General features: G+C 32.5%; 4 protein-coding genes across 7 annotated transcripts; 2 read left to right on the top strand and 2 right to left on the bottom strand.

Moving 5' to 3' along the window:
* Positions 1-15817: 15817 nt before the first annotated feature.
* LOC143239931 (uncharacterized) lies at positions 15818-49885 on the bottom strand. Of its 2 annotated transcripts, none has more exons than XM_076481598.1 (5): positions 49472-49885; positions 42281-42355; positions 41405-41512; positions 33145-33201; positions 15818-17737 (listed from the first exon to the last, which is right to left on the bottom strand). In XM_076481598.1, the coding sequence occupies exons 1-5, from the start codon at positions 49701-49703 to the stop codon at positions 17391-17393; spliced, it is 819 nt and encodes a 272-aa protein (XP_076337713.1). In that variant the 5' UTR covers positions 49704-49885; the 3' UTR covers positions 15818-17390. The 2 variants fall into 2 exon arrangements, with proteins under 2 accessions (XP_076337713.1, XP_076337714.1); XM_076481599.1 differs by lacking the exon at positions 15818-17737 and adding an exon at positions 24125-24578 and having other exon boundaries at positions 49472-49872.
* An 8517-nt stretch (positions 49886-58402) lies between these two features.
* Positions 58403-78661, top strand: ND-B15 (NADH dehydrogenase (ubiquinone) B15 subunit). The gene is made up of 3 exons (XM_076481597.1): positions 58403-58573; positions 74355-74498; positions 78392-78661. Exons 1-3 carry the CDS (start codon positions 58430-58432, stop codon positions 78458-78460), a joined length of 357 nt encoding a protein of 118 aa, XP_076337712.1. The 5' UTR covers positions 58403-58429; the 3' UTR covers positions 78461-78661.
* Positions 78662-79074: 413 nt separating this feature from the next.
* LOC143239928 (EF-hand domain-containing protein 1-like) lies at positions 79075-104718 on the bottom strand. 3 transcript variants are annotated; one of them, XM_076481594.1, is made up of 9 exons: positions 104241-104718; positions 103070-103282; positions 101385-101534; positions 99933-100298; positions 89042-89162; positions 84494-84714; positions 83658-83798; positions 80684-80978; positions 79075-80376 (listed from the first exon to the last, which is right to left on the bottom strand). In XM_076481594.1, exons 1-9 carry the CDS (start codon positions 104301-104303, stop codon positions 80300-80302), a joined length of 1647 nt encoding a protein of 548 aa, XP_076337709.1. In that variant the 5' UTR covers positions 104304-104718; the 3' UTR covers positions 79075-80299. The 3 variants fall into 3 exon arrangements, with proteins under 3 accessions (XP_076337709.1, XP_076337710.1, XP_076337711.1); XM_076481595.1 differs by having other exon boundaries at positions 83736-83798; XM_076481596.1 differs by having other exon boundaries at positions 89042-89149; positions 100163-100298.
* Positions 104719-116195: 11477 nt separating this feature from the next.
* LOC143237631 (uracil phosphoribosyltransferase homolog) lies at positions 116196-131950 on the top strand. The gene is made up of 7 exons (XM_076477097.1): positions 116196-116435; positions 120357-120399; positions 122839-122908; positions 127609-127671; positions 127991-128152; positions 130056-130154; positions 130521-131950. Exons 1-7 carry the CDS (start codon positions 116320-116322, stop codon positions 130625-130627), a joined length of 660 nt encoding a protein of 219 aa, XP_076333212.1. The 5' UTR covers positions 116196-116319; the 3' UTR covers positions 130628-131950.
* The last annotated feature ends 12229 nt before the right edge of the window (positions 131951-144179 follow it).

The raw sequence follows: 144179 nt of genomic DNA, 5'->3' as shown, positions 1-144179 counted from the left end.
GTTGAATATTTTTGCCTTTTCAACAGCGGGGGTGTTTTCATGTGATGGTCAATTCCACTATTCGTTGACAAGAAACTATCCCAAGAGTTGGCGATGGGTGGTGCTGAATAGCTGGTTTACTCTAGTTTGTCACTGCTAAGTTGGAAACAACCAGAGCAGATAGCCCTCGTGTAGATTTGTGCGAAATTATAATTAAAATCCGTTTAGTGCTATAACACATTCGTGAATGCTTTTATGTAAAGTTTTATATATGTGTGTAACATCTCATATATACATTACCATATGCCTGTTTCAAACGTGTGATTATCGTCACATATACAATTATGTGTCAAAAGTCCATTACAGGCTTGAGCGCTATTTCCAGACACAGATAGCCTAGTTGCTTTGCGCCATAAAATACCAAAACAACCAACCAAAACTATTTCCAAACTAACTGATGTAGTCTATACCTGTAGATACATGTTGACATTCACTATTCAGTAATGTTTCATTATCTAGTGTAGAAATTCAACAGTATTTTATATGCACCATGAATTGAAAAATCACCATCATAATTTAGCTGAACTTAAGCTTTTCAGCTAAACGTTTAGTCGCCAAATTAATATTTGTCCCTTTGTTACCAACATGCACACCATTTGTCTAAATACAAATGTTTCAGTAATTCTGTCCCAGAGACAAAACATCGATACACTGTACAGCCTTACACGAATTAATACATTCACTTTAGTTGGAAATAAAAGAAGTAAAAACAGACAAATAAAAATTTACTCCGTGACAATATATAGTATGCACTAGTAAAAAGAACATGGTTTGGTTTTTGGAATTTCGCGCAAAGCTACTCGAGGGCTATCTGCGCTAGCCGTTCCTAATTTAGCAGTGCAAGACTAGAGGGAAGGCAGCTAGTCATCACCACCCACCGCCAACTCTTGGGCTACTCTTTTACTAACGTATAGTGGGATTGACCGTCACATTATAACGTCCCCACGGCTGAAAGGGCGAGCATGTTTAGCGCGACGGGGATGCGAACCCACGAACCTCAGATTACGAGTCGCACGCCTTAACACGCTTGGCCATGCCGGGCTGGTAAAAAGAACATCTCCATCACTGCACATGAGGAATTATATATATTTTTTGCTAATGAGAATCTATCAAGCACTGTGTCAGTCGTTTAAAACTAAGTGATGTTTTGAAAAATATTATAAAACAGTTGTATTGTTGAAAATTTCTCAATAGCCCATAAAACAGCGGCTGCAAAGCCCTTTCAGATGATATTTTTGAGCTTGTAGTAAATATATTCAGTTGTGCAAATTATTGATATTCTAGGTATTACATCTGTTAGGATTAATCACCAAAACTAATCAAATGGGAGTGACAAAATGACATTCATACATTTCATTGAACAATACCACTTGATAGCTCAAAGGAAAGGTGTTCATTCAGTTATCGATTTTGCGATAAAATGGGAGTGCTGGCTATTGGTAGAGCAGTCAGTTTCAGTCATATAGGTCAGAAGAATTTTATCGGCATCTTTTATAAGTAGTAGTTTTCATGCACCTCCTCTTCCTCTGGTTCATTATATGCTCTCAGATATGTAGTCTCAGCATCGATTTCCTCATGATATGGGCATAAGTGCTCGGAACAGTATTATCACCATCCTGTTTCTCTGACTTGTTGATCTCAAAATCAAATTCCTAGTCGAATCAGAGCATGAAAAATTCATCTGTACCATAAGGTTGCAGCTTCATATTGCATGCGCCACATGAATGCTAGATTTCATATGTCAGTGGAATAATTTATCAGAATAATAGGTATGGTCCTATTCAACCATTAGCAGGATGATTATGTGCTGCTAGCACATAGTTAAGCAATACCACGTATCCAGATTGAAACTGATATTCCTTGAAAGTGTGATTTAGCGTCTTTTCTATAATATGACAGCTTTTCCTGGCTGTTGGTTCACAAGTTTGTGTACAGGGGCAGTGCACATCTCAGTCACTGTATAGATTCCTGTGGGCACTGTGGTTACATGACCATGTTTGGGGAATGTCAAGTCGATCTCTGTTTCATTGGAAAATATATCATCATGACATAAGGAGAGTATTAATCTCGGTCAACTTGGCTGGAATTAAACAACTTTTGAAGCACACACTTAAAGCACTTTGTCAAACCATCTAACAGGGTGATAAGATCAAGTGCATGTCTTTATCACATTCAACATTTTGCTCATTTCAGAGAGTAAATGAGTATTGTAGTTATTCCATGATCATGTGAATTTCATCAGGGCAGTTAAATGGGTTATCCATTACTCTGTCAACACATTAACAATGGATTGTGCTAAAACATTGAATAATGTATACACTTCAGGTAACTTAATGAAATAATTTATAACAAACAGTACCTATTGATTACTTCACTCTGTTTAAGGTTAAAGACCAATGATACCCCACGTTATTCAACGTAAATGAGAACCCACAATTATGTGCTGTAGTTTATATTGTCTAAGCCATCTTTTCTTCTAGGCTGCACACACAATGCATTATTCCATGTCAGAACTTAAAACACATTATAAAAAGTCTATAGAGTATGCCACTTCATGATCTTAAATCATCAGCTCTATCACAGACTGAGAACCACGTTTAAGCCTCTGATATAAGTGGTAAAACACCCTGCTACACACCTGTAATTGCTGATATAAGTACCACAGACTATGTGCAGTCACACTACATTCCTCATCCTGTGCTATATAAATATACAGCATGAAGTATCCATGCTAGTTCTGGATCTTACCACTGACCTTTCTGGAGCTCTTAAAGTATATAATTTGGTATCCAGTCACTAATGGAATCACATTGTTGTGAAATTTAAAATGGCTTTTACTTTAACATGATTTCCAGGGTCAGGGCGTTCAATGAATGAATAGGATCTCACTTTGCACTGAGATAGTTTATTTGCATTTCCATGTTGTACTCCCAGATTATACCATATAACCACTGAGATCCTTAGTAGCATCATACCTTCCATCTATAAGGTTTTTTGGATACTTCAGTGGCACATGGTCCACTACTAGTGTCAACATGATTACATACTTCCCTGATTATAGCTTCAATCCTCCCATTCTTATCCACTGTAAAACCACGAATAGATACAACTCGTACAAACCATCTCCAATGCCTGAATGCAGTTTTTGAATCTGCATTTAGTATTTAATTTTTTCCAGTATCGTAAGTCAAAGCTAAATTTCTGAACTATTATGCACTATCAAATACATTTAGCAAAAATCTATACAAGACCTGCTCATTTAATTTTTCTTTCACTAATCACTGCTGGTGCTAACTATACATTCTCCAAAGCCTGTATTATTTTATTCTTTAACATGGCTATACCTCAATACAAGCTGTATTCCTGGTGTTCAGGGGAAGATTACGGGTAATTATTTAGGTGGATGACTAACTGTATCTGTGCAGTTGTGTGTCATTACTGTTTGTAACTGATTTACCGTTGTATATTTATTTTAGTGTCTATGCTTTGTGAACCTGACGATGACCGAAGAAGGTCGAAAGAAGTTGGCATTTCAGGCCAACTAGATTAGCACACACATAGTAGTGGCTGTAATGTGTGAATGACTGTTTCAGAGTGTTCCATTCTGTATTTCATGCAAACTATACTCAATCAGAGATAAGATTTTTTATTCACATTTAGAACTATAGTGCTTACCAGAATGAAATCAGTGTTGATGGTCAGGATAATACCTTCACTCAGTATTCCTGATATGTGACAGTATCCACCTGGAACTTATTCTCTTCTGTACTAGGAATTTCACAATTTGACTACATATCAGTAAAGATACACATCAAGCTTCACTCAGTCCTGAGAGAGATGAACTAACCACCTCACTTTTAACATAAGTTGTTTGCCAGCTGCACCCTTCGAAATCCATTAGTTTCCTGATACTAAAGTAACAGCAGCTACAGCTTGTCCTGGCACTTCTGCATCTATTATGTAGTCAGTCAAAATGGAGTGTTCCATTTATGTTACTTCTGCAACCTACAATCAAAACAGTTGTCCTGGTCTTCTCTCCTGGAGTAACATACGGATGAAGTTATCACTGATATCAGCTAAAGTACAAAAATAATAGAAAACCACGATAACCTTGGTCACTCACAGGAAACCAACCTTTCTGAGCTGCAGCATAGGGATATAATGACTGCAGTTTTACCCTTAGCAAAACATAAGCTAGATGTGATGCATTGACTTATGGATAATGACCCATATTTTGAGCTGTCTTTATGTTTGTTGCTTTTGGCTTTCACCTTTCCCATGATTAAACCAAGGTCACTACAATAAATATAATTTACCACAGAAACCACCTCTCTTAAGATGTGAATATCTCACACTTCTAAATGGTATCTCATATTAATGGTTGGCAATTCCTTTATGAACTTATCAGAAAGGATGCCCCCAAAACTGGCTGAAACCACTAAATTCAATTCATGCTCTCTCATTCTGAGAGAGTACAGTACCTCACAGTGGATTAGATTCGAGAACATTGCAGGAATATATTAATCTATACCATAATCAATGCTTTTTACAACTAAATGTAAATTCATAATTATATGTCTTTTCAGATGGTCCACTTTTTTAAGCTGTAAACTCAGTCTAGTTGCTAGCTTAGTTTTCTACCAAGTCAAATCATCAGTGTAAGTCTACCATGACTGTGTACCAATCCCAGAATTGTAACTCCATTAAATGTTTGATGGAATCAAAAGCCAAACCATCTAAACTACAGGGCAGGGATTGCAATGTCTAGTCCTGACTTTATATGCTAAAGCTGGTAACCTACTTGAAGTGCATCAAAAACTAGTAACTGCTTGTTATTTCATCTTCCAGTATCTGCATATTTCAAAATTTGTTGCTTGATTAAGGAACACACTACTGCAGGCCTTAGTTTATAGCCCAGCTGGATGTAAAGTACCACAAAAATACTACATAACTTTACTAATGAGTGTTTTCACTTCAATTTTCAGGTCAAGACTGAAGTAACAAAGTTCAAACACAGTAGAGCTGTATAGCTTAACCAAACTCAGAAGATCTGGAAATAAAGCTACTTCTCAACTTTTTTGGTGATAACTGTGCATAACCCCATCAAAAAATATAAACCATTCCAAAGAACTGGCACTAGTGATAATACCTATCATAAATGTTAAAAGTTATTTAAATGACCATGGTGAATATTTTGGTTCCCAGACAAATTACAGTAATAAAAAAGGGGGGATTTGGAGCTCTAATCAGATCTGTAAATCCATCATTTATATTTTATAAAATTTCATTAAAGTCATTTAAATTTCAGTGTTTCAATTAGTTTCATAATGTGTTTATAGTATAATATGTCATCTGTTGTATAGCTGTTTTTATTTTTATTAACACACCTTTCACATCTAACTTACTATAACTTCTACTTTCCTCTAGTTATGTGCAGTTTATCTATTTGTGCAAAAAATGTATTTTATTTAAATATCAGTCACAACTGGTTCTTTTTTTTTAGGGTAAATTCAACATTTATATTTCCCAGGATCAAATCTGGTATCTTTCACAATAAGCAAATGCTGTAATAAACATAACAACTTCCGAGTTCAAGTTAAGAACAGTGTACAATGATATATCAACCATACCACATCTTCTTCCTCTTGTTTAGTGCCAACAAATAATTTTTACCAAATACCAAAGCTTTTCAGGCCAACTAGATTAGGACACACATAGTAGTGGCTGTAATGTGTAAATGACTGTTTCAGAGTGAACTGAATTGAAATGATGAAATATAATTTTATCAACTTCATAAACACTTCTAATACAACGATGTAACAGCAGCAAGTATTATATAGGGGGAGCTGTACCTCTTTTGATCTAAATATCGCATGATATGGATTATACTTTTTTGTTGTTTTACTTTTGTGTAACAGTATATATCTAAACGTTTTTTGTTATACAGTCCTGTGGTAGAAAGATTCTTACTGTGCTACAATTAACTGCTGATTTGCTGTGTAGTGTAAGGTCTGCCTCCAGTTGCTGAATGCAAGTGCTTTATACAGTGTATGGTTCGAAAAACATTTGCACGTGCTTAAGCCATCTACATTCAAAGGGTTAACTAATGAGTGCTTCAGTTATATGCATGGATGGCCATTTAAATATTTTCGGAGGGAAGGCATAGCACATATGTAGATAATACTTTTACAATCTAAATCAACAGACTAAAAAAAATATGTATTGTGTGTGTTAAAAGATAAGCACAGATGTATAGTTTGTGATAAAAAATTACTAAATATATTTAGTTTAACTAGAATATTAAGTTTACAAATACCCCTTCTTGCTAGGGTTCATGGATATATGCCAAATATTGTACCTTTCTTGCAGTGATACTCTCATGTGATAAGAATTTTATACCTTTTGTTTTTACTACCAAAACATTACGAGGTACAGATTGTGCCTCTTCTAGGCTTATTACCACATGGTAGGAATTGTTTTCCTCTGCCTCCAAACCACACTTATAAAGGTCTTATAAAAGTCAGAAGTATTGCATTTTACCACAAATATACAGTTCATCTAAAAAAGAAGTAACATAACAATAATGGGTCCAAATGGACCCATTGATTTTTAATACTTTTTCAAAACTCATGATGTAACTACTATCTTACCTTCAATAATTCAGTGCTGAAAGCTTCATTCAAGAATGAGGCCTACAAAATACAAAGTTTTATTCTTAAGTTAGTTTTTTATTTTAAATGTTAACATGTGAAATATCAGTTAAGTATACTGGATGTATAAATGTTTTGGACGTTACTAATTTTGTACTTGCATGTTCACATGAAAAAAAACAGCAATTAATCTGACATGAAATAGCACAGTTGACTTTCACATAATTATGAATTGTACATTTAATGGTGAAAAGCATTGATCATGCTATAGATTCCTGCAGTGTTCTTGAAACTCAGTTGGAAAAGTCAGGCCCATATCTTTGGTATTACTCAATTTAATTTTGTTTGTAAGATTTGTAAAAATTACTCTGTGGCATACATTACTCACATTGTCATTTTCTGAAAAAAACAACAAGGTATTGAAAAATTGGTTTTATATTTTAATCTTTTGATTTTCACAAATGTACATTTATACAAATTAAAATAGGGATTTGTGAAGTGTACATGATGGTCTACTCTTTTATCAACAAATAGTTGGATTGACCATTTCATTATAACCCTGCGGCTGAAAGGGCGAGCATGTTTGGTGGGACAGGGATTGGAGCTTGTACCTCTCAGATTTTGAGTTGAGTGCAATAACCACCTGCCCAACACTTACAGTAAATATCAAACATATATTATGGCATGCAGGTTGTACAATACCACACTAATGAAATGGTAATGAAAAGTAAAATGTCTCATTTAAAAAAAAATTATATAAAATATATATCCATAAAACTGACCTATTTAAAACTTAATTTGTACATAAAGGTTTATATAATTTGCAATGTCATAATTTGTCATATTTCTCTGAAATGAACATCAGTTAAATATATCAGATCAAATGTGAACACAATTTTCATGCTTTAGTCTGAACATCTTCTACTACACCTGCAAGATGTGGGTATGTGTTTGAAGTTAAGCACAAAGCTACACATAATGGGCTGTCTGTGCTCTGCTCACCATGGGCATCAAAATTTGGATTCTAATGTTGTCTATGGACATATTCCTATGCTGCTTTGAGGTAGTAAACATTTGATTTTCATGTTAAATAAAATGTTTTGCATAATTAAGTACCCTGACTTCATATCGATATTCAAAGGTGAATCCCAGTATGCAGAACAATATTTGGTTTTAATGGCAAGGGTGGTCATGCAAATTACTCTTCTAGTGAGGAGAATGTTAAAATTTCATTGGAGAGATTTTGTTCTGATTACAGAATAATAATATCAGTGAATTCTCTCACAAGCAGTGACAAGTTCTAATAAAATTTTGAAGTCACTATTAAGTGGAATATGTTGCTGTGGCTGAAAAAGTGCTTGTCATATTGACCAATATACAATGATATATAAAACAGGCTGTGGATGTCATAAAAGCACAAAATTCATTATTTAGAATGTTGATGTGTTGTATTGACACTTTGGGATTGGTTTGAGTGCACAATTTATTGTCCACTGCTAGATAGGCGGCCTCATTATTACAGAAGTACCAGTGCTGCCATTCCTATGTAAGAGTATTCAATGTTATGAAGACAGACACAGGTCTGAAACTTGTAAGGTTAAGAGTGAATGAAGCACAAAATTACTATCCTCATGGAGGAATAAAACTTGACATAGAACAGAAATTTCAGCAACTGCTGAGAAAATAGAAAGTGAGTCTGTTGTAAGTGACTTAATTCTAGATGAAATATAAAACATTTCTTATCAAGATATGCAAAATAATGTTAGCAAAATCACCATTGAAATAAAAACTGGCAAGACATATGAAAGCCCTGAGTTCATGGTTTTGGCCACCAGTAGACCAGCAACAGTCAAAAACATGGAGAAGCAGCTGCAAATCACTTGTGACTTGATTCTCCAATAGTTTTGAGAATTTGTGGATATTGTTATCACAGCAAGCACTGAAGCTTACAAATAATATAATCCTTTTGTGAAAGGTGGCATACACTTTTACAACTTGCTACTAGTAGCATGGATAAAAACAACTGATTTAAATGCCTGTGGACAGCAGTTAAAAAAACACTTTTATGAACAAGCAAGTGCAGAAAAAGATTTTCCATTAAAAAGTAACTTGACTTGGAAAATCTAAAGTAGTAGTTCTTATGGCTCAGAAATCGGTATGGTTTTATCAAGGATACAGGTGAGGTTAGAGCATATGAAGATCTCAAAATTTCTCTTAATAAGTGTCAAACAGAAATACAAGGCATATCTCATACAGCAAAGAACTGCTGATGTTGACAAAATGAAAATGAAAAAACAATGACAAAAAAGCCGTTAACGAATTGCTGCACACTGCTCTATCCTCAGAACTAAATTAAAATATTTTCTAAAAACTCTTAAAGTCAGCCCTTATTATTCATATACTTATAAAACATTTTATTGAATTCGTGTAAATATACTGCCTATGCAACATCCGAAGGCCAACCACCTTGTCAGAAAAAAATAGTTGGTTCTTGAGGTAGCCAGTGTCAAGAAAATCAGTGAGATGTCTCCAGCTACAGTCAAATCAACAGTCTAAGGAAAGCTACTTCTGAAGAAAAAAAAACAGAGAGAGATAAAGACTGAAGTTCAGAAACTTAATTCTAAAATAAAGAAAAACATAAAAGCTATATTGTCAGTATATTTTTCTATTGATATAGCATTATTCAATACACACGTGGTTTTTCTTCTCAATAACTAAATACATAATATGAAACAGTGTTAGTTAAAACAACTTTTATGAATGTAGAGAAGTGATTAAACCTCTGATTTTTACAAACAACAGTGAAAGTAATTGCAGTATACTGTAAAATATCATTAACTCTACTACAGTAACATTAAAATGGATATTATTGATTCAGACACTAATTTCATTCCTGAAATTTATTCAAATACAGATACAACAAATTACGCAAATTCTAAATTCCATAAACCCCAACATCAAATTCATCTTAATCTCTTGAATAACAAGAGTACAGATTTTTAATGTTACCTTAAGGATCAAATAACAACAATAATATATTACTTTGATTCACAAAACACTTAGAACAACTCTTTTTCTTAATTTCAAATCCTATATTTCCAAATCTTTCCCAAAAAAGGTGTAGTTATTGGAGACTTAAAAATTGTTTGGAATTATAATAAAAAAAGACACAACACACAATAAACTAAAATCACTCCTTTCCAGCAACGAATACTCACCTTTTTACATCAAACACATTTTTAGACTATGACATGCAAATATCACCACTGTACATCTAACACAAAATACACACATAAAATAGGATAATTTTCTAAAGATAGCATAAAAAATATTACTTTTATTGTACTTTTAACAAATAAAACTATATCCAAGAAAATAAAAACCATAATCAAAATATCTGAACGACCAATTTAAATTACTTTTTTTTACTACACATAGTAGTTAGTTATTTCAACAGTACATTTTATTACTTATTGTGTAAAATGCATGCTGGAGGAATACACACAAAAGTTTGATTACATTTATTATCTAAACCATTTCATACTTTTAGTTATCATTTGTGCTACAGTGGAACACCTCTAAAGAAGATGCAAAGTGAAATAACTATTCAATAACAAATGAATAAAAAGTCAGTTATTTCCAATATCAAAATGGGGTGTTTATACCAAGTTGGCAGACAGAAATAACATTTTGACAAAAGACTGAATAACCCAGAAGATTGGGTTTGCATTATTGTCTTCAATATTTTACTCAACACTGTGACTTCTCAACTGAACAACACACTTAAAGGGATGACATATGTTACAAAGAAATTCTCATTACTTTACCCAGCTATATACTGAATACTGCAAATGGCTAATGTAATGTAAGCAGCCATGACTGAAAGATACCCTGATGATCTAACAGATACATTTCTTATACAACTGTTTTTTTTTTTTTTTTTTCAGAACAGCAAACAAACAAATAAACAAGTAAGATCTACAAAGTCAATGTGTCAATGGTGGTCAATGATGTGGTGTTTGCTCTTCTTCTTTTTATTTGCACTGTCCATTACTGTTGTTACCAGGGCTATTTACAAACTGAAAGTAGTTAAGATGATGATGGGCTAGGATTGCTTAAGAGTTTTATCATTACTAAGCATTTAAGCTACAAGGGCAAATGCAAAAAATACTGAGCATAAATAAACAAGTTTGCTGAAATAAAGACACAGAGAAAGATGTTGTAACCAACAAAGTGTGAATCAAACTGTTGCACTTTAACACTTGTATGTAAAATATTACTGTAATTTTTCAATACCATAAAGTTTTATTACACTGGAAGGAACTTATTTGTCAAATATTTGAGGGAAGGGATTTGATGTTATGCCACTGTTCTAAACCATTTATACACTAGACTGCTTATGGGTCCATGAATCTGTTGGTTACAAAGGTCCTAATAATATATGAATCACACACACACAAAAATGCACAAACAAATACTGTCAATACAAAAAATTCACCTATTTTTTATACTTTTTGACACTGAGTGTTGTGATAGACAAAAGCATGAAATTTCTCAGTGTGATATAATATATATGAACATTGTTAATAAAGAATGGTACAAAATCAAGTTACTAATCTGAGGAGTAATTTATGTTGCATGGTTAATCTGATTCTGGTTATGTTGCTTACAAAGCTCATTACATTTTTCCTTTTGCTATTCTACCTTTCTGATTTTTCCCATAGTTTTTAGTACTTTCAGGCTTGTTTCAGTTTCTTTAAAGTACCTACTTTCTCTGTTATTTAACTATTCCTACACCCAAGATCACCTCACTTTCAATGAAGATCTTGTTTCCAATTTATATTTAATTTTTTTATACTTCCAGTGTCAGCTTAATTTCTGTATATTATCATTATATCTAATATAAACTAATATTGAACATTAAAAAATTTAACCTATCTGGACATGTTTTAATTAATAAGAAACAAATAAAATCAGACATTTATTAGCTTATTTCAGAAATTCAGAAAACATTAAAAAAATTTACACATTTACAACTATTTCAGTCAAGAATAAAATACTGTTTTCAAAGATTGGCCAGTGCTAGTTTAATGGTTAGTTATGTCTCTAGTTATGCAAAACCTTATTACCTTTAGTATACAAAATAAATTAAATGACATCAGTGTAGCTTATGAACATAAAGAATTCTAAGCATTTCTGTCATGATAAAAGTTTCATTTCTATTTTATTATATAACCAGTCTTTCCAATCAGGATACAAAATTATAACACTTCCCTTTGTAGCTGCAAATTTCATACCTAAAAACAAAGTATAAAGTTCTTGCAGTTAAGGTCTAATATGGTTTTACAAAAGTTACACTGCTGGTATTAGTCTACTGGAAATTTTTATGCAACATTGATCAACCTAAAATTGTTGAGCTTTGTTAACCCTTTTATGGATAAAACAACAAAAAAGTAGAAACATGTGTTCTAAGCAATCATTGCATACATAAAGTACAACTTTTTGTTTTGTCCATCAGTCTAAAAAGAGCAAAACATTTTACTTCTGTTATAACAGAACACATGGCTGGCATTCTTATGTTTAGTTACTATCTATATGTGTATGTATGTATAGAAAATTAGTTCTTAAACAGTTAATTATAATTATAAATATGAAATTCTAACATCTATTCTATATGAATTAATACAGCTTAATCTGCAAAAGAGAGAAAAAACCTCTTTATTTTAACTGTTCTTCTAATCATTTACTATCTCAAATTTAACTCCTTAAATATCAATACTTAATTTGAATAATTTTCCCAAACATGATTGAACACCTTCCATAAATATTATTACTTATTTTATTTTTGATTCTTTTAAAAACTAGTCTATTACATGTTTGGACTTCAAACATCTATTTGTAACAAATCCTATGCATTTTCAACATTCTAGCATGTCATCTCACATCCTTATTTATGACTGAAAAAAAAAAGGGATATTAGCTGTATGTAAACTGTTAAGACCCTATGTTAAAGTCTCCTGTAACCAAAAGAAATCACAAGAAAAACAGAAGAAATAAATCTAAAATAAGTAAACTGATCCTCTGATGATCAAATTCCTTAGATAACCTTGTTCATATGCAGCAACTATCCAAACTTTCATTGACACAAAGCTCAATTCATCCATTGTTTTATTTGATATAGTAATAGAACTGTCTATTGATATGTTTCAGTAAGTGACAGAGATATCTCTGAGCATATTTCTTCACAATTGGGGAATGACTTTTTGTCTTTGATATATGTCAGAAATACATCACACAATTTTATTTTCACCCAATACCCACATTGTTGCTGACAAGAAATAAAAAATAACTTGGAAAGAAAGAAAATAATTAAATTTTTGCAAGTTAATGAGGTGCTATTAATTTCAGTATTCATTATTTTTCACACATTTCTCCCTTCCTACACTAAAAATGTCAACAAATATGGCAGCAAACTATCCATACCTCATTAAAATCTTTACTACAAGTGTTTGAAATACAGAACAGTAACAATTAAATAAACTACCACATGTATCACCTTAAGCATAATTCTTACAACACCAAGTTTCAGTTAGGTGGTTCATAAAATATAAAACCAATATTGAACTAATGCACTTAAATATACAATATTATTTCTATTTTTTAATAAGCTTTCTTGGTATCATTCATTTAAAGGCACATTAATTAGTATTGTTAATGACAAAAAACACTGTCTGAAGTGGATCTTATGGACAATATTTAAAGTCTTGGTTAGTTTAATGTCAAAATATTTTTAAATATTTAAAAGTATATTTACAAGTAAGGTCATCATTATTCCTAAATAAGTCCAATATTTAAATCAATCTATAACAGTGTTTCCCAAAGTGTGGTCTCAACCCAGTACAGGTCCATCAAAAAATAATGGTCTGCAGAAAAACTAAAAAAGTTAAATTAATTTTAATCTTTTCATTACTAACTGCCATTTTTAAACTTTCTCCAAGCCCTTGTATATTAAAGAAAAATGTAATTAAATCAGTTAATGTGAATATATTCCAATAAAATCAATATTTTGAAGTAAATTATAATTTAAATTTTCATTCTATCTAACTTGTATTTCTCAGTATTTCAACTAAGGTAATATAACAGGAAGGAAAAGTGAAAGTTTGAACTTCAGGTCATGAAATTATAGAATTCACAAGTTGACAGTTGCCTTTATAACTTCAGTCCCTCAGGAATTATGGTGGTGTCACTTAATGCAGTTTAGAGAGTCTAAGATTAAGATTTCTGGTGTTGATAACCTTGAAACTTGTGAAATGCTGTAAATTTTAACCACATGTTAGCCGAGTCCAAGCCAATCTTCCACAGTCTGCAGATAAGATGAAAGAAGGGATTTTGTTTCACAAAAAGGACCATTTGTTCATTCAAGTTAGCTGGTTCTTGGACACCAACGTTTCAGGAATTTTATTCCAAATGTGTTAAATCTGCCTAATCTGTTAATGGGAATTGACATGCATGTGACACCCGAGTCTTACGTCTGGTAGCATCAGGTTGAAGCAGGCAAGTTGCTGGTGGCCAGTGCTAGAAGCATCAGTATGTTCCAAGAAGACAGAATTGTTTGTGACTTTGTTTGTATTAACTAAAAAGTTTTCAAGTTGTTTATGTTTTAATAAAACCTCCAATATGGATACATGGCTGAAGAAACATGCATCACACAAGAAAACCTCAAGTTGTTTATGTTTTAATGAAACCTCCAATATGGATACATGGCTGAAGAAACATGCATCACACAAGAAAACCTCAAGTGATGTGCAAATGCAGCCTAGTTCTATTGAAACTGAAGTTAGTGAAAATAATATGACTAATTATAAATGTTTATATTATATGCATCTTGGTAGGAAGAAAAAAAAGACCTATTGGACTGGACAACATTGTGATGAATATTTGAAGTACAGTTTTATAAGTGTTGGTAGCAATAATGACTTACCAGTATATGTTCTTTGTTGTTCAACATTATCAAATAAGAGCATGAAAACATTTGAACTGAAACACCACTTTGATACCATACATCCAGAATACTTGAGTAAACCAACAGATTTTTTCAGAAATATAAAAAATGAAAGTTTTTTCCAAACAAATAATTTCACATACTTTTTCCACAAGATCTTCCAATTAAGACTTGGTCATGGCCCCATGTGAAATTGCAAAAATAATAGCTGAGACAGGTTATTCACATACTATTGGTGAAATGTTAATATTTCCTGCAGTAAAAATAATTACAAATCATATTAATAAAAAAACACGAAAAGCAGTTCAATATACCGTCCATATCTAATAATACAGAAGACAGAATTGTGGATATGGTGAAAAATATTGAAGAAATTCTTATACATCCAGTTCATTGTAGTCAGTTTTTCATTACAAGTTGGTAAATGTTCAAACATAGCACATAATGCCAGTTTAATGTGCTTTGTAAGATATGATTATGAGGACACAATTCATGAAAATTTGTTTTGTAAACCACTTCCAATAAGAACAACAGCTGATGAAATTTTTAAATTAATTAATTCAGAGTGGTATTCAATGAAAAAATGTGTTTGATTGTGTACCAATGGTGTTCATTGAATAGGAGAATCCTGTACGGGAGTTTCTAGATTCTAGAGAATCCAAGCAGTGGCACTTGTCTGTGAATGGGTGCAGAAGAAAATGTACTTACTTTTGAATTTGACTATGCAGGAATGTGTTTACTTCATAAACTATGTAAAATCTAGTTGTTGAATTCCAGAATCTCTACGGGTTTGTGCAAAGGAATTAGGAATTGAACATGAGCATTTCCTATTACACTGTAAAGTTCAGTGGTTCAGTTAAAAAAAAAAAAAAAAAAAAAGACAGAAGCAGCTATAAAAAACTTAACTTGTGGGTATCGAGTTGATAAGAGAAATAAGTCTTTCTCTACTTTAACAGTTACATAACCAAGATGAAGGTAATATTCCAGATCAGGTTTCTTCAACAATCAAAGATCATCTTTTGTGGTTAAATTTATGTTCAAAGGAATATTTTTCTCCATTTCACAGCAGCAAAATGTGGAACCTTTTACTGTTGGCACAGAAAATGAAGGATTACAACTCTGTGAATCAGAAATTGATTCTTTTATTAAACTGTCCTGTGACACTACACTAAAGGACTGTTTCAGTGAAGTCTCATAAATTAATTTTTTACCGAGCTGTTACGCTGAGTATCCAAATGTATCAGAAAAAGCAGTGAGATTTCTTACACCCTTTGTTACAACTTATAGATGCAAATCAGGCTTCTAAACATTGATTTTCTTAAAAAACAAGTTCAGAGACAGATTAGAGGATCAAACTGACTTCTTTTCCTCCTGATATGAAGTTGCTGTGTGATGAACAACAGCATCATCCTTATTAGGTTATTATTTAGTTAAAAGAGCATTAATAGAGTTAATGTGAAGATTAAATAATAATGAAGTATAATTAACTTTAGTTCTTTTTACACAGTAGTACTATAAAACACCTGTATATATTACAAGTGATGATGTATTAATTGAACTATTGTTCAGCTTGACATCAAGACTTAGTCATGTCTTAGAAGGTTATCTAATTAGGTATTTGAGAAGGTTGAGCCTCATGAAAAAATTACAAAAATAAACTGGTCCCTAGTTTAAAAAGTTTGGAAAATGCTGGTCTTGAACATCTAAGTCTGTTGAAACTGCACACTTCTTAATGGCTCACTTTTTACAGTTATAAGAAATAATACATTAGTATAATTTGTTACTTTATAGCTACTACAGACTCTGATCACAATTTGTATGTAAAATAATTGAAATGAACTCACCATCAGTTACTTGAAACACATGTATAAAAGTTACATTATTTATAAGTTTGTATAGTATAATTTATTTTACAGAAATAAATAAAACATTATTCTCACTAGGTACATTATTAATAACAAAACATATCTATAACATTTGGATACATAAATGGTAAATATTTAACACCTGGAAAATCTAACATAGTTAACAAATCTTACAAGTTTATAAAAAAAGCATGAAAAGTTATCTAAATAATTAAATATTTGGATAATATAGCTTTTGTCCTAGTTTGTCAAAGATGACTGTTAATTTCTACAATTGTATGCTGCAGCAAACTTTAACAAATAAACATACTTGTATGTAAAACCAGGGTGATTAAATATATATATAAAAAAAATGAACATTGGAAAATTAAAGTTCAATAATGAACACAAGAATAATGTCAGTAGTAGAAACAAACTTATTCAAACAAAATAACTGCTCTATCTGGATAACAAAACATTTATATTTAAATACAAAATAATCTCCTATATGCAATAAAAATCCATAATCTAAAAAAAAAAAAAAAAAAGGCTTACTTTACACACGATACAACATGAAGCATAATATAGAAAAAATGTTCACCTGTGACCTAAACAACTGAAATACTTTTCTACAAATTAGAGTTAACTGAAAAAAAGTGTTTAAGAAAACTGACATGTATAAAAACATGCAGATATTACACAATTGCTTATAAGTACATATATTAAAGCACTGTATGCACAATGCCACAAAAGCATTTTTCTTACATAAATAAAATTTTGACAGCTATATTAATATACGATTTCTTTCTTTCTACAAAAGATAAATCTTATGATTTTGTCAAAGACCAAAGAACTTTACAAAGTGTGGTAATTCCTCTCGGTGTGGGCCTTGTAGAATTTAAACCCAACATACAAAATGGCTAGAAATCCAAGAGACAAAACAATTCCTCCAATAAAACTTGGAGCATCAAACCTACGAGTAGATAATGGAGTTGTAGATGGAGTTAAGACAGAAACAACTGAAGAGGTTTTGTTTTTGGTTGAGATACTGGGAGAAAATGTAGTGACCTTCTCTGTAAAAACTGTAGATTGAGCAATTATAGTTGATAAAACATTAGATGCTGTTGTAGGCAATTCTGTATCATTAACATTAGTAGTTGGAATCTCAGAAGATGAGGTTTGGTCCACAAATGATTTCACATCTAAATATGAGAAAAATTAAATATTATTATTGTCTAACTAAATCAGCTCAAAAGTGTAGTTGCATCATCATGAAACATTATAGAAAGAATAATGAAATAAAAAAATGTTTGTCTCTTTTGCTTACAGAAGTGATTTTATATTTCCCATGAGGTTCATTTGGCATGTTCCTTTTTTATTTCTTTCACACAGTTTCCTGTTGTATTAGAAATATGTTTTTGATAAATCTATGTATTTCAAACTGCACACACAATTAGAACAAGTTTAAACACTCATCTTTGAATTACATTAGTTGCCTCTAATAGAAATTTGTAAAACTAGATTCATAAATAGTAAAATTTAAATAACCCTTACAATTTAATTTCTTTCAGTTCAACTAAACCACAAACAACTTTTTGTTTAGTCTGATTCTATGTAGTTTTGGCATACACATTACCCAGAAAACTGTTATTTCTTTATTGTTTACTATTAAGTATCAAGCAATCATTTAAATCAATATACATCTACACACAGTTTTACTTGGTTACTAACATAGCAATTCAGTGGATGTACAAATCTCGAGGTTATAACTGTTGACTAACTCACAGATCGAATAGCAAGGAGATAGTGTTTTATGCAAGTATGTACATTTTTTTGTCTTGCAATAAAGACTGTTGTTTGCTTCACATTACATGAAGTGTCTGTTTTCGACGTATGTCACTACTAAATGAACATTCTTCTAAATTACCTGATCGATGTCTGTCACTACTAAACAACCATTCCTCTAAGTTACCTGATCGATGTCTGTCACTACTACACAAACAATCCTCTGTAAGTTACCTGATCGATGTCTGTCACTACTATACAAAGATTCCTCTAAATTACTTGATAGATGTCTGTCACTACTAAACAAACATTCCTCTGTAAATTACCTGATCGATGTCTGTCACTACTATACAGAGACTCTAAATTACTTGATAGATGTCTGTCACTACTAAACAAACATTCCTCTGTAAGTTACCTGATCGATGTCTGTCACTACTAAACAGAGATTCCTCTGTAAATTACCTGATCAATGTCTGCCACTACTAAACAGAGACTCCTCTGTAAATTACTTGATAGATGTCTGCCACTACTAAACAGACTGAAAAAAATAGTGTGATTATCTGAATATCCATTATAAAGTGGACCTATCCAATACTTTTGTGGAATTCAGTTAACATAGCAGTTGACCTCTCAAGTATGAGAGTTTAAAGGAATTCTTTTACTTCAAGAAGGGCTTAATTTCCTGAGTAACATATATAACCAAGAAAGTTTGCTGCCATAGAGATAAGGTTGTATGAAAGGTGTTGAGTCCATGAGATACCCTGTAATGGAAATAGGACTTCTAGTGATATTGTGAAGGATTTCTAGCACTGATCACCTTATAGCTGCAGACTGAAGATTATCATATAATATTTAGTGCACCCAGACAAGTAGTTCAAACCATATCCACAAGGATAAATTCTGGCCCAAGGAAAGCAAATATGACTGATAATTGTCAAAGTGAACTGTCATTTGGGGAAATCTCTAGAATTCCAAGCTTTTGTTATTCAGAACACCATAACTCTAGTTCTGGTCAAGACTATGCATGACCAACCTAGAAAGATTAGAAGTGCCACAGGTGAATGACCTCTTTCAGTCACAGTGAGACAATGAGTACCCATGGTAACAGCTGTGAACATCTACAAACTGGAAAGGGATCCTGCAAAAATGACCATGGCTGATGATGAAATCTATGGTCCTGCATGGCAATAATGATGAGTTGTCACAAGCAATCCATCACTCTGTCACCTTGGGCCATGGAACTATTACATTTCTAAGTGTTGGAATTCCTGACTACAGAGCTTGAAAAATCTGGCACTACATGCTTCTTCTCTAGGTGTTCAGTGGCAACAGGAAGACTGGAACTGAGAGTAAACCAGCTCACCTATTTTATCTTTGCAGATTGCATATGCTAGTGGACAATTTCACCAAAGCACTTCCTGAGAAAACAACAAAGCACTATTACATTTCTAAGTGTTAGAATTCCTGACTACAGAGCTTGAAAAATCTAGCACTACATAATTCTTCTCTAGGTGTTCAGTGGCAACTGGAACTGAGAGTAAACCAGCTCACCTATTTTACCTTCACAGATTGCATATACTAGTGGACAATTTCATCAAATCACTTCCTAAGAAAAAAACAAAGCACCACCATAGTGTGAGGAATATCCTCACCTTAAAAAAAGCAGTTTCAGCCACAATCAGACATGAAATACCAGCTTTCAGCCAATCATAAATGAGGAAGAAACCATAGTGGCAGCTACAGTAGCTACACTTCAAATTAACTGACATACTCAGTTACTCCATTATGTCAAGCTAATCAAATTGAGGATTAACCAGCTGTTCACACAACCAGGAAAAGCAATGTATTACAATGGCTTCAAGTGAATGGTTAAAGCTACCCAATTTTTAGCATTGGCTATAGTTGTATCTCATAAAGACTTGGTTGCAGTACCAGGAGTCAAACCTGACACTGGTGAAACTCTTATTTCAGTTGTGGAACATATGCACTGATATTTCACCATATGGACTGGTATGACCAAAGGTGAAAAAAGTTTGGAAGGATTGGCAGACCTATTATTGCAATAACAGTTCATTATCATGTGTTAAACCAACATGTCATTGTTCTTAAAAGAGAGATCATCAAGAGAAGTAGAAGAGATGATCAGGTTGACAGAACTGTATATGGAAACCATTGGATGAAGTATAACTAGCAAGTCCAAGAACATCCAATTAAATTCAAAACCAGTGATGGTTGTCAGAAGCAGACGTTTGCCAAAGGTAGAAGGTTAAGAGATAGAAGGTAGGAGAGATGCTATATTTGCTATAAAATTGGACCTATTTGTATTTGTTAGGAGTGCAAGTCTATCACCACCAAAAAACAACAACAGAAAGCTCAGTATAAAAGCAGCTAAAGCTATTTACAAAGAGAGTAATGGTAAAAAACAAGGAAAGAGTGACTGTCACTATAGATGCTTCTGCCAGAAGAAAGAGAATCAAGATAGCTTATCAGATTTATATATATATATATATATATATATATATATATATGAATAAAGCAAGGTTGATCAGTGCATGACTAATGGTTGGCTTAAGTTAGCAAATGGATCAAAAGTACCAATAATGATGGAAGGATGTGACAAATATCAAGAGATGTCCACATATTATACAATTCCAATATGTGAAGGTTATGTTGGAAATAAAAACAAAGGTTCTGTGAGACAATGGATGTGGTGGTGCAGCAGTGAAAACAATTCTCACAGTAATAACAAATGCCGATGGATACTCAATATCATGTAGGAGCCTTGAGACCATGTGTATCAAGGAACCACTATACAATTTGGTGATAAGAATCTTATTAGGTAGTAAGAATTTAGAGGAACTAGACAAAAAGAAGATTGATGAAGCAACTGCAATCATCAGAAGATTTCAAAGGAAAAGGAGAAAGCAGGATATCAAATCTTAAGTCTCAAACAATGAAAACCCAAATATAGTTTCACAGAAACTGAACAAAGTGCAGAAGAAAGACACTTCAGTGCAGAAACTTTGGAACAGTGCCCAAGAGAAAGTTAAGCATAAGACAGAGAGAAAGGAGATTTATAGAACTGAGGACTGGAAAGTAGTACTAAGCTGGACCTATTAAAACAGTATTCCTGGAAAAGCCAAACCTAAAGAAATTTAGAAACACTTCTATAATAAAAAGGCCAAGGGATGACACTTCAAGATTAGACAGAAGGTTTTAATTCTGCTACTTACAGAAATAACAAACTTATCCAGTATTGTAAAGGATCTTTCACAGTACAGGAAGTGGTAAACAGAATGTACTATAAAATGAATGTGAAGACCAAGATCTACATTGCCAATCTGTTGGAAGTAATTTGGGAGAGAAGAAGACCTTACAGGTACATTTACATATGCAGAACCAGAAGACAGTGACTATGTCTTCGAGGATGAGAACCTACTAAATCTGAGCACAATGAGTGGAAATAAGATATACAAAAATGTCAACATAAGTGTCCAGCTGACTGATAAGAAGGAAGAGGAACATAATGTATTGTATCAGTATTCACTATGCAGACAGATTGGGAAATATGACCTCAGGCATCACAAGGTCAAGATGAACACAAAAGATCTCAACAAGGAGGAGCCCTACTGGACACCCTACCCTAGGAGAGACAGACAAAACTATAAATGTTGGTGTAGATCATATAAGATGACTTTGTGTATGAGGTAAGAGCAGTCCTTATATATAATTTTAAAAAATATTGTAAATATTTTTCTTAAAGAGGGGTTCATGTCCTGATATAAAAGAGTGTTTGGTGTAGATATTATTTAGTTTATTTTGTGAATTAATATTTTATGATTGTTCAGTTGTTGTTGTTTTTTTTTAGTATGAGAAAGTTAAAAGTAATGATTATTGGAATTTGTGTTTATAACTCATTGATGTTGAGAATACAGCAAGCAGACAATTTAGTAACAAACAAATAAATAGTACAATAAGAGGGGGAAACAGCAAACAGACAAAATCAATAGCTGAAGAAAATAATGTCACTGCCAAGGAAAAGTTCAGTGTGAAGTTAACCACGGTGGATGTGATAGGCCTGACAATTAACTCTGACAAAAGAAATGGAGAATATTTTGAAGAAAGAAGACCAAATGGTTACTGGGAAAACAGTATATGACTGTGGAAACTCATGCCAAAATTGTTAGTAAACTATATAGGAAAAGAAATAGGTAGATCAACTTTCTAACTAATATCCTAAAGTAACTGAACAGGCCTAAGTGAATTTTTAACAAGAGAACTATATAATGTTTATGATATTCCTGCAATCTCTAATGCAAAGAATTTGTTGTCCGTATATTTAACGTGTTTCAAACACAAACACACACACACACACGTTATTTTATAAACACATGGAGTGTGTGCTGTTCATTTATCATTGCATGTATTGCCAACAAGTCAGACATCTACTGTAGAAATTTCTAAGCACAACAACACAACCTAGACAGTATATATATTTATACTATTAAGAAGTAAAAAAAAACAACAACAAAACCTTTAACTAAATATTAGCAAACACAAACTTAACTTCTGATACACTGAAAGAGTGTTGCAGCCCTGCTTTCTGAGCTCCCAGGTATAGCTTAAAAACTATGAATGCAATACACCATATGGTTACTACTTGGTCAGCAAAAGCACCAAGTAATTTACTGTGGACATTAAGTTTTTAACTTGGCTTTTTTGAAGAGGTTTCCCTTTGGATCAGGAGGAGAAATAAATATTTTGAAAGAATCATTTCTATGATCAGGATAAGTGGTATAAATTATTATATGGTGCATGCTGTCCTGTTTTTGCCAGATTTTTACCTGTGTATTTTGCAAGTATACAAGTTCAACAAACAGCAAGGGGTTTGTGCTTCCTCAGAATATATACTGAGATACAACACTATAAGCACAAATATTAATCTTGTTTAATCAGACTTTTAAAGTTTAAATTTGACTAAATTTTAAGATGGCTAAATAAAAAATGAGTTTGATGGCTCCTTGACAAGAGATAACTTCAGAAAGTAACCGGAGAAGGTTACCAAAGTAATTTATGCAGGAGCTGAAGGTAATATCATGAACTACTAAGGTATTTCACAATGTGCAATAAAAATAATATATATATGTATATATACCAACTAAGGTTTATATATAAAATGTACATTCCTGAGGAATTTCATGTTTTTAGTTGGCTTTCCTGATTGGGAATACATGGTCCATTCATATTCCTTTAGTTATAACTAATGAAAGTAAACATATTGCAGGGATTAAAAAATAAAACAATCAATGAGGAAATGAACCTTTACATAAGGGAATGTAATCTTCCTGACAGCCTTCCCTTAACTGGATGTAATTTTATTTCATTACTTCTATACTTGGTGTGATAATACACAACTATAAGAACATTATTTGATATCATAAGTGTTACATTACACAAAGAACAGAACAGTAACTAGCCTCAACATTAAACATCAAGTATGAGATTAAATGTGGCAAGTGATCTGGAAGGTACTTTTGTAAAATACACTTCACCTGTTATTAATACTTGAAAGAGTGTTTGAATTTTGACATTAAATATTCAGCATATAGTGAATAGTCTCACATAAGAGAAAAAAGTAAAGGAACTTGCACTAAAACTGACTGAAGTTTTACCTGGTGTTTCTTATAAATTGTAGTGCAAAACATATCTACTAGATCAAATCATAAGTTGATAAAATTATAAGAAATAATTATAAATGCAGAGACAGCAAGTTAAATAAACATGTAACTTTTACTTAGCTATAATTTTATTTGATTAAATATAATATTTACAGTCATGCAAATTGAAATGTTGTTAATAAACAAAGCTTTATTAAATATTTTCTTAACCTTAATTCATTACAAAGAACAAACTGCTTTCAGGGCAACATCCATTCTGTCTTGCCCCAAGGACAAAACTACACTAGTGAATTGAAAAAAATTAAAGAAATTATTTGAACTTTGTCAGATTTTACTTTATCTAATACTATAATATTAAATTGTTTCTACTACATTTATTCATTTAATGGAGTTTAAAGAAATATTTAACAAAAAATCTAAAATATGTTTTAGACTGTTAAAAAAGCACCCTCTCTAAAGTGAAACATTTTCTTTCAATATTTTTTTTCTTAAATATTTCTTTACACTTTAGAGCTTGTTCTGCCATAGAACTTGTACATATTCTTCTGTCTTCATAAACCAGCATCTTAACGTGATCAACCTATTTTAAAAATTTTAACCAATAAGAGCCATATCAATTTTGGTTTCACATTTGGCAACTCACAGGATGATAATCAAAGCATGTAACAAAATGTGATGTGTTATACTTTAAAACAGGAAAGTGGATGGTGGTTATTATAAAAATTGACATTAGTTTGAATCTACAGTTACCATAGGGTATTTGATATTTTGTTGCATACCATGAAAATCTTGCTTTTGAAAAGTGCCACATGGCAGGTACATTACTTAAATATTTTTTACATTATCTAAAGACACACACCATTTAAATGTTTATTTCAATCATTATATTGCAATTCGAGCTCAAAATAAATGTTTTCAGGAAAAAAAGTTTAATCTTGAGTATTCAAGTTAAGATTGGCTAAATTACTAGAGTGCAAATGCAATGTTGTTACAAGCGAATTAGGCTTAGTGCTTTAAATTGAAAGAGGCTGTGACTTTTAATATTATTTTGTATTTAAATTATATCTAAATAAAGTAATTTAGCTATTTTTGATATTAGTGTATAACAAAAATTTACTATTCAGAAGAATGAGCTTGTGCCAATTGCACATACTACTCATATGCAACTGAAATGAAAATATGTCTTGAGTGCTGTTCAAACATTTGATATAAGGTTTTATTTGTACAGCATACAAAGTTATGGGGAAAATCAAACAATCTTGAAATAAAGTTAATGAAAGAAATTTAAAACTGCATACCTTATTTGTTCTGAAACTAAATGCCTTTATAATAGTTCCTGTTGTGTTTTAAACAGTTTCTTCTACTAGTTTTATTTTTGAAACAAACTTTTATGGAGTATTAAAGCATGAAAACTCTGGATGTAAGTTAGCCAGGGGAACCAGAAAGTAGCACACACATGGCAAAAACTTTGGAACTTGTGCTAAAAACTAGTACAATTCTTACAAATGAAAGGAACTCTAATAAAATCAGTGAAGTCAAAGTTGGTCTCACCTGACCACAGCTAACTTGAGGTGTACAGAAACCTGTTCTAGTCTTGACACCCACTCCTCCCTATTGGAACCAAGGCACTGTCTACGTGACAACCAAACAAAAGGAAGAATGAGGCCAAGTCTAAGAGCACATGATGGTTTCCATTTTATCTAGCAGAAACAACAGATTATACACAGCTTGAAGAAGTTAAGCAATGCTTCTATTATTGGACCAAACAAGTTCTCTTAAAGGGCTGAGCAGCAACAAAAAACAAGTCCAGACATTGGAAGATAACATAACAGCAACAACTACATCAATGACATAAGAGCCCAGCCTGCAGATGGTCCACTGCCAAAACAGTATCCTGTAGAAGACAAGAAAAAATGGAGTTTACCAGCTAGATGTCCTATTAGATGGTACACCACCACTGTTCAGCAACAGTTCAAGATATATTTCCACTTCTTGTGGTAATACTAAATTTTGAAGCCAAGAAAACCTTTCAGGAACTTGGATCCTTTCCAGGGTCAAGTCTGTTTTGGGAAGGCAAAGGTGGGATAATTATCCATGTGATGGTGATTACAAGTGGGGCACCTAATGCTAAAATCTCTTCTAGTTAGCTCAACCATGGTGGCAAGTCAGCAAGTTTACATGTTTTTGCACCAGTACTGCCACCTAACCAGGAGTTTTAGCAGGACTGAGTTAAGGTGGGGATTGGGGGAACTACAACTCCAGGCCCACCTCAGTTAAGAGCAATAAAAGAAAGAGGACACATATTAGAAAACATATGCATTTGCACATCAATAATGGGTTCAGCATTTAAAGAAAAAAAATCTGACTACACATGCAACCCTAGTCATTTCTGTTACATCTAGAGTTATTCCAGAATAAACATTAGTGAGACACATATACAACTTAAGATGATCCCTTAAATAGAATATTATTGAGCAACTAGAACTGCACAACACAAAAATAATTAAATCTGTCTTGCACGCAAGAGGTACAAAACATCTTTGAACATGTGTTTGTCAGTAGGAGATAATGGGGTTCACACCCTGCCTTTTTTGATGCAATGTAACCTCAGTATTTATATTTTTCATCACTTCTGGATTCTCCAAAACTTGAGAAAAAGTGAAAAACAACTCAAACTTTATTACATTATTATCCTTTGGTGAGAAAATTTAACACCTAAAGTCAAATGGACTCTATAGAGGTACATGCGAGCTACAATCTCAATTTCCCAAAGGTGTCAGGAAACTCGCTTGCATTAATCATACACTGATATAACCAAATTTTTAAACTTGTAGAAAACATGAAACTTACAATGTTGAATTCACTAGTGAATGGGCTTTGGGTCAACTGTTCATGATATTTTTTGTTCATCCATTAACTCTCTCAATAAGAGCTCAATCTCAATAGGTGACAATGTGGCCATTTTTACATGTATATAGTTTTAATACTACAACTTAATACTTTAAGAGTATCTTCACAAACTTTGGCAGACGTTTAGTAAGCATTACAAATTAATTGTACACAAAAATCAGTTTCTTACTGAAGTATTTTTACTTAAGATTTGTTTATGAATATATAGTCTTTATTTTAATCAGTTCAAGTGCAAAGTGATTTCATGTTCATGTTAAAAAAAAGTTTTTCACCTCAGAAATCTTGTATTAATTTGGATAATCTTTAAAACTTCCTAAATACATTGCAAACATTTTATTTTTGGTAAAACTTTGTATTTGATCTTATTTTCTCTAATCTAATTCTATATAAGGTTAGTCAATTTGATTGACTTCACAATCACAAAAAAAATCGAAATAAATCCAAATTATTTTTTTTTTTTAGATTGACTTAAATTTTAGCATAAATCTACATTTGTTTATCTGAAGTAGCTTTAATCTAAAATTTGTACATCCTGAAAGTGCTTGTCTATGAAAAATTTTTGTATTTCCATTAACTCAATGTTTCTTTTCACTCTGACTGTTGTGAAGTTCACAATATTGCTTGAATTCTTTAATGGTATTTAGATTTAATTCTTACACAAATGGGAGACAGTTGGGTAATTTTATTACCTCTTCTTTCATCTTTTACATTTGTTGATACTTTAGTACAGGAAAATGCTTTATGTTGATCATTTCATGAGGGTCATGACTTGTATGCTGAAAATAAGTACATCTCAACCTCTCAAGGGCCAAATTTATGTAGGTAATGCATTAATGTACTAAATTTCACTGTTTAAAATGATAAGTTTACTTGCTAGCAGTAAATGACTTGTTCTTATACTTATAATGTTAATCCTTTCACTACAAAAGTCCCCTGGTGTGATATTGTTAAACCTTCAGACTTACAATGCTAAAAACAGGGGTTTGATTCTCCTCAGTGGACATAGCAGACAGCCCAATGTGGCTTTGCTATAAGAAACACACAGAAACTACAAACAGGTTAAAGTGTGCATGTCACAACCCTTTACAGTTACATTCAAAAATTACTTAAACCAATTTATTATCAATGTATTTCAGTAAAGTTAGCATTAAACATAATTTATAGGTCAAAATTTAATAACATGAAAGTTTCAATTCTTATTTTTAAAAGTATATATAAATGCTACTAAGCTCCACTTTCTATACATCATATGGAACTTTTCCAGTCCAAACCATTTATTTCAATATTTTCTGCACTCATTGAGACATTGTAACCTTCCATGGAATTTTGCACTTGCATTATATACATCCTCAATCTGAACTATCAATTTCTAGTGAGAATTTGCCAATGATAAAGCTTTTTCTTTATGGAAGTATCAGCAATAAAGTATAATGTCTTCCACTGAGCATCCTACTTTTAAATCATGTAATAAATTCTTTCCAACATTTGCTATTGTATCATTTGTAACCAATGAAAGGTGAATATTTCACTGAACTGATAGTTCAATATGGGTTATTTGTTAGATCAGAACTCAGTTCAGAAAAGTTATCTACTGTGAAACTACTTCAAGCTCTAAAACCACAAACAAAGTATTCAAGATGTTGCTCCTATCACAACCTAAAATGGGCAAAGGGGAACAGCAGTCTCAGATCATCCTCCATTGTCTCCCGAGGAATATTTCAGAACACTTCAATCAAAATTCTTCACACTATATAAATAGATAGAAATTACAGCTATGGGGTTTAAAGGTCTGGAACAGTGTAATAATAAATTTGGACAGTTGAGCATTGTTTTCCTGAAATATCACTGTTGTGGCTCTATTTGTCCAGAATTGGGAATCATTTTAAGCTCTTCATGATGATGAGAAACCCACCTGAAGTAAAAATGTACCTCAGAACAGCTGGTATGGGTATTAACACTTTTACTAATAAAGCAGAAAACAACATTTTGACCTTCTTCGGTCATCATCAAGTTCAGAAAGAAAGAGGTAACTGACCAATAGCTGACCACATGTTTGAAAGCAGTTGTGTAACTGAATGTAGAAATGTAAAGGGTGCACTTAGATGTTTGATTATATTTATATTTATTAATATAGGTATAAAGGTGTTCCTTCGTATTGGTTTACTTTGGGCTTGAGTTGTTGTATAAGTGAGGCTTCTTTAATTTTGCATTTGCTTATGTTTGTTTCTTTATTTAGTATTTGGGTGTTTTCTATGGTTATGTTGTGTTTATTTGATTTGCAGTGTTTGAAAATGTGCAAAAGTGACTTTTTGTGTTCTTTGAATCTGGTTTCCATTTTTCTACTTGTTTCTCCAATATAGAAGTAATGGCAGTTATCACATTGTATTTTATAAATAATGTTGGTGTTATGTTTTTACATTTGTACCTGTTTTTTGAATGAATTTAGTATTTACTGGAATGTTATGTTTTTTGTAAGTTTTGTTTTTCCAAATGTTGGTTATTTTATTGCTAATCAGGAATACTTGGTATGTAAGGTTTTGCAGTTAGTTGTTTCATTTTGTGACAAGCTTTTAGTCAATTGTAAAAATCTACTGTACACAAAAAACGAAGTGTGTTAAAAACATATTTGTACTCAAGATATGCTAATGAAATATGTTAGAAACATTTATACTCAAGATATGCTTATGAAATGCTCACATCAGACTAATTCAGACTTGCATGTTGAAGTGTAAGGTGATGTTCACGTGAAGAATAAAAGTACTTTGATCCATCATACAGTTTGCATATTATACTTGCATAACCTCTTAAATATGTCTGTAGGTTTGCAGTAGTTGTCTACTGTATCTAGCATTTACTCTCTTCTACTACAAGTTGTCAATATATCAGCAATGTAAGATACAATTAATACCTGACAACTCCAAGTATATAAAATCATGCCATGATAATGATGTAAAAAGTCATGGCATGCTCATTTTGTTACAAACCTGCACACACAGTATTAACTTGTATATTTTATATATCTTTGTATTACTCTTTTGGTACTGATTTATGAATGTTCGGTTTTTTGCAAATATGAATACGTGTAGAATTCAATGTTTGTTTTTTTTTTTATAAGAGCTATTACTTCCATTATGTTAATTTTAAGTGATCAATTGTTTTTATTTATTTTTTATAAATGCAAAATTTTTGATTTTTTTATCTTAGCATTACACAGGAGTTTGTTTTAATAATGTATTTAATCATTCATTAAAGTGTTTTAACAGAATTATTCAGAAACTTTGGTATATTTTAAATAGTATGGATTCTTATGTCTTTGGCTTTGTATTATTTGAATTGTATATGTGCCTATTGTGCAGTAACTGTAAAGAGTTTTATTATAAAACATACAGTATAAGAATCCTCCTTTCCAGGTAAGACAGACTACAAATGTTATTTTAAAAATAACTTTTGTCATTTGATTTTGTATAGTGTATTAGACTATATACTTCTAAAGTATAGGTAATCTTTGTTAGTTCTTTTATACCTCATTTAGTGTTTGTTCAAAGCTAGTTTTGACTGTGTGTATCTGATTGTGTAATTTTCTATGTATTTCAGTGTTAACCCTTTCATAACAACAGCTCTTAAATGCTTTTATGTACAAGTCAGTATTACATTAAAACTTTAAACACTTTTAATATTAACATATGTGAATGAATTTAATATTATAATGTGTGATATGATTCATTTTAAGGGGTTCATTTTGAAACATTCCTTTAAAAATTACTTAAAACTTCAGATGTTTTTTCATATGACCAATGAGTCATGAAAATTCTCTACTTTGATGTCTTGTATCTTCAATAATATAACAGCAGTACACTAAAGGTACATCTAGACCGCAAGATGCTAGTATACATTTTTTAACTCCTTATAGCTGTCATGCTCACCTTCAATAGATTTGAGCTTTATACCTTTCATGACGACATTACATACAAGTCTATAACCACAAAAAATAATAGTACTTTTACAGTGTAATCTAACAACAGTTATACTGAAGGTGGTGTCATGGAGTACATGACATTGACAAATATATTTTAGTTAATTATATATTAATTATGTTTTAAATGTATTATTAACAGGTTTAAACATTTTAAAAATATACATCACACTTGTCTGTTTCTCAAGACTTACGAATGAAAATTTATTTGAAGGTGTCTCCCAAAATAACTGTAATATCCCTCAAAGGGACTACTAGCTTGTGTTGAAATGAATAAATGGTGAAAGACAAGAACAGAATACAAAACATAAAAAATTAAAATATATATGAAAAGGCAAGTACCTGAAATTACAACTACAAGTAAAACAATACCTTTAAAGATATTCTACAAAAAAAATAAAAAGGTATATTTATTATTTCCTAATTTTAGTAATTGCATTGTACATTGATTATAACAGCCAGAGTAAGTGATATGGTAACAAAAGTCAAACAAACATTTACCCTCAGAAACTTTTGATATCCTTTTGAAAGGTTCTAGAGACTATTGAAATGAAGTAAGAGAACTATATAATGAAGAAAAGTAGTTTTACACTTAAAATGAAATCACCCTCCATTCAATTTGTTTATAAATTGAATGCAAGTAACTACAACATAAAAATAATTTATTTCTAGTAAAAACAATTATAAAACCATCATTAGTTGTGTACACAATACTTATGATCTTTAACAAAATCTTATCAGTTTTTGAGGGAATATGTTAAAAAATCTCAGAGTTACCACACATACTACTGTACAAGTAAAATTTCAGAGTCTATTTTCACAAATTTCATGAACCTATCATGAAAGAGTTAAGATTTTTATTTTAGAAATACATTCCTGCTTAAGAATATAATATTTTTGATTACATAATATTGAATTTTAAAATATTTTCTTGTTATTTATAGTTTTTCATGTGTTTGTTTTTATTTTAATATGAAGTTAGAAGTATTAAACAGCTGAAACTCTCGGTACTCATCGAAATGTAAATCATTACAAAACACTAACAATCAAGATTTTGTAAGCATACAATTCTAAACCTGTTCATACTCTCACACACAAACAAAGTTATGGGTCATATGACTACTTAGTGTACATACTGAACTAAGCAGTCACACGACCAATGGCCTCTTGGTGTGCCCAAAGTCTGCACTGATTTTAATTTTACGCTCCTGAAGATGTGATGGGATGCTCAAACATGTGTCAGAATAATTTTTAAATTGTGTAATAAAGTGTTAATCACTTGAATTTTTAATTATATACTTAAAATATTTTTCTTTTGTTGCTGTATATTGAAGGTGAATAACAATCACAATCAAAGGGTTTTCTTTTAATTACTGAAATTATTATATATTGTATTTTATAATTATAATCGAAAGCTCATGTTGTAATGAAGGCTTGTGCAGAGGAAAATAAGTGCCTTATCACCATAATGAGAGTTTTTTTGGGTAAAAATTAACTTCCAACTTGAAAAGAAAAAGCAATATGTTATGTTGGCATTTAAGAGGTTACAACTCCTTGTTTCAAGAAAATAACCAGTCACATGATAGGGCTTATTGGTAAAATTTAGGTTTCCTCTTTAGTATGGAGTATTAAATTTAATATACATCTGTACTGTTTCACTTTGTTATTGATAATAGTTCAACAGATACACATCTTGAGAGACTACAACTGTTTCCAGGTAATATTCTTGCACTTCACTCAGTAAAAATCTTTGTATTATCCATTCCTCATTCAATCTTGAATTATTCTTCCTCTACTCTCATCCCCATTTGAGAACAAGCCATTAGATACACCCACAATTTTACTGCATCTGAACACAAACACTTTTTTTCAGCATTTGATAAAATCTCCTTTGCTGAAGCTTCTCTGACCTCACAGTTAATTCTGTGACCAACTAGTGTGCCACCATGATTACATTCACACCTGTTACACTTGTAACTACTCAGACATTTTGCTACATTTACAGGTTAGCTTTGAATTCGACTTTGTTCATTTTGACAGGAATTAGTGTAAAAGTATTGCACAAAAATTAGTCAGTACTTCTATGGATGTTATCCGATAATAAGCTGGCATATACCCCTGAATTCCTTATCAAATAATGCATATTCCTGCACATTTTCTGATAAAAAGACAGAGAAAAATGAAAGATATGATTCCTGTAAATTGCCCAACCATTTCTTCTGCTATTAAGTCAGGAATTGCATATTAATTTTAAAAAACTTACCTGGAATATCTGAAGAAATGTCAGTATTCTCATCATTCACATTTGCATGATGACTACCTAGTTGAAAAAAAATATGTAAAAAACAAATTATAAGTTTAATACAGAGTTTAATAAATTATCAAATTGTAAAATTTATTAAAGAATGAAATATAATTGTGAATTCTTTTGAACCAATAGGCATGTTTTATGAAACATAAGAGTCTAAATTAAATTTAGAGTATGCCCTCCGTGAGCATCAATAACTGCTTGGCATCTCCTGCCCATGGAAGCAATGAGATGACGAATCACATCCTGTGGAATGGCTGTCCACTCAGCCTGCAAAGCTGCTGCAAGCTGAGGTAGAGTCTGTGGTTGAGATTGTCGCCATTGCAGATGTTGGTCCAACTCGTCCCAAAGATGTTCGAGGGGGTTTAAATCTGGTGATCTGGAGGGCCAGGGAAGAATGTTGATGTTGTGGTGTCTCAAGAAGACAGTGGTGAGTTGGGCTGTGTGAGGACGGGCGTTGTCATGTTGAAAAATGTCGTTGACGTTCACCATGATGGGTTGCACATGGGGCCTAAGAATCTCGTCGCCGGTTGCATAGGATCTGATCGGAAATTCTACGCAACCCTGGTATGGTTGAGGCAGTAGACGTCACAGTGGTGGTCTTATCCCGAAGGTGACGTAACCGGATGTAGCGATCTTGTGAGGGCGTGGTCACACGAAGTCTGGAAGATCTTTGACGGTCACAAGTTGATCCATGTTGTTGGTGACGATTCCATAGCCTTGTGATGGTGCTTGGGTGGACATTCACAGCTCTGGCAACATCTGATCAAGATTCGCCTGCTTCCAAGCGACCAATGGCATTGTGCTTCAGTCAGTCTTGGCGTAACTGTATTGCGTGTCGGTGGCTTAACACTGAGCTATGGAAACTGAGAACCCATCACTTTTATAGGGATTTTGCAATGTTGCACTTGCAGAACATGCAGATCTCTCAAACAAATTTATTGGACACGAATGCGTTTTGGCGAAAAATCCGATGTTTTCCTCCGTTTTCAAAGTGCACAACTTTTATTGTTATTTTGGTCTGACAATCAGTGCCTTAACACGTGTAACATCACACACTCTGAGCTTGTAACGTTATTATATATATTTCTCTTTGAAATAACAAAACTATCCCTTTTGCATTTCTTTATTTGAAGAGTATATATCAAATTGCTTTCATAACTAGTTCTAGTGCAATGATTCATGCTATGATTAAAAATACTATTCTTCTTCCAAAAAATCTCTAATTTCATATGCACAATCTTTAAAACCTTAATACATTTCAAACATATTTTCAGTAAAACTTAATATTTTATCTGTTTTCTCTACCCCAATTACATACAATATTGGCCAATTTTACCCCTCATAACCACACACATACACAAAATCAAAATAAATCCAATTTATCCTTTTTTCTTTCTAGAATGACAATGACTTCAAATTGTACCATGAAACTAAATTTGTTTAACTTAAGTAGCTTTAAATTCATAACAGATGAAATTATTTATACTTAAATTTTATTTGCCCTTTGGACTAGGTCTACCTGTTATTCATGCTACTATAAATTGTACATCACTGGAAATGTGGGACTCGTGTTACACTATTGAACTACAACATCCACAAGCATCATTGTTTTTTTATATTACTAGCAGAAATGTCACTACATAGGTGGCTGTTTGTGCTAGTAAGTACTAGCTGCAGTATTCATACCTAATTCTACAAATGACTATAATACAATACAAGTAACCAATATATTCTGTATTTCACCATCATGGAAGTGAGTTAAGTGTAAGAAAATCAAGAATAGTTAACACAATCTACTGCAGCAAGCAAATATATCTTAGATTTAACCTACTTTATTTATTGTAATTATTTTTGATAAATTCGCTAACATATTTTAGTAAGATTTCTGTTTACCATTTGTAACATCAGCTTTAATTCATTATATATTTTTTCCTACACTATCAATTGACTTTAGGTCTACTGATTGAATGTCAAGGTTTGATTTTTCATTCCAGTATTATCTTCAAAAATAAATGTTCAGTTTTAGAAGGTTTACCAAAGCAGTGATCAACCAAATATAAAACAATCCTCACACTGAGCTTTCTTATAGTTGTCAGGACGAATATGTATAATTGAATTTTAAAATAATTATTAAAAAAATCTAATTTTTCTTTATATTAATACTAATATAGTTACACAACACTTGTTTACTTTGAATATATACTCACTATTTATTGATACAGACCGAAGTATGTTATCCACAAAATTAAGAAAATTGAAATTTTATAAAAAGGTATAGTGATAATTATTAGGAAATAATGAAAATAATTCTGAAGAATGCACAGAAAAATAAGGGGTTTAAAAATTTAGTTCACAGTGAATCACAATAAGTTGAAAACTTAAGATCATAGTTATATAAAGTGTTCAGGTAAGTTGTTTCTCATTGTCCGAGACAAATTGAAATTATTGTTGAACTTAAATACGATAATATGTTATCTGCAGGACAGCAACAACATGGTCTAATCCCAAGGCAATCCAGTTATCTAGTCCATAGAAGCACATTCAAAGTATCATATAAATTGAGTAGTATGCATATGTGCCTCTCATTATGATTTTCACAAGAATGTAATCATTAGGACTATGTACACTGTTTACCAATAAAAAGTTATTTATTATAATGTCTTACAAACTTGTCACAATTTATAACCAATAATGGAATTCAAATCAAAATATCTGGATAAAAGTTAATTTGTTTCTGACATTCACATTTCATAATTTTTGTACATTATACCATTTCTGATACAAGTTGAGGATTTGAAATATCTAAACAAGTTTTGTATTTTTATTTTATCCTCATAAAAGACAAGTTTTCAAGACAATGTAGACATGAAGTCTTTTGAGAAGAAAGGCCCAATCCTTATTATGATAAATCAAATAAAAAAAACATGCCAAGGTTCCTGGCAAAGTGGCTGTCCTTGGCTGAAGTACAATAAAGAGAAAAGGGTCGTGTTCTCCTCCATTGAGTTTCTCAGTAAAATCAGTCTTGTACAAAATAATGAGTTTTCTAGAAATATATGATTTAGGCCAATGTAATACCCAAGTATATAACTTTTTATTAGTCAATTAACTTGTTCATTCATTCATAGGTTATTGTAGAAAACCACTAGTGGCATGAAGGTTGTTTGACCCAGTCTAAGAATCTTATTTCAAACACTGGTAAAGAGACTCCTGATAATCACATGATTAGTGAAAACTTAATTTAAAAAGAGGGAATAGGGATTGTCAAAGTATCATAAGCCTGAATATACCAATCAAGTATTGTTTAGCCACCCTTTATGTGGAATACCAGCTTATGAGAAGAGCCAAGGGGAAAAAAAGTATATTTTTTAAATACACAGGATATTTATCTTTTTTTTTTTTCAACATCAGTCTAATTATTTTGGTCATAATCTGAGATAACTAAAATGTTAATGGTCACAAGCCTTGTCAACCTCAGTACTCTGCACTTACTCCATAACCAAATAAAGTCAAATGATAGAAAACAAGTTTAATTAATCAAATTCCACAGTAATTCATTCTACTTTCTTTTATATTCTTGAACAACCAAACAGTAAAATTGCTTTTCTCTTACAAGCTTTCTGTATATGAAAATTCAGATTTGTTAAAACTGAAAATACCCTTTTCATTTGCTTAATCTCTAAAATCATTGAAATAACTATCAAATGTTTATTTTTTAGTAAAACTTTTGATTTTATCTATTATTTTCTCTTATTTATTACTGCCTATACCCTAACTCCATATGGCCTTAGTCAATTTGACCAATCTCGTAACCACCATAAAACAAGAATAATAATCATCTAAATTACTATTTTGTGTGTTGTGTTTGTCTGCAGGATTTCTTGTAAACAGCTGGATGGATTTGGACAAAAGTTGGTGTAGATTTAGACTACAATCCAACTTAGAAGTAATTAATTTTTAGAGAGTTAAGGTCAAAGGCAAAGGTTACAAAAAATAATAAAAAATTTTGTTGACAGGGGGCCAACAATAATTCTCTAGATTTACAACACTAAAATCAGGGGTTTGATTTCCCTTGATGGACACAACAGATAGCCCAATATGGCTTTGCTATAACAAAAACACACAGGATTAGCTATTATCATTCATAGTGCTACCCTCTCTGCAAGATCTTTCTTTAAACATACCATGGTGAGCATGTGAAGCCGTGGAAGATACATTGCAAGTCAACATCAATGTACAAAGTGGGTTTAGAGTTTAAGAAACCTGTTCTGGCACCACTCCCCATGGATCCTGCTTTATGAGATAAAAAGTAAATAAAGGCCCTTGAAAGAAAGTATGAAAAAAACATAAGAGTTACATTGAAGCCTGAATAACTATCAAAGGTGGTTGACAAAATCCTGATGAAGAGAAAACTGCAATATGATGGAGGTAGTGAGAGTTGAATGTACTGGGAATGGTCTACATGCTGGATTGCAGAATTTCCTCTAGTAAATGAGAAAATGTGAAGCAACTGAAAAATTAAGGTGTTGGAGCTGATGGAAGGACAACTGGAACAAAGTATGGGAGAAAAAAGGTAGGAAAGAATAAGCCAATTTAATAAAAAGGCAGATCAAACTGATAAAGGTAGTAGGTGAAATAACATGGAGAAGGAATACCAGGGGATACAGAGTAAAAAACGTGTACCCTGAAAGATAGCAGTACAAGCTATGTAAGAGCGGAGAGCCCTGTCTGGACATGTAAGCCTATCCAAATCCAGTAAAGGGTAAGGATGGGAATTGGAGAAAAGTAAAAATAGCCCTTTCATGGTCCTGAAGTCTTCAGAAGAAAGGCATAATCTGGATAAAAAAGAAGTGAAATGTCAGTAGCTAACAAATCTGATCTTTAATGATCACAGGCTAAATGAAGAATGCAATGTGTGTTAAAGGAAAAATGAAACATGGAACACAAACCAAGTGGTTCAAATGGAGGTAAAGTAAGGGAATGTTAGACCACATTAATGCCCAAATTCAGGAGAGAAGGATGTCAAGGAGGACAATAAATTTGGAAAGAATACATGAGCATAATAACAACTGGAGAAGCAGAAACTCAATGGTATCACAAAAGCTAAAGGTATTGGATAAAGGCCACCCAATATCCAGAAATCAAGATCAGAGACCCATGATTGGAGAGGCAGGTGAGAATTTGAGTCATACCAGCAACAGTAAACCTGTCAACTCTGTGGGATATATGTCAGATGTGAGAGACAATCCATGACCAGATTTAAAGTATAAGTGCATGAAATTCAATAAGGCAAATATGATATGTGTGGCCCCAGTGTTAGAGATCCAATATTCAAAAACCTAGATATCAGAACCAGGTGCCTTCTTGGTGAGTGATAAGTGCCAATAACACAGAACTGTCCAAAGGAACTATCCTTAGACAATGCCAGATAAGAAGTAAATGACAAAATGCCTGATGTCTGGAAAGAAAGTTGAAAACAGCAATATGCAAAGCATTTTCATCTGCAGACCATTGGTCTAAAACTGCCTAGAGACAGACCCATACTCCCAATTTCTGAAGGGATGCATCCATGAAAAGATACAGATCCAGATGTGAGGAAGGAAAGTATACCTGCCAACATAAATGCTTTGTCCAGCTACCAATGCAGGCCATCTTGCAGAGAAGGAAGAAGGGAATTGGGGTTGAAACAGCATCTCAATCAAAATTTCATCTGCCACTGAAGTGCCCAATGAAGGGATCTCATATAGGCATAATAGAAAAGAAGATGTCATGGAAGATCACATTACCAAAAGTGAAAGAGCCTTGCAAGTAGTAAGTGACTGAGCCAAGAGGGTGTGGTGAACCAAAATTTCCATTTAACTAAGCCATAAAGAAAGAGCAGTGCTCAAATGATAGTTATGTCAAAAAGGGCCCACCAGAAGAACAAGATGTTGAGGGAGGACTTCTCTAGTTTGACCAACTCGCCCAACTGAACTGCCACATAAATATCTGTCAAGTATGGGTGGCTAATTCCTGCTTGGCATGAGCCAGAAGAAGCCAGCTTTTCATTTATAACTAAACCTCAGTCTCTTAAAATGGATGACATGCAAGAGCACCAAAAAAAAAAATTGACAAAACACATAAGGAACCAAGAGAAATCTGAAGAGAAGGGACCAAAATTGTGCAACCAACCTGAGATGAACAAATCAAAGATTAAAAAGAAACTGAAGCAATAACAATATATGTTTGTAAGTAATGGAGACATCCACTTATGTCATCCACAACCATCTAGGGGTGTGGAAACACTCCATGGTGAACTTTGATAGTGGTATAAAGCAGTTGAGGCAAGATAAATCAATTACTGGCCACCAGTCCCTGGCTTTCTGTGTAACAACAAAAAGGTAGGAGTAAAACAATATGGGAAACATGTTTGACTGTTCACTGCAAGAGCAATTCCTGAGCAGTTTCTAACTAATGCTGGTTCATCATAGATATCAATGAGGAGGTAAAAATGAGGAAAGGAGAATCCAAAATTAGGGAAAGAAATTATACATAAAGATGTATAAGGCTCCAGAGATAAAACAGGCTTCAGTATTTGTAAGGGTGGAATGTTGGTGGACTGATGTTCACCTTAGGCTCAATAATATCCAAGAGGGCAAACAGACCCAAGCCTATACAAAACCTATAAGGTCCCAACAACAAAGAAACCACATATTTAATGCTAGAGCCAAAGACAATATACATGCTAATGTGGAAGAAAGAGAGACAAAGGTAATGTCAGAAAATCCCACAGGATTTCTGTGGAGAGCCTTAGAGAGAGGAGGTGTATATAAGAATATCATAAAAGGTTGATAACAGTAAGAAGTTAGCAAGGATATTGGACAGATGTCAGGCAGACACACAATGTGGGAGGTGCCTTCCCAAAAGGTAACAAGTAACCCAACAACTGTTGATATAAAAATGGATATACAGCAGTATAGTAAGAAAGGACAAAATAATCAGAAGTCTTGGGGGGGGGGGGTCAATATGCTAATCCCTCCATACAACTGTGAGGTTAATGAATTAGCAAAAACCTAAATATCAGGAAAGAGAGGAAAAACCGAAAAGGCCGAGAAGATTGTTCATGTAAAAAAGAAGGACAAGGTGAGAGGGATAAAACATTACAAACCTGAGATATAAAATCCATGAAGGCTGAATAGACTTAGGAGATTTGCCAGGTTGGGAAAGGAAATGTGTGTGTTTTCATATAGCTGAGTCTACCGAGGGGAATCAAACCTCTGATTTTAGCAATGTAAATCCGAAGACTTACCACTGTACCAGCGAAGGACCAGAAGGGGAATGATTGGGAAACTTTGAAGGCAGAAACAAATTAAAGTCCTCTTCAACTAGCAAAAGTTCAACAGTTTCCATAGAAGCTTTGGGCATATCTGAGGATAAAGTGTGGACCATGTAATGTTCAATCTCCAAACATATTAAAACAGATAAATTTACCATTGTGTCAAACATGATGAGGCCTGAGAAAATGCTAGTCCCTGGTGAGTGACAGGTGAGTGTGAAAATTTGGTCTGATTTTGTAATTTATGACTTAGTAAACAAATATGTTTAAAGACTATAAAAATTAGACATTGCCTTATTAATATCTATATCATAATGAGCAAGTAATGCTAAATTTCATACTTAAAAGAAGAGTGGTAAATCGATTAAGAAGGAAAAAGAACTAGAGAGGAAATGTCACAATTATCATGCCAGCAGAGATTGAGATTTAAAAAACAAAACAAAAACCCTTAATGCAATTAAGAACTTAAAACTTAGATAATATTAAAATTTGATTTATCAACCCACTGATTAAAGATATGTCAGTATTTATGTCATGACGTTTCAGATAGTTACATTGAAAATAAACAAATTATAAACATATTATACAAATAAAATTGGTATCAAAATATAGTTAAATGAATTAAGACTAGAACCCACTTTTCATTTCATTTATATTTTCTTTTCAATTTGAAGTGAATTAGCTATATAAAAAATACATTTAATTCAGGGATAATGTTATTTAGTTTAATATTATAATAGTTATTATAAGTTTAGTTTTAATGTATAAAACATTTACCATAACAGTAATTACAGGACCTCAATACTTGAATATTTTTTCTGATGCATTCCTTAAGTTAAAAAGCTGGATCTCAAATCCATTTGTTAGTAATTATCAAAGCTGCTACTAATGCATACTTACATAGTGCTGACTGAGAGATGGCATTTAATTCTCCTGAACATTTTTCTTTGCTTAGTTGAATGATTTCATTATCTTTCTCACATAAAGGGTCAAATTTCTTGTCTGTAACTTTTTAATGAGAAGACAAAAGTAAATAACTATTTGTATAAAGCTACAGCAACATAAAACTGACACTTCAATTTCTTCTAAATCATAATTATCTTGTTTTCATTAGTGTCAATCAGTAAGTTAAGATTCCTTACATAAAAATTGTTACTAAAACATTTCCACAAAGTTTTAAATTCATTGTCCGTATTAAATGAAAATTTATGCACAGCACGATTAAACCTTAGTATTTGAATTAAAACTTCTTTTTGTGTGTGTGTGTGCAAAAAAAACATTTAATCAATTGAAACAAACATTTAAAGAACAATAATAACTTTATGAATATATAGTGGAGAAAAAATGTTACAAAATTGAACATTAACCTAATAAAATAACTGTTTATCACTATAAATTAGGCATTCCTGCATAGATCAGTAAAAAAACTTCCTCACTATTAATGTTTGTTCCTTCATTGCAATTTATGTAAAATTATTTGATACATGTATTGAATTGTCACTACAGTAAATAAACAAAGGTTATCTTGATATTGCATTGTAGTGTGCTACAAGCATTCATCATAAAAATTTATAATGATAACCAAAGTACAGATACACATGTATAAATATCTTATTGCTTACTTTAAATTTGTTCCCTAATTTTCATAAACACATTTTTCAATGGTTTTTGTGAATACGACAACAAATGCCATACATTTGAGCAACACATAATGTGATATGACTACAAGTATAAACATAAACAACAAAACTGAGCTCTTGTTGAAAACAGACCTACCATTCTTAATACTGCATTGAATGAAGACACAACCTGCATCAACACAAGAAGTACAGTTGGTGAATCGTGAACATCCTGTAAGAATACAACAATCATATATACAAGAAATAAAACAAATATAAACTTGTATTTATACATTTGGTTTACTATACAATATGATTCAGTAAACAAGTCACTTTTAATACATTTGTTTTTGTAAATATACGTATCTGATTTCACATTAATATATAAAAATAAATTTTAAAAGAAAATTAATATCTGTAAAATGTTACAGATAGCTTTTCATGTTACCAGACACTTCATTAACAAACTGATTAAATAAGATTAACAATATTATGAATTTTCTATCAAATCATGTACATAATGATGTTTAAGAGAGAAATATTAAGCCATAATTAGTTGAATTGGTCTTTTGCAAAATAAACTGTACAAAATAATCAACGTGATAGAAAATGATTAAACCTAACAATGTAATCCTTCCATTAAAAGCATATAACCAAGTTTCAATTCAAACCTAAATACAACTCTTTACACCAGACATTTAATAGCATTAGAGCTGGACAATTTAATTAATTACCCATGAAGAGTGATTACATCAATTAGTGTCATATAAACTAATCAAACTAGAGATTTCTGAGTACCATAATCCTTTTCATGATGTTCTAAAAACACATAGGTCTAAGAAGTCTTGATAAAAAATGAAATAGAAACCCTATAACCATTATATTTTGTCATTCTAGACATCCAAGTAATGGAAATATTATCATGTTTGTTGTTGAGTACAAAACTCCATAATAAGTGATCTGTGACCTACCAAGAAATCTGATTTAACAGTTAAGTTTATTTCAAGTTTGTTCAGTGTTAAGCCAGCATGGATTGGTAATTTTAGAGGTGGTCCTAAATTAATGGTTTTGGTTCAGTTCCCATTTGCTCATCCTGTATTTACTGTTGCAAAACTACTATGGCTACCTGTTATTGTCATTAATTTGGAACTGACGACTATTGGGCTACTTAAGTGTAAATGTAGTTTTCTTTTTTTGTTCTGTTATACTTCTAATTGACAATTGTGCAAATGTATTTTCTAATATTGTATAAAACAAGCACACATCTATGGGAGGAGTCCACACAATCCTCATTATTTTTTTAAGAATTAATAAAAAAACAGCCAGATGTCCTTACACTATTATATAGTATATGATTAAAAAAAAAAAAGATGTGTCTTGATTATCTCTTTAAATCTGTAAATTTAATTTTTCACACATTCCATCATTGATCTGAAAATTATTTCTAAACACGCAAAATGCTTCACAAAACGCCTGATCTATTTATAAAAGGAGGATACAATGTGGTTTGGATTAATTTTCAGGACAAATAGAAAAACATTATCTGATGCTGTAATGGGTCAATGGGTAAATTTGGATTTTTTGGCCAGATGAGATTTTTGTGTCCAATCAGGTTTAAGGGGTGAACTGTCAAAATAGGTTTTTTCTTCACAGTATTTTGTATTTATTACAACTGAACTCTACAGTAGTCCAGTTCACAGTTAAGCCACATATTAATTATTTCTATGCTAATACAACAATATGGACATCAATTAAGTGTTACCATGAAATGCATTTCTACCTCGGCTTTCTCCATAAATTAGAAAGTAGACATAGAGATTTGTATTAATAAATACTAGTAATGTTCAAGACACCTGCAGTACTCTTATAACATCTGTTATAGAATCATGTGTTTAATATATTATTAGCATCATTATTGATAATGACGAGCATGTTCTCATTAATTATCAATTTATATAACATAAGATTAATGGGGATTTACTAAATATTTGAAAAGCAAATATGGTGATCATGTCATAATCACTGCATGACAGTAGTGATTCACCAACAAGATGTCAAAGTATTTAAAAAAAACCAAAAAAAAACTTTATGCTAAAAGTTTGACACTATTTTTTTTGCAAAATGTGCAAATAGCAACTGATAGATATCAAATACAGCAAATGAAGAGTAAATTAAAAATTACTTACAAAAAATAATTAAAAATATGACTTGGAGATTAACACCATGATTAAATAACACAGTTGTTCTCAAACGATATTAGTTGTTGCTCCCTCTTCCCCGTTTTACTTCATGATGGATAACGTATGTTATGAACATTGTATTATTCAATCAATGAGCCCGTCAATTAATAAATCAAAAAATATCACTAACTGCTAAGGTCTAAACATACATATCACACCATCTAGACAACTGTTTCACAAATTTATAACTAACACAGAAAAAATTTTGCCAGCTAAATTTAAGTTTAGACTGATATGGAGAGCTCCAAAGGTTACATTTGTTTCATTTTATATTCAAATTTGCAATGTCTTAAACAGTTTAAATGCTTGAATCATAATAAGTCTAGTTTTCAATGTTGTACAATAAAGAAAATTAAACCTGTCTCACAACTTTACATTCCAAAGTACCATTCTCATAACTCCTTAATTTTAGAAAGTGGGGACGGGATATATGAGTTGCCCTAGAGTATGTATGCTGATCAGTCTTGCTTTTACCTCTATAATGTAGGCCTGACTGGGTTTTGTTGTCTTTAAATTTTTACACATTTTACAGTAATTCCTCTATGATGAACCTGAAAATTTATCTATTTTTCTCCATCACATACAGATTTTTCACAAAATGGCATATGTACTTCTACATAAATTAATCCTTTTCATTAAAATTGGTTTACATTTTGTTATGCTTAAAATGTTGCCAAACAAAAGCTATATAGACTTCTCTCGACCAGTCTTGAGATGAGTTTTATCAATCATTCCAGAACACATGAGAATCATATCACAAGCATATAAATGGTTAGTAGGCTACATGACATATCATTTCTGGAGAGTATTTATTTGTGCATGCATTTTGATGTTAATTTTCTCCAGGAACAACATTTTGCTGGTACATAAAAACATGTTTATAACAGTTTTTACAAAAAGCTTCACTAGTTTATTGCATGAATATTGCTGAATTAATACCAATCCTGGAACCTGCAGTCTATGAAACAAGTGAGTGTTGATTGTTCATTGATTTCTCCAAAAGAAGTATCAAGGATGTTTTCCTTCACAATAACATGTACACATCTGTTCCTGTTACTCATCTGGTTCACTTGAAGATCATGCATCAAATTCTCAACCTTCTTCTTAATAAGATCAAACACAAAAACCATGGATGGCTACTTTGTGGAGACTTAAAAGTCCTTTGTATATTACTGGGTCATCAATCCAATTATACAAAGTGTGAATAAGACAGCAAAGCAAGAAATCAGTACTACAGAAAAAAGCAATACCCACAATGAATAAGCCTGATACCAGGATTGAAAAATATTAAACATGAAAGTTTAGTTAACACAACAAAAATCCTGTTACATCCACTTCACACAAAACTGGGCTGGATGAAACAGTTTGAAAACATTGTAGACAAAGATGGCAATTGTTAAGTATCTATGTAGACTATTCAAAACTCTTTCAGAAGCAAAACTTTAAAAAGGGATTTTTTGTTTGATTTCAGATTAGGAAATTGACTTCAGAGGGACAGTTTGAAAGGACAATGAGGAACGTCAACAAAGAAGCATGGATTGACTTAAAAAATGTTAACAATTTTTTAGGAAACAACAATGGCAAATTATGAAAATATAATAATGTCAATAACATGCTCAATACATTCAAAGAGTGGGGCTGTATTATAAGCTTGAAAATTCATTTCTTACACTCACATATTCACTATTTCACTGAAAATCTTGCTGCCATCAGTGAAGAACAAGGGAAATGGAGGAAATGGAGAGGAGGTATCATGGAAGGTGGAACATCAGCAAGATGGCTGATTACCACTAGTTGGGAAAAGGAGATGCTCTAGACACATTACATAAAAATATTACAACACATAGTTTTGAGACTGAAAGACCTATATTTCACAAACACAAAAATCAGGATGAATGAGGATGCATGTTTGTTTGATGTCAATGTTCTTTTCTTCAGTTTGTTTGTATTTTTGTTAAAAAAGGTAACAAAAATTATTCATTAAGGTAAATTAATTAACAATTTGATCTAAGCAAATTTTTGCTCCCAACTTGCAAAAAATCCTGACATACTAGAAAAATAAAATGAATGTTACTTCCATAACCAGTGTATCCAAATTATAAAAAATCTGTTATTGAAACCAAAACTTTTATGAAGTTTAAATTTACAGGCCTGTGTAGTAGGGAAATTTGAGAAAAGCAATTTCAAATTGGGAAATGTTAATAATCCATAATGAAGCCTAGGACATTTTTACTAGCTTAGTAAAAAGTCCTTATAACGAACATAGTTCATCCAAATCATTCATTCCTTGAAATTCTGGAATATGTCTAGAGCAACAGATGGAGTGGTTGGGTCTGCAGGTTACTTTCTGGGATAAGGTTCTTATAACTATGAAGAAATGAAATTCCATGGTTCTTCAATGCCATTTGCAACAATTCAAGAAAAATTTTATGTGGGTTACACCTAAAACTGCACCTCGACATACGTGCTTTACACATGAAAAGGAAGAAATTGTTTTTGTCTTATTATTATTACTACTAATCTAACAGTATTCAAGTGTACCTCAATTATTTGAAAATAAAAGAATCAAAATTAGCATTTTAGTATTTCTAGCTTGACAGTTTGTTTAATCTTCACGGTGAGAGCCTTTAAAGATTCTTCCTTGTTTATTATAGCTTTCCTCAGTTTATGAAAGGAGCTGCATAACATCAAATACATGGTTGATCTTATGATCCAATTCAGTTTCTTCAAAGCTTCTCTTGTCATCTTTCTAGAATTCTAAATACTTCCTATACTTTTTTTTGAACTTCCATCAGACATAGGCATTTCTGCATTTACATTAGAACAACACAAAATGTATAAAGTTATCAATTAGGCCTCTCCTTCCATTAAAGAACACAATTTTCTATAATAACTTATTTACAGAATCCCTTTTCCACACTAGCCTGACCATGGAACAAGGAAAGGAGAGATCTGAAAGCTTTACAAAACATCTGAAATTGCCTTTTTTTCTGACTATAAATGGAAATATGAGAGTATCCAATCTGTCCTATTCTCTCAGAAGCAATATTTTAAATCAGGTGATTGCAGTAATGTCATAAAAACTCTTTCTACTGCCTGAAAATAATGTTACAGTCTCTTTCTTCCACTAAGCCTTCATTTACCAGATTTTTTTAAAGATGAGATGAGAATGTAACAGCATTTGATGATACATTTAACATCACTTCCAGATTCAAGAAATTTATATTCGTTACTTGCAAATAATTTTAATGACGGCCTTGAGGAACTACCTGTATTCAAGTATAAAGCTTAGTAAGCCTATCACTTTTTGAAGCTCTTTTAAACCATTAAGGACTTTCTTTGTAACAAAAACATTATCAATTCTGGAAGGCTCCTTTGCTATTTACAAAAAACCTAACATTAGTTTATTCTTAAGGAAGTATTTCAGAGAAGGTTTAAGTACTTTAGTAACTGAGAAAAAAAAATGTAATTTTGGGTTGAAGAGAAGGATGTTAACCACTTCATACATACTATCATACAACTGTAATTTTGGTGGAATTTTCTGCAAACCCACATGTTTTAAGATGATGTAGAAGGGAAAAATACTTTTCCATAACAATGATGCTTTCCAGCCATCAGTGCTGATAAAGCTTTGGTCAAAAGTTCAAGCATCCAGTATTGTTTTTGAAGTAATTAGCTCTTATTGGAGAATCTTTGAGCATATAGTAGAGATTTGACAGAATTTCTTCGAATTTCCAGTCAACTGCTTTTCACCCATCTCTAAAAGTATTGTGTGTAAACTATAAGTTTCAACTTGCAACAGAAGTCTTTTTCTGATTGAGTTTACAGAGTTATTTTATGTAAACTTCAATTAAACTTGTGGCCATCCATGGGCATCTGCAATAATTTTTTAGAAACAAGGTATGTGATACTAGGAAACAGTTTATCAAATAGACCAGTGACAACAGTATGTTCTAAGAATTCTGATTTATCTTATGTGAGTTTTTTTTTTTTTTTATTTCTTTTCATATCCCAAAAGTCAGCATAAATATCACATAGTTTCATCATAAGAAAATTTTAGTTCTCATTACACAAAATAATATATCTAGACTCATGAATTTTACATTTAAATACAGAAATCGATATAAAGCTAAACAAGATGTTTTTCATTTTTCCATTTGAAAATATTTTGGCAATTTCACTATTGAGGAAAATAGTCTGGAAAAGTTCTGTGATCCTTTTATTTGAATGAAATTAATCATGACAGTCAATAGTTCTCAAAAAGTATTTATAACTTCTCATACTGAAGCATCTATACAAGAAATAAATGACAAGATGCTGGAAGTGTCTATTCAGATTTTTTGAAAAAGGTACACACTCTGGTACTATTTGTTACTGCTTTTAATGCCTTAATGTTTTTTTACACACTTCCTGTTTGTCATATTACTGTATAAAATTGCTTATTTAATGTAAAAGGAACTTTTGTAGGACTTGTATCTTGATTTGCTAATTACAAATCCCTTAATAACCATTCCTGGTAGTTAAAATAAAAATAAAATAAAATATTAAAAAGAGATGCACAATTAAAAACATTTTATTTAAGGTCAATCTACGACCATTAAAAAAACTGACTCTACATGTCTTGACTCTGCATATTGAAGAGATTATCTGGGGAAACGAGTGATATACTAGAGCCTTTCGAGTCCGATATCTGGAAGACGAAAGCTAGGTTCTAACCGAGACAGTTTTATCTTCTAAGTTCTTACATATTAATATTAACAGGGTAATTTACTTATGTAATAAATCACCATCAGCAGTAGTAAATGACTAACAAGTATTTGTACTAGACCCTGTGTAGAGGATAACGCATTATATGTTTAACAAAAAAAAAAAAAAAGGTAGGATCGAGTTTTTACTTTTTTTCTCGAATGATGGTATGAAGAGACAGCCTTGAATTTCAAGATTTACGAACCAAATTTTCCAGTATATGTTAATAATTGTTATAATATCAGTCCACCCTCATTACACACAAAATTTTGAAACTTGCAAAGTAAACTGTTCTGTATTACTCGTGTATATAACTACATGTAACCTAAAAAGTTACATTTCTACTGTGTAGCCTAGCTTACCTTCAACCTCAAATGCACTGGTCGTTTCTTTATCAAATCCAACTGTATCATGATTACCGATATTAATATCACTACTGTTACTACCACTATTGGCAAGCACAGAATCTTCAACATGTTCCACATAATAACTATGTTCAGAAACATTATCTCCCAAATTTCTTTCTATGAAACAGATAAGAAAAAGCCAAAACAGCTTTGAAATATATTTCATCTTCCTTCTCGACACGACCATTTTTTTTATCAATTTTAAAATAAACTTCAATATACCAATAACACACTAACACATAAATCTTCCGCTATTATAGATGTTCACAAGTTATATTTAACGCTAATATCAATAACGTCACTATAATACTCCACGTTGCAAAATGACGATTTGATGTTTAACGCAGTCTCAGGAGTGTTTTAAAACAGTATACGTGGCTCCATCCTCGTTACAACATAGGTTTCATATTTTCTCTTTTTTTTTTTTTTCGGTATAAGTTGAAAATATTAATGCAAATTCTAATCGTTCATTTTGCGAGGAAAATCTGTTTTTATTATGGATGATTAGCATATATTAAACGAAGAAAAAAAAGGCAGAAAAATATAAAATAAACTATCAAATGTACTTCTGCAGGATCCTCGATAGTGTTCTGTTTCAAGAGTAAATCCCCTCATTGGACCCTATAGATAGCTTGTTCTTTTTTTGTTGTTTTTTTAACTTCGCGCAAAGCTACTCGAGGGCAACCTGCGCTAGCCGTCCTAATTTAGCAGTGTAAATCTAGAGGGAAGCAGTTAGTCATCACCATCCACCGCCAATTTTTGGGCTACTCTTTTACCAACGAATAGTGGGATTGACCGTGACATTATAACGCCCCCATGGCTGAGAGGGCAAGCATGTTTGATGTGACTGTGTTTCAAACCCACGACCCCTGCAGATAGTCCAATGTGGCTTTGCTATAAGAATAACACACGCACACACAAGAGTAAATAAAACCAAATTAAGAGTAAAAATTATTTTTCTTTCTTGCTTTGACGTTCTTATGCCATGATGATTCATGAAATCCGTACATTTTATCTCTTATGTGACGTATTCTTAGTGTTCAATACCTGACTGACAGACAACACAGTACCTAAATGGGGCACGAGTGGTTAAAACAGTTAACCTCTCCAGGTGATCCCTGTTCCGAAAAATAAATCAACAATTTCTTAAGATATCTACATAAAATATCTTCCAGTAGGACAGTAGGTGTTTATTTGTTTGGTTATTTTTAAATTTTGCGCAAAGCTACACGAAGGCTATCTGCACCAGTCGTCCTTAATTTAACAGTGTAAGACTAGAGGGGAGGTAGCTAGTTATCACCACCCACCGCCAACTTTTGGGCTACTCTTTTACCAACGAATAGTGGGATTGACCATAACGTTATAACGCTCCCACGTCTGAAAGGGCGAGTATGTTTGGTGTGACGGGGATTGGAACCAACGACTCTTGGATTATGAGTCGAGAGCCTTAACCACCTGGCCATGCCGGGCCTGACAATGGTGAGTCTAAAGACTTGCAATGCTAAAATACGGTTTTGATTTCCTACGATCGACCCAGCAGATAGCTAAATGTGACTTTGCTCTACGATAAACCATCTTACTAAAATTAGCAGAATTTACAAGGCAATAATATGATAGCACTGAAAATGGTTTATTGTGCTGCAAATTTATTTATTTAATACATTTTTTCCCCTTTTTAAAACTGTTTTTGTTAAGCTATTTCTAGCGTAATAATATAATCTGATATAGCTTGACAATCGTTGTATGTATGTAAAATCTATGTCAAAATAATCTTCAATACCATACAGCATGATCATTTTTTATAACTTAATAAATATGATAGCCTTAAGTGCTTAAGTGAGCCTTAACTTAGTGTGACGTGAAATGGCGCTGTTGTTTGTTTTGCTTTTTAAAATATCGAGTTATCATAAATAACAGTTGTAACCCAGTAAATAGTGTTCAGTGTTCATTTGTTTTTTTCTTTGAAATTTACATATAAATCTGCCAGTTTATAGAAAAATTGGTCAAGAAATGGAAGATTCATTGCGCATTTTGTGAATTTACATTAACCTTTCTTGATAAGAACCGTATTTTAACTGTTTGTGTTTCTAGTAGAACAGACACTTAAAAGTGTGGTTAATATTATGAATTTATCACAATTTATCCGGCAAAGAGATGCAACAAAAGTCAAAATTTCAGTAGTAGTCTCAAATTGTTAGTACTTTTTCAACATTTAAATGCCCCGTATAATAAAAGTGGGGAAAAAATTACTCTTTATTAAAATAAATCTACACAATATTTATGGGTTATGTGATTCTTGGTATTAAATCATTAAACGTTTGTTTCTTTGTGTTGGAATTTCGCACAAAGATACTCTAGGGCTATTTGTCCCTAATTTAGCAGTGTAAGACTAGAGGGAAGGCAGCTAGTCATCACCACCCACCTCCAACTCTTGGGCTACTCTTTTTACCAACGAATAGTGGGATTGATCGTCACATTATACACCCCCACGGCTGGGAGAGCGAGCATGTTTAGCGCGACGCGGACGCGAACCCGCGACCCTCAGATTACGAGTCGCACGCCTTACGCACTTGGCCATGCCAGGCCCGTCATTAAACGTATTAATAGTTTATTATTACATTCTGTTATAATTACATAATAGTATTTTTAATAGGAACTACAATCCATAATAACATTTAATATTGCATTCAAATTTATCTTAGTGTTTGAATAATAAGCACATTTTTGTTATAATGTTTATCATTATGTAATTTACACAACAATCTCATTGTTATCAAAGGAGTGCACATATAATCTGATATAGCTTGGCAATCGTTGTATGTATGGACAATCTATGTCAAAATAATCTTCAATACCATACAGCATTGAATGCAGTGAATTTTGGTATGGCCTGATGGTTAGGGCGCGCAATTTGCATTCTGTATCCCCGTAACGCTCAAGATGCTCGCCTTTTCAATCGTGGGTATGTTATAACGTGACGGTCAATCTCACTAATTGTTGGTTATAGAGTAACTCAAGAGTTGGCAGTGGTTGGTATTAACTAGTTGGCTTTCATCTAGTCTATCACTGCTAAATTAAGGCTGGATATAGCCACCCAATTATTTACCAACTCTACATGAAGATGCTTGAAAATAAATTGAATATTGTAAATAAGAGTTCTGACTCCCATAGCTTATGTTCACCGTGTTAATGATACTTTTCTTGCATGGCTTTATACGCAATTAGACTTACACAATTTTATTTGTAATCTCTAGTGCAGATATCACTTTATAAAGTTCAAAGACAAAAGGTAAGTAACCACTAAAAGTATCCTTTTTGGATTTGTTGAATGCGAATGACAATAATAGTTTTTATGACATTAATGCACAGAGAAAATATCGACCTAAACATATTTGTACTGCACATCGATTTAGCCTATGGCTATAAAGTTAGGCATTGTCAACTATTTCACGTGTAGGACAAGTAATTTAACAAATGAAAATAATACAGAAAAAGAATTACGGAAGCTGGTACTTATGTTCAAGGCAGAATTAAGGGTTCTATTGGCCCTAGTCTTTTCAACTTATAGAGGCCCCCTCGAGACAGAACCTCAAGGTGCAATACATTTATAGTCATAGCTTGAGGCCCCCTAATTCAGACCGGTAAGCCCATGCCTTAATCCGGGGTTGTTTATGTTTGTAACGCAAACTGCTCACTAAATTAGTTTCCATTAAAGCTATTAAGAACTACATTATATGTTACTGAATGAGGGAAAGTCCATTTTTAGTCACCATGTAACCTTTTCCTCACTACACATCAAGGAAACAAAATATGTACATATTCACTAAACATAATAAGAAAGGGAGATACTGCCCAAGATAAAATTTGCGAAATGTATTTATCATTATAAAAAATGGAGGACATTTAAAGTAAATGGGGCTATTTACAGTATAAAGTGCAAATATGGCCAAAACTATACAGTAAAGCCAGGCCCTGCTGTAGGTTAAAGGATTAAAGAACATATTTATGACATCCCATCTAAATGGTGGGAGAATCTATTGTACCGAAACAACTATGTGAACCTGAGCATAGTCTTCCATGAAACAAATTTATTGTCCTTGTATATATTGAAAAAAAAAAGCCCACCAGTAAACATTTTGTAACCCAACAGTGGCACAGCGGTAAGGGAAAGTATAACACTGAAATCCGGTTTCGATATTCGAGATGAACACAGCACAGATAGCTCATTGTGTCGCTTTGTGTTTAACTACAGATAAATAAGATAATATGATATTCACATATCAAGATTGAACTATTAGGTAAGACATAAGCATTGCAAATTCAGAAGAATTATAGCAAAATAATTGCAACATAATTCAAAATGAATTTAGAAAATAAAGGAAAAACTCAAACATTTGTGTAAAACAAGAAATAAATTATGCATTATACACTAAATAAGGTACTCCATCTTTGCTGAAACATTGTTTTAATTCTTAGCTCCAATGTAACTTTCTTAAGTGACGTATTATAATCGACTTTTTCATTGTTGTTGTAGTAACTTCTGCCATATTGAACTTCGAATTTTATCAGACTCCTCTCCTGGTAAGAGGTCAATATATCAAGAATTGTAAATCAATAATGGTGAAGTGTCCACACCATTTGATGATTGTATGTGTTACATTTTCTATCATTTGTATTCAGTGTTAATGACCTTAGATACAAGCAGAAAGAATATTTATGTGTAGTAATTCAGGCGCGGGATGGCCATGTGGGTTAAGGCGTTAAACTCATAGTCTGAGGGTCGCGGGTTCGATTCCCCGTTGCACCAAACATGCTCGCCCTTTCAGCCGTGGGGACGTTGGTAAAAGAGTAGCCCACGAGTTGGCGGTGGGTGGAGATGACTAGCTGCCTTCCCTCTAGTCTTACACTGTTAAATTAGTGGCGACTAGCGCAGATAGCCCTCATGTAGCTTTGCGCGAAATTCGAAAAACAAACAAACATATCTAGTAGTTCATTCATATTCAAAATTAAAAAATATATAAAAAACTAAGAATATCGTTTTTTCACAGTTGTAATGCTTAAAATTAGTTATTTAAGTAGATCCTTTAAACTTTAGTGACCAAATTGTAAATATAAACATCAAAATTACTGTATATTATTTAGAGATTTAAATAGATGTTCTCAGAATGATTGTTTGTTTGTTTGTTTTGGAATTTCGCACAAAGCTACTCGAGGGCTATCTGTGCTAGCCGTCCCTAATTTAGCAGTGTAAGACTAGAGGGAAGGCATCACCACCCACTGCCAACTCTTGGGCTACTCTTTTACCAACGAATAGTGGGGTTGACTGTAACATTAGAACGCCCCCACGGCTGGGAGGTCGAGCATGTTTGGCGCGATGCGAATGCAAATCCGCGACCCTCAGATTACGAGTCGCACGCCTTAACACGCTTGGCCATGCCGGGCCTAGCCCATTGAGTAGTTTCGCACTAAAACAAACATTAAAATATAGGATTTTTATTTGTATTAAAAAGTGTTCATGTAAGGCGATTAATCTTTCTTTTCGTTGTGTTTATATTTCGATTTTGTATTTTTCTGTTTGAAATATATTCCTTTGCATGAAGCGAATTCTTTGTTGCAGAATGTCTATCATCTATTAGTGTGTGCTTGCATCTTTGCTAAATAATTTTTGATTATGTATTATTTTTTTCTTTTAAAAGTTTATACCGTCTGAGTTCTAAGTAAATATTTAAAGAAGTATGAGAAGGTTGCAGCACTTCTTGACTATCGTGTGCATGTATTAATATGGTTTATCGATTTTTAGAATTAAAATTAGTTGTTGATTTGGAGACAAGCTCGAGGTTAGGATGAGAGGAAAAGAGTGGTATAGAAACATACCATGCAATTTCTGTTTTCTTTCATTAATCTAGTGTTATTCTAAGTTTGCCATTTATTCTGAGAATGTCCATTTCCCATATTACAGTCAAGAAAGACAACAAGCTGATTTTGTCATATATGCTTTTGTTCCTTCATCATGGTCTGGCATGGCCAGGTGGTTAAGGTACTCGACTCGTAATCCGATGATCGCGGGTTCGAATCTCCGTCGCACCAAACATGCTCGCCCTTTCAGCCCTGGGGCGTTATAATGTCACAAGCAGTCTCACTATTCGTTGGTAAAAGAGTAGCCCAAGAGTTGGCGGGGGGTGATGATGACTAGCTACCTTTCCTCTAGTCGTACACTGCTAAATTAGGGACGGCTAGCGCAGATAACCCTCGTGTAGCTTTGTGCGAATTTCAAATCAAACCAAAATTCTTCATCATTCTTTTGAAATTATACCTGTTATACCTGTTTACTGTATTGCTATTGGTTGTATAAGAACGTAGAGAATAATGTGGTAGACAGGTAGTGTTTGGAGGGTACAGCCTCCTTTATGCTTCGATGAGAATTACTTGTAATATTGATAGCACTGTAAGAGAATTAGATATTACCCATGAAATAAGTACCGTTGATTTTAGACAGCTCGGTAGGTGATTTCAGTTCGATTATTTAAAGAAAGAGAACATTTCTAATCCGATACAATTGGCAATCCATTGTCCAAAGCAATTACCATATTTTCCGGTAAAATGCACTTTTTTTCCAAAAAAAAAAGTGTCTCAGAACCCCCTGCCTCTTATACACCGAAGGTAAAAAATCTTATGTGTTTACTACTTTTGAAGTATTTTAAAGAATAATAAAAGATTATGCTGATGTTGAACAAATAAATAACTTATAACTGTGAAAAATGTTTATTTCCCTGAAGATAGCCTTGAAAATAAGGGTGTGTTTTATACACCGAAAAATACGGTATATAGACCGTATATGTACTGTATGATAATAAAGATTGTGCTTTTTTTATTTTACATTGTGATTAGGCTCTTAATATATTTCCACAAACTCGGTTATTCAGAGAAATTCAGAATATTACGGAATTTCCTATTATTCAACAGACCTATCCCATAGTTTAAGGAATAATATATCAATATACTGCAGCATTACTGAAGAAAATTTTGTCATAGTAGAAAATAGTTCACTCAAGTTATCGAGCTATTAAGAAACCCTAATATGACCAAGGAAGGTCAAAATGTTGTTTTCTTCTCATCAATAATAGTGTTAATACCCATACCAGCTGTTCTGAGATACATTTTTATTTCAAGTGGGTTTCTCGTCATCAAGGACAATGCTCTATTGCTACTAGTATAAGGCTAATATAATTTTAGGGTAAATTTATAAACATACCCATTACAAGTATAAATAATTATTTCTTTTTCTGTACAAATTATTAGTTAAGCTTCATCTGGAATAGTATGTACAGTTTTCGTATCGTAGTCAAAGAAAGGATATTAACTTATTGTAAAAGTTTAAGATAAGTGTTACTAGGATGATTCTAGGGATGAAGAAGTTATCAAACATAAATGTGTTAAAGTTTATTAACTTATTTTCTGTTGTAAAGAGGAAGAATAAGCGTGATGTTATTGAAATTTAGAAGGCTAACCAGATTAATGAAGGACGAAGGCCTCTAATTTGTTTGTGCTATATTTGAAAGTAGCAGTATAAGAACGCGAAAATTTAAGATTAAAAACGGTAGGTGAGATTCCAGTTAATTCAATTCTATTTTTAACTTGGGTGATTAACTTGCAGAAGGCTAGTGTACGCTTACAATTTTTATTAGTTTAAATGAGAAACGAGAGTTTAGTGAAAAATACAAGGCAAATTTACTTTTCTCAACTCTTGGTGTGCAATAACAGCCTAGAAGGTTTGTTTTTGAGTTTCGCACAAGGCTACTCGAGAGCTATCTGCGCTTGTCTTCCCTAATTTAGCAGTGTAAGACTATAGGGAAGGCAGCTAGTCATCACCACCCACGGCAAACTCTTTGACTACTCTTTTACCAAAGAATAGTGGTATTGAACGTCACATTATGACGCCCTCACGGCTGAAAGGGCGAACATGTTTGGCACGACGGGGATTCGAAACCGCGATCTTCGGATAACGAGTCGAATGCCTTAACCCACCTGGCCATGGTGGGCCCGGCCTAGAAGGACCAAATGGTTAATTCCTACCGTATTTATGCTAAGCTATATTTTAAAGCTATGGTTAGCTAGTTGTTTGGCGCAAAGCTCCACAAAGGGCTATTCGTGTTCTGCCAACCACTGGTATCGAAAACCCATTTGCTTTGGACTTAGTGCTGAGCCACTGAGGCTAAAAGTCTGGATGTAGTTAATAATATAATTATAAATATATTTTGCATGGTAGAATATGTATAAGATAATTACTAATTTTTTATTATTGTTTGTTTCACGAGAAGAACTTCTTAATGGATATCTCTGCTAGTCTTACGCTGTGATTGAACCTCCATGTTTAGTATTATAATTTCTTAAGCCTTTCGGGAGGAGAATATTGTTGGTGTACTAATTTCTTAATTATCGAATAAGTATTTTTTAAAACGTTGAATGTTAATTGAGAGTCTCAAACAGCCTTTTGTTTTCTTAAATCTAATTAACAGGAAGTATTGTATTTGTATTTTTCTTATAGCAAAGCCACATAGGGCTGTCTGCTCCGAACCCCTGATTTTAGCGTTGTAAATCCGGAGACATACCGCTGTACTAGGGGGGGGGGCTAACACGAAGTTCTTGTCACTAAATCAAAATTATACTTGAAGATTACAGTAGAATCAGTGACAAATACGGAAGATTTGCATAATAGACAAAATATGAGTTTGAAGACTAGTATGGAAACTTGAATACTATTTTTTGTCTTTGAAACAACAAACTTCAACCACAATTATAGCTTAGTATTATAGGTGTTATCTGATAATGTAATAGTTACTGAAATTCAATTTTTTTTTGAAGAATCATTATTGTAGTTTTGAATAGGTGGCGTAGATACGACCAGTCAGGAAAATGGGTGATGGTCAAGTTGATGCATCCTTTGAAGAAAAAAGGAAAGTTGAAGAAAGAGCTAAACTTCGGGCTGCATTAAAAAAAGAATACATTAAACAACTTACTGATCCTCATAGGCATGCATCAGGAGAAGGCGGCTATGTGGTATGTTAAAAATAAATTCCTGCGCAATACTTAGTTTTAAGATTTACCTGTTGGACTATTGACTGAAGACTTTTCATAGAATTAAAATTTAAATCTTGCTCTGATATTTTAAAGTTGAAATACAAATACACTCAGTGCCATTCTCTGTTATCCAACGTCTTTAAAATTTAATTTATCTACACCCACCACATGTGAAGGCAGCATTACAAAGACCATTACCTATTTAGAAAAAATGTTTCAGCTTAAGATAATTTTTACCAAAATATATATTTGTACTACTAGCACTAACTGCCATTTATACCATTAAGTACAAAGAAAGAAAATATATTAACACTCATTTAACAATCTTAAACATTTTGGTCAGATCCTCTGAAACTTTTTCACTAGAGAAAACTTCAGTGATCCTAACTTGTCCTTAAATTTATTGCATCTAGGCCACTCATTCTACTAAAAGAGTAAAAGCATCTGAGCTGAAGATTGTTTTTCTTATTTGTGTAATCAACAATTTACCATTCAGTGTGAGTCTCGTATGTTTTGGCCTATTCTTACACTTACACATATTAGTAAAAACAAATCTTGCATTTTGGTCAATTTTTTATTGATGTATTTCTTAGAATTAGCAGCCCTCTGTAATACATAGTGTTTAGTTGATAAAATAGGTTCCCTCATCTTTAATACTTCAATCAGGTTTCTTTTCTTCAAGAGAAAATAGTTTCAGAGATATTATCTTGCTGTTATTTGAAAAACCTTTCCATCTATTGATACCATTCTAATAGTTTTCCTATTAGATGTTTTAACAATTCAACACCTTTTAAGGTAAAGGATTTTATGGTTGCACACAGTATCAAAATGAGCTCTTATACTAACCTGTGCAGTGAAATTATATTCTATCTAGTCTTATATTTTGTATTTCCGTAAATACATCACAAAATCCAAACTTGCTGTAAACTAGCAATGATACATTGATTGGATGATTTAAGAGACTGGTCAGCCAGCATACCAAGATCCTTTTGCTTCACAACACTATTAAAGTTATTACTATCTAAATTATACTTGTAACATAAAATATAGAAATAATCATCAACTACTTCACATTTATAGATAAAAGTAATTATCAGTTTTTTTTCAATTTACTAAGTGAGTTCAGTGTTTTTGTAAAACAGTAACAGCAGCATTATCACAGCTAGCAACATTCAAAACAGTATTAACAGCAAGTGTAAGCAATTTATTGTTTATTTCATTATCTTTGACACTGACATAAATCAAAAACAACAAAGCCCTCATTATAGTCTTGAGGTATCCTGCTTTTTATATTAATGAGTTTGTTTGCACTTCATTTATAGCAACTCTATGCTTCCTTCTATCCAGTCTTTTTTTGGATTTTTTCTCCTACAGCTATTGACGTCCATTGTTTTAAGAGCAAGCCTTTTATGTGGCATTTTTCAAATGCTTTCTAAAATCCACACCATAATCTTTATCAGTATCAACAGTAACCTTTTCAAAGGACAGAAATAATGTTGACCTGTGACCTTAGGATTTTAACTTAGTTACTGTACGTATAGTCTAGACTATTTATATGATTGTATTATATAACCAAAACATAAAAAGATAGAATACTGACACTGTTTATTGTACATTTAGTCAATTTATTATAGTGCTAATTGTCTCCTGCAAAGTGAAATATATGTCTGAAAAATAATTTTTTTAAAAATAAAAATAATTTTAAACATTTTTTGGTTGTTGCTAAAACATGGCTGAGCATTCATGCAAGTATAGAGATTGAGTATGAAATACGATAGCTTAAAAATTATTGTAACAAGTATGTATGCTACATACATGTGGTAATTTTATGGTCTTTCAAGTTAGTTACATTATGGGTGGGGAAGATTAAATGTTTAAAATAGTAGGACAAGAAATAAATTATAGTATTTTAGAACAGCATTAGCTTACCTGATATTTACCTAATAAATTAAACTACTCTCTTCAGTAACAAGAACTAAACAGAACATTTAAAATTTCAACTTCAAAAAAAATACTTAGTAAAAAATAACCTAAATAAATGCATGACCTTTTTTACTGTAATTACTGAAATAAGACAAAGTCTAACTCATAATTCACTATAGGTTGCATTGAAGCAATATCATAGTAATATTTAGCTATTGTTTCCAGTTACAACTGTTTTTGATTATTTGAACTATCCATTAAATGATAGAAGGGATAAATCATGTAATGTTCTGAAAATAAACAAGCATTTAAAATTACAATTAGATCAATTATCACAAATCAACTCATGAAAATAATTTTTGTTATTCCAACTATCCAGTAATTGAAATGTAACTATTATGATTTTTCATTGTTATTTTATATTAATTCAAGGTTATTCAGCTTAACTGAAACTAATCATTTAATTGAAATTTGAGTTTCCATTTACTATTTTCAGTTATTCTAACTATCCAAGAAATCAAAGTATTGTCATTACTTTTTTTTTTGCTAAACATAGACACCATGATAGGCTACTTGTACTTTGACTATTCAAGGTATTGAAATAAGATTTTTAAAATTCAGTTTGTTTATCTTTGGGCTGGTATGGTCAGGTGATTAGAGGGTTCTCTTGCAATTCAAGGGTCTTTAGTTTGATTCTTAATTCCACTAAATTAGTTCACACTTTCGAGGATGGATATGTTTCATTTGTTTCTCTGTTTTATAATGTTAGATACTTATAACTGTTTAGTATGAGAATATCATTTAGTATATATTGTGTGAGAATTAAGTAAGTTCTTTTATAAGTAAGTTGTGACAAGTTTGCTTTACATAACTGTTAACAAATCATTTTGTTATGTAGTTCAAATGTTGCAAATTGATGTCATGTTACTCAAACTTTCTGAATTTGTCTTTGCTTTGAGTATTGTTTCATGATAATGTAATAAATCATTCTGCAATGTATGTGTGTAGGCAAACAAGTTAGTACAAGGAAGTTAAGTAGGTGAAAGTAAAACTGAAGTTAAACTGTATGTGAGTTTAGCTGTTGTGGGCACTTTATAAAGTGAGGTTCACAGCTTGTATTATAATAACAAAGATATAGAAAATTTGTTTTGTGAAAGGGTGTTCTAAAATAATTGAACTCATCTGTGGATTTTCATGAAATGGAGATAATGATTTAAAGCTCTGGATACAACTATGATATCACTGTATAACATACATTTTGTTTCTGGATAGTATGTGTTATTTCTTAAATGCTCATGTTGTAAAAGTACAGAAAATGGCCATTATTTCCTTCAAACTTTACTTTTGTGACATGGATAATGAAATTTAGAAATTAACCTATTTTCTATGTAAAAACAGGCAAATTTGCACATTTTCAGTTATGTAAGGTTTGAATAAAACAACATATAAATCAAGATTTATGTGTATTTATACTAAAGATATACAAAAATGAAAAATGTTTAGAAGTTAGTAGTTTTTTGATATTTGAGACTGTAATGTAAATCACTTTCACGTATCAGCCCCCAAATATAGTCTCCCATCATGTTTTCGTTATATGCTCTTTGGTAGGGGTATTCAAAGTCCAGTATATTTTGGTGGAAGAGCTTGTCTTGCTTCTCTGAGTATACTCCCATGTTTTCCATGAATTTATCAAGATGAGTATCAAGGATATGGACTTTCAGGGACATCCTGCAACCCATTTTGCAGTAGTTCTTCACCAGAGCCTTAACCAGTTCCACATAATATTTGGCCTAATGATTACCCAAGAAGCCCTGAACCACTGCAACAAAGCTGCCCCAAGCATTTTTCCTTCCTACTGAGCGTTTTGGAGAATTCTGTGCATTCCAGGATCTTCTTTATTTGTGGTCCAATGAAGACACCAGCTTTGACCTTTATCTCAGACAATTTAGGGAAGAAGTCTTGAAGGCTGCAGACTCCTCATCAAGAATTGTGACAAATTGTTTCATAAGACCCAATTTTATGTGCAATGGTGGGAACAATACCTTCTGGAGGTCCACTAATGGCTCACATTTAACATTGTGCCTCCCCACAGAGAACTCAGTCTGTTGTGGCCAGTGCTTCCTGTTGTAGTGTGCTGTAGTGTCCCTGCTCTCCCAAAGGCAAAGATAACAGGGAAATGTGATAAAACCTCCTTGGAGACCCATCAAGAATGCCACCATTTTGAAGTCTCCAATAACCTCCCACCCATATTCATCATACTTCAAGGCTTCTAGCAAGGCCTTAAGGCTGTTTTATTCCTCTTTGAGAAATAGAAAATTCTTGTAAGTCCTACAACATTCTAAAAAGTTCTTGAAAATTCTTTATCTGCTACTCAGCCCTGAATCTACCTGGAATGTTCTGGAAAATGGATAAATTTGAAAATTTCATTACCTAGGTCACAAAAGCAAAGTTTGAAGAGAAAAATAGGTATTTTTCCATTTACTTTAGGCATAAGCCCAGGAACAAAAGTAAAAAATTTTGTTACATAATGCAACCAGTAGTGTGACAAATGTTTTCCATGTGTTTGACTTCTTTTCAATATGTTATTGATGAAATTTATCACAAAAAAGTCACAAATATTTACTGAAAAAGAATCCTGGCTGTATATAAATTTGACATATAGTTATGACAACTGTACTAACGCTGGGTGGCAGCACCTACTGCCAACTCTTGAGGTATTGAATTTTAAGTAGAGTATAAGTATATATTTCTTTGTGTTTATATTTCTAATTGCTTATTCTTTATTTTGAATAAGGTGTTTTTTGTGCTACATTATCAGTTATAATTCATTTCATTTTATTCTGTGGTGTTAAATAAAATAAGAAGGTCCTTTTTCTCCATTTGGAGACACAAATCAAATGTGGAAAATTCCTGAAGATAAATTTTTAAATATTCAAGGAAACATTCCTTATAGAAAGAAAATGGTAACTGCAAGTAAAAAAAACAAACTAGGTTGTCTCACAAAGAGTTTAAGAGATAAATTTAAATTGACTGGTAGTACAGGAGACTTAGAAGATTATAGAATGTCAAGAATGTTGAATCAGGAAATTAGGACATTAAAAAGGATGTGTTAGAGAATGTTGGCTGAAAATATAAAAATTAACAGTAAGAATTTTTTAAAAATACATTAAGGATAAACAAAATGTTAGAATGGGAGTATGAGCCTTGAGAGATGATAAAGGAATAGTATCTGATGATGATGAGATAACTAGGTTAATAAATTTAGCTCTTTCTTTGCTTTTTACTAACAAAGATAGAAACAGTATTTCACATCTTGGACAGTTGATAAATGGAAACATCAAACAAGATGACTGCATTGATTCCAAGTTGGTTAATTAAAAATAAGGAAGATAAGTCTCCTAGATGAAATAATATTTCCCCATGGTTTTAAAGGAGGTCAAAGATTGAATATGTGAGCCACTTACAACTACTTTTGTCAGTCATTGAATAGTGAGCAGGTACCAGAGGGTTGGAAGTTAGATAATGTAACTCCTCTTTTCAAGGCAGGTGGTAAAAAATTGTACCAGTTATTAGACTTATTAGTCTTAAATCAGTTGTGGGAAAAGTTTTGCAAAGACTGTTAATAGATATTTTGCAAAGTTATTTAATGAAGCTTAGAATTTTATTGGATAGTCATCATGGTTTCACTAAGGAAAAATCTTGCCTTACAAATCTTTAGATATTCTTTGAAAAAGTTACTGCTTATGTAATTGATGGTAAGGGTGTAGATTTGGTGTATCTGGATTATCAGAAAGCATTTGAGAAGTTACCACAAGACAGGTTTGTAAAAAAAAATTGTCTCTATTGGTGTGGGGGACATGTTAGCAAATTGGATGTAAGAGTGGCTGGATGAAAGAAAGCAGGAGGATTGTTACAAATGGAGTTCAGCCAAGCTGGATTAATGTCAAAAATGGGCTACCTCAGAGCTCAGTCTTAGGACCATTGCTCTTAGATGGAGATGTTAATGACATAGATGAAGGAATAGTCAATAAATTACTTAAAGTTGCAGATTCTCTTGGTGTGGATTCCTATATGTGGTGAGAGGACCTTTCTAAACATTCACTCACGTTTGCTATGCGTGTTAATCCATGAAGGGGAGGAGAGGATCCTGGTGGTTGAAGGATCTAACCCTGACACATCACATTGGCATTGAATCTCTGTAGATGGGCAGCCTTGGGGTGGCCCACCTTGGGCCAGTCAGCTGGTCCACTTGGGCTAGGGTCAACCAAGTACCAGTGTTGGATGTTCTCAACAGGTGTTGTGAACATTGTATCTGATGCTGGTGTTTGGGTATAGTGCTCATGAAACCCTGGACTTACTGCAATGTCCTTGTTTGACATTGTAGTGATCCCCTCATAGGGCTCCATGGTGGGTGGGATCATTGGGCACTGAAATATTCCTTTTTTTAATTATGGATCCTCCAAATACAAACTTAAATAAAATAGTGTAAAACAGTCCATAGGTAAACGACCACATCTTGAAGATTCTAAACAGCAATCTTCAATGTCTGTAACACCTTTTGTACCTCATTTTCTTGTATTGCATTCTCTTTCAGACAAACCTTTAGGGCAAATGTATTCCTTTTTCATTCAGAAGGGACTAGAGAGACTTGTTGGCTCTCCATAGTCAGTAAAGAAGCTTCAGTCTGGTGACATATTGGTGGAAACATCTACATCTCAACACAGTGAACTCCTCTTGCATTCAAAGGCAATTAGGGATGTACCTATTGAGGTTACACCTCATGCTACTTTGAATTCATCATGAGGAGTTATTGTTGAGAGGGATTTGAAGAACATCCCCGAGTCAGAGATTCTTGCTGGTTTCTCCACTCAAGGAGTTTCTGCAGTGAGGTGTATTTCCACTCTCATAGATGGAGTTACGATGCAGATCAATATTCTTATTCTCACATTTACATCACCACGTCCACCTGCCACCCTCAAGGCAGGTTACCTGAATTGCAGGGTACAACCATACATTCCAAACCCTCTCCAATGTTTCCATTGTCAGCAGTTTAGTCACTCAAAGACGTCATGTCGTGGTTCCTTGACATGTGCTTGTTGTGGTGGCGAGGACTATGATACCTGTGTGTGTGAAATGGACCCTCATTGCATCAGTTGCAATGGCTCTCACCTGTGCTACTTTTGTTCTTGGCCTAGATGATTGGAAGAAAAAGAGGTGCAGCATTTGAAAACAATTTGTACCATTACTTATCTTGAGACTCGAAAGTTGCTGTCCACCACTTTATCTCGGACATATGCTGCTGCAGTTCATTCCACTAGTACAGTGGGAGTGCAGACATACCTCTGTGCCTCCAAAAGAATCATTCTCAAAAGAAATGAAAAGTCTTTTGACCTCCATGGTTAAAAAAGTTGATGAATCAACTTCAACACCCATCTCTGTCCCTTCCATACATTCCAACAAATCCCAAGATACATTTCCTTTGGTTTTGGATAAGGCATTTTTTTGGATACATCTTCTTCTCCCACCATAAGATGCAAAACAATCATTCGTTCACTTCCTCAGTCACTGGAATCCCCTTCCAACAGCCAAGACCTGCCCAATCAACCCAGGGCAGGATTCACATAGGTCGATAGACCTTCCTTGAATAAAGACAGTAAAGAAAAAAGATGTGCTCATAAAAAGCAGGGTTTTCCACCCATTTTGCCAACACAAATAAAAATGGCCACCTTGATACAATGGAACTGTCGAGGTTTACATTCTAATATGGATGACATCAAAACACTGATTGCTCCCTACCATCCTGTATGTCTTTCCTTACAGGAAACACTTCTGAAACCTTCTGATACAGTCACCTTTTGGCAGTTTTCTTTGTACAGAAATGACAGGCTGTGTGATAGGTGAGTGCATAGAGGGGTGGCACTGTTGGTTGATCAGCCTGTCCTTGCCACTCGACACACCCTGTTTGTTCTCTCTACCTGTCGCCTGGAGAGACATATGATCAATCAGACCTTGATGTTCTCATTGAACAGCTGCTGTCTCTCTTTTTAATCCTGGGGGCTGTTCTTGGACATCATCCTCTCTGGGGAAGTGCTGATATTGATAGGAGGGGTCGCTCTGTAGAGAGAACACTCTCTGATCACAACCTTTCTCTTCAATACTGGTTTTTCTACTTATTTTCATGTTTCTAGTCAGTCCTTTAATGCTATTGATCTCTCAGTTTTCTCCCCTTCACTATTCTCCCATTTTTGTTCGAGGGTTCACAATAATCCACAACGCAGTGATCACTTTCCTATAATTTTGAGAGAGACTGGCTGTGGTTGATGCCACCCAACCCATGTGCCTCGGTGGAATCTGGATCATGCAAAATGGCCCTCTTGCAGAACTTGATCCTGCCATCATCTGTAAGTCATCAATAAGAGACTGTGTGGTAGCAGTAACTGACTGTATTATACAAGCAGCTGCTCAATGCATTCCTAAAACCTTAACATGTTTTCCATGGTATCCTTGTCTGTGGTGGAATTCTGCCTGCCACATGGCACGGAAGGTTCAAAAACGGGCCTGGGATACTTTCTGTAGATATCCCACACTCTCAGATTGCATCGCTTTCCAGAGAGCCCATGCACATGCTTGATGGGTAAGACATCAAAGCCAGAAGGAATCTTGGATTAAGTTCACAACTAGCATATCCTCTACCACCAGTTCCAAAGTCATTTGGGGCAAGATTCGAAAGGTCACTGGGCAATATCACTCTGTCACCCTCTCGATCTTGCTTTCTGATGGCCAGGAAATAACTGATAACCAGAGCATCACCAATACTCTAGATGAAAGCTTTTGCTGGGTATTTAGCACTTCTGCCTCTTCTTCCACCTTCTTAGCCATCAAGACTCAGGCAAAACAATCATCTCTTTCCTTTTGAGCTGATTGTCTCTATGACTATAATCGTCCCTTTACACTGGTTGAACTTAAACTGGCCCTTCATCAGTCTGGCAGTAAATTTGTTGGACCTGATGATATACAGTATGAGATGCTGTGCCATCTATCTCCTGCTTCTCTTGCTATCCTTCTGGTTGTTTTTAATTGGATCTGGCAGGAGAATGTTTTTCCTGGTGCCTGGTGCCAGGCTATTGTCCTGCCTTTCTCCAAGCCTGAGAAGGATTCCAAGATTCCTTCAAACTATTGTCCAATTGCTTTGATGAGCTGTCTCTTTAAGACCTTAGAGAGGATGGTTAATGCTTGGTTCCTTGAATCAAAAAACCTCCTCTCATCTACCCAGTGTGGGTTCTGATGACAGTGCTCCACCATGGACCACCTGATTTGACTTGAAACATCAATCAAAGAAGCCTCTCTCAAACGACATTTTGTATCAATATTCTTTGACATTGTGAAGGCTTATGATACAACATGGAGGTATGGTATTTTGTGAGACCTCCATATATATGGGTTACATGGCCCTTTGCTCATTTTTCTTTAAAATTTTTTAATGGACAGGAGATTCCGAGTTTGTGTGGGTTTGACTCTTTCCCATTCTTTTCTATAGGAACTTGAAGTCCCTCAGGGCTGTGTTTTGAATGTCACACTTTTCAGTAAAAAATTAATGCCATCACTGAACAACTCTCTCTCACTGTTGCAAACTGGCTCTTTGTCGACAACTTTCACATCTCATGTGCTTCGAAATTTTGTTCCTTACCAAAGCATCCTACCTGAGGTTGTGTTTTCCTTTCTCGGTGGGCCATACTTTTTAGAATAGAGGATTTGCCATTGCTTGTTTTGGCTTTCATATCCAGGTGCAGTTGGATGAATTAGGTCTGTCTGTGGATAACATTTCTGTATCCACTGGTCAGCCCTTCCCACCATGGCTCCTTACAGTCCCCAAATGTGACCTGTCTTTAAGTCATCTGAGAAAAGCAGACACTCCCAATTGGAAATACTGTCTCTTATTTGCTGAACATCTTTTGAATCATCCTTCCACTCTTATTTATACAGATTTTTCAAAATCAGGTGACAGTATGGGCCTGCCATGGTTTGTTGTGGTTCAGTGGTTGCATGCAGAATCCCCTCTACAGCTTTTGTGCTCACTGTTGAACTGTATGCCATTTCTCTCACCCTAGATCACATAAAAGCTAAGCAGTATTCAAACTGCACTATTTATAATGACTGTCTTAGTTCTCTACTGGCCCTGGAATTGCTTCACGTTAGTTCACACCCTGTTCTTGCTAATATTTAAAACTGACTGGCCCATTTATCTTCAACATCTTCTTCTATCCAGTTTTTCTGGATACCGGACCATGTTGGTATTCGTGGGAACATGAGCTTTCCAAAGTCCTAGCAAAATCTATCTGCTCTGGCACTATCACCACTGTGCCTGTTCCATACATGGACTATGGTCCTGTATTCAAGGCTTTGCTTCATGTAAGTTGGCAGTCGACTTGGAATGAGCAATGTGACAATAAGCTTTTCCAAATAGAACCCTCTGTTAGACTTTGGTTATTTTTCTTCTGTAAGGATCGAAAAGAGGAAGTTGTTCTTACTAGACTATGCATTGGTCACAGTTTTTTAACTCATCGTTTTCTTTTATCTGGAACTGATGTACCAGTGTGTAGTCTGTGTGATACTCAGGTCACAGTAAACCACATTTTACTTTCTTGCTGTAGTTATGATTCTCAATGACAGTGTCATTTTCACCATATTCTGTCCTGAGGTTTGCCCATGACTTAAGACAGTGTTATTGGTGATAGTGACACTGTCCACCTTGGAAATGTTTTTCATTTTTGTAAAGGCCATCAATCTTTTTAATGCCATTTAAGTTTTTTAATTTATACATTAGACCTTTTTCAATGACATTCCCTTTTAAGAATCACAGTCTATCTAGTTCGATTTGAAATTAGAAAATGGCTGTAAAGTCAAATAACTTAAAACCAGGACTGGAAAGGCCAACTTCTGGTGACAGACGTTGCTGTTCTAACTACCTGTTAATCATTTTGGCGAGTTATTAAAATTTTGCTACATGTCTTTTACAACTTTTATTACTTTTGAAAATGGCCATAATGTCACATAATTTGGAACCAGGACTGGAAAGGCCAACATCAGGTGACTGACAGTGGCTTTTGTACTTACCTGTTAGTCTTCCTGGCAGGTTATGATAATTACCTTTATGTTACAGAAAGTTCTTTATGACTTCCTTTACTGTAGTTGTTCTCCTAATGTCGTAGACTATATGTAAACGTTGATTTTAATGCTATTTGTTTTTTTTAAGCTCTCTTGTTTTACCTTAATTTCCTTTTATGAATTTTACTAAATTTAATTTTAACTTTTTACTGGATGTTTAGCACAGATAGCCTAACTGCTTTGTGTCATAAAACACTAAATCAACCAACCAACCTTTATCCCACATTACTGTGCATGGATGTTTTTCCTTTTCTACTCACTTTTGCCACACCTCTTTTCACACTGTGTACTTACCTCTTTTCACTCTTCCCATCCCTTCTCCTCATTGAAAACTAGTGCTTTCTTTTCTCCCTGAACTTGAAGTTATAGTTTGATAGAATTGAATAAAGGGAGTTATGTGTCAGGATGGCGTGTTACACTGCTACTGATGGAGGTTTGTTGCATGATGATTTACGTGCGAGACACAGGTGATCCACACTGTTTGTGGGGTATGTAGGAGTGCAAGACTTGTGACATGCAAAAACAATGGAAAAACTAGAGACGACTTGATAAGAAAGTTGTGATCCTTCAAATATAATTAACAGGCTCCTGAAACCATCAAAATCATTTTAGTTATTGACACACAATCACAAAGTATGTTCTTGCAGATGAAGATTCTTTGTCCTGTTGGATACCATTGCCTTGACCACATGGTTGGAATTTACCATTGATCTTTGTGAATTCTTATCTGTTATAAGATGTTGAGATGAGTTTATTAAAGTGGTGGTATGGCTTTTAGCAGGCCTCATCTGGCTGGTTCTATTGCATTACATTTATATATATTATACTTTTCTATTGCCATTAACCATATGTGCACAGGGTTGGTCCATGAGACTGACCATGTCTTGGAGTAAGAATGGTGACTATACTTCAGCAAATTAATTTATTAAGTGACATAATTAACCACCTATGAGAAGTTAATAATTTTTCAATTATTTGAACAAATTATTAATTGAAATTACAATTAAGTTGATTACCATGAAAATAATCAGGTAATCAAAGTTAGGGTTTCTGCTTAGTCCAACTATACAAGCAATCAAAATATTGCCATCATGATTATTGCTAAGCACAAAGCTATTTAACTGGGAGGGTGCCTTGTGGACTCAGGTTTGATTCCCATTGTTATTAATTGTGTCATGTCCACTCTTTGTAACTACAAAGTTACTAAGGCTAGCTGCTGCAATCACAAATTTTGGCACACTTCTATTGACTTTTTTCAGAAATCAATAACTGTATTATCTAATGTTGTACAAGTAGGCACTGATCTAGATTGTCTGACCCCATTTATTTGTTTCAGAAATGAACATAAAGCCAACCAGACATGTTACACTGCAACAAAGCATCAGCTGATACAATGATGTAAACATCAGTTATATACTGGCATGGTAAATTATTATGCATTGTCTTTCTACAGACATCTATAACTGTGTGTTTAGTATTTTTCATAAAGCTAGTATTTGTATAGACTCATGCAGTTTCTTAAACATTGTTTTTAGTTGTTTAGCCCTTAGAGGTTTTGAATGTTCACATAAAAGATATTTTTCTTATTGTTGATCTCTGAAAGTTAGTGAAAATGCAAGTCACATGACTGAAGAAGTAACTTTTTAAATATTTAATTTTTTTAATATCATTGTAAATATAGTTATTTAACTTAAACTTAAAACTTTGAAATGTTTGTTTCTAACTCTTTCTGTTTTTATATCAGTAACATTACTATGAATAAAGGTATAAGCATTGAAATCCCTCAGTTATAACTTGACTAAGTTCATCATTTACAGAATATATTGACACTATCATCTTGGAGTTATTAAGGTTACTTTAGGTTTATATGGTTAACATTGGTTAATTTCAAACTGTGTGGTTAAAGTGAAGGTATTCTCTTTCGTATAATAAATGCTGAAAACTTGGTTATGCTACTAACTTTTAGAAAATTAACTTATATTTTATATCATAATAAAAATAAAAATTACTGCAGTTAGTGTAACTTGTTAACACTCTAAATAGGCTTTCTAATTTTATTCTTATCTATTCCCTAATGGATTTTTCATACTTTGTAATGTAAAGTTAAAATTGTCTAAAATCGTACTTCTAATTTTTGTATTGTTTGTCTTGAAATTTAAACTACTTGAAAAATATAAAAAAATACTGGGTCTTTACTTTGGATAAGTACTCTATTAAAAATAAATTTAGTTATGATTATTCATTTCCCATGTTAGTTATAAAGTGGTTTAGTAACTGTGTAGATATTGATAGATTTATGTAAACATTATACTGGATTGTCTGGAATAAAAAGTATGGAAAAAGTGTACACTATTGTTCTAACGGGTGACTGATAAGTTAGAAATCTTTTATTATTTATAAACAGTGCAGTTGAGATTTCTGTATGTTACATTTTTATGTACAAAATTGAGGTGTTAGAAAGAAATTGTATATTAGTTATGCCTGAAGTCTGAAGACAGTGCTCCTTCAGGTTTTTAATATCCCTTTGCTTCATAAAATGTTTTCAGAAACAAATTTTAATCAATTTTATATGCTGGTTTTAATTCTGAAATATTTCCAAATTAATATTTTGTCATTTTCTGACATTTAATATAACTCATGAAATAAAAGTTTATATTCCAATTTCTATATGGTTTTAGAGTTTTGACTGTAAACAAATTCCACTTGTTAACTTTTTTTTTTAGAATTTTTCTACTCACTACTTAATAATATATTATACATTTCTTGATTTTTCATGTTTCCTTTAGGTTTTGTACAGAGTTTAGTTGAAACTTTGTTATTGAGCCATATCAAGTGGTTTGATCATTTACTAATGAAACAAAGGCTTTGAACGCAGTGATAGAGAAAGTTTAGATGTTTTTTGTTAAAATATGAATTGGACTATCTTGTAGTTGTAGAAAAGATATATATAGTTAGCAATTTTTTTTAAAGTTTCTTTAAATTTAGTTTCAGGTCCATTCATTTGTGAATTGTGGAAGTATTTGCATATTTTGAAAGCTATAGAGATATTTTTTTAATGAGAAGAGATAAGATAACTTGAGGCAAACTTGACAGTTTATAGGCAAGTTGAATGGGTAGCAAAGAAAATTAAGAGCTTAATACTGTAACAGATGTACAGTTAATTAAGTTTATTGTTTAGTGAATATGATACGTAGTTACAAAATGTTTTGATAACTCAAATCTTTATTGAATATTGTTTCTTTTTATCTTAGTCAAACAACATATAGAAATAAATTGGCTAAGTTGCAATTTAATTATTTCTTATTGAAATCATAATATATGTTAATTAACTTTTATCCTTATCAGTGATATTAAATATACTAAACAAATATATTTTTCCCAATTTTGATAAACAAATAGCAACTTTTAGGAAATATGGACTAGTCATTTAATTAAATGTAGTCAATCAGTAGATGATACAAATACACCAGTTTTAATGTTAACTGCAGTTCCATGTTTAATAAATATTATATATCTAGAACATGAAAATCTTTTAAATGTATTATAAAAGTATTTGTACTCAAAATACACCTGTGAATTGCTGACTTAATTTTGATTTAGACTCTGTGAAGTTGCAGTCAAAGATGATGTTCACATGAACAATAAAAACAATTTTTCTATATTTTAGAATTTGTGTAATGCATTCCAAAACAATTTGAGCCTCCAAAATGCATATCTGCAGATTTTTCAGTATCCCTTTTTGTTGTATTTGGTGTTCACTTCTCAACTACATGGAATACACTACTGTGTTAAATGGCACTCTGTAAAATATCACAGCATGTGAACTTTGACCCATACCTATGAAATATGGGGTTATGCACATAGGATATCCTCATCTTGGAAGTTCAGAATTCACAATTTGAACACATCTTTATAATCTTAAATGTATTGATATTTTGCATCAAAAAGAAATGTTATCTCCCTTACCTAGAAGCACTAAATTTTTATGTACAATCATACTACCTACAAAGTGCCAGTTAGTATCAAAATGTACATCTGATATATGTTGTTCCACGGGAGCTTTATATCAGTTGTGGTTGTCATGTGATTTACTAATTTTCATAATCAAACTTTTTTTATTATTATTATGCACTTAGCTCTGTGTATATGAACTATATGGTGGCCAAATGTTTAGCTGTTTGTAGATATTTAGTATCTAGATAAAATGCTATCTTTAATGTTAATTATTGGTAATTATATGTTTATGTACTCATAATCAATAACAAACATATATTCATTATGATTTCATGACTCTCTCAGGTTTTTACATCCTGTATAATGTCTGTAGTTGGTTTCACCTTTTTTTTTGTTGGATGGACTTGGAGGATATAAAACTACCAGTAAATAGTGAAAACATATCTCAACAACCTAGATGATGTTGTAAATAATTTCAGTTAGTACCACCAAAAATATATTTAGATGTTCTCTGTCTTGTCTGTATATAGTTTTTCTTAATACAAATGTTGGTGCTCTTTGTTCTGATAAAACATGATGATCAATGAAATATCTAATAAAATACTTCTTACCATGATTTTCTGATGATTTGATAAAAAACTGTATTTGTCACTGAATATATATATATATATATATATTTATCTATAAGATACTTAAGATTCCTTGTTTCTAATTCCAGTTTGACTCGGGTGTACAGAGATTTATGTCCATGCGTGCTACAGTTTATGATCACTTCCGCCCCACGTTAAAGAGTGGAATAGTGTGGTTTGGTATTGTTCTTTTTCCTATTATAAGCTATGGCTATTTTCTGAACAAAAAAAGGGTGAGTATAGATGTATAACAACCAATAAAGTGTGTGAAACATAAAGCATTAATAATGCCATTATGCATTAACCATTTTATTTTTTCCAGTTTATATATACATATATATATGTATGTACAGAAATAAAATTAAAACAACAAAACATTAGATAAAAATACTTTCTACACTTACTAAATGGATTTTTTTTGCAATGCTTTGGCCTTAGGCCCACCTCAGGTAAAATACAAAATACAACTAAGGTTACAATTAGAACATGAACATAAGACTTGCTGGTTCAGAAAAGTCAGTAGTACATAACATATAAATAAAACAGCAAAATATAATACAAAAATTATATATATTTACACACATGCATTGTGTACACTTATATAGAGTATTATTCATATTAACTGTCTTGGTATTGATTATTGGCCATGGTTTCTATTGTACATTTAACCTTGATTTTTGTATTTCAGTTAAATTGCTCTTAGCTATTGCTTGATCGGTTGCATTCCTTGAAACTCCTACAACCACTCAAGCAATGAAGTAACAACAGAATTAAAGCTTTGCCTCACAGTAATAATTATTCTTGAGAAATGTGGTAAAAAACACTGTAGAAGACCAAATTAAACATTAACAAACCTAAAAGTATGAAAGAAGAAAACCTTTGTTAGTTGTTCCATTTATTTCAAAAATTGTTAGTCTGAAGTTTGTAAAACAAACAAAATAATGTTGATGTGCATTTAATAGAGGAATTATTAATAAAGCCTCAATTATGTCCAGGGTGTAATTCAAGATTAGAAAACTTGCATGCTGTTAAAAATTTTGTATTGTAGCTTAAGTAGCATATGTAAAGATTCATATATTGGAGAAACTTATTGTTCTGTTTATGAAAGAATTTTTGAACTCCTGAGAAATTGCTCACACCAGAGCTATAACATTAATCTTGTCTCACACTTTGAGATAGTTCATAAAGGTGTACAATTGCCAGAGATTTCAATAAAAATGGAGATCTCATATAGAGCAAAGAATTCAACCAATCAAGTATTTTAATTGAAATACAAAAACCAAGGTTTAAATGAACAATAGAAACTATGGCCAATAATCAACATCAAGAGAGCTTGAAACTGTAATCATGATATTTTAATATGAATAACACCATGTAACAAAATGTTTACTTTTTCTTGTTCCTGGGCAGAAAGTGTTATTTCCCAATTGCTTATGCCTAAAGTAAATGGAAAAAGACCTATTTTTCTCTTCAAACATTGCTTTTGTGACCTGGGGGGTGTATAATGAAAACATGATGAGAAACTATGTTTGGGGGCTGATACATGAAAGTGATTTACATTGCAGTTGCAAATATGGAAAAACTACTCACTTCTAAACAGTTTGTTCATTTTTGTATAACATAAGTACAAACACATGTAAATCTTGATTCATATGTTTTATTCAGACCTTATGTAAATGAAAATGTGCAAATTTGTCTGTTTTTACATAGAAAATAGGTTAATTTCTAAATTTCATTATCCAGGTCACAAAAGCAAAGTTTGAAGGGAATAATGGCCATTTTCTGTACTTTTACAACATAAGCAATTAAGAAATAACATACTATCCAGGAACAAAGTTTGTGTTACATAGTGTGATAATATATATATATATATATGGAGGGAGACACACACACACATGTACATACTGTAGTTTACTTAATATACATGGGAGTTATCTTTTGCAGTCTTACATTGAGATTTGTTTTTTGTGGGTTTTAAATTTCATGGAAAAGTGGAATTAAAATATATCAATTGTCTATTACATAAATTTAGAAAAAAAGTTTTTAGATATTGTTTCTCCAAGTAACATTTTTCATATTGCAAGTTTTTGTAATTATGCTGTGCAACTAAACTGACTTGTTAGTAGTTCCTATTGAAAGAAATGAACTTGTCAAGGCATGTTACATCAGGGTCTGCAGGTACTTAATATCTCTTGATTGTTTGCTGTTTCCAGATTACAAGTTATTTGCATATAGCATATTGAGAACAGTTACTCAGTCGGCTTGGTAGATATAAAATTACTTTTTGTGTTTTAGCAATATCAAACAACAAACAGTCACAACTTCATTGTATACCCCTTTCAAAATATCTTTAGAAATAGATCCAAAGCAGGTTTCCAATGATTATCTTTTTTTGTGTTCCCATTGATTATTGTGTGTAAAAAGACTTATTGTTTTGATATTAACTTATGCGTATCATTCACATTGGGCTATGCTTCATGAATGTGCTAAAAAGTAAATGGAATTCATTTGTATATATCTGTTTGAGTTTCACTTATCACATATAAAGGCTTTTCATTTTTCTGGAACTATCGTTCATGGAAACGTATATACTACAAAAATAGCCAAAGTTAATAATAAGTAATTTACATTGTGTTGCACTTTTTGTATTATACTTTAACAATATTTTATTTAAATTATCCTACATATTATGGACTTCTCATTCTGCATCTGCATGTCTTGTGTTTATGTTCTAATTCCAACTGATTCTCCATCTTAGTCAATTGCATTTTTTCCTACATATTATGGACTTCTCATTCTGCATCTGCATGTCTTGTGTTTATGTTCTAATTCCAACTGATTCTCCATCTTTGTCAATTGCATTTTTTGGATGAAATATACTTCATTTTAATTTTTTTCTGTCTTAGTGAATAAAATTTCTAAATATATTATTTTTAATACCAACAACTTTTTTAAATAGTACTATTTTAAATTAGCTACTTCATTTTAATAAAAGTTTTAATACCCATACCAGCCATCTTGAAATATATTTTTAATGTTAGTGTGTTTCTTGTCATCACGGATAATGTGATTAGTTTTGATTAATTTTGACCTGTTTTTGATCTTATGGTTTTCTACTCTGTTTTTCATTTTATTTTTGGTTCACTTGTTCTCTTGATACTTTTGAAAGCAAAGATTCTGTTCTTGTTTTGTGAATGAAAACTTGCAAGGCTTCTTCTAGAATATTATGTTCAGCTTTGATCATCTTATAAGTAGAATATTGTTGATTTTCCAGAATAAGTTGTGTTTTAAACACTTAATCCAGGTGATTACTTCAGGATAACAAATTATATACAAGTAATGTGTTATTACTGTAATGTAATATATTTTGATTAATTGAAATTGCAATAAAATGAATTAATGTCAATAAAACATTTGACTAAACAAAATCAGATTTTTGTTTATTATTGTCAGCTATTTCAAGTCTGATGAGAATAATTGATTAGTTGAATGAAATCAGTCAATGGGTCAGACAGTTGATTAGTAAATTCCATTAATTGCCCAGCCAAATTAAGTACTTTATTTCATATTTTGTGGAACAAGAGAAATAGAAAGTTATTGTGATTTTCATGATAGGAAATTGAAAAAAACTACATTTTAATTTAGAAAAATAACAACAACAAAAACATGGGTATTTACTTCATTGTCAGAAATTAGTACAAGCTTTGGAACCTGTTCTACTTTTGTTTGAAGATTAACTTATTACTTCCTCTATGTGAATAGCAGAGAATGAATTTGTGAATGAAAAACAGTAACATTTAAGTTTGTTATATATAGGCTAATTGCCCTCTGCCTTCCACTTATTTGTAAGATGTATGTTTGCCTTGTAATTGGAACTAAGTAATTTAATGACCACGTGCAGGTTTGTCTCCAAGATTTAACAAAACTATCAAGTAAGTTGGTGAGTTCAAGCTTCATATGTAATATGCTGTGTATAGGGTATTAAAAATAGTGGGTCTGTTGTTGGAAAACAGTTTCTTATTGATTATAGGTAATAGCAGCTTTGTGTATTTATCTCTAACTTTTATTTTTTTGAAATCCCATATTTGCAAATATATTCTTAATTGGGCTGTTTATTTTTACACAGAGAGAGTTTGATCAGAAGTGTCGACAAGGAGAAATTGCTTACAAGGACCGATTATTTAAGTTCATTTAAGTTCAGTAATATTAGTAGCTGTAGTATGAAAATTCACAGTGTATAATATTAGTATATATAGTATAAAATTTCACAGTTTATGTGGTGGTAGAAACTTGGTTTTGTTTATAAAGTATGGAAGTTCATTTAGATTATTACTGTTTTGCCTTTTTCAAAATTGCTAGAACTTCTTGTGTAGGAAATAAAACTTTATACCACAGATCTCAATGTTGTGTTTTTGGTTGTTTTTTTCACACATGCCAAAGTAAATATTTATAGATTTGGTTTTGAAAAATATTTACCTGTGGTTGAAGGTTGCTGCTTTCAAATAATGTAGAGAAGAAGTTAAATATACACTGGTTTGAAAAGACAAAGATTTTCAAATGCATAAACATATTTGACATATTTTAGTTACTTTTCTCCCCCTAATAGGGTGTGGTGTATGATGAAATTTGTTTCTAATTCCTTTTGTAAGAAACAAGTTCCTTAAGTAGTGAAGATAGGAACAATGGTATGATTCTAATCAGTCTTAGTCAAAATTTTAAAATAGTTTATGGTTTAAAAAGTTGAAATGGTAAGCCTTTATAGAATTTGAATGCTAAAACAAAAGTTAATGAACAACTTGTAGTCTGATATTTTAGTACATAACACTTTAATATGATACCAACTTGTGCATACAGCCTTAACACTTCACATTACATATTACCCAAGTTCTATCATATCATTGATATTCATTTATATCCTACTACTGTGTAACTTGGGTGTTTTCAGACTAAGTGATTGTGAAATTAAAGTGAAAGACAAGAGTAGTAAAATATTTCACGAAATTATTTTTCTAGTTTCATAAGGATATAAACTTACTTTACAGATTTTTCATATTTAACTGATCTACATTATTCCTTGTTTTTATTTTATTAATAAATAACTTTTGATAATTTATTCATTTTAATTTTTGTATAGTAATTAGATTACAAAATAAATGTGTGTTTTTCGTTATTACTGGTGTCCCTAAGAAGATAAGTCCTTTTAGAAAAGTGTTTCACAGACATTATTTTTTATTTTGTGCTGTACAAGTAGGTAGTTAGAGTAAAAGTGCATATTAAACTGAAGTCTGAATATATTGCAAACACTCTGTGAACCTGAAGATGACCTAAGAAGGTCAAAACGTCATTCTGTACTTTATTTTAAAGTTTTAATACTCACATCAACTATCCTGAGAATACATTTTTACTTAGTGACTTTCTCATCATCATGAATAAACTGAAGTCTCATCAAAAATGATCATTATAAAATAATCATCACCAAGTGAGAAATTACACAAATTATATTAAGTCTAACAACCTTTAGCTGAAAAAGGCATTAACTCAAGAATTAGGAAATGTAGATTAAGTTTTTATAAATTTTTACAATATTAACTATTTAGTAAAAGAAAGTAAATGGTTAAGGTGAATATACTCATGAGATTATTGATTGCAAGAGTTAAACAATTATTTTTTAATAAACTTGTAAGTTAAGCCTAAAGACAAACATTTCTTGTATACTAAAATATAAAATATTACAAAAATTGAACTGAGTTCTCTTATTCTGAGGACCACAAGTTAATGAAGTTTAATATGATGAAGGCATATATCAGTTATTACACACATCATGAAACCCATGAAGTATTGTAGAACTACTCTACAAAATAGTGTTTTAATTTGAAAGAAAAAACTGGTGATTTACTATTTTCTTACACAAAATGAAAATGTTCAATTTAAATGCAAGTTTATTAGCTATAATTGCATTTTTCGTTCATAAGACTAATCCAATTCAAACTGTAATGAAAGGACTAAATGTTTACAGGTAATTATTTACTAGGTCCTAGAGACTTGTTGCTTCATCTGGACCACATTGGATATCTCTCTTCTGTGTCTGACCATCAGAATATTCACCATTCACTATTAAGATTCACAAAACTAAGTCAGTTATATAGAGTAAATTAACAAGTCTATAAAAAGGAGGGTTAATACAAAATGATTACAATGTGGTTTCTAGCTGACATCTTTTTAAAAACTTACAAAGTAATACTTATTACACAATAGATCATTTTTAAGCAACCTGTAACTGGTTAACAATTAGAAATAGATGTATCTGTAATTTAATCTCTTAAAGTATGTTAGAGTAATAACCTACCACATATTTAGCTATTTCTTTACTGCCTTAGTCTTTTCCATTACAGTTTCAATTCAGTAATTAAAAATTTACCTTTAAATTTTTGTTCATGTTCTTCTAGATATTTCAGGGTAAGATCATCAGCTTTAGTTATAATGAATTGTCTACCAGCAGCAATCACAGGTGCTCCTAACTTGAAATCTTGGATACTGTAGTACTCGGGGCTATTAGGATTGCTGTTTGGTTTAGCAATCTGCATTCTTCGAAGGAACTTTCCACCTTGTAAACCAGAGTTCCTAATTGGTCTTTCATAGATGGAGATTGTGTCATCAGCTAGATGATAGGAGATGATAAACTTGCGACTTTGATCAATAGGCCATACAGAATTCTATAATCCAAAAATGAAAAAATGTTTAGATATCTGAACATGCATATCATACATTCAAAATGGTAACAAGCTAAGAGGAGTTAATGTATTAAATGTAATATTCAAAAATAATCATATAAATAAGTGGCTTTAACAAGTAACTTTATGTTGTGAAAAAATGTCTTAATATACATACTATAAGCATATAAAAGAAATCATGCTAATGTGCCAAAAAATGAAACGAACCAAGAAGTGCTACATAGCTAATCCTAGTGCTAAAACATTGGCAACAAAGAAACTGATGCTTCAGTGGCTAAATGTCAGTGTGCTTATATAAGAAATAGATTTAAGCACTCTAACCACAGTGTATCAAAATAATAACAGGCTTAGATGCCACATATATAAAATTTAAGTATGCTTAAAAAAAGAAACTAGTTAAGATATCTTAAAAATGCTATCCAATTTGTCAAAAATTAAACAGTCTAACTGCACTTAAAATGTTTTTCATACAGAACTTTTCCAATGTTCCCCTACTCCCCCAAAAAAAAAAAAAAATGGTTAATAAGCATTAGAAATGGAACAATTCGAATAATGTTACAATTATATCTGTCATAAAACATTAGTATTGGGTCTACTTCATTCTTAATCTAATCCCTTAGGGATTTCCAAGTATTAAAAGAGTACATAATAATAATATCATTCCAACCATACTGTATTTGTTATATCCATTGCTTTTGATGTATTTTGTTTAATTCAGAGCTCTTTAAACCATCTGGTAAACAAACAGCAATAGCTGAAACATTGTTTTGTCTAAACAGTGTTGTAATATGACTAAAGAAAGAAATAATGCAAGACATTTTGCATTGAGAACCCTAGTACTCCAAATAGACTTAGGCTAAATTATAAAATACAAGTGAGTTTGAAAACAGAAAACTGATTGAGATACTTTTATGTGTACAATACAGTTTGTCAAGAAAAAAAACTAAAAAAAACTGGCTACATGTTACAACATAGCAAAAAATGAAACGGGTTAAGAAGATTTGCAAACAGAACCACAGTAGGTACAAAAATTAAGTGGCTAAATTGATTTACATACAATGTAAAAAAGACTAACTAGAATGCTTAACAAAAAAAATTCTATAATGCATCAAGAAAAAACAAAAATGGTAAAAAGGCCTAAATATATGATGTGTGTGTGTATATATATATGGAAATAATAGAAAATGTTTAACATACACAATTCTATTTAATCCATATAGAAAAATATTTTAACACAAAATCTTAATATGTTAGAAAAACAACAAATAAGCTATAATACTTTAACATAGAGAATTCTGAGACTTGCATACACAAACAAATTAAAAAATTTATTCTAGAAACTGTAAAAAGAAACACGTTAAATGGCTTTAACATACAATATTGATAATGTCTTATTAAACACAGACTAAGATGCTTTAAACAAAATATTATTGCATCCAAAAAGATAAGATGTTTTGTATGGAGAATTAAAGTATGTCCAAAAGAGAAACAACTGTGATAGTATATACAATAAGAAAAAAAATACAGAATCCTAGTATGTTAAAAAGTGGAATAGACTAAGATACTTCAAAAGCATGTCATTTATAACATCTAAGAGAAAAACATGAAAGATATTTTATGTACAAATCCAAGTGTAACCAAGAAAATAAAGTAATTAATGGTAGCTGCTTTACAAGAAGAAAACATGTAATTTCTCTAAATATAAATAAGTTTAAAGTCTTGACATACAGTATCTAGAATCCTTGTATGTCCAAGAAGTAATCAGACTAGTATTCTTTTTGTACAGAAATCTGATGTGTCCAACAAAGAAATAGGCTAATATTTTACATAAATAGAACTAAAGCAGTTCCATGGTGCTCTAAATATAAAATATGTTTAAAGAAACAATATAAAATAAGTGAAGATGCTACAACCATACATGTAATCCTAATATATTCAAAAATGAAGTAGGCTAAAGTTTCCATAACATGTAGATCCCGAGAAGTGAAAATTTGTTTGTAGTTAAGCACAAAGTTACACAATGTGGTGTATGTGCTCCAAAGTCTTATAGGAAACGGTTAAGAAACTTAATGTAATGAATCCTTATGTGCTCAACAAAAAACACAAACAGACTAGGGTGCATTGTGTAAAGAATCATGTTTTTCAAAAAAAAAGACAAAGATGCTTCAAATACAGAAACCCATACACAAAAGAAAAGAAGCAATAAGTCCTAATTGACCTGAGGAAAAGAAACTGATTAACTGCTTATCAAGAATAGAAACTGGTCTTAATGTCAGAATAGTATATTAAAAAATAATTTTAAGATACAGAATCATTTTGTATCAAAAAAAGAAATAGACTAACATGCATTACAAGAATAATTCTAAGTTATTCAAGACAAAAGAAAATAATTAGCTATAGTGTAAACAATTCTATGTCCAAAATAGAAATATGATTGATTGAAACTGTTTTATTCCTCCTTAAATCTTCTTAAAGTATAATGGTTTTAGAAATGTAATAGAATTTAAAGTCAACATTATTTTCAACGAGCCAGTGAATGTGCAAATTTATAATTATTTCTCAGCCTTATGATATCACAACAGTTAAGAGAAAACTGATATCTAGTATGTGCTGAACAAGCACAGTAACTATAGTGGAGTAAAAACTTATATTAAAATGCACCAAAACTGCTTCGAATCTGAGAACTTTTCCATCATTCTGTAACATTTTCACAATGTTTTTTTTTGGTGGATGAGGTACCAGAGAAAAGCAGGACTGTAGGGAATCTTCCATTGATCCAAATCCATTGTATGGTGGAGTTTCCTGAAAGAAAGCATGTAGAGGTAAAGGTAGTTTAAACTTTCTGCTTCATTTCTATGAAAATAACCTTTTCATTTATATAGTGAATGTTTTAATAAACATATTTTGGTGAAAAATAACTTACTTGAATTTTACAAGTATCTTAACACCAAAGAAAACAAATTTGATGACAATATCACAAGGCTTATTTTTAGCTTCTTAGTTATTTAGTATTTAAGTTAAAATGATTAAATACGTATTGTGGTAAAGAGATAATTTCAAAAAAAAAAATTAAATTTTCATACACAAAACACAATTTCACGGCTCACCAGATAGCCCGATGTGGCTTTGCTGCAAGAAAACACGTACACAATTTCTCACTATTCCTATAAATTTCTTTAATTATAAACATAACTCATCAGATATTACATTTAACAAAGTCTAGTTTTATATGATCATATTACAAAGATACTGGAAAAAAAATGAAATAATTAACAGATGAGTTTTAACACCTTAAATTTTAATTAATTAATTATAGTTGTTGCAGTATCTTTTGGTTTTATTCTCAAACATAATTAGATTTCAGATATCCAATATTTCTTTCAATGCTTGCTTTCTAAATAGCAAATATCTTTAAATGATCATGTTGGAATTGTTTGTAAAAATTAATTTTGAAGCTTCAAATTATTTAAATCTAAAAGTTATAGGTTATTACTTACAATTTTTTTTAAAGTGACAGGCTCAGTCTTAATTTCTATAGGATGAAAATCTTCTACACCAAATTTGGACTTGTAATAATTCTTGGTAAACTCATCACAATCATATAACAGGAAATTTCGTCCATATATTTGTATAGTTTTTCCTACAGCAAAATCTGAGTCTTTGAACCAATTTTCAGTCTCTGTTTCACTTGGTTCCGTGGAAGCAATAGGAAACAATGCTACAGAACAAAAACTTTATTGAAACTCATACAATAAAAAAAATTATTTTTCTTTTAATGAAAATAATGAATGAATATTCTTTCAGATAATTAGCTGAAAATGTAAAAGTTACAAACCAAATTAGAAATAACAAATAAAAAGGGAAGTAGACTTACTAGTATATGAAAGTGAGTTAACAACTACAACTAGAATAATGATTTGCTCCAAACAACAAGAAAGGAAAGAGAAAAAGTAGGATAAAAACTAATCAATAGAAAAACTTATGGATATTTAAAACACAGATAATTTTGGTTAATAATTTATAAAATAAGATGAAGAATAAAAAAGTAAGGACTAAACTTTTTTAGCTATCCAACTTTGTTTTGACAAGCAGTGACAAGATATGAATGGAGAGGAGTGTCTCTGACTTTGTCTTCATAATGTTTATCATTAAATGAAGGTAGGTTCTGGCATTAAAATCTTAAAGGATGCATCAACTGCAGAAATTCTCAGCCAGTTTAATCATCCATTATAAACACTTGTACCAACAACTGTTTACTGTATGACAACAAGTGGACTGCATATATGCATGTTGAAAATAAATAGTAATATTACCAAATAGTATTCCATTGTGTGAACTTTGGATAGACTGTAAGGCAATAGTGGACTAGCCATCATTAGCAGGATAGGTAGCACTATCAGAGTAGAACATCTGAATGACTAAGCATACAACACCCACAACAGGATGATCCAGTTAGTGAAAGTGTCCAACCCCAGATTACCCAGCCCACTCACCATGGCCAATCTTTATATGGCCTGTGACAGTGCACCCAGTGTTAAAGAGTGGGAATTCCTTCAGGACCTGAGCTTCAATTATAGCCCATTTCTAATTGTGGGGAACTTCAATTCATGCCACATCAGCTGGGATTCCATGGGCTGCAACAGGAATGGCCTAGAACTGTTTGAGGCCCTTGCCAAGTTAATTTTTGCATCCTCAACACTGGTCAACACTAAAGAATTTACAAGGCTTGCAGAGAGATATGGGGACCCTGACACAGTGTTTGACCTGGCTCTAATAAATGAAGATGCCAGGGTTTGGCCATTTGGAGAAGGAGCTACTGAGTTTGGAGTGATCACTTCCTGTGTGAGGTATGTTTCTTTTACCAGCTCTATCATGTCACTCCTTCAAGGAAGAAGGCCCTGTGCAGTCAAAGGGACAAAACCAGGGTTTGAGCTATTATCAAGGGCAGGATCAGGGAAGATAAACCTCCAAGGACCATAATCATTTGCAAGAATGCTCCAAACTGGTGAAATCCTGATGTGGGTGCAGCCTGGAAAGAAAAGAACAGAAAGAAAAGAGAGTTTGAGTAGTGCAGGGGCACTGCTAACTTAGAAGTCTTCACCAAGCTAAGGATTGAACATAATCATGCTACCTCAAGGTTCAAGAGAACTGCAGCTAGAACCATCAGAGCACAATGGGAAAGGTTATGTGATAAGTCCAACCTCAACACCAGGGAGTTTTGGAAGTTCTATAATCAGCTGAAAGCTTGGAGGTCTTCTGGAAGAACCACTTTGTACAGCAGCTCTGGACAAGTATTACTCACTGATGAGGGCCAAGGAAAAGCCTTTCTTGATAGATTCATCAATCATAGTAGCCAAAATGACCAGGATCATAAAACACTGGTCAGGAATCAAACTGAAGAGATGGTTAAAGTGAGTGAGACTATGCAGTGCTTCAACATGGAAAGTGTGATGGATGCCATCAGGAGCACCTGGACCAGATGGCATCATGTCAAGAATGTTAAAGACCTGCCAACAAAGGTGATCCAAAGCAAAGGCTTATGAACAGAGCTGGAAATCAGGAGTCATCCCAGAAGTCTGGACAGATGCTTTCATAAGTGCTGTGCCAAAGTCAGGAACAGACCACAAAAACCTCAAGGGATATCATATTGGGAACTTTATTGGAAAGATCCCTGAGAGAGTTGTTGCTCGCTACATTATCACATAGGTTGAGCACCTGCTTCCTGATGGTCTTGGAGGATACAGGCCTCAACATGAAACTTGGATCAGTGCTGCCAGCTTCACAGCTGAAATGTGGTCTGGTTTTGAATGGAAGGAGAACACTCTAGCACTTGCCCTTGAAGATGCCTACAATAGGGTGCAACTTCCTCTCCTCGCTGACAAGATGTTGCACTTGGAACTCCCAACTCTGTGTATCAGATGGGTTATGTCAGCCCTCAGCCAGTGCTGTGTCATCATGAAACATGGTGAATGGAGGTTAGACTGGTCAACCATAAGCACTGGCCTTCCACAGGGTTTACTTCTGTCACCTGTCCTTTTTAACATTCACACCCTTGATTAAAAAGGCTAGACAGACCTGACATCAGAATCAAAACTTTTTCTGATGACATCTTGGATCATACCAATGGGACATCTACAGAAATGATCACAAGAAGGATTCAACCCAGGCTGGACCATATAAGAGATTGGTGTAAAGATAATGGTATGTTGATTAATCCAGAGAAAGCCAAAGCACTGTTCCTTACTCTCAACAGCCATGCTGACACATTAGATATTTCCATTCTAATCTTCAGAGACATAGAAATTACAGAGGAGGACTCATTGTGCAATCTGAGCATTGTGTTTGACAGGCAACTGAACTTTTCCAAGCATGTGGATGAGCTCATTGTCATGGCCATAAAAGGAATGAATGCCCTTTGTACTGCAGCAGGCTGGCATGCTGAGAAATGTTACTTGAAAATGCTGTACAGAAGCCTTGTGCTTTTAGTGGTTGATTATGCACTGCCCCTGGTTCCACTCAGCAACAACCAACTTGGAAGGCTGGAAAAGCTGCAGAATGTATGTTTCAGAATCATCACAGGTTGCACCAAATCAACTCCAGTGCCAGTACTTCATCATCTCACTGGATTCCCAAGTATCAAGGACAGACAAACATCACAAAGAGCCATACTGTTTGCCAAGGCATAGACTTCACATCCTTACAAGACTTGAAGTAGCACCTTGGACTCACCTAAAGAGGAAGTAATGGCTTGAAGTAGCAGCACTGGCTTGCAAGAAGATCTGCAATTCATATTCCCTTTTCAACCAACTTCTATGACTTTGGTCTGCAGAAAAGGAATGGCCATGCCAAGCTGCAGTGATTGTCAAGTTCAACAGAGATTGTAGAGAATGGCCTGCCTCAAGGTGCAGTGCAAGCAGCATGCCAGGAGATGTTCCAGGAACTTGGCTGGAAGGGAAATCTCATCATTGCAACAGATGGCTCATTCACACCAGAGATCATGAGAGCAGGTTGGGGATTTGCTGTGTTCTGGATGGCACACCCATAACTGAGAAGTCTGGAACATGCACCCTGTACACAAGTAGCACCAGGATGAAACTTGATGCTGTCAAGCTAGCTCTTGGGTGGTTTGTCCAAGAATCCCCTGATGTCACCACAGTTGTGTTTGCCACTGATTCCATGGCAGTGTTGCAGAGAATCTAGAGTGGCTGGCTACCTAATGGGTGGAGATAGGCTGCACCTTATCTCAATGATAAATCTCCCACCTTTGTGTATGTCCCAGGCCAAACTTATGTCAAGTGCAATGAGAAGGCTGATCAACTTGCAGCAGCAGCAGAACCAACAGACCAGATGTCACTCTTTCCTCAAGGTATAATACTCTTGTGCCAGCAGTCAGTATGCCAGAGGATCAGAGAGTCTCTCATGCACCCAGAAGAGGGAGATAGAATTATCAGCCTCAGGACCCTTTTTGGCATCTCTCATGACAGCCACAACAAAGGCCCAGACAGATGTCACAGGAATCAGCTTATCACCGGCAATATTAGCAGAAGTAAATGTGACCTCCTGTTGACTGGCCAACCCAAGTAACTCACTCTAACTAAAATGAATTATTGTCTTTTATATTTATATTTCAGGGCATTTTGTGAAGTGTATTATGTTTTTTAGTATTTATATAAAATAAATCTGTGTGCAAGACAGTGAAATCAAATTAACACATACTTAATTGTGAAGCTACGTTGATGATCTCTTACAATTATAGTTTAAAGTTTCATAATGTATATTATGAATGAGAAACAATAAAAATTATTTATTCTGATTACAAATATGCAAATTAATAATTGTCTTAAACATATTTCCATGAATGTTATTTTTGCTATGCACAGAAGAAATGATAATGCTTTGCTCTTTAATGTTTCTCAAATTCTTTATTTTGAGTTAGATGATTCAACTGTATTTTGTACTTGCTAATTATATTAAGCTTATTCAGTAATTTTGAAATAATTTTAAAACTAATAAAAACACACAAGCAGTGAGAAGGTGTTGCTTACATGATACATTGCTTCTGTCTTTTGGCACCTTATGACGATGAAGAAACAAAGGATATGGGTCTCTTCCATCATTAAGTTTGTGGACTTCTCTGATTTCCATTGTATCATCTACAAGATAAAACTAACAAGATATAAAGATAAGAGACATAAGTTAACTTTCATAAAGCTCATATGTCTTTATTCTAGACATATTCAGTTATTATCAAGTGGATATATTTGACATACTTTAAAATCACAAAATACACTGACTTAATTACAAATATAACTTTTATGGACTACTTGAAAGCTCAAAGATACACTGAAGCCTACAGACTAACACAATTCCAAATATCTGAACATATTAATTTTACAAGTACATTTCTCACACCTGATAAATAGTCAGATTACTAGCTAAAACTATGAAAATAAGCAGATATGCCAAAATATGTTTACAATAGAAAATGAGAAAAAATGGATACTGCACTTAATGTCTACTACATGTATATATATATTGTATATCAGTAAAATATGTCTTTCCATTTTATCATAAACACCATCATATGTATCATATATAATTTTTAATCAAATTTTATAAAGTTGGTTTAACCCAAAACATTCATATCTATATATAAAGTAAAATAAATAATAACACACAGAATGTGGCATGTCCTGGTTGAACTGAATTGGCTTAAGAACAAAGTGATAGGTCTGAAGAGCTACAACATATTCAGAATATTTATTACCGAATAATGTTAAGTTCGTGAATACTGTCTATAAAAGCAATAGAGTGTACACAAGATAATGCAATAATCTATATAAATTCACCAGCAAAGTGTGTATACTTGCTGTATAGAATGAGGTAATCTTAATGGCTATTTCAACCATGTGTCATGTGAAATATACAAGCATACAGAGGAAAAAATAAGTTCAGAATAAATACTCTTTCCTCTCTTCTTGCTTTAGCTTTGTTCTCAAGCCAACATTTAACATTAGGTTTACAACCAGTAAACTTTAAACTTGCTCTCTGGTCAAGGGGTGTGTTAACATTCTCTGAACCCTCACAAACACATGCCACACCAGGTGTACAACCCTTCAACAAAGAGATACAGTACTTGGTTACACTTGGCAAAAATATCATTTTATAAATAAAATCACATGATACCTGTAAGCATAATCTCTTTAAGAATGACACTACATACAGTGAAGAAATAAACCTTACAACAATAAAACTACATACAGTGCAAAGATAAACCTTTTAACATGGATGTAATCACATATACTGCAATAAAAAACTTTAATAATGAAGGCAATCTTGATTTCACCATAAAAGAAACCTTTAAACATAGAAGTATATGATTTCAAGTGTTTAAAATCTTTAAGAAAGATACAGTTCAATGATAATCAAAAATCCTTTAATAAATACACCATAGTCACAACCATATAATATATTAAAGTACCTTTAAACAAACTTTCAATTTGTTACAGTACCTCATAAAATTATTCATTTACAATGAAAAACATAATCCAACCAAAAGCTTAATACAACATAAAAATACAAAATCATAATTTTAATGTATGACATGGGCTTTTTAAAAAAATGTAGTATGATGTTAAGATACAAACACTTTAATCTAAGATATAACTGGCAAATTACAATACCATAAAACAATCATTACTCTTTTAATACTGATGAATGAAACTGAAGAATAATATGAAATAAAAAAAAAAACAAACCACTCAACACTGATATGAACAATGAAAATAAAACTTTGCAATGAATAATAGAATCAAAGAATCTTAACAAAATATTTTACACAAATAAAAAAGTAAAACACAATTAAAATAGAAAATGAACTCATTATATAAAAGAGAGAAAAGAAAAAAGATTAGGTTAATTATGCAAATATTAAGTAAAAGTAATGAAAACACATAATTAAAACTAACCAAACTTAAGATAAAATATCCTTTGTCACAAAAAACAACATATGTACAACACATTAGACAGAGTATAAACAATATAGAAAGAGTTACATGCATATATAGAAAATTAATACTTAAACAGTAAAGTAAAATAAGTAAAATAAAATCAAAAGGAAGAAGTGCATTAAAAAACAGCAAATCTAAATCTGTAATAAATGAAATTTAAATGAACAAAATAAGCTCAAACAACAACAAAACAACAAAAGTAAAAGAATCCCCTGGGTACAGGTTATAATGTGGGATATAAAATGCACTCTGGGTTTTGCAGATGATGACAGAGGTAGGATGCATGTTGAAATTAGAATATACTATATATCAATTTTAACCTACAATCACCAGTCTCACATGATGTGTTTTTGTTTAATTTTATGTATAGCTATACAAGGGCTGTCTGCACTAGCCATCCCTAAACAGGACTAGAGAGAAGGCAGCTGGTCATTGTTATCTGCTGTCAACTCTTGGTCTACTTTTTTATGAATGAATAGGTCTCAAATGAAGAAATTCACAAACAAAAATCAAATAGAATCATCAAAATAAATGCAAGTTAAGAAAGTTGGTGCTCAAACCAACAATGTCCCACAGTTCTAGAAAGGTGACTCTTCTCCAAAGTGAAAGAAAAGCAACCATCTTCCCATAACTATATACAGGAACTGAAGGGTGATATAGATGTGTGACATTTTGGGCTTGAGCATCCACATCTCACTTTCCTAACTTCTTTTATTTCTTTTGATGATTTTATTTGAATTTTGTGTAAATTTCTTCTTGTGGAACTAGCAACTGGAGGTTAAAACTGATAGATGGTGTTTCTCCATTGTAATATGGGTATTATTTCTGCAATCACATCAAAAACCCAGGACAAATTTTATACCTTACATTGTATACTGTACCCTGGAGATCCTTTTAACTTTTGCAGCACCTTTAATTTGTTGTTGTTGTTTGGACTCGTTTTCTTTATTTATATGTATTTAACACATTTAAAGAAAAATATTCAAAATGTTCACAATTAATGGCAAGCATAAGATCCTATTTCAATGTACTACTTTAGTCTTATTAGTAGAACCTTTACTGCAGCCACTATTCATTGATTAGCTATCGCTGTTGCCCATGTGGCATCTCTGACTTTAGCTAGAGCAATGCTAAGCTTGCAAGCAGCATACTTCCTCTCTGAGGCACAAAGATGGCATTGCACTCTGCTCCCGTTATTCTTCCTTTGTTTTATAAAGGGCTTAGCCCCTTGTTCAATGGATGGACATGTCATGACAGTGCCTCTTTAGTAGGGGTATATGTGGAAGTGTGAGCTGGTCATCAATGGCTGTGGCAAGTTGGTTGGGAGTATTACCATTGGCTATTGCTGATTGGTTTCATGGGACCTCTTTCATAGTGGCTTGGGTTCTATTGATGAGGTGCTTTCTTATTTAGTGTCTGTCTTAATCAGTGGAGTCACTGGGCCAGCCATCAAGGTGAAAGCATCCTTCACTGGTTTGGAATTTCCTCACAGTCAATACCAATTTTAGTGTGACTGGCACTAAGACCTTTTAAAATGGCTGGCTTTAATATTTGGTGGTAGTGATCACTGCTCTGGTAGGTTATGTTTATAGTCGAGCTTCAGTCATTTTTTTTGCTGTTTTTCTGATTTTTGACCATCCCTTGAGATGACCTTAACCCTTGAAAGTGGTAATGATGAAGGTGTGTGCATATCTGATGCTGTCATTTTAACTTTCAATAAACACAATCTGATGAGACACCTCAGGAGAATTTCTGTATGTCAAATGCCCACCATTTCTCCTTGACTGTTAATGTTGTGGCAATTGGCAGCTATATCTAAGCCTTTGGTAGGCTCAACTGGACTAGTATAAAGGTGGTGTTCAGCTGATCCATGGTACCCATTACAATCTGACATAATACTGAGACTCACAGGGAGTAAATCTCTCCAACTGAGGCTGCTTGACCACTAAAGACTTCAGAATTAGCTCAACAACCAACTCAGTAGGGCCCTAAATATCTAGTGCATCAGCCAGCAACAGATCTTTATCCTTGGGTTTTTACCACCTTGAGGATCAGGCCAGTTCTGGACATTTTTGGGTTGCAAGGAAGTTCAGTTGTTTGCTGAATAAGAACTCTCTGGCATGATGTTGGTTCTCAAAATTTGTTCTTTTTTTGACACTGGAGGCATTAGCACACATAAAATTGGACCACTTCTGGCTGTTTGAAGAACAAGATAGTCAAAATAGTGGAAATTTGGTCTTAAGTAGTAAAACTGCAGATCTAAAATGCAAAACTGAATAAATTCCAATTAGCCAGAAAACTAGAAAGATGTGGAGGTTGAAATACAGTCATAGATATCCAGTTACAACCATTACTCACCTCTCAAAACAAACTTTAGAACTGTGGTAATCAGTGTATTATCAAGCATGAATACCTTGCACACGTGAAATTTTTGGTCTACAGGCTTTATTTAGTCTCTGCATAACCAATAATGTAATAGCCATGTCCTCTCTGACAATGGCATACATGCTTAATCTTCAACATAGATCCATTCCTTTTACTACAGTCAGGTATAATTCAATATTGCTTACATAACCTTTCCTAAATGACTTTTTTTGCATATACACATTTAGTACTAGTTAATTTGATTTTTCAAGTTTTGCCCTTTTTGTACAGTTACAACATGCATTTTACACTGTACTTTGCACTAAAATAATGTAAATGAATCATAATCAATGGAAATCAGCTAAAATGTTTGTAAGTCAGGAGTAGTATTCACACAAGGGCTACAGTATATATCAAAATACACTCAGAAAAAACACAAATCCCTCACTGTATATCAGGTGCACCATGAGAAATGTAGCACAGACTGCCACTCACCTATATCATTGAGTGACTTTTTTTCTATACCCACTCTTCATTCTGTCACAGTAGTTCCTTCACTGTCTTATTTTAGTACTTCAATTTTCATTTTTATATTAACCATTCCTAACTAGTGATGTGTAAGCTTGTGCATATCAACTAAATTAAACCTTAATCTCTCCACATATGCTTGTGGAAAGTGTGAGACATCCACACTAGATGGAGAACCATATACACATCTACAAGAAACGTGACTTACCGGCTAAACATGAGCATATTCAGCCAACAATATGTTGACCTTTGTCAGTTGCATGATACAGCATCACAACATAGGCAACTGCTCATTCCAGTCAGTTTGATTTGGATTAATAAATACTGCAAGTTTGATAATCTGTATGACTCATTCCAATAAATCATCAGATTAGAGGTAATTAGGTGAAGTGCATATATTCACTACAACCAATACTTTAAACAACATTTGGCTGTGGCAGTTAGCTCTATGATCTGTTTGGATTTCTTTGGGTGCTCCAAATTAAGTTATCCAATGATCCACCAATGCATCAGTAAAAGATTGTGTGGATATAATGACTAATAGAAAAGTCTTGGTTTACACCTACATTGGGATGTAGTTGATGGTCATGAATACATATACATGCTCTTCTCTGCAGAGCAGAACCAAGGATTCTTTGCAGGACTTAATTTACACAATTTAGTCCAACTTTATCTTTGGGTGAAATAAATCATACAGTGTTTTCACCAATGTTGAATGTCTTGACTCAAATATGGCCAGGAAAACTGCCTCGGATTATTAACACAAGGGTGTGTGTGAGCATGCAGCACCAAGGTGCCCTCCATTCTTTGTGTTATCCAAAGTCTAAAGAATATTATGTCTCAAGGATCTGGATGTGTTGCAAAGTAAATTACAACCAGCTCAGATGATTAACATATCAAAGAAGCACATAAACGAGTACCTCCACTACATCAGATTACCACAATGTCTTAATTGTGAAGCTACTGCTTGTGGAATCTCCTCCTGTATGCCTTGTCATCACTATGAAAGAAATTATATCAATTATCACTAGGTGACCAGATCAGGACATACACAAAAGAGAAAGGGCATCAATGTTTTTGTGTTACAAGTCTCACCCAACAGTATATGATTAAATCATATTCCTGTAACACTGTTATCTAGCAGCTATAGTCCCTTTAGGAAATTATAGTTCAATAGCCATTTCAGCAAATATGGTCTACTAAAACAGTGAACCTTTTACCACACAAGTAGCATCAAAAATGTTTCAAAAGACCAGAGCTACAAGCAGTTCTTTTGTTGTAAAGTACTTGAATTCTGAAGCCATGAGCTTAGGACTATTGTAAGTGATTACATATTCTCCACCATGTAAATGCAATAATACTGTTTGAATTCCACTGTCACCAACAACTGTGTCTAGCCAGAACATGCAATCTTGTCATGGATATTCCAACATCAGGACTTTATTTCTAAAGTACACTACAAGATTAGGAATACTTACATTTTTTATAAGTGTGTCTCTACTTCAGAGAGGGCTAATAATGATAAGCCAATCTTGGCAAGTTAGCTACAAGCTATCAGTAATATGACATAAAACAGAAGAAACTGCAGACATTTAATTTGGTCCCAGGTTGAGGCCAAAATTGCACCACTACTATTTTAGCAAGTTGTATGGTGATTCTTTCTCTACCCACAATATGACCAAGAAACTCCAGGTTTCAGTTTCAAACCTAACTTCTTTATGCACTGTGTAATGGATTTACTGTTATACATTTATTTTAATATCCATGTTTTTTTCATTTTAATGTATGTAATGTATACTGTTAAATGTGTATTGCAAAAGTCCCACCTGTTCTCTAAATTTGTAGAAGATTCTCAAGTGTAAGAATCAACAATATATGTTTTACAAAAACACTAGCATATCTTCAACTATTGTTGAACATTCAAGAATCTTGCCTAATGAACATAAAATAAAGTCATTGCAAGAAATCAAGAGACTGTAATAGAATATTGTTGATCAGCTACAGCCAGTAAACTCTAAGTCTTGGAAGCTATACTTGTGATTAACACTTATTAATTGGAAAACTATAGAATTGGACCAGGAACATTCATTATAAACTTTGAACATTAAAAACTTTGGTGAATTAATTTCAGACATTAATATTTCTACAAAGATATAAAATATTTTTGTCAACAAAATAGTTACGTGTGAAGAATAGAACAGAGCTAGCTAGCATTCTCGTCAAGTGAAGTGCATCTGTGTATCAACACAAATTATTTTGTTCATCATAGACCTAGATCATTCATGAAAGATTCAGTATAGTCTGTAAGTTTGTAAAACTTTTGTATATAAATCATTATTTGTAATAACTGTTATTATAAATTGTACTGTTCTTTGTATGTTAAAATATATTTGTTAAAAACTAAAACTGTGTGTATCAATCCTGTTGGCAAATATCATAAATTTGGTATATATTGGCATTCAATTAACTTTTAAATCAAAATTAAAATTTCCAATTATTTGAAATTGTGATACGTAACGTATGTAACATAATAAATTGGAGACTCGTCTGAGATAAATTATATTATGCAACAACTGGACTACTGTTTTCTGATTCTCAATCTTTGAGTTAAATGTGTAACCAAACATTACTGGCATAGATCAGAACTTCTTCTCTTGTAGCCTTTTCAGTGTAAGCTCCATTAGCCTCTTGAGAGTTGGTTAGCACATTACACAGGCCAAAGGACATGGTATGCTGAACGGAGTCTTAGGTCTGCTCTCATCATCTAACTCAAGTTACCAGAATCCAAATGGTAGGTCTAATGTATTGAAACAATTAGTCTCTCCTGGTGCACAGTCATGGATAGATGGGCATACCTCCTACATTCTAACAGTAACTTCTGTAAATGTCCAAACAATCTTTAACTGCCATATGATTCTTTCTTTTACTATCTGTTGTGCTTTGTTACTGGCTACATCCTTAGAGCTTCACAAAAGCTTGCATGGCAGTTGTTCAATTAAACATGTGCCATTGTTCCTCCATTACATGAATGTTGGTTGATCAGCTATACCTTCCTTCACTCGTTAAGCAAGGTCTCCTGGAAATATATGGAGTATAATCTTTTCATTCACATCCAATTTATCTGCATTACTAGAAAAAAGTTTGTTTTGACTGATCCAAGTGGTAATTTTGTTCAAAGCATCAAACACATCAAAAGATATATCAATGTTCTGGCCACTCCTGTGTCAGTCAGATAAGTTATTTTTCAATTTTTCTTGTGTATCCAACACACACATACCAAGACCCATACAGTTCTGAGGAAGCTAGACTGACCATCACATGTTTTGGTGAAATTTGTTCACTGCACTTTCCCAAATCAATGGCAAGGACCCCTAGTTTTTTAGAGATATAACAGCAGTATTCACAACTTGCTATTAGACCACTGGTCAAAACTGATAGCCTTGAGTACCTTGATTTTTAGCAACATATGAGAAGTTCATTCAAATGTTTCTTAACCTTACACAGGCAAACCAGATATTCAAATATTTCAGAATTACTTCCTGGCAGAAGAATAAATAGCATAGGTTGCATCAAAAAAACAATGGAAGTACCAGGATAGTCTTGCCCAACCACTGTATACCAGTGTGACTGTATTAAAATTCCTAAATGTGGTGATGGTTTACTAACGGTTGTATGGACTTGAACTTGGCACAATGTAGGTTTCTAAGTAGGATAGTTTGTATAAAATGAAGTCATTGCAGATGCTGCTACAAGCTTCTTTACTTCTTGCATCTGGTTCAAACTTACCATGTAATATTGCCTTACAACAGAAACTTCTGCAGGAAGGATGATAATATCTCTCCTACTTAAGTGACATTGCATAATTTCATAGAGTAGCCCTTCCACAAACTTGTCAACTTGTGAAGCCATTGCAATGTAATCCTTACTGTGCAAATGACACAAATTTTCAGCATAAGTAGTAATGCTTTGTGTGATGCTTTTCTCATATGCCTTTAACATAGCTCAATAAATTGTCCTATTTTCCACAAAGTCAAACTTCCAGTGAAATTCACAGTATCATACTTGATCCTCATTCAAGTGCTCGTTGAAACTTAATATAGTGGTAAGATCCTTGTTTTCATAACTTTTCAACTATCAGCTGACTGAGATACCCTCAACACAGTATTGTAAGTATTCTGAGGGACTCCAATGTTCTAAGGTGCCAGAATGATGTGGTGAACTTGGGTAATTGTTCATTGGTTCTGCAAAACCATAGGCTCCTCCATGATGCATGGTTGTCTCAGCAGCATACTTTCCATCTTGGAGAGACTAACCACTGCTTATGGCTCACTTCACTATTTGATATCTGCCATTCCACCTATTTGTGAAAGTGCTCTTGTTGACAGACCCTGTTTACCAATGGTTTCTCTTGTGTCTTTCAGATATTCTCAAGTGGTCTTGACTTGAGCTGTGGCTTGGTTACTCTGCCTGGTGCAAGGCTGTGAGTCCCATATAGAGCAGCACATCATGCCTCTAACTCACCAAATACTCAACAATCCTGAATAATCTACATTTTCTTTGCACTGTGGTGGGTCATCGATGGAAGAGGATTAACAGTCATTCTGGGTCCACCAGACATTGGTGACTCTCCTTCCTGAGTAATCAGCTGTAATGAGGTTGAAGTTAAAGACTTTCATAGCATAAACTGTTTAACATCAGTAACCAACACTCCTTCTTATATACATGTCCTTCTAGCTGTGGAAAATACCACTTTTATTTTCCAAAAAGCTTTTTAAAACAAAAAACAAGCATTGAGTAAAAAGTAGTATGCACTAAAGCAACAAACTTTGCAAAATGATATCATTTGGTCATGATACCAAAGTTTTCATCTTCCTCTCTACACAGTGGTATATCCTGGTCAAACTCAATTAACATGATGTTTCACAGAAAACTCAAGCAAGATATTTATTATGGAATAATACTAAATAACTGAATCTGAGAAAGAAAGAGACTTGACACAAAGTAATATAAAATTAACAATTTTTAAATATTCAGAGTCTTGTTATGGATACATAAATACCAGGGGTTTTACTAAAACACACTACACTTCAATTAAGGTGTGTTCACATGAAAGTGTAAGCAGCAATATCTACATATAAAATAGACAGTCTGGTATTTAGGATATAATAATAGGGTCTATCTTTTTTTCTTATGTATACACATACTACAACTAAATAAAAGAAATGTAACAGGTTTTTAATTTATATTCTGCATATTTTCTCATATATCTATTTATCATATATTTTTAATGAAGGAGTAGGCAACCTGCAGCTTGCAAGCTGCATGGAGTTCTTTAAGAAGATTTGTTTGGCTCTTGGGCTTTACTCTCACTGTGAAGAAAAGCTGAAAATCTTTCAGCACAATGGGGAATCAAACTCCTTATTTTGGCACTTTAAATCTAAAGATTTTTTACAACTAAGACTTTTTTTTAAGGTTATACTGTTAGAGCATACTGCAATAATTGAAATGTTTTGGTATGAGACAAAAACAATATGTGGCTTTTTTTTTTTTTGAAGATTGCCAGTCCTTGTTCAGTTGATCACCTAGTTTCAAAGATTTTAATATAACTTTAAAATATTTATAACCAGTTGATCTAGAACAAAAAATGGCTATTTTTCTTTGAAGTGTTCTTGACCCTAATGCATAAGTTTATCAGCCAGTTTCATACATTTTAATACAAGTTTAAAAAATGATCTAATTTTCTACTATTTTTTCTTCCCACACAGAAGTTTCAGAGTCATATTTTAATTTAAAGAGCAGTAATGTATAATAAAAACATAAAGATTATTTTATACAATTAATATAGATGGTAAATTATGTAGCAGCATTTTTTTTCACATTTTGACATAATTATTATTTTTAATCCTTTGGATGTTCATTTCTTGCTTTTATATTTATTGTAGTAACCTAAAAAACATAATGAAAACTAAATCTTTGAAATTTCAAAAAACAGGAACATTAGTAAGTAATAAAACCAGTTTCTGTGGATATTTACCTGCAGTATGAAAGATCTAAGCTCACTAACTATTTTGTCTTGATCCTCCCAAACACAGTAAAAACGTAAAACTTGCCGATCAAGATTTAATAGCTTCCATAACTTGTCCTCAGTTGAAGAAGTAGTAAAATTATGCTGTTTAAAGTCTTTTTGTCTTTTTTTAAAATAAGGATCAGCAGGTAATTGTTTTGAAGAAGGGACATGAATACCTTGGCTTACTAGATACTCACGACTCCATTTATCACAATCGACAATATGATATGTTCTCCCATAGATGGTAATGTCTTCTTCTATATTTAGATCTTTCCAAGAGAAAAATTCACCTTCATTATTTTTTGGGACTTTCTGACGAATTACTAGTTTACCCTGTTATAACAGAAAGAGAGATAAACATTCCTTTAGTGAAAACAAAGAACAAGAAAGGTGATTATAAATATTTATTTAAAAAATATAAGTAACATGCATGTGTGTGGACTGTATTCTTAAAAGAGTTCCTGAAAGGTTTTTGTCCTAAATGTTAAAATAAAAAGAGAAATACAATTAGTATTTTGAGATAAAGTATTATAAAACTTTTCATTTTTGATGCAAATGTAATTTTAAAAGCTACTCTCAACTGAAATATATTATTGTAAAACCACAAGAATCAAGAAAATTTATATAACAAGTTTAAAATTTTTATAACTTGAAGAAACAGATTATGGAAGTCCAATTGCTAATCAAATATAACAAAGATTTAAAAATTTGTACAGAGCTGGAATAGAACAATAGAATAACAAAAGGTACACCACCTAAAAATTATGCTGATAATTTTGATTAAAGGTTTTCTTATTACCTAATGTATAAGAAAATTAACAGAAACGTTTGTGTTAAGCAGAAATTGGTGGTTTTTTTTAAATAATTAAATCATGTAATTAATTCATGGCATATCAGCTTAAAATCCTTTTAAAATATATAACCAGGTTTCATCAACCATCAAATACTGAAAAGTATGTAAGATATGTTAAGTTAATTTTTACCTGTTTTTTTAATTTATGTTATCTTGCTTAGAAAATATCTCATTTACTTGTTTGTTGTTTACTAATTGATTTTTGAATTGATCCAAATATGTTGTATACTTTTTAATTCAAATTTCAATAATATGTGAAACTAATTTAAAACATGATTTGTTTCCATAATTTCATAGTTTCATTTAGAAGTTTATAGCTTTTATATCTTAGTTTTTTACCTTCCAAAAGCAATAAATGAAAACATGACATATTATTATTTATCAGTGAGCTACTTACATTACAAACACAAATTAAATAATTAATACAAGTGATTATTTCAGATGTAGAGATTATTCAAAGTTTCATTTTCTTCTTTGTGTTGTTGTTTAGGCAAAAATTAAAGAATTTACTGACAGAAACTTTTAACTACACATATTTTTGCAATATAATTCAGTACTAAGAATACCTGAGGAATTCCACTATTTTCTATTACAGGTTCTGATATGCTCATGGTGTCATCAATAAGATAATAATAGATGTTCACATGACGAATTCTATATTCTTCTAGCATTGAGTTTTGAATGTTCTCTTTGAAGTAGGCATCAAATTTCAGAACCTAGAATATTTTAGTGAAAAATATAAAAAATATGTCACACAGAAAAAAATTTTCATTTTACTACACCAATTTCTTTTTCTCTTTTAATCACTTTTTAAACTAATAGATAAAAAATAAATGGAAATTTTCCAGTATGAAAAATTACAACTAAAAACTGTTACACAGTAACTTAATAAGAGAAAAACAAGAAGATAGGCCAGATATAAATATTTTGTAAAAATAAATACATAACACACACTCATATATATATATGCATTAATGTTTCAGTGTTTTAAAAAATAAATATATACTAACAGAAAATTCTTCTGTTTAATAACTTTTTTATCACCTAGTTCTTGTTCAAATGTAAATACTTTTTAAAGTAGGTTAAAAGGAAACAGAACATGAGAATGAGAAATGGAGATAGGATAATTTTTATTAGTAGTAATAAGATGGTTGAAAATCTAAGTTAATTTTCAAATAAATTTCCACTACAAGAAAATTAGGGTGGATTTTGCAAGTGTATATCACAGTGATGCTCTGTATGATATTACCAAATGAAGTTAGATTGAAACTGTTGGTAAGATTTGAAATTGAAAAACGGAAGAAATAAGCAGGTATATAGCCTATTAAGCCTTAATTTCTAATGAATTCATTGAAAAGTGATGAAGCACCATAAGACTAGGGATAAGCCCATACCACACTGATTTTTAAAGATAGAAGTAGACAATGTGCAAATAATTACTAGCCACTTAGTCTTACTTTAGTGGTTAAAAAATTATTAGTCAATACTTTAAAAACTATACAAGAGCAAACAGAAGACTTTTATTACAACATGTGGTTTTGAATTTGAAAAGGAAAAATCACTGCTTACAAACTTTCTACTTGCCTTTGAACTTCTTAGATTTAATATGAATATTGGCATTGCAGAAGATTTAATGTAGTTACACCTTCAAAATATTTTGGAAAGGTGTCATACAAAATATTTAAAAAAAAATTAAATGGATTGGGAGTTGGTTAGGTGATATAAGACTGAAGGTTGTTATAACCTGGACAAAATCCTATTGGATTAATGTTAAAAATGTTGTAACTAAAGGTTTGAAGATTGGTCTTATATTACTGTTGGTTTTTCTCATTTTCATTAATGATATTGTAAGCGTTAGTGACTTTCGTTTGGTGCAAAGTTGTTTTTTGTTTGTTTGTTTTTGTCTAGTTTCCTCATTTAAAGAAAATTGAGTTGCATATCTTCTCTCACTATTATATGAGTATTCAGTTTGGCTCTAATTTAAGCATTCTCAAATAATTATAAGATAATCATATATGTTTTTTAAAATGAAGTAAACAAATTGATGTTAGCCCTAGAGATCTTTACCCTTATGGTGAGAATCTCATGTCTGACAAATTTTAGCAGGTCTCTGGCACAGTAAAATCTAGACATTAAACTATTGGTTAAATATGCAGGAAAATAATGATGTGTTTTGGCTCATGTTACACAACAATATAATTGGATTTAATTACTCTGCTTCTATAGAAAGTCATAAATATGACTGCCTTACTTTCTTATCAAATTTAATAAAATTGGGTAAAGTAGATGACTGATGATTTGAAGGAGCTTTTTTTTGCTTTCCATATGTTAAGTAATGAACTTTTCCTTCTCCCAGGTGACTTTCAAGTTGTAAATGTTCGAGAGGAGACACCACTTGATTAGGAACTGCAATGGCACATCCACTTTTGTATGTCAGTGTCTGAGGACAGTTGAATTTAGTTTCCTGTTAAAATATAATACATAACTGGTCACAACACAGCAGGTTAGTTCTTTTATTTCATTTCAAAATACACTAAATGTATTACAGTTGTAATTACTCATTATCAACTGACAAGGGGTAAATAAAGTATTATTAAATATTTATTATCACAAGTAGGGTAATATTAATAAATGATGTATGACTTTTGTTACCATTACGGGATAGTTGTTGAAAATCTATTGTAACAATTTGTATACCAATCATCTAGCTCATGGCATTTACTTTAGCAAGTAACTACAATAGTTCTGGCTCCTTTTTTTTTTTTTTATAATTTTAGTTGAAATGTGTTGATTTTTGAGTGCAAACAGTGCTTGAAGCTGATTATTGTTAAATGGTTGAATTATAGTACTTTGCTATGTGAAGATCTCTAACTCCACAATTATAAAACCATGTAACTCATAAAGTTTAGCATTTCATGTCAATTCTGAGAGATACAAGTACTAATGGGAATTCATGCAACACATTTGTAGACATATAAATTACAAAATAACAAAGCACTTCGATGAACATCTTTTTTCTTCGTTATTCAGATGTATTCTCAAAGATATTGTACATGCATCGGCTTTTAAAGAATATGAAAACAATAAAGCATGATAATAACAGTTTTTTCCATGCAAATACAAATGGAAATAAGCATAATAAAATAATGAAAGTAGTTTATTCATTAAAAGTATTTTTCTCAAACTAGCAATAATAATATTTTAAACAAGTTTCATGCAGAGTTGCACTTTATTATAATGTTTTTACATTATTGCAGTTTTGGAATACTAATGCATCAAAGAAAAGCTTTCTGCTTTCAATCTGTATGTGCCACAGTTTTTATTCATCATTTAAATTATAGTGGTGGGTTAAACTGTTTATATGTATAACCCATCACTTTCCCAATAATGTATCGTGGCATCAAAAGAGAACTAGTACTTACATTTGGTTCTGCAAATGAAAATCCTGGCAAAAATGGAAGCTGTAGGCGACTGAGTCCTGACATTTCTAATTGCTCTAGTTGGTTCTATTTAGTTTGTTTTCTTTAAAGTGGCCTTAATTCAAAGTTAATAGCACCCATCTACAGAAATTAGTGGACCAATATTTATAGGATATCTTCATACATTTACTAGGTTGAACGTAAACAACTAGAAGAAAAAATAGTAAATAATGCATCTATGAGTTGATTGTTGAAAATAAACCGATAACCCAGCGTAACTAAGTAGTGTTAAAATAAAAAGGTACTCATTACTTTATATCTATAATTGTACAGCAGGCCTACTTTTGAATGGCTGATACATTTTCAGTGTGGTTATAATTCTAATTAACCTAGTAATAAACATTTTAAAATTAAGTATTAATTTTGTTTATGCTGTGAAGGCAACGGTCTCTTAGCAACATCTAAAATTACCTGTTCCCTTGCGGAAATATATGGTATTATAACTTAACCTTAACGGTATTTCTTAAGTTATTACAAAAAAAAAAAAAAGGCGTACTGATACTTTTAATACTTTTATTGAAATTTTGCTAGAATGTTTCAGGTAAATGTTTTACATCACAAATTTCGAAAATTCATAACAAGAAAATTATCTTTTATATGACTCATTAAATAGTGAAAGGACGAAAATAATTCAACATTCTGGTATATACATGTACATATCTATATTGCATAATTACATCTGAAGTTATAACAACAGTAAAACGTGTAAGTAATACTTTCCCATCTGTTAGGTTAGCTAACCCTATAGGACTATGCTAAATCATTGCTTTATTACTTGAGTGGGTTTCTGGTCGTCATGAATTGCATCGCTTTAGTTGCAAAATTATGACCTTTTCGTGGATATAAAAAATCAATTTCTGATACTTTGGCTTTTTCAATCATGAAAATTTAATTTTCATCAAAATATCACCATATGAACGATTGTTTAAAAGTGAAAAATTGCCGTAAGTAACCAGACAGTTTGTTTTTCAGTGAGAACGATGTAATTTTGCAAATAATAGTGTGGTATACTCAAGTTAAACTGAATTAATAGAAAAGTGGGTGAACAAAGTCAATCAGAATAATTGTGTAGGAATAATGCTGAATATCTAAACAACTGAGTCTGATATAAAAATAGTATGGAGAAAAAATGCATAAAATGAATAGTTTTTATAAATTCAGAAACAGTCTGTGGGTAGTTGATGTTATCAAACATGGATCTGTCGTGTCAAATGCACATTATACATTCTACTGATCAAGTAGAATTTATCAACTACACTGCTAAAACTCACTGTTCCTTGCTTTGTAGGCCCGGCATGGCCAAGTGGTTAAAGAACTCGACTAGTAATCTGAAGGTCGCGGGTTCGAATACTCGTCGCACCAAAATGCTCGCCTGTCCAGCCGTGGGGGTGTTTTAATGTTTCGATCAATCCCACTTTTGTTGGTAAAAGAGTAGCCCAAGAGTTGGTGGTGGGTGGGGATGATTATCTGCCTTTACTCTAGACTTACACTGCTAAATTAAGGATGGCTAGCGCAGATAACCCTTGTGTAACTTTGCGCGAAATTCAAAACAAAACAATCTTTGTTTTGCAACTAATGTTGGATTTACCCAAAGCGACTAGCGCTTCCCAAGTGTGATCCTTCTCATTTAAGTACATTGGAGGTCGTAATCTTGAGATACCACCTGAACAACTATTGAAGGACACTAGCGGTTAACCCTCTTTCACTATGTGCAACATCGTAATAGTACTTTCCATGGTAGAAAGGTACTATTTGTAGAGAATGACAAGGGAAGAAAAGTTAATGGTTTTATCAATTATGTTTCATATGAAACTTGCACATAACTACAATAAAGGGCAAATTCAGAATAAATAGTATATCCGTGCAATTAAGTAGAAATATGAAGTATACTGCTCAAAAATATTAAAGGAACAAGTACATATTTCAGTATATTTTTGTCATAATTAAATTTATGTATGAAAAACATATCCGTTCCTCTACATGTTTAATTTTAAGCTTGCGAGTGAAGTTTGAAGCAACTCAAACGAAACTGACTTCACTCAAGGAAAATACAACTGAAGGTACCCTATATAAGGCTCTAACGTGAAACTATGCATTCCTCATTAATTCTCGAAACAAACACCAACATGGATCTTTTACGGCTCATTTTGTCAGTGTGTACCTTTATCTTGTGTATCCAAGCAGTCAGGCGTCATCTGACAGAGAACGAGGTGGCCAGGGCAGTCCAGATGCTGGATGATGGCCAGACCCAAAGGAGGGTGGCGCAGCGCGTTGGTGTGCCACCAAGCGTTATCGATCGACTTTGGTGACGCTATTTGGCTAAAATACAGTCTTTATTGAAAAACTCTAACGTACAACGAACGAAGATAGAACAGAATGGAAGTAGGACTGAACTGTACAATGTATTTAAGTCGAACGCGCTAACCTCACAGTGACTACCGAGCCGACTGACCGCCTGGGCATCGCTGGGACAATAATGTGTGCTAGATACAACACAAGTGATTGCAAGTTTCTCGAAAAATATTTAAACAATCACAAATATATTATATTCCTGTTAAAACTCATCAAAAGGCAAACACGTTGTGATATAATGTCTATAAGCACGTCTATTAAATAAAAACACCTAAACAAAAACTAGCAACACAATTCAAGTAGAGGCTTCAGGCCGTTGAAATCGTTCCTTTTGTGTTCTAATTATACAAGAAAATACAATATTTTTACTATCTATGATAAGAGAATATATTGTTCTTTTACCATAAACACCAGCACTTTATTAGAGGGCAGTGATAATCTGAAATTTCATGGATTAGTGAGGGCCACAAACACAGGTCTAATGAACCCTGTTGTAAAATCGAGACTCAGACTAAAGGAAGCGGAGGGGGTGACGTAGGGCGCGTCTGGATCAGAGCGGCCCGAACCTGTCATCAACTGTACACTAAACGTACACTATGGTCAGCGACTTTGGCACCTAAGGAAAGTAAGGCGTTCGACAATAAAACCGGCTAGACATGCAAAGAACAAATGGCGTAGGAAAACCGCACAATATGCACATAAGATTGATGCAGCTACAAGCTACAAATGGCCTGCCAGATCTAGACCACAGGAGTTTACGCTTGGGAGTAATATTTTCAAATTTCATGCTTTGTTCAATCTGTTGTGATGAAAATTTTACTTAATCTTACACTACATACAAGACGTAGGTAGATTCTGTGATAGTGCTTGCAAGCCTTGAATGTATACTTAGGCCTACTGACTGATACTTACGAACTATCGCTTAGACTGAAAATCTTAGAAGCACGCCTATATTAAAATGTACATTTCGGCTACTGAAAAAGCCTACATCTAGGCCTAATTATGTAATTCGATTGGTAAGAACACGAGAATCACAAGAACAAACACACAATTTGTAGGCTTGTGATGCAATAAAACAATTCAACAGACCAAACTGTATGGGGTTGATTGTATGCACCATACCCCTACCTAAAATGAAGGGGGATGTATCCCCCATCACCCCCAGGATCTACGACCCTGGTTTGAATAATAGTTAGTTAGTTTGTTTGTTCTTAATTTATGCCATTACTAATTTAGCAGTAAAAGAGGGAAAGCAGCTAGCTATCACCACTCATTCTTGGGCTACTTTTTTACCAATGAATAGTGGGATTGACTGTATATAATAGCGCTCCCGTAACTGAAGAGGCAGACAGGTTTGGTGGGGCAGAGAATCGAATCTGCCACATTCAGATTGCAAGTCGAATTCCCTAACCTCTTAGCCATGCCAGGCCCAATAGTAGTTAGATACGGTACAAAGGGCACCAAATCATTAAAATTTAATTATAAATTTAATGTATACCGCTACGCTTCATGGAAGTATGACTCAGTGTCTCTGGTATCATAATCTTCTCAACACTCTCCTCTAAGGACGACACGTGTGGCACTCTCTGTTGGTGTGCCTGGCAAATGGAGGATAACTATTGACGTAAAACCGTTGAGTAAATTTTACTGCAAAATGGATTGCAATCGACCCAATAGTTAATGCGCCGAAATGTGAATCTGTGATTCCGTGATTCGCATCTCGCTACCACCAAAACAAAATGAACTCCACATTTTAGAGCCGTGGAAAGATTATGAGAATTGGAGGCAGATGGTGTTGACATGTTGCTGATTCTTTGATATACGCCTTAAAGTTAAGGACTGAAAGTGTAGATAGCAGCTTTATAGCTTTGTGCGAAACACACACAAAAAGGAATAAAACACCTCAGTGTAGAGATGTAAATGACGTAGCCAGATCATGTATATGTGATGAACTGAAATTTAGGTTGTTTGTAAGGCTGATTTTACCTGCCACAGAAGGCTACCAGTGACAGATACCCACAGTTAACCCAGGATAATTGAAATCTTTGGAAAGGTGTAATGCGCTATAAAATTATATTAGTTTTCTTTTAGCAACAAGGCTTGAGTGACTTATTCATCACTTTGTCAAGATTACTTTATTCAGACACGCTATAGAGTAGTTTTACATCTACAATCATTTGTGACCATTTATTTTTCAGTTGCTTTTCATGTCAGTTTTATTCGTTAATTTACAATTCATGAAAGTTTTGTGTGTATTAGATCTTTATAAGTTCGTTTTTTTTTTATTTGTGAACCTGAATAAGAATCTATAAAATGATCAAACATCTTAGTTAACCACTTATGAAAAGATTTCTAAACTCAATAAAATAATCTGGATCCCAATAGCTATCTTATATACACTACAACGTATTTCCAGCCTCTATGCTTCATGTTTAAAGCGTTATAATGTTACCATCAATCCCATCACTCGTTGGTAAGAGAGTAGTATAAGAGTTGGTTGTGGGTGGAGACGGCTAGCTGCTTTCCCTCTAGTTTTACACTGCTAAATTATAGACGTGTCAGAGATAGCTCTAATGCAGCTTTGCGCGAAAATTTAAAAACAAACACGCAAATCATAGTGTATAAAACTTTAGGATTTTTTTAAGTTTTAAAATTAGAAATTAAATTTCTAAAAAGTGGCACAAGTTTAAAACTTTTTTGCTATAGATACTAGTGCTTTTAAGCATTTAAAGTTAGATGAATAATCATGAAACTGACAAATGTAAATTTTAGTATCTGTGATTAATCTAGTCCATCAGAGTTTGAAAAATCCACTACTATCAGCCTTCAACTAGGATTTCACAGAGATAGAAATGAAACGACGTAGAAGATCACATGATGCTTAATCAGAGACAAACCTTGTCCACTCGTATCAATACATGATAAATGTTGTAGATCTGAGACGTTGGCAAGCGCTGTACCGGTAGAAATACCATGGAACTATTGAATGTCTTCATTACTGGTCTTGTGACTACCATGCTTTTAAGCCCAATCATGAGGCCACTAATGATAAAAAATAACAGCCTACAAAAAATCAAATTTTAATTTTTTATTTTTGACTTACTTTTTGTTTCAAATAAAACGTTTCTTTATTTGGTATTTAGGTGTCTTCTATGGTTATGTTGTATTTGTTTGATTTGCAGTGTTCAAAACGTGTGAAGGTGACTTTTTGTGTTCTTTGAATCTGGTTTCCATTTTTCTACTTGTTTCTCCAATATAGAAGTCGTAGTAGTTATCATATTGTATTTTATAAATAATGTTAGTGTGGTGTTTGTAAGTGTAGTTTTTACATAGTATAAACCTTAGTTTTGTGCCTGGTTTTTAGATAAATTTGGTATTAACTGGAATGACATATTTTGTTACTAGTTTTTGCCAGATGTTGGTTATTTTTCTGCTGATGTCGGGAATATATGGCATGCAGCAGTATGTGGTTTCGTGATTTTTTTTAATTCGTATATTCACTTTTATTAGTTGATTTTTGCTTTTTGTCTAGATGTGTGCGTATCATGTTTTCTGTGCTTTGTGGAGGAAACTTTATGCTGATGAAGTATTGTTTTATTTTATCTAATTCGTCGTTAATTTTATCTGGTGAGCGTAGTTTTATGGCTGTTTATTTGATTTCTTAGTATATTGAGTTTTTTTTGTTTTATGTGCTGAGTCCCAAGGAACGTATAGTCCAATATGGGTGATTTTTCGGTGGATTCCTGTTTTAAATTGTTTATCAGTTCTTGTAATTTTGAGGTTAAGAAATGATATTTGATTGCGTTCTTCCTGTTAACGTGTGAAGTTGATGTTGGGATGTATAGCGTTAATGTGACTGAAAAAATTAAGTGTGTGTTCTGTAGATCTGAATCCTGCAATCGTTTCGTCTACATATCTGTACCAATATAGTGGTGGATGTAATGCTGTGTTAATTGCTTGTATTTCAACTTGTATCATAAAAATATTGGCTAGAACTGGTGATACTGGATTGCCCATGCTTAAGCCATTTGTTTGTATAAAGTTGTGGTTGTTGAGCGTGAAGTTTGTCTTCATCGAGGTGAATTCTATGAGGGTTGCTAATTAGTTGCTGGGAATGTCTATTGATGGGCTAGGATCTCGGATATAGAGTTCTAAGGCTATCTTGCAGGTTGGGATTTTTGTAAAGAGGGACATGACATCGAAACTGACCATTAAGGCTTTATGATTAAGTTGATTAAGATTAGATTTGAAATTAAAAGAGTATTTGATGAATGAGCTGGCTGATGTTACATATTTGGAGAATGCCCATGCTATGTATTTACCAAGATTGCAATTAAACGATTCATATGTGGACATTATTGGTCGTAATGGACAATCTGGTTTATGAGGTTTGGGGATGCCGTATATTTGTGGTGTGCGTGAGTCGGTCTTGCGTAGGTAGGAATAAAGTGTTTGTGAAGTTGTGTTGGCATTTTTCATTTTGAGTAGTATTTTGTTTAGTTGCATTTCGTGTGTCTTTGTTGGATTTGTGTGTATTGGTTTAAATTTGTTTGTTTCTGATAGAATATTTTTCATTTTTTGGATTATTCATTTGTGTTTATTATGACTATAGCGTTTCCTTTATCTGATTTTATAATTTTATGTCCACCGGTAGTGCAGCGGTATGTCTTCGGATTTACAACGCTAAAATCAGGGGTTCTATTCCCCTCGGTGGGCTCAGCAGATAGCCCCATGTGGCTTTGCTATAAGAAAACACAACACTTTATAATTTTAATGTTTTTGTCTTGTTTTAGGTTTTTAATGGAATTAATGTCTCTTTGTTAAGGTTGTTTTTTAGTTTTCTGTTTTGTGAAATTATATTGATGGTTTTGTGAGAAAATTCTTTGAAAAAATCGTTTAAAATGTTGTTTTGAGGTGTTTCTGGAAAATATAAATTTTTAATTTTTCCTGGAACGTTTGGCTGTTGGATGTCAATAGAATTGTCGAAGATGTTCCCTTTCTGTTGGTTGTTTTTTTTTTTTTGTTCTTGTTTTCTATGGAAAGTATCACAAGTCTCCTGGCTAGGTCTTCTAAACATATTTTAATTTCTAAGGTTGGGATGTACCTAGGTGCTATTGCGAAGTTAAGTCCTTTGTTAAGTAGATGTATCTTGTCTGTGTTTAATTGTCGGTCGGATCTGTTCATTATTAGGTTAGTCAACGGTTTGTCCTGTTGGTGTCTGTTCTGTTGTTTGAATTTTAGTTTCTCTAGTTTTTTGTTGTGACAGATCTTTTTGTCTCTGTCATTCTTAGTGTTGATTTGATTTATGTTTCGTTGTATGAGTCCATAAATCTCTGGTTTAATACAGCATGACAGTTGATGGTCTAGGTTCATTTTTTGTTTTTGTAAGTCATGTAGTTCTTTGTATTTCGTGTTCAACATGGCTTTAAGTAGTTTTCTCTGTAAATTTTGGATAATGTTTGTTCATTGATTAAAACTTTTTGATAGTTTTACCTTTACTTCTTTGTGAACCTGACGATGACCAAGTAGTTCGAAACCTTATTCTAGTGCTTTCTCTACCCATTCCAGCCGTTTTAAATACAGAATTTTCTCTACAAGTGGGTTTTCTCGTCATCACGGAGTGCAGTATAAAGGTTGTCCCATGTAAAACAAGTACATACACCGTATTTGTGTTTGACATCTATTGTACTAAAGACTGTTCATTTTGTGTTTCATCCATTTTCATGAGTTAGTTATTCAGGTATTTAGCATTATTTCGTAAGCAGTATTTTGACCAAATCTCCTGTTGTTGAGTAGATACTCCATTACTTTGAAGTTACTTTACTTTTTGTAGATCATATTACAGGGTTGATAAGAAAGAGAACATTTTGGTGACATGGTCACAGAATGTTTTATTGTGGAGATTTTTCTGTTGATGTATGCATTTCTATTCACTTGAAAGTTTGTTTCATTAAGTTTAAAAAGGCTTCGTTTTTGAAAAAATGACATTTTCAACTACTTAAAGAGCTTACATCAAAGACGAGGAGCTAGTCACTGAAATGATACAGTTGCAAAATCTTTCTCCTAACTACTGTAGACTCGGGAAAGAGAATTATCAGAATCTGATACAACCAGAATGAGTTTTTAAATTTTCCCTAAGATAATTGATTTCAATCTGAGGGAAGCATGGAGCCAACCAGAGTAACCGAACTTCAACTCTTGTCGAAGCTACATGATACTAGGCAAGAGAGACTGAAGGTGTTATTGGTGATTAATGTCTCCAAAAGGTGAGTAATGTACATTGAATTGTGATGTGAGAGAATCGTCAGAAAGAAGCGAGATTCAGTGAGCCAGATGGTATATTGTCTAAACAAGCATGAATCCTAATGAAGTCTAACACAACTCACTGTATTATTGTTCTAAAGCAGGCGTCTACTACTGTCCGTGTTAACATTCTTGAGTTTTCATTATACTGCACATTTGAGCTTAGTGGTAGCCAAGAGTACATGAGATAAAGGTTTATAACACCTTCATATGTCCCTGAGACAAACACGAAGTATATTTCTGTTTCAGTGTTCAAGATTACAATAGAAAGACCATGGCCACTTTTTTAATCATTTCAGACAAGGGGGAAAATGTGAAAGACATTTTGCGAGACTCGCTGCTTTTAGTTATATGAGTAGCGAGAGTTCACATAGTCCTCACTAGATGCTTTACACAACACTTAAAATACTTCTTCATTAGGCAATGTAGGAGTTGTATTTGAGTAGTGTATTGATTTATACTGCAGTAATTACATAAATATTAATTCTGACTTAGGATAATTTTAGCTAAAAAGTCAGCTGTTGATTTTTCAGACTATGCGACCTATATTCATTGTGGTGAGTCATTTTTGTTAGACTCGACCAACCATCTGGAACCCAGATAACATATTAGCATATTCAACCAACAAGTCATTGAGTTGGGTCTAGGTTGTTTGCGTAATCTTCAACCAGTGATATAAAATGTACTGGTACCATGTACTTGCTTTTTATTTAGTAGGATGCTAAAAACAAAATCATAGCATTACTGCTAGCACCAGTTACTTTCTTATCACTCACCATACATCTGACCATTTCAGCATAAAGTAAGATTAGCAGTTATCTATACGTACAAAATAACATCTCTCCTTGGACAGGTAACTACTTTACTAATGCTTTCTGTTTTCTGGACATCTGTGGCTTCTATAAGTATATTAAGCTACAATCAATATTCTATATATCATCTATAGTAAACGATAGAACACCATTTATCTATAAAAAGGCACTCCACATATACTTGTGCAGTCCTCCATTCATGGGCTCTATTTGACCTACATAGGATATTTCTATGAAATCGTATTAATTCACGAGTTACTAATTATAATTTCCACAGTACTTCTGTCACAAGGATGCTAATGCCAGATCAGAAGTTAGAGTTGGTCAACTTCATTCTATGAGTGTCATTTTCCAGACACACATGATGATCAACCCATCTACTTACTTTTAAGTTATAACTATTTGGTACATTAATCTCACTTGAAAGGCTTGATATAAATTATATATATATATACACAAATATATCAACTGTCTGGTTTCTCCTGATACTGACCTCTGTTTTATATATCTTTACAGGTACAAAACTAGGTTCCACTTAACCATGACAGAAATGAGCTGATGAAACCTTTTGTTGTAAGCCGTCTAATGTGTTCCAACAGTCAATGACTTGGCTCAACTTGGACTTCTTTTAGTTTTCTGACGATTCAATTGCGACATTTATTGTTTGTTGTTGGTTCTACTACACCTGTTTAATCATAAGTCATAACTGATAGCTTTAACTATTTTGTTACTTAGCAAACTTCCAGCTTATTCTCTGGCACCTGCTGAGTTGAAATTAACAGTCTTGCTAACTTTGCTGCTTGGCAAAATATAAATAGTTAATTTGCTACTGACCAGATGTACCAGAATTGAACTAGATGCTTTGCTTCTCCAATCTCAGATTACTTACAGACATAAACATCGTCAGCATTGGCTGTAGCATGTAAACCATGGGAAGACCAGGATAGCCCTGCACGTTTAATGGAAACAAGTATGTTTCAATTTAAAAGCCTGAATTTGTGTGTGTGTCTGTTTAACCATTGATATCTCTCTAACTTCATATTGTAAAGGTACCTGAGCAATACAGTCTGTCTAAGGTATAACTGTTTACCAGTGTTGCACCTGTTGCTGTAGGCTTCTTCTTCTCTTTCAACTGGTTCAATGTTATACTTCATACCTGCTCACAATGGAAACTGCCTCACTTTGGATGAAGATATCCATTAAACATAGGTCTGGAAATTGTTCAATTAAGTTATCTATCTATCTATCGATTTGCTTCATCCATGTTTCAAGGTTAATGCTCGCATTTTTTGGTAAACCTCTTGCATAAAAACAAGCAATATTTCATAATCACAGCCACGCATACACCATATCTTCTTCAAAATGTTAGTTGTGTTTTTCTAGTGTAATGTACAATAATCCTATTGGTTGTGAATCCTCGTTTCAAGTACATTTGTTATGTACACTGTTTTGTAAAGCTCATCCTAAAATATTTAAATGAGGGTTTTCCATGGGTATGGCAAGACTACTTGGAAATCTTTAGTAATTCTATCATTATATTAAAAAAAAAACTCCATTTAGTGGGGTATTCAAACAATAAACGATAAAACATCAAGTTACCTTATACAGTTCATTATGTTACATCGAATAGTTGCATGATATTCAATATTTGTTTATATTCTGTGATACTGGATCAGTAAACAAACTCCAAACCTTTACTTTATGTCATGTACATTTTGCTGTAGACAAAATACAACATTTTACAATCTCATACCTATTTTATTTCTGACATCCATCCCTCCCATAAAAACCTATAGTAGTCAGTGATTTGATTTGCTAAATGATGTTTATGTACCGCCTTTCCTCATGTACGTTTTTGGAACACCTATCTTACTAGTGAAAATATATAGTAAATAGAGATCTTAGTTGATATGCACTGTTTATGCGCAATTTTTCCAAATACAGAGTAGTTTAACACACTTCTTACAAGTATAAACAATTAGCAAACAGTAATCTGACCTGCTAGATAGTATTTGTGTACTATTTCTTTTCATTAAAAATAGTTCATACGCTATTTTCCCGTTCTTAACTTACAGTACTTATTTGTTAGGTCATTTGCGATATAAAATATCTTGTGCCGTTTTCTTTCACAAAATTATTTTAAACCTCCATATTCCCAGTAAAAAGATATAGAAAAAAAGATAACTGAGTTCATAAATAGTGTTTGTGTGCATTTTTCCCTCAAGACAATTTTCTTAACACTCATTAAAATTATATGGGAAATTTGTTTTGAATTTCGCGCAAAGCTACTCTTGGGCTATCTGCACAATATATATGTGAAATCGAGATCTTTGTTGTACTCGCAATTCTGCAACATGGAAGAAAATTTTAAAGCCAAACTATGACGTCAGTGCAGTCTACTAGCTCCCTCACTCTTTATATATGTGTATGTTTTATCATTATTCTCATAGGAAAGTTTATTCAGAAGGAGAACTGGTGTTGGTCGTAAAGGTTATTTAGCATTTATCAGTATTATAGATTGTTCCTCTCGCTGTCTTTAAGTTTAGTTTTAAATAATGACTCTGTCAGAAACAGAATCTTCAGCGTCCCAGTCTTTAGGTTTAGGTTCAAATCTGAAGTGTATTGCAGTAAATGACCAAATTCGGGAGCTCCAAACAGTTATTCGAGACAAGTACTAGTATTACTATAAATTTTGGTGTAGAGTGTAGTATAATAAATATAAAGTATAAACTGTAGAATGACAAAATGTTTAAAAATAATTCGAAATACAACATAACGTTAAGAAGTGAAATAACTCCCAGTTATAATGTTAAAAGAAATATTAATATTACTAACTAAAACCAGATTGATCTTTATTTTGTATATATTCTATTAGTATTTGTATTTGCATAAAATTCAGTTTATTTTATGTTTCTAAACTCTTAAATGATAGGATGGTTTGTAAGGTCGTTTGTTTTAGAATAAACCTTAGGACAGGTGCTGTGTCCATTGCAGGGAGTTCAACCCCAGTTTTTTTTTTTTTGTTGTTGTATGTATACTTGAATCCTAATGCTGCTCTGTCAAGGGATAATTAATAAGAATTTAAATTTGAAATTAGTTATGTGTAACTAAAAATGTGGCTTGAATTTGTTTACAATTCACAATTAATAGTATCAATATTAGTTAATATGGTATTAATATTAATGTGTAAACTATGAAATAGATCAGTTTTATTAAATTATTGGGTGTTTACTTTGAAAATAGAACATGACTAATAAAATAACATTCTAATTAGTTATAGCTTTGGGATGAATTGGATGCTATAGCTGCCACTGTTGGTTTATATTTAAAAATTGTTGTCTTAATTGTGGCTTCCAGGAGGCCCATGGAGATGAGTACTTTTTATTTGTATAACTTACTGATTACTTGATAGCAAGTTAGAAATAGGAGAGGAAGTTAAAAAGTAGATTTAGAACAGAAATTAAGGAAAAAGTGCAGGAAATTGATAGTTAGGTTAAAGGTTGCTCAAAAGTAACATTGAGGAGCTAGCATTACAAAATTGTGTGTATATAAATTGAAATCCTACCAGAGGCTTCTCCAGTTACTGGCATACATGGCCTGTGTCTGGATTTAATTGTAACTGTACTCTAAATTCCCAATTGATGTCTTAAAAAATCAGAATGGGAAAACCATGATAGATATTGAACTGAAACTTCCCACATCTATAGGCCCAAGCTCCAGATGTTTTAATTACCTATTGACACCTCTGAATCCTATCATAAGCACATGAAAAGAACTTTGTATGGGACTTTAAAGTGAATAATTACACCTTTTGGGAAAGTGAGAATCAACAGATTTAAGGCTATATTGGTTAATATAGCTTTTAACTATAAATCTCTAACAGTAAATAACAAGGTTGTTGAAAAGTTTACTTCTAGGGATAGTCTCGAAGTATTCTGATAAATTTGTTTGTGCTTTTGTAATTGGAATAATAAAAACACATGTTGAGAAATTTTGTAAAATATTTAATTACAGAACATAATAACGTGCTTACAATGTAGTTGCTAGTACTAAGAAAAAGTCATCTATTTTGTAATGCATGTAGAAGTGAGTAATGCTTTAAATTGTAAATAAGACTTCTTTAAAATGGTGTGAAAACTCCTTCAGAGATTTAGGGATAGAAATACATTTATTTTTTTTTTTCAGGATTGTCAGATGTGGAAATAAGTTACTTGATAGGATCCAAATTTTCAGTGAAAGATTTTCAAGGTCACTTAGAGCATCAGGCAGACTAGTTGGGGTTTGTGTGATAGCTATTAGTGTGTGGTTAAAGTGTGCTAGAGATGGGTTCCATTAATGCAAGTTATATAGTAGGATGTTTGTGGAGCCTCTAAAAATATTTAAGCATGATTTGCATTGTAGTAAAAGAGTATGGAAAATAAACATATTGATAGGATAACTATAGACAACAAGGAATTTGGAAATAGGAAATTTAGATCATAACAGATTAAATAATAGGTTAAAAGATAAGTCTGTCAGATTTGAAGATAAACATAATAGATTCAAGAATAAGCTTGGCTGTAAATCAAAAGTTTCCAAGTATTAGGAATAAAAATGGAGGAGTTCATGGTTTTAGATTGAAATTGAAGGCTATGATATAATGGGAAATACTTAAACTTGAATAGAATTTAATACCATATGCTTTAGGAATTATTTTGGCATTCCAGATTATGTATATCTAAGTTATTTAAAAATAGACATAAAAAGAGGTTAGGGATGAACTGCAGCCTCTTGGAGTTGAAGATATTAAAATAGTAGTGAAGAAGTTGAATCAGTGTGGGTTACAATTGAGGGTTTAAAATGGTAGAAATATTTTAATTAGCTTTTAGTGTGGGCCACTTGATCAGGAAAATTATGTCAGTTGGAAATTTTATAATGTGATCAGAGTTGTTACTAACAGTATTAATGATTTCAGTAATTAAGAGAAAAGTAAAGTTAGATGCATTGATTATATTTTTATGGAGTCAAATGTTGAGGAAAAAGATTTCTTGAAGTGTTTACTTGAGGATAATTTTCTGTAGCAAATAATTAGTGAATTGACTGAACCTTTGGTGGGGGATGAAATTTTATATTTATTGTTAATCACACATCAGGATATAATTGTGAAAGTAGAAATGGGGAAGTACCTGGTAAAGTGATCATTGCATAATTACATTTGTTTTGTTACATCTTTATACAGAAAGAAAAGAAATTTTAATTCCAAAGTTCAAAGTCATAAGTCAGTACGTACCATTAAAATATCAGGATAATGAGAAATAAGTAATGTAGGACAGTACATAAGTTTTAAAAGTTGAATACTTCTCTAAGGATTCTGATTATCAACCAAAGTGTGTAATTTTTAAACTTTAAGAAAAACAATAGATTAATGTTACTGATGCTATGATAATAAAAGCTTAATTTGTACAAGAGATGACCCATGATGTGTAAGCAGTAAGTTTATTTATGGACCTTTAATACCATAATCCATGGTGTAATTCTCTGTGGATGAGCACTAATAACCTATTTGTGTGGGTTTGCACTAAAAATAATAATTGAACTGTAAATATGCTTCTTGTCTATTGACTTGCTAAAAATTAGAGAGAAGCTGTGTTATTCAGTCTTTTAAACTTTAAGGAAAACATCATCTAGCCCTGGTGCTTATGACCATAAGATAATCTCCGTATGATTTTAAATAAATTTCAGTGTCCAATATAGAATGTTCATGCAGGCTCAGAATTGTTGCTAACAAACTTCCTGACTTGTAAAACTAAAGGGAAAAAAAAAGCTTTTAAAAGCTTGGGCATATACATAAGATTTCACTCTTGAATAAAACCTTTTCCATTAGTATAAATCCTAGCTTTAAAGGTCCAATCCTCATTTTAATATTTTGTTAACCTTTATCATTCTTCAAACAGTTCTAACAGGTATTAGTTTTCACATTATCAGTTTTCTTTTTTCTTAAGTTCTTAATTTTGTTATTGTTAGGCCAACTCCTTAGCTTTCCTTTAATTCCTGTAAACCTGTCACCTTAAACTCTTTAAACTTAAGGTACTTATCCCTGATTTTGTCCTTTGAATTAGCTTGTTCTTCCCTGTTGTCCTTTTCATCTTTTAGGAAAGTCAGTGTTTTGAATAAAAGGCATTTAAAAAAACATAAAACAAAAAAAAAACAGATTTGTCCAACACCATCTTTTATCTTATGCAGTTTCACTAATGATGAAACTTGTCTCATGGCTTCAGAATCACCTATAATGAATTAATGTTGACATTTTTTTTAAGATATCATATTTTACTGCATAAATATAAAAAAAATATTAATCAAACTGTTATTTCTATTTTAAATGTTGTTTAGCTATAGTTTTGCTAGTACATGGGTTGTTTTTTAAACTTCATAGTAAAAGCATTATATCTTGAATATTAACAATTTCTTTATCTTGTATTTTATTTAGTGCAGTATATTTATACTGACACTTTATGGTATGTGCATTTCTTACAAAAATCAGTGATATTGTATTTAACATATCTAAATATTATAGCATTTTTAATATTACAGTCTTGGTACCTATTTATTTTAGGAATACGTCAAGGAGTGACTTTGTATTTTATGCAGAGCGATTGGTGAGCTGAAATACTTTATAGATACTTATGTTGGTGAATTTTCAATTTAATGTTTTGTATGTTGTGTACTTTTTTAATGTAGTTAACACTTTTTTAAAGTTTGTTCAATATATTTTATCAGGTCATTATCCATCTGTAACTACTGTACTTGAAGATTTAAATATATTTTTAAAGACTAGGTTTTATTTCATTGGTTATATATTGCTACAAAATTGAAGTATTTGTGAGATTGTTTAAGGGTAAAGATGGTTATTTGATCCTTTTTAGGTCGTACATTTTAACATTTAATGTTTTGCACAACATTAATTTTGATTTTGTGTATAATTTTAATACTATTTAATTTGTTATATTTAAGCATTTATTATATTCATTTTAAAATTGGTTTCTTATCCTAAATACATGAGCTATCCTTGGTGTCATAAATATCAATTTACCACTTGTATTTAAATAACTAGAAAAACTGATATAGTGTGTATATATTTGTTAAGGAATCAGTGTTTCTGCTAAAGCTTTCAAGTGTATGTAAAAAAAAATATCAAAAAATATATATTAAATCTTAAATGTGAAAATTTAACTCTTCACATTTTCAATGAAGTAATGTCTGTCTGAGAAAGCTACAGCTACCAGGTTAGTCCTTCATGAGATTAATCCCCTCCCCTTTTTTTGAAAGATATATGCGTATGTGTGTGTGTGTGTGTCTAATATAAGTAAATGTAGTAAATTTTTATGAGCTTAATAGGTGTGGCTGGATTTATTCCAATAAATGTCCAGGAAAGAATTTTATACTGTACATGCACACAAGGTCACCTTGTATTACAATATAACTGCAGAATAAGTAAATTTTCTGTTAGAAAGCATAATTCAAATAGCCTTAAAAAGTAATATGAAATAGTTGAAGAACAAAAAGCAGAATTTTTTTGTTAAATATGTCTAGTGAGAGAATTAACTTTAGCATATGCGTGTGTGTGTGTGTGTGTGTGTGTGTGTGTGTGTGTGTGTGTGTGTGTGTGTATGTATGTGTATATATATCATCTGATTTTTGTAGACTAAAAAAATAAATCGGTATCATTATAGTCACTTTAGCCATGGTTTCATCTAGAGTTGAGTGATTAACTTGATTAATTAATATAATATTTGAACTTTAATTACTTGAATTAGTGTTATAAAAATCATTTGTTAAGTAAAGTGGGTAATGTCATGAAAATAATGTTATATATTCAGTTATTATTAAATCAATTACTGCTATGAAAATAACTAATCAAAATTCATTTTCATTTATTACTGTTTCTGATTATTCCAGATATTTGGAAATCGAGATGTTAACATTAATTTTTCATTAGTACTTTTGATAAATTTATTTGTTCAAATTAATCAATTAATATCAAAACTTAAAAATAATCAACTACTTAAGATTAGGGTTTCTGATTACTTAGTTTTGATAATTTCCAACTATTCATGTAATTTAAATAATGCTGTTATATTTCTGTTATCAAGCATAGAGTTACACAATGGGCTGCTATCTGTGCTCTGACTACCATGGGTATTATAATTATTATATTATAATACCATTTATAGTTTAAAAGGTTGTGTTTGTGTTATTAAGGTAATAATTAGTTAGCAAGCTCCACTACTTGCTTAACTCTAGTTTCAGTAAAGTATATATATATATTCAGTGATGTTGGAATGGTAGTGTTTTATATTTCATCTTTATAATATAATTAAGTAAAAATGACATTCAGATTCACCAGAGTTGCCATGGGGATTATTTTTATAAGTTTATTGTTTCTCAGTTGTCTTGAATTTCTATTGATAAATGTTTCATTATAATTATCTTGTTTTGTAGCTTAGATGATTTTAAGAAAAGAAAAATATGGTATTTCTCTTAATTGTTAACTTTAATGTACAGTTCAGTAAAGTACAGTTATATATACACTATAAATCTATCTAATTTGTGCAAATCAGAAAAGCATTTAGTTTTGTTAATATAAAAAATTTTGACTTTCTTGTATTGTATAGTTATTAAAAAATATATCCATTGGTATTGTTAGGAATTTGCTATAGATATTGGTCACTATTATGAAATATTTATTACTAGCATTAATGATCCGAATCGGATGCTTATTACAGGTACTATATACCATTCGTTCATGAAATAAATTGGTGGTTTATTACTTGTTGGGAAATAAGTTGATGAATAAACAATACAGGCATAATTCTTTTTAGTTTTGATGTTATTGTTTGTTTTATATTGATACATGAGGTTTTGATTTGTTATGTTATTTCATAGGAAGATTTTGTGAAGTGTATTTCATTATGTAGCAAAGGTACATTTTATATATTGCTAATAGTTTGAAGTTTTCTGAGTTTTTAAAATAAAGTTTTTTCCCATGTATTTAAAAATTTTGTTTTTGTTGTTTTGGCATTTATTTTGTCATTGAGATCCGTTTGGTTGTGGAAGAGGGTCTGAACCAACTGTCCTTTACTTCAAATACTATAACAACACCTACTGGTGAGTTTCTCTTATTATTCAACAGAAAATCTGTTGGCATATACATTGCTTTAATTGGTTGTTTTGGAATTGAAGTAAAACAAAACAATTGTACATTTCACAAATACATCATTTATTACAACTATGGTTTCACCAGTAAAGACATCATCAGGTACAGACTGAAATGTTTTGTAGTTGAGTTTGATGTATATATGTTTTAAAAAAAGAATTGGAAGTAGTCTTGACATTCATCTAGAGATAAGTGGGGAGAAGCTTAAGTTGGTGTAGTTGTTTAAGAATTTTTTTGGATTTGTTTTAGACATCTGCTCATTTATAAAATTTTCAGATCATTTTATTGTTTACTTTTTTCACAGATATGTAAAATTTTACAACTTTTTTTGATCAAATTGTTGTTTAGTTTCAGTAAAATGGGATGCAAAAGTTGAATCCATTTTCCTTAATTTTCAGCTCCTAGAATGTTCTTTTAGTTCTTGTTTCTATTGGACATTCTGTTTGACTTGTGTAAACACTATTGCAGCCCTGACATTATTTGGTAAACACTGCTGTTGCTGTGCTTTTTTATCCTGTCTTTTCTACATAACATATTTCTAAGGTTTTTTTATTTAACAGTATAAGGCCAGTCCAGAGATTTTTGTTTATTGTATTATATCTTTTGAGACAGTTTTACACTGCAGCTCATCTTAAATCATTTGTTTTTGTTGTCATTTGGTATATTGATTTTAAGCTTATAGCTTTTAATTTTAAAAATAAGCCCAGCATGGCCAAGTGGTTAGAATTCTTGACTCCCAATCTGAAGGTCATGAGTTTGAATCACTATCACACCAAACTTGCCTGCCATTTCAGCCATGGGAGCATTGTGATTGCTACTTTCACTATTCATTTGTAAAAAAATATCCCAAGAGTTTGTAGTGGGTTGTGATGACTAGCTGCCATCCCTATACTCTTTCACTGCTAAGTTAGGGACAGCTAGCATAAAATTCAAAATGGACCAAACCAATTTTTTAAACAACAGCACATTAGCCCTTTCTCAATGAGTCAGGGTTCAAAGGCATGTCATCATGTTTCCCGACTTGCATTCAGAATTTTATTGAGTACTATTTCACGAGTTTGTCAAGTTTGGAATTAAATCATATGTTATAATTCGAAATTTAGTATTATATATGAATTAATTGTTTTAATTTAAAAGTAAATATAAAAGAACAAATTTAAATATAGATGAGTTGTGTTATTTTGAATGCAGCACTGTTTAAAATTAGATGTTTGTGATCTTTAAAATGCTAAATCTGTAGTTTTGTACAAATTAAGAACTCAATTTACTTATTATCAAGCTTGGATATAAAATTAGAACTTTTATATCTTTTTATTTTGCTGAGATATGACTTGTGTACTGAATCATGCATGGTGGACCATGTTTAACTTTTTCCATTTTTTTAAACTGTCCCTTAAATACACTTATTTCAATATATGACATTTGAATAATCAATCAACAGCTTAGAATGTTCCAAGAGTGGTTTTCTCCATCTTTTAATCTTTGAAAAGGCTACAACATGTTCTTGATCCAAGATTTCAATGAGGTGAGTGTTGTTTTAAGCCTGCTTGAAGTTTCAAATTTTTCAAAGTCTAAATAAATCTTAGTTACTAAGTTTTTAATGAATTATAGTGAAATTTTGTAGTATCAGTGTAGTTATTTTTGATGTTTTGGTTATTCATGTATTGTAAAATTTGTAACAAATTGCAATATTTTATTAATAATGCTGATATACTGATAGGAAAATTAATAGTTAATTGATTTAATAAAGCAATTTTAGAAAATAATTTTCTTTAATAAATACAAAGAAAGTAAAATTGGAGAAAATTTACTAATTATTTTTAGTTAAAGATAAGGTCATTTAAGAACATGGCTCTAATTTATGCAGATGCACACCTTGAGCTGTGCATAAAAGCATGATAGTTACAGTAAACTATCACTTTACTGATGTCTTGTGAATTAGTGCATCTACCATATTGGGGCAGTAATGCTAATTTCAAGAGGTTTTGTCTTGACTTCTCCCAAATGATACTACCTTCCTTTCCTTATTTTTTGTCTTTTTTATGTTTATCTTTGTCTTATTCTCATTTTAACTTGGGAGAGCAGTCACCTTCCCACAACTGTCTGCAGGCAGTGAAGGGTGATATAGATGTGGGGCATTGTGGGCTTGAGCACCCACATCTCACTCTCCTAATTTCTAATCTTCTTATGTGAGACCAGCAAACTGAAGGTTCAGACTGATAGACAGTGTATCCCCACTATAATGTAGGTCCTACTTCAGTTACCTCCAAAACCTAGGATACATTTTATAATCCCACATTGCAGCTTGTACCCTAGGATCTTTTTTAAAAATATGCAGTGTATTTTCTTTAATTGTAATGTGTGTTGTTTATGGCTTAAAAATTTGTAGTTATAATATAATTAATCAGAGGTGGAGATTTGCTGTTTTTAACAGTCCTTCCTTGTAGCAACAAGAGATAATTGTTTGTTTTATTTCTTGATTTATTGTTCTATATTTTGTGTGTGTATGCAAAAAAATATACATATGTGCATATGTTGTGAGACTTGAACTACTTAGATTAAACATTTGTATTTTCCATGTTATAATGTGTCATTCTAGCACAAAAAACTTATTTATATTTATTTTCTAATTTGTTTTGATGGATACAAGGTTGTTTAAGTGAAGGACCCCATATAGCTAGAGTATAGAAAATAACATAAAATATGAAGTTTTGATGGAACAAATGTTGAAATGTATTTAGTAGGTTCTAGGGTTTTTATAAATATTTGAGATTTTTGGAACAAAAACAGTTTTTTTTTTTTTTTTATCATAATATGATATTGCTTTGCACTCAGATTAGTATTGAAAAAGGACTCCATTTTAACAAACAAATCTTTTGTAAAATATTTCATTAAATATTTTTTGTACACAATATGCTTGTAATCTTTACTAAAAGTCTACCAGATTTGTGACATATGCTATATCAAAAGTTATAGTGCAGATACTCTGTGTGTAAATGTGCAAATAAACTCGTGTATATTATACCAAGCCAGTTGTAAAGGGTTAATTAACTTTGTTGTATAATAATTAACTGCAATTTGTTTTATAGCTTTTAAATTCTGTTTCATGGTCTTCAGATGCCAAGTGTACAGTAGTAAATCTGTGTAACAAACTATGAAGCATAAGAAGTTTGAGATACTAGATGTTTTGAAGAAGCATGTATGTTGTGTCACTGTAAGTTGATTTTCTGAAGATTTGGAGAAATGTGTGTCATTGATGTGAATATTTAAGTCCAAAAATTTATTTCTATGTTCCCCAAATTCTATAGTAAATTAATAAATTTTTTATTGTGAATTTAGAAAAATTACAAAGTTGTTAAGTTGACATTTGGATCTTGTTCAGAGACAAATAACATTTTCAGTATGTCTGTACCAAAATAATTAAAGACATTTTAAATATAAAAACTGCTACAAAACATTTCAGTCTGAATCTGATGACGCCTTTACTGGCAATAAATACAAAGGTTTAAATGATATATTTGTGAAATATACAATTGTATTTTTTCATCAATTCTCTAATTACAAAGTTTCAACAAGTACTAAGAGTTTCAAGTATCAATTAATTCTATGTTCTGTAATCTTTCAATTGTGGTTAACATTATGTTACTTTTTGTAGATAACTGTACTTGACATCATGTGATGCAAGAATTTTGCATGCAACATTTTGAATGGCCAGCTGCAGAAATTTGTATCTTTGCACATTGGGTGGCAGGCAGATTTACAAAAATTTCTAACAAAAGGGTGAATCAGTGGCAACAATGAATGAGAAGACTAAATAATTACTAAGTGCTCTGAGCAGCTGAAGAGGCCCGTGATTGAAGGGGTTTTTTTCTATTAGAAATTGTAAATTTTGTCAGTTTTAAGTATTGTACTTATTTTTTTAAAAAAATTTCAATTTAGGTTATTCAAAAACATATTGCTTAGTAACTTAAAATTATAGTAGCAAGGCACTTCTCAGTCAGGCACTCTTGATGCATATACACTGAATAGTAACTAAGTGTAGTACACACACACACACACACACACACACACACACACACACACACACACACACACACACACCATGCACTGTGGATGATTTCAGAAAAAAAGATACAGGTGCAGTGGCATTAGTGTTTGAGTAGAAAGACTTTTTAACAATAGTAGTAGTATATGGTTTGGCAGTACATGTATTTTTGGTTTGTATAAATATCATAATTAACATGTTTTTATGGGTAGCTAAAGATGTCCGAAAGTATTCGTGCTTAGAATCTATAATACACTAGTGCTGTCTTTACTTTACAAGTAAATTTCGTTTGAAGTTTATCATCTAATTTGGTAATTTAGAATTCCTGTATATTCATATCATATTTTCTGAAGAAAAAAAGAAATGCTTAAAAGTAACTGATTTATTTTATTTAATTCCATTATGTAGTTTTGGTCATTCTTTATTGGTAGAAAATATATACATATTTCCATTATAATTAGCTTTGTTTTATAATTCTACATTTAGTGTTTGATGTTTTATCAAGGATTAATTGTATGAGCAATATAATGTTAAATATTAACTCTTATAATGTGAACAGGTTTCTTTTTACCTGAAAGCACCATTTATGTGATTTTCACTCCACAGGAGAAAAGTATGAAGGCTTACAGTATGTTAAGGGAAACTGTGGAGTCAGCATTGTTCGGAGTGGTTAGTTTATTTTCTGATGAACTTAAAACTTTATAGTTAATGAAAACCCACAGTAAATTTAACAAATAGAATTATCTGCTATGTACAATATTGTAATCATTTATTACTAATTGTAACTATTTGTTTTCTTACTGTAAAGTTCAGTTCACCAATTAAAATTACAAATAATAATTGAGCATAAAGTGATTGATTTACTCTAAGTTTATTATTTTCTTCCATATTAAACTGAAGTGGATAAAACTATTGGTCATCAATTTTGTGCAGTCTTTCTTTGTTTAAAAAAAAAATTGCCATCAAGTTTTCTCATCTGTTTTCACAGGAGAGGCTATGGAACAAGGCCTCAGAGATTGCTGTCGATCAATACGCATTGGAAAAATTTTAATCCAAAGTGATGAGGACACTCATGAAGCTCAGGTGGTCTATGCCAAGTTTCCAGAAGATATTGCTGAACGTAGAGTTCTGCTTATGTATCCTATAATGAGTAAGCAATGACATTTTTATAATCTGATTATTCAAAAGTTGAAATTCATCTATTGGAAAATTAAGAAATAGCGACCAGTAAAAGGACTGAATTAAGGCTGTTGTTTTTGTTGAAGTCATCTTTGAAGATCCCCTTACAGTAAAAATTCAATAAAAACATTTTGCATTTAAATACGTAGTACAGATTTAATAAGCACTTAGCACATTTTCAGAAATACTATTTGGCAATGGTCCATTGATTGAGTCTTAAACTTATAAAATGTGTATATTTCTATAACAATAAAAATATACATTTACTGTGTGAGTGTAACTGAAACATATTTCATTTGCTAAAATTAGACATTATACTTTGAAATTTCAAAATTTATTTGAAGAGGCTTTTTCTATTATGGTTATTTAACAGGAATGTATAAGGCAAAGTATTGGGGGTAATATTTGGTAATTTTAATAGACAAACTTACAGAAATTAGTTGTTTAGTTCTTCATGACCAAGAATTTTAAATGTTCCTATTTTCTTTTATAAATTTAAAACTGAAAATACTGAATTACATAAAAGTTAGTATAAACTTTTTAAATATCTGGTTGGGAAAATCTTATAACTTGGTGCTTAATTTTTTGGCTGAAACAGCCATCTTCATGCTATGAGTAATGTTATAATTGACAAAAATAAACTTAGTAACCAGTAGCTTCATTTCTCAAAATGATGACATTGTTACCTTTGCTATGTTAACCATCTGTGTTTTTATTCCAGTCCATTTTGTCTTTAATAATTATAGTTTGCTTTCAGTAACTAACATGGTATTGTATTTGTAAGTATGCTTAAAATTGAGTATATGAAATAAATTTTTAAAAAACTTAAGTCTCTGTTCAAAGAAGGATTATATTACTATGTGTACTAACCCTATGTCTTGTTATAGAAGAATATTCTTGTGCTTTATTGGACATAACAGAAAAAAAAAACATTACTAAGAGTGAAAAGAGCATTATCAAGAACTGTAAAAAAAAGTGTATACTTACATATATAATTTTGCATTAAGGTTATTTATTGTAACCATGTACAGGCTTACCACTTTATAAAATGTAACTAATTTTGTGCACAAAACTATTGCAGTCTACACTACAGAGCAATAAAGGACCTCTCTCTTTCTAATATTACTAACTTCAGGCCTTTATATCTTTTTAAAGCTGAGAACTAATAAGTGTAGTCAAGATTATCATAGGGGGTACTTTGTGAACATGAGTTCAGTCAATAAATTTGCAGTGAAAAAAAAAAAAAAGGCATAGCCAAATATGTCAACTAATCAAATTAATTGAAATTTAATTAGGAGAAACAGATATAAATTTAGCAGCCAAATGAAAATGAAAACGAAAACAAAAAGAAATATAAATGTTTGATTTTTTTTTGAGAAACTAGATTAGCATTATATAAAGCTTGAAATATGTTTTTACATATATTTTTAAGTTAAAGTTTTGAAGTAGAACTATAAATACATTTTTTAAAGTGCTTTATGAGTGGCATGAGTTAGGTAGAAAGACATGACTTTATCGGAGATGAGAATAATTTCATTTACAGTTATAGATATTGCATTTTTCAAGGTGTGTTAAATCTGTCTTGCATCTAATTTTTAAAAATAAAATGAAAATTGTGTAAAATTTTGTTAAATTAGTGCATGCATTCCACTCTTAGTATCATGAAGTATTACAACTCCTGAGAATTTGTAAGGAATTCTTGGGTCACTTTGAAACCAGAAAAAAAAGTTTCATCAAAGTTGTTTTAAAACAATCTTACTAATATAAATCTTTTTATATACGTTATGAAACTAATTTTTAATTGAAAATCCAATTCAGTTTTTTTTATTTATAACATTATATTTATTGGTTGTATTTTTTTGTTTCTTAATCAGGTACTGGAAACACAGTTATCAGAGCAGTGAAAATTTTAAAAGAACATAATGTTTTAGAAAATAACATATTTCTACTGAATTTGTTTTGTACTCCATATGGTAAGTTCTGTAATGGAAAATTTGATTTAATTAATTTATGATCAAAAATAATTTTGCTAACAATAGTAAGTTTTCAATAGTTGATTTGAAGAATCTTAAAATTAAAATTATGCAGTAGTATTATGTTTTATAAAGTGTAGTGAAACAGTTTCTTTTGTGAAATTTAAACTGCTAAAACAAGAGCCACTTGCTTGATATCAACAAATAAAACAAATTTTGTTACTGTGTTGATCTACATTTATTTTGGATCATTTTTTGTTTTTGTATAGTGCCTTTCTATGGTTAATAATCTTTTGAATTACTTTTAGAGATGGAAAAACTAGCTTATATAATTATTTAATGATCTTTTCGTCATTTAATATTTAGCTGCCATCTCACTGATGAAAACTTTTCCAGCCTTGACTATTCTTACATCAGAAGTTCACCCAAGTGCTCCCAATCATTTTGGACAAAAATATTTTGGAACAGATTAAAGGGTACCCTTAGAGAGGTTAGAAGTTCTAGAATTAATAGACTAAACAAAAGAAACAGTATACAAAACACAAAAAAGCATTATTTATATCCCAGGCAGTTTTTTTTTTTCATAATTGTGACTTGTGATTTTTAATCAGTAACCAGAATTTGTTTTGAAGTATAGTATAGTTTTCCTGCATTGCTATTCTATCAATGAGTTAGTTTCAGTTAATCCAGAAAATTCCTAAATGTTAAATTTAAGTCTGTCAAATAAAAGATGAATTGGTACCTATGTTAAAAATGGTACCATAAATAATTACATCACTTATACTTTTGATTAGTCTTTAAAAAAGCCATTGTTGTTAGTAAATTTTTTATTTTAAAGTAGTGCTTGAGTAGCAATGGATTTAGTTGTTTTGAGTAATCAGGTTCATGAAATATTAAGCACCATGAGAGAAGTTAGCTTGAAACTAAACATTTTCTTACAATATTTTCATTCCTATAACTTAGTTATTAGGTATATTTAAAAATGTTTTTGTGTATTTTTTGTCATTTTAACACTTGTTGGTTCTCTTTGAAGAAGCAGATGTACGTTCCTTATATAATATGATTATTATCTAAATTTTCCTTCTCATTTATTCATTCTGAGTAGATCAATAAAATTTGTGTAATAATTTTACCTGCATTTTATGTGGTCTTTTCTGTAATAAAATTTTCAAAAATATATTTTACTTTTAGTGTAATATAACTCTTTCTCTAAGCCTATGAGCAGTAAATAGAGCCAGTACAGTTGATAAGAAGTAATTGTGTATATTTTTATATGAAAGGGCTACCCATTAAAATTCTTAGTGTAAGTTGTACATTTGTAATTGTTTGTATATTTGATTGCACCTTTGTTTAATCTAATTTGAATGTATAATTGAATGAAATTAGTGAGTTGATTAATTTGACTATTTTGAAGATACATTTGAAAAATTGGTTAGATCATGTATATAATCTCAGAACTGCAAGCAGCTAAGGACATCAATGCATTTCATCATTTACTTTTGTCAGTTGGTCTTGCTTTTAGGTCTGCATACATACAAAATAGATGTAGACTGTTCTGTTAACTATTGAAAACAAATATTATGATACAAATTTGATGCATTTACTATTTTCACAATAAACTTTTTACAAGTATCCATTCTTACTAGTGAGTATACTGTTGAAGAGAGGTGTGTTAAGTATAGCTGTTCTTAACATTTAAACATTTTTCTTGCAAATTTTAATTCTAGTGCCTTGTGTGTTTCAGTGTATATAGATGCTTTTTTTCTAATATTGCAAATAAAAACAATGTAAATTTATTTTCTGTTTGTGTAATATTTCACTAATATCTATGAAAAGCTCAAATTATCAAGCCCTCAGTAACCACATTAAGAATGCAGTTAGAATTATCTAACTATAGCTAAAATAAAAGAAATTTAGATATTTTGTTCTGGAATTTTCTTTTAGATAAGGAAAATTGTATGACATTAAGCATATTTAATATACACCAAAATTTCAACTACAACTTTAAAAAAAGTAAAGAAACTATAATTTGTTTATCAAGAAATTACATTGAAAGCGTAAACATTGATAGAACATGTTAGAGAGGAAAAAACTCGTTCATTATTACTAGTATGCCTGTATCTGTTTATTATGGCTGATTTTGTTTGGCAAATTTACATTAATCATCCATAATGATATTAATACACCACACACATACATGCACATGCAAACAGACACAGAGATAAGTGATTGAAAATGTTGCATACATGTACATTTAATTGAAATAACTTTTATGAAGGCTTAAAATGTCTTTTTAATATTACTTGTATGTTAGTAAAATATTAATTAGTAATACTCCTTTCGACCATGAATTTAAATGTGTTTCAAATTGAAAGTTTTTTTTGTTTTAGAATATATCTGTCCAAATATGTACATTGTGTGATATAACAAAGTTTTTTTTAATTATTTTTTAACCAAGATTGAGTAGAATTAAATAATTGAAAATAATTCTTAGAGCATATAATTATCAGCTTTTAGTTAGGCATGAAGTATGACATTATTACAAAAGTATTGTCTAAAGTGTGCACCGTGATTCCACAAACATGTTTCATGCTTTCACCTGTGAGTTCAATCATTCTGGTTTATTTGGTTTCAATTCCTTATAACAGCAGGTTCTGCTGACTTCCTTAACTAAAGCCATTATTCTAAAATTACAAGTGGCTATACATGAATTTGTAGTTTCTGATGTGGCTTTTTTAAATCCCTTCACATCTAAGGTTTGTTCAGATTGAAAATACAAATATATTAAATGAAAACAATCACCAGTATCTAATACAATTCTGTAAGTCTATCAAACAACTACCATTCATTTCATACTCCTCAAAAGCATAGGAAGTTTATATTGTATGCTTGAAAACAATTAAGAAAGCATAACTTCAAAGAATACCCAAGCCATGTCTCTTTTCTCCTTTCCTTCTTATCCAGTTAAGCAAAAACATAATATTTAAAGGATTATAACTATCACTTGTGTTTAATAACACACAGTTTGCCCTTCACCCCCCCCCCCCTGACTAGCTGCCTTCCTTAATCAATGCTAAATTAGGGATAGTTAGCATAGATAGCCTTCAAATAATTTTGCATGAAATTCAAAACAAACTTAAGCATTTACTTTTCCAAATGTTTAGCATTTGTAGTGTGTAGAGGTTATCATTATGAAGGAAGTTGGATAATATCATATAGGTGCAAGCATATTCAAAAGATGTATACCAAAAATATAATATGGAAAAAATAGGGTATGAGCTCCAATAGCATCCCAGTTCCTACAAGTTTGAACATTTAGGCCAATTTCTCTCATTGCATTGGCATGCTATTACTTTTGTTAAAATTTTATTTCATTCTAGCAAGCACATTTTTAGGTAGTGAAAAATATAACCACAACCCTAATAACGTTATGGGTAACCCACTTTGTTGAAAGAAATACTGCAATGAAAATATAGTTTTAAAACTATCATAAGTGGACAGAATTCATGTCACTATATCTTATTTATAAAAGTTGCTTTACACTTCTTTTATAAATTAAATACAACTTTTTGTTGATGTACTTAAAAGTTTTGCACAAAGGTTATCTGCACAAAATCGTCTGTAATTTTGAACTGATAAACTAAAGGGGAAGGCAGTAAGTCAACTGCACCTCCTAACCACTGTCTGACTTCTCTTGTTTAACAGATTAATGGAGAACATTTCATGGAATGTGTGTATTTCTTGGTAAGTATTTGGGTTAAATTATTATTTCGTTTCCAAAAGGGGAACAAAAAATAACCCAGGGCAGTCAGATTCATATTTCAGACACAATAACAATTAGTCTACACCTGGTTTCCAATATAGTAATTAAATCTTTCAAATGTTACAATTAATTTAAATAGGAAATAAGTATATCGCAAGAACAAAATCTCAACATCCAAATGATGTAATTTGGGACTTTTATCTGTGAGATTGAGAGTTTTGTATTAAATTTTGCATGACGTCATGATATTCATGTAAAATTATCTATATAGATTCTCGTAATGCCAGATTTTTGGTAAAATTGCACATGTCTTAGAGGACAGGTGTCAGAAGCATTAGGTTTAAAGCTCAGTGCCAAATATAAGGTACCAAAATGTTTAAGGTGTTAACAGTGTAGCAGATGTGGATTCGATTAAACCGGGATACATACTCAGAGAAAGCACGCTGCAAAAGAGACCAGAAAAGAATTTCTATCAGTGATGATAAAATTCCAAACTGAGGAAAAGATACACTATCTACATAAATCCAGTATACTAATGGAGTCATTAAAAGATGTGGACAGTCATAGACACATCCGTGAGGATGATTAACTTTGAGGATATAAACTATCGTTGCATCTGTAGCAAAAGCCACGGCAAACGACTTGCAGATAAAGTTTTACAGGTCCCAGTATATTTTTTCTGTTGCATTTTTTTTTTTAGCAGAATCTTGTTGAGCCATATTTTGTTACCGAAAATTATGCAATTGGTTCAATTGACTCAGAGTTTCGTTGTTAAGGTGATTTGAGTAAGAAATAAAACAAATATCTTCAAATGCCATAGATTGATAGTTACGTTTCATATCTTGGCATATTTTCTTCATCTAGATGGTAAAAATATTCCTACTTTTCAACTAAAAATGAGGCTAAAAAGTTGAAACTAGGATTAAATGGTTGGGTGTTGTTTTTTTCAATTTATTTGGAACAGAATTATATGAATACAAACTATAAACGCCCAAGCATGGCCAGGTGGGTTAGGGTACTTGACTCGCAATGTGGATATGGTGGATTCGAATTCCTTTCACACCAAACGTGCTTCCACTTTTAACCAGAGGGGCATTATAATATTGTGGCTAATTCTACTTCATTGGTAAGAGAGAAGTCAAAGAGTTGGCAGTTGGTGGTGATGACTAGCTGCCTTCCCTTTGGTTCTCATTGTTAAACTAGGGACAGCTAGCACAGGTAGCCCTTAAGTAGTTTTAAGTGAAATTCAAAATAGATATTTAAGTTAGTTTTATTTTTGTGTGATTTAATGGAGTAATCCAAATAATTTTTGAAAGCTTTAAATTTTCGTGTGTATTGTTCAAAGAAAGTGTGGAGATACTTGAAATATAATCTGCAGGAAATATGAAGTGCAGAATTAATAAGTTCCAATTTTGAAACTACTTAGTAATTAAATCAATACTAGTGTGACTTTTCAATGAAATGATCAAACTTGTTTCTCGAAAAAATATGAAGGAGCATTTGCTTTAGTAACTTCATCTATTTCTTATAGCATGTGAATATTTGATGGTATTTTTACTGTAAGAAATTTATTTCTATTATAGAGTCAAGTTACTGCTACCTATAAGCTCCCTTTGGTGTGGATTCCTGTACGTGGTGAGGAGACTCCCCTCCAGGGAAGGTTCTGTTCTTTCAGTTTACCTCCTCTGTGATCTAAACACGTGTTTGCCGTGTGTGTCAACCCGTGAAGGGAAAGAGAGGATCCTGGTGGTTGAGGGACCTAACCCTAACACACCCCTTTGGCCTTGAATTCCTGTAGATGTGCAGCCTTGGGGTGGCCCCCTTGGGTCAATCGGCTGGTCCACTTGGGCTATGGTCAACCAAGTACCAGTGTTGGATGTTTGCAACAGGTCTTATGGACATTGTATCTGATGCTGGTGTTTGGGTATAGTGCTTACAAAACCCTGGCATTGCTGCAGTGTCCTTCTTTGACATAGTATTTCATCCCTTCATAGGGCTCCATGGTGGGTGGGGTCAGTGGGCACCGAAATATTCTTTTTTTCATTATGGATATTCAAATTAAAAATCTTAATAAAATAGTGAAAAAACAGTCTATAGGTAAACGGCCATGTCTTGAAGATTTTGAGCAGCAATCCTCACCATCTGTACCCCCTGTTGTATCTCATTTTCTTATATTGCATTCACTTTCAGACAAACCTTTATGGTAAATATCTCCTTTTTTCATTCAGAAAGAACTAGAAGGACTTGCTTGCTCTTCAAAGTCAGTCAAAAAGCTTTGCTCTGGTGACATTGGTGGAAATATCCACATCTCAATACAGTGAAATCCTCTTGCATTCAAAGGCAATTGGGGTTATAGCTAATTGAGGTTACACCTCATGCTACTTTGAATTTGTCAAGAGGAGTTATTGTTGAGAGGGATTTGAAGAACATCCCAGAGTCAGAGGTTCTTGTTGGATTCTACACCCAAGGAGTTTCTGCAGTGAGGCATATATCCATCTCACAAAGATGGAATTATGATGCTGACCAATGTCCTCAAACTAACATTTATGTCAACACGTTTGTATGCCACCATCAAGGCAGGTTATCTTAATTACACAGTATGGCCATACATTCCAAACTCCCTTTGTCTAGTGTCACCAGTTCAGTCACTCGAAGACGTCGTGGTCGTGGTTCCTTGACATGTGCTTGTTGTGGTGGTAAGGATCATGATGCCTACGAGTGTGAAACAGACCCTCATTGCATAAATTGCAATGGCTTTTACCCGTCCTACTTTCGTTCTTGCCCTAAATGGTTGGAAGAAAAAAAGAGGTGCAACGTTTGAAAACGGTTCATAACATTACTTATCTTGAGGCTCGCAAGTTGCTGTCCATCACTTCATCTTGGACATATGCTGCTGCATTTCATTCCACTACTACAGTGGGAGTGCAGACAGATTCTCTCTGTCTCCAAAAGAATCTTTCTCAAGACAAATGAAAAGTCTTTTGACCTCCATGGTTAAAAAGGTTGAATCAACTCAACACCCATCTCTGTCCCTTCCATACATTCCAACAAATCCCAAGATTCCCTCCCTTTGGTTTTGGATACGGACATTTCCTTGGATACCTCTTCTCTCACCTCACGATGCAAAACGATCATTCATTTACGTTTTCGGTCGGTGGAATCCTCTTCCAACAGCAGAGACCTGTCCAATCAACCTAGGATAGGATCCATGGAGATCGATAGACCTCTCTCGAATAAAGACAGTAAAGAAAAAAGACGTGGTCGTAGACAGAGGGGTTCTCCACACAATTCATTTACATGTAAATAAAAATGGACACCTTGATACAATGGAACTGTCGAGGTTTATGTTCTAATCTGGATGACATCAAAACACTAATTGCTTCATACCATCCTGTCTCTACTTACAGGAAACATTTCTGAAACCTGCCAATACAGTCATCCTTCGGCAGTTTTCTTTGTTCAGAAATGACAGGCTGTCTAATGGACGAGTGCTTGGAAGGGTGGCACTATTGGTTGATCAGTATGTGCCCACTCTGTCTTTGCCACTCGACACACCCTTGGAGGCTGTAGCCATCAGTATTTCTTTGGATCATACTATTACTATTTGTTCTATTTACTTGTTGCCTGGAGAGACCTATGATCAATCAGACCTTGATGCTCTCATTGAACAATTTCTATCTCCCTTTTTAATCCTGGGGGACTTAATGGACATCATCCCCTCTGGGGAAGTGCTGATGTTGATAGGAGGGGTCACCCACTCCATAGAGCATATGCTGTCGGATCACAACCTTTCTGTTTTCAATACTGGTTCTTCCACTTATTTTCATGTGCCTAGTTAGTCCTTTACTGCTATTCACCTCAATTGGCTCCCCTTCACTATTCTCCCATTTTCTTCGAGGGTTGAAAATAATCCACGAGTCAGTGATTATTGTCCTATAATTTTGAGAGAGATTGGCAGTGGTCAATGTCCCCTGACCTACATTCCCCAGTAGAAGCTGGATCAAACAAACTGGCTCTCTTTTACTGCTCTCACAGTACTTGATCCTGTCATTGTCTGTAAGCCATCAATAGACGACTCTGTAGCAGCAGTAACTGACTGTATTGTACATGCAGCTACTCAATATATTTCTAAAACCTTGATACATTTTCCATGAAATCATTTTCCGTGGTGAAATCCTGCTTGCCATATGGCATGGAAGGCTCAAAAACGGGCCTGGGATACTTTTTATAGGTATTCCACACTCTCGTACTGCATTGCTTTCCAGTAGGCCTGTACACATGCTCTGTGGTTAAGATGTCAAAGCCAGAAGTAATCTTGGATTAACTTCACAACCAGCATATCTTCTACCACCAATTCCAAAGTCATATGGGACAAGGTCAGTGGGCAGTATAATTCCTTTTCCCTCTCAATCTTGCTCTCTGATGGCCAGAAAGTAGCTGATACCTGGAGCATCATGGATACTCTAGGTGAAAACGTTTTCTGGGTATCCAGCACTTCTGTTTCTTCCTCCACCTTCTTAACCTTCTAAACTTAGGCAGAACAAACACCACTCTTTTCGAGCTGATTACCTCTATGACTATAATCGTCCCTTTATGCTGGTGGAACACAAACTGGCCCTTTGTCGGTCTGGCAGTACATCGGTTGGACCTGATGATGTACCTTATGAAATGCTGCGCCATCTGACTCCTGCTTCTCTTACTATTCTGATTGTTTTTTAGTGTATCTGGCAGGAGAATGTTTTTCCTGATGCCTGGCAGATGCTATTGTACTACCTTTCTCTAAGCCTGGGAAGGATTTCAAGATTCCTTCACACTACCATCCAATTGCTTTGACGAGCTGTCTTTTAAGACCTTAGAGAGGATGGTCAATGCTTATTTTGTTTGGTTCCTCAAATTAAACAACCTTCTTTCGCCCACCCAGTGTGGGTTCTGATGACAGCACTCCATCATGGACCACCTGATTCAACTTTTAACGTCAATCAGAGAAGCCTTTCTCAAATGACAACATTTTATATCAGTATTGACATTGAAAAGGCTTATGATACAACATGGAGGTATGGCATTTTGTGAACTTCCATATATATGGGTTACGTGGCCATTTGCCCATTTTTATTAAAATTTTTTAATGGACAGGAGATTCCGAGTTCATGTGGGTTCGACACTTTCCCGTTGTTTTCTACTGGAACTTGGAGTCCCTCAGGGCTGTGTTTTGAGCGTCACACGTTTTAGTAAAAAACCTAATGCCATCACTGAACAACTCCCTCTCACTCTTGCAACTGGACTCTATGTCAATGACTTTCACATTTCCTGTCAGTCGTCGAACATGAGGTATGTTGAGCACCAGCTACAGACTGTCCTCATTCGTTTACTGAAGTGGATCATAGCAAATGGCTTTAACTTCTCCCTCTCTAAAACCGTTTGCATGCACTTTTGCTGCCAACAGGGGGTATTCACCCTGATTCTGAACTCTGCCTCATGGACCACAGACAGCACAATTTCATCGATACTAAGTTCTTCTGGCTTACCTTTGACCATGAGCTGACCTTTATACCACACATCAAGTAGCTACAGGTCAAATGTACAAGAGCACTGAACATCCTCCGTGTCCTCTCTTCCACCACTTGGAGAGCACATCGACATTCTATGCTAAAGATATATCGTGCTCTTATTTGATCAAAACTCGACTATGGATCACTGGTCTATGACTCTGCCAGACCCTCTGCCTTAAAGATGCTAGACCCTATTCATCACCAAGGGCTTTGGCTCTGCACTGGGGCTTTCTGCACTTCCCCAGTTAAGAGCTTATACATAGAGTCTCATGAACCTTCTTTGCACCTCTGCCATATGCAACTGTCTTTTCTATATGCTTCGAAACTTCATTCCGTACCAAAGCATCCCACCTGGAGTTCTGTTTTCTTTTCTCGATGGGCCATACTTTTTCAAATCAGACAGTCTGTTATTGCTTCTTTTGGCATTCGTATCCAGGTGCAGTTAGATGAATTGGGTCTGTCCTTGGATAACATTGCTGTATCTACTGGTCAGCCCATCCCGCCATGGCTTCTTACAGTCTCCAATTGTGACCTATCTTTAAGTCATCTGAGAAAAATAGACACTTCTAATTGGAAATACTGTCTGCTATTTGCTGAACGTCTTTCAAACCATCCTTCCATTCCTATTTATACAGATGGTTCAAAATCAGGTGACTGTGTGGGCTTTGCCTTGGTTTGTTGTGGTTCAGTGAATGCATGCAGAATCCCTTCTACAGCTTCTGTGTACACTGCTGAACTGTATACCATTTCTCTTGCCCTGGATCACATTGAAGGTAAGCAGTACTCAAACTGCACGATTTATACTGACTCACGTAGTCCTCTATTGGTCCTGGAATTGCTTCACGTTGGTTCACACCCTGTTTTCGCCAATATTCAAAACCGACTGATCCATTTCTCTTTAACATCTGCTTCTATCCAGTTTTTCTGGATACTGAGCCATGTTGGTATTTGTGGTAACTATCTGCAAAATCTATCTGCTCTGGCACTATCACCACTGTGCCTGTTCCATACATGGACTTATGGGCCCGTATTCAAGCTCGGCTCCATGCCAGTTGGCAGTCGACTTGGAATGAGCAACGTGACAACAAGCTTTTCCAAATAAAACACTCTATTAGACTTTGGCCATCTTTCTTTTGTTAGGATCGGAAAGAGGAAGTTGTTCTAACTAGACTACACATTGGTCACAGTTTTTTAACTCATCGTTTTTTGTTTTTTTTATCTGAAACCGATGCACTAGTGTGTAGTCTGTGTGATACTCAGGTCACAGTAAACCACATTTTACTTTCATGCTGTTGTTATGACTCTCAATGACGGCCCCATTTTCGCCATATTCTGTCTTGAGGTTTGTCCATAACGTTAGAAAGTGTTATTGATGATGGTGACACTGTCCATCTTGGAAATGTTTTTAGTTTTTTAAAGACCATCAATCTTTTTAATGCCATTTAAGTTTTTTAATTTATACATTAGACCTTTTTTTAATGAGATTCCCTTTTAAGAATCACAATCCATCTAGAAAATGGTCGTAAAGTCGATTAATTCAAAACCAGGACTGGAAAGGCCAACTTCAGGTGACTAGCGCTGCTGTTCGAACTACCTGTTAATCATCCTGGCAAATTATTATTATAATTTTGCTACACGTCTTTTAAAACATTTTTATTACTCTCCTTTTTGAAAATGGCCATAACGTCAAATAACTCGGAACCAAGACTGGAAAAGCCAACTTCAGGTGATTGACAATGGTTTTTGTACTCCCTGGCGAGTTATGATTATTACAGTTATGCTACAGAAAACCCTCTACAACTTCTATTACTGTAGTTTTTTTCTTAATGCTGTAGACTAGATGTTTTATGTTTTTTAACTTTTATTTTACCTTAATTTCCTTTTATCAATTTCCTAATTTTACTTTAATCTTTTTTACCTGATGTTTGGCACAGATAACCTAGCTTTGTGCCATAAAACACCAAATCAACCAACCAACCAACTAACCAATCATGGCTTCCAACAAATACAAAAAATTGCAGTAGGAGTTTACTTCAACACACAAGGTGCAAATCTATATTTATCAGACGCAGAATTTTCATACGCAATAAACCTTAGTAAGAAACACTATAATAAAGCTTTGTGCTTTAGTTGCATTTTTAGACTTTACCTAATTGTAAAAGTTTTCTTAATATAGCCTTATATATTTATCTACTAGAAAGTATTCTGATTAAAAATATTTATTTAAAAACAAAGCACATTACTTCGATTTAGGTTTTATTATCATTAATCAAACATTCAAATTCAAAATTTTCGAAACAACGGACACTTTCAGCTTTTGAAGTTACAACGCTCCATTTCCAAATGTAAATATTTTAAACAAGTTACGACACCAACGTTTATAACTCGCTGCCTATTAGATACAATAAAAGTTGTTCAACATTATAAATTTTCTCTGGTTTGTTTGTTTTTTTAATTTCGCACAAAGCTACTCGCGGGGTATCTGCGCTAGCCGTTTCTAATTTAGCAGTGTAAGACTAGAGGGAAGGCAGCTAGTCATCACCACCCACCGCCAACTCTTGGGCTACTCATTTACCAACGAATAGTGGGATTGACTGTCACATTATAATGCCCCCACGGCTGAAAGGGCGCGCATGTTTGGTGCTACCGGGGTGCGAACCCGCGACTCTCAGATTACAAGTCGAACGCTTTAACCCATCTAGCCATGTTGGGCCATCTTTTTTGGTAGAGCTCGTAAACTCAAACAATTTTCACAAACGACGTTTCTTTCATCGCATTTGAAAAGCAAATGTTTTCAGTTTGGCAATAAATTAAACAATACTTTTGCTGTTAATTGTGGATTTAAAGGTTTACAAAAATATTGTGACTTTTTCAAAGCTTTCACTCTACACCTTAATTTGTTACAAATTAAGGTGATACTGAGTTTCTTTATTTTGTTGATCACCATACGTTTTACCTTCCGTTAGGTGTATCTCTTACTATACAAATGGTTTTTATAAGGTTTAACATGATGTTATTCGTAAAGTTGCATTATATTTTATCTATTTATTTGATTTTCATACTTACCATTATTTCTCCTCATTGAAGCATCATGTCGGTATTGAAAGTTATAGAATTATATCACGTCTACTTTTCAGCTATTATAGGAGATTTAAGATTATTTATTATTATCTGTTGCTAGCTTCCTGTACTTGGTTAATAATAGAGGTCAGTTGAATTTGGATTAACTGTATTTGACACACCTCGATTTATATTTAATACATTGTTTTTTCTTTGTATTACGGTTAAAGTGGTTATATTTTAATTAAATTGCCAATATTTTAACTTTTTAAATTATGATTCAGGTAGTCCTTTAGTTTCTTATTGATACATATGTTAGGAAGCTTTTGCAGAAAGTTTCTATATGCAATAAAATAGAGTAATATATTGATGCACTAGGTGACTATATAGAAAGTTTTTGATTTCAGTGACTCATGATTCACAAACAGTATGGCACGAGAAGATTGACTTGAAATGTTAAGGCTACCATTCCGATTCAAATGCTACAATTGTTGCTTGTTGTCACCAAGAGTATTATTGTCGTTTTTTTTCTATATTTGCAATGGGTATAATTACAGCTCATTCTACCAACATGAACTGGTAAGTGTGAAATGTTATTAGAATGCTGAAGCAGCTCTCGGGTAGTACCACAGAATACTTGTGGGGAACATTTAGCAAACAACTGAATCTCATCGGTCACATCAACACAATAAAACTCAGAGCTATAAAAGCCATAAATACCCACATTTATAGGAATAAAGAAAGACACCATTCAGCTAGAAGGGAGTATTAGTATTTGGTAATTAATTTTGATGGTAACAGTTTTCTGCATAATCAGTGATGTCGACAAAACTCACTTGTCGAGAAAAATATATATGTAAAAACGGCTCATTTGGTTTGAGAAAATTTTTTACGTAGAGGAGCGAACAACGTTTCGACCTTCCTCGGTTATCGTCAGGTTCACAAAGAAAGAAAGAGGTAACTGACCGGAAGCTGACCACATGTTTGAAAGGGGTTGCGTAACTGAGTGTTGGAATGTAGAGGGCGTGCTCAGATGTTTGAATATAATTCTAAATCATTTATTTTATTTCATTATAAACAAACACAAAATTAAAGAAGCCTTACTTGTACAACAACTCAAGCCCAAAATAAACCAATACAAAGGAACATCTTTATACCTATATTAAAATAATATAATAAATAAAAAATAAATAAATAAATAATAATAGTGGAATTGACTATCACATGGTAACTGCGTTATTGCTGAAAGGATGAATATGTTCGGTTATGGGATTAGAACCCACATCCCCCAGATTGTGAGTCTAGAGCCTTAACCAGCAGGTCATGCTAGGCGTTTTTTTTTTTTTTTTTTGAGAATATTAACAGCAGTTGGTTAACAAGTTTCCAAATGTATTTGTTAGCAGTACAGTTAAGGACATAAAACGTCAAAATCTGGAATTCAATTCTTCGTTATAGACAGAGCGCAGCTTTACGCTAACAAAAAACAAACTAATATTTTTGTAGCTCCTACTGTACAAAAAGTGTACTTTTGTATTTATACACATTTTCCTCATTAGTATTTTAAACTGGATGGTTTTTCAGTGGTCGGAGCTTAAATATAACTATATTTCTCGAGTAGACATCTTGTTTACTAAGAAAATTAGGCTCGGGATT

This window comes from Tachypleus tridentatus, chromosome 13, assembly GCF_004210375.1.
Source record: "Tachypleus tridentatus isolate NWPU-2018 chromosome 13, ASM421037v1, whole genome shotgun sequence".
NCBI classification, from domain to species: domain Eukaryota; kingdom Metazoa; phylum Arthropoda; class Merostomata; order Xiphosura; family Limulidae; genus Tachypleus; species Tachypleus tridentatus.
Note: the sequence above shows the minus strand (reverse complement) of the source record. Positions and strands in the feature narration are given on the sequence as shown.

Excerpts from the sequence above, each read along its gene's own strand:
- LOC143239931 (XM_076481598.1), bottom strand. The coding sequence starts at position 49,703 with ATGGTCGTGTCGAGAAGGAAGATGAAATATATTTCAAAGCTGTTTTGG. Across the intron at positions 33,202-41,404 it reads CATCTCTCAGTCAGCACTAT|GTAGTCATCATGCAAATGTG; the intron begins GTAAGTATGCAT and ends TTTTTCAACTAG. Across the intron at positions 17,738-33,144 it reads CATTTCTTCAGATATTCCAG|ATGTGAAATCATTTGTGGAC; the intron begins GTAAGTTTTTTA and ends TCTCATATTTAG.
- LOC143239928 (XM_076481594.1), bottom strand. The coding sequence starts at position 104,303 with ATGTCAGGACTCAGTCGCCTACAGCTTCCATTTTTGCCAGGATTTTCA. Across the intron at positions 103,283-104,240 it reads TTTCATTTGCAGAACCAAAT|GAAACTAAATTCAACTGTCC; the intron begins GTAAGTACTAGT and ends ATATTTTAACAG. Across the intron at positions 100,299-101,384 it reads AAAATAGTGGAATTCCTCAG|GGTAAACTAGTAATTCGTCA; the intron begins GTATTCTTAGTA and ends CTGTTATAACAG.
- LOC143237631 (XM_076477097.1), top strand. The coding sequence starts at position 116,320 with ATGACTCTGTCAGAAACAGAATCTTCAGCGTCCCAGTCTTTAGGTTTA. Across the intron at positions 120,400-122,838 it reads TATTTTATGCAGAGCGATTG|ATCCGTTTGGTTGTGGAAGA; the intron begins GTGAGCTGAAAT and ends TTTGTCATTGAG. Across the intron at positions 128,153-130,055 it reads GCTTATGTATCCTATAATGA|GTACTGGAAACACAGTTATC; the intron begins GTAAGCAATGAC and ends TTTCTTAATCAG.
- ND-B15 (XM_076481597.1), top strand. The coding sequence starts at position 58,430 with ATGGGTGATGGTCAAGTTGATGCATCCTTTGAAGAAAAAAGGAAAGTT. Across the intron at positions 58,574-74,354 it reads CAGGAGAAGGCGGCTATGTG|TTTGACTCGGGTGTACAGAG; the intron begins GTATGTTAAAAA and ends TTCTAATTCCAG. Across the intron at positions 74,499-78,391 it reads ATTTTCTGAACAAAAAAAGG|AGAGAGTTTGATCAGAAGTG; the intron begins GTGAGTATAGAT and ends ATTTTTACACAG.